The 133,625-nt window shown below is 55.1% G+C and overlaps 12 protein-coding genes and 1 long non-coding RNA gene across 24 annotated transcripts; 7 read left to right on the top strand and 6 right to left on the bottom strand.

Moving 5' to 3' along the window:
• Positions 1-1,462: 1,462 nt before the first annotated feature.
• Positions 1,463-17,756, top strand: LOC133054922 (leukocyte immunoglobulin-like receptor subfamily B member 3). Of its 4 annotated transcripts, none has more exons than XM_061140346.1 (14): positions 1,463-1,592; positions 10,801-11,181; positions 11,375-11,464; positions 11,680-11,715; positions 11,872-12,156; positions 12,297-12,602; positions 12,807-13,088; positions 13,371-13,670; positions 14,191-14,235; positions 15,035-15,145; positions 15,812-15,854; positions 15,934-15,974; positions 16,185-16,237; positions 16,880-17,756. In XM_061140346.1, the coding sequence occupies exons 3-14, from the start codon at positions 11,416-11,418 to the stop codon at positions 17,021-17,023; spliced, it is 1,695 nt and encodes a 564-aa protein (XP_060996329.1). In that variant the 5' UTR covers positions 1,463-1,592; positions 10,801-11,181; positions 11,375-11,415; the 3' UTR covers positions 17,024-17,756. The 4 variants fall into 4 exon arrangements, with proteins under 4 accessions (XP_060996329.1, XP_060996330.1, XP_060996331.1 ...); XM_061140347.1 differs by having other exon boundaries at positions 10,801-11,132; positions 11,376-11,464; XM_061140348.1 differs by lacking the exons at positions 1,463-1,592; positions 10,801-11,181 and having other exon boundaries at positions 11,194-11,464; positions 15,815-15,854.
• On the bottom strand, positions 17,750-24,515 carry RPS9 (ribosomal protein S9). Its single transcript, XM_061140351.1, has 5 exons — positions 24,378-24,515; positions 23,987-24,108; positions 23,665-23,787; positions 18,803-18,989; positions 17,750-17,996 (listed from the first exon to the last, which is right to left on the bottom strand). The coding sequence occupies exons 2-5, from the start codon at positions 24,081-24,083 to the stop codon at positions 17,819-17,821; spliced, it is 585 nt and encodes a 194-aa protein (XP_060996334.1). The 5' UTR covers positions 24,084-24,108; positions 24,378-24,515; the 3' UTR covers positions 17,750-17,818.
• A 2,989-nt stretch (positions 24,516-27,504) lies between these two features.
• On the bottom strand, positions 27,505-31,229 carry TSEN34 (tRNA splicing endonuclease subunit 34). Of its 2 annotated transcripts, XM_061140352.1 has the most exons (5): positions 31,093-31,229; positions 29,916-30,162; positions 29,436-29,685; positions 29,045-29,299; positions 27,505-27,997 (listed from the first exon to the last, which is right to left on the bottom strand). In XM_061140352.1, the coding sequence occupies exons 2-5, from the start codon at positions 30,156-30,158 to the stop codon at positions 27,810-27,812; spliced, it is 936 nt and encodes a 311-aa protein (XP_060996335.1). In that variant the 5' UTR covers positions 30,159-30,162; positions 31,093-31,229; the 3' UTR covers positions 27,505-27,809. The 2 variants fall into 2 exon arrangements, with proteins under 2 accessions (XP_060996335.1, XP_060996336.1); XM_061140353.1 differs by lacking the exon at positions 31,093-31,229 and having other exon boundaries at positions 29,916-30,347.
• A 555-nt stretch (positions 31,230-31,784) lies between these two features.
• Positions 31,785-45,885, top strand: MBOAT7 (membrane bound O-acyltransferase domain containing 7). 3 transcript variants are annotated; one of them, XM_061140354.1, is made up of 8 exons: positions 31,785-32,049; positions 32,742-32,820; positions 32,920-33,049; positions 33,581-33,707; positions 35,743-35,902; positions 37,760-38,120; positions 40,164-40,340; positions 44,905-45,885. In XM_061140354.1, exons 2-8 carry the CDS (start codon positions 32,745-32,747, stop codon positions 45,290-45,292), a joined length of 1,419 nt encoding a protein of 472 aa, XP_060996337.1. In that variant the 5' UTR covers positions 31,785-32,049; positions 32,742-32,744; the 3' UTR covers positions 45,293-45,885. The 3 variants fall into 3 exon arrangements, with proteins under 3 accessions (XP_060996337.1, XP_060996338.1, XP_060996339.1); XM_061140355.1 differs by lacking the exon at positions 31,785-32,049 and adding an exon at positions 32,249-32,402; XM_061140356.1 differs by lacking the exons at positions 31,785-32,049; positions 32,742-32,820; positions 33,581-33,707 and having other exon boundaries at positions 32,936-33,049.
• Positions 45,886-46,101: 216 nt separating this feature from the next.
• Positions 46,102-57,045, top strand: TMC4 (transmembrane channel like 4). Its single transcript, XM_061140360.1, has 15 exons — positions 46,102-46,232; positions 47,589-47,802; positions 49,539-49,684; positions 50,211-50,443; positions 50,533-50,654; positions 53,087-53,234; positions 53,726-53,896; positions 54,147-54,310; positions 54,560-54,686; positions 54,954-55,051; positions 55,370-55,553; positions 55,938-56,068; positions 56,172-56,327; positions 56,567-56,645; positions 56,748-57,045. The coding sequence occupies exons 1-15, from the start codon at positions 46,154-46,156 to the stop codon at positions 56,814-56,816; spliced, it is 2,121 nt and encodes a 706-aa protein (XP_060996343.1). The 5' UTR covers positions 46,102-46,153; the 3' UTR covers positions 56,817-57,045.
• A 340-nt stretch (positions 57,046-57,385) lies between these two features.
• On the top strand, positions 57,386-60,745 carry LENG1 (leukocyte receptor cluster member 1). Its single transcript, XM_061140361.1, has 4 exons — positions 57,386-57,568; positions 58,874-59,056; positions 59,651-59,913; positions 60,469-60,745. Exons 1-4 carry the CDS (start codon positions 57,437-57,439, stop codon positions 60,680-60,682), a joined length of 792 nt encoding a protein of 263 aa, XP_060996344.1. The 5' UTR covers positions 57,386-57,436; the 3' UTR covers positions 60,683-60,745.
• A 41-nt stretch (positions 60,746-60,786) lies between these two features.
• On the bottom strand, positions 60,787-75,619 carry CNOT3 (CCR4-NOT transcription complex subunit 3). Of its 3 annotated transcripts, none has more exons than XM_061140357.1 (18): positions 75,348-75,619; positions 70,665-70,739; positions 70,491-70,558; positions 70,153-70,227; positions 69,915-70,004; positions 69,602-69,730; positions 69,415-69,510; positions 68,159-68,381; positions 67,946-68,079; positions 67,357-67,413; positions 65,599-65,968; positions 65,404-65,527; positions 64,666-64,864; positions 63,265-63,364; positions 62,987-63,185; positions 62,778-62,910; positions 62,099-62,224; positions 60,787-61,050 (listed from the first exon to the last, which is right to left on the bottom strand). In XM_061140357.1, exons 2-18 carry the CDS (start codon positions 70,687-70,689, stop codon positions 60,952-60,954), a joined length of 2,247 nt encoding a protein of 748 aa, XP_060996340.1. In that variant the 5' UTR covers positions 70,690-70,739; positions 75,348-75,619; the 3' UTR covers positions 60,787-60,951. The 3 variants fall into 3 exon arrangements, with proteins under 3 accessions (XP_060996340.1, XP_060996341.1, XP_060996342.1); XM_061140358.1 differs by having other exon boundaries at positions 70,665-70,742; XM_061140359.1 differs by having other exon boundaries at positions 68,159-68,378; positions 75,348-75,618.
• A 3,320-nt stretch (positions 75,620-78,939) lies between these two features.
• PRPF31 (pre-mRNA processing factor 31) lies at positions 78,940-89,383 on the bottom strand. Its single transcript, XM_061140362.1, has 14 exons — positions 89,257-89,383; positions 87,258-87,442; positions 87,106-87,166; positions 86,570-86,653; positions 85,887-85,984; positions 85,202-85,308; positions 84,270-84,439; positions 83,403-83,560; positions 82,925-83,014; positions 81,100-81,227; positions 80,944-81,016; positions 80,363-80,491; positions 80,181-80,279; positions 78,940-79,340 (listed from the first exon to the last, which is right to left on the bottom strand). Exons 2-14 carry the CDS (start codon positions 87,432-87,434, stop codon positions 79,215-79,217), a joined length of 1,500 nt encoding a protein of 499 aa, XP_060996345.1. The 5' UTR covers positions 87,435-87,442; positions 89,257-89,383; the 3' UTR covers positions 78,940-79,214.
• Positions 89,384-89,437: 54 nt separating this feature from the next.
• Positions 89,438-95,826, top strand: TFPT (TCF3 fusion partner). The gene is made up of 6 exons (XM_061140363.1): positions 89,438-89,833; positions 90,281-90,539; positions 93,814-93,884; positions 94,925-94,994; positions 95,068-95,280; positions 95,677-95,826. Exons 1-6 carry the CDS (start codon positions 89,811-89,813, stop codon positions 95,794-95,796), a joined length of 756 nt encoding a protein of 251 aa, XP_060996346.1. The 5' UTR covers positions 89,438-89,810; the 3' UTR covers positions 95,797-95,826.
• Positions 95,827-95,873: 47 nt separating this feature from the next.
• NDUFA3 (NADH:ubiquinone oxidoreductase subunit A3) lies at positions 95,874-99,114 on the bottom strand. The gene is made up of 4 exons (XM_061140364.1): positions 98,933-99,114; positions 98,639-98,713; positions 96,939-97,016; positions 95,874-96,026 (listed from the first exon to the last, which is right to left on the bottom strand). Exons 1-4 carry the CDS (start codon positions 98,940-98,942, stop codon positions 95,935-95,937), a joined length of 255 nt encoding a protein of 84 aa, XP_060996347.1. The 5' UTR covers positions 98,943-99,114; the 3' UTR covers positions 95,874-95,934.
• Positions 99,115-100,002: 888 nt separating this feature from the next.
• Positions 100,003-111,393, top strand: OSCAR (osteoclast associated Ig-like receptor). Its single transcript, XM_061140365.1, has 5 exons — positions 100,003-100,152; positions 100,956-100,988; positions 103,529-103,891; positions 104,970-105,251; positions 106,407-111,393. Exons 1-5 carry the CDS (start codon positions 100,116-100,118, stop codon positions 106,535-106,537), a joined length of 846 nt encoding a protein of 281 aa, XP_060996348.1. The 5' UTR covers positions 100,003-100,115; the 3' UTR covers positions 106,538-111,393.
• LOC133054935 (uncharacterized) lies at positions 103,656-107,307 on the bottom strand. 2 transcript variants are annotated; one of them, XR_009692541.1, is made up of 5 exons: positions 107,168-107,307; positions 106,659-106,835; positions 106,380-106,563; positions 104,229-104,375; positions 103,656-103,753 (listed from the first exon to the last, which is right to left on the bottom strand). It is a non-coding gene; the product is annotated as an uncharacterized LOC133054935 (long non-coding RNA). The 2 variants fall into 2 exon arrangements; XR_009692540.1 differs by lacking the exon at positions 103,656-103,753 and adding an exon at positions 103,818-103,912.
• An 804-nt stretch (positions 111,394-112,197) lies between the features above and the next one.
• LOC133054937 (T-cell-interacting, activating receptor on myeloid cells protein 1-like) lies at positions 112,198-121,092 on the top strand. Of its 3 annotated transcripts, none has more exons than XM_061140368.1 (6): positions 112,198-112,346; positions 117,456-117,491; positions 117,629-117,919; positions 118,221-118,517; positions 120,415-120,552; positions 120,875-121,092. In XM_061140368.1, exons 1-6 carry the CDS (start codon positions 112,313-112,315, stop codon positions 120,877-120,879), a joined length of 801 nt encoding a protein of 266 aa, XP_060996351.1. In that variant the 5' UTR covers positions 112,198-112,312; the 3' UTR covers positions 120,880-121,092. The 3 variants fall into 3 exon arrangements, with proteins under 3 accessions (XP_060996351.1, XP_060996350.1, XP_060996349.1); XM_061140367.1 differs by lacking the exon at positions 112,198-112,346 and adding an exon at positions 116,705-117,241 and having other exon boundaries at positions 118,248-118,517; XM_061140366.1 differs by lacking the exon at positions 112,198-112,346 and adding an exon at positions 116,718-117,241.
• The last annotated feature ends 12,533 nt before the right edge of the window (positions 121,093-133,625 follow it).

The raw sequence follows: 133,625 nt of genomic DNA on the forward strand, positions 1-133,625 counted from the left end.
TTCTGGAAAGGCATGGGAACAGAGTCCCAACAGTCAAAGAGAGAGAGGATGAGACTGGAAAGCAATTCAAGTAAGAGTGGCTGGAATTCCCCCAAACTTGGCAGAAGTCGTAAATCTACAGATTCATGAGACTCAGAAAAACCCAAACAGGATGAGCCCCAGAAATCCACGCCAAGACGCACCACAATCCAACAGAAGAGGAAGGCGCTCCCTGGACGCCGTGAGACCGAAGTGCCACCCGCTCACATGACGGGGCACTTATCAGAGACTCAAGGGCAGGAAGGAAGTGGTGCAACAGTCTCAGGAGCTGAAAGAAAACTGCCGATCCCGACTCTACAGTCGCGTCCACCTCTCAGCGACCCCACGGACTGTAGTCCGCCGGGCTCCTCTGTCCATGGGATTTCCAGGCAAGAATCCTGGAGTGGGTTACCATTTCCTCCTCCCTTCCTTCAGAAATGAAGCGGGGGAAAGACACTCTCAGGTACAGGAAAACCGACAGGACTCTCAGAAGCATGCCGGGCCTAGATCAGCGGCCAAGGGAAGTTCTGGTCCCAGAAAAGGGAGGACTCGGGACATCAGGAAGCAAGAAAGAAGACTGGGAAAACAGAAACGTGGACGGGCAGACAGCAATGAGGACAGGTCCACACCACCCTGTTGTCTCCCCTCCATGAGCACTAGTCTCAAATTCTGCGGCAGCAAAACCCAATTCACACTCATTGTCATCCAATGATATTGTCATCTTTCGTTTATCTACTAATGTTTTAAGCAATGTTGATAAATTAACATTGTGTTTCAATTCCTGGAGCCTGTACGGGGATGGGAGATGTTTGAATTCCATGTAGTATAAAGAACTTATGCGGGTTTCCCTGGTGGCTCACCGGTAAGGAATCTGCCTGCCAATGCAGGAGACACAGGTTCAATCCCTGGTCTGGGAAGATCCCACGTGCCACGGAGCAACCGAGCCCGTGTGCCACAACCACTGAGCCTGCGCTCGAAAGCCCGGGGACCCACAGCTACTGAGGTGTGTGCCCGAGAGCCTGTGCTCTCAGTGAGAGGGGCCCCCGCGCCACAGCTCCAGAGAAGCCCATGCGGCCACGAGGACCCCACACAGCCAGAGACACACGCAGAGAAGCCACACCTTCACGGTAAAGCCAAACGAGCTCTAGAATATTCCCAAACACGGGTCGTTTTTAGGCCTTGAAAGGATAAGCGGAACCAGTCATTTTATCCACCTCCAAAACATAGTTAGTTTCACTTTAAAGACAGGAAGCAGACTCTGTATATTCAACAGTATAACTTCGGGGACTTCCCTGGCAGTCCAGGGGCTAGGACTCTGTCCTTTCACAGCTGAGGGGTGGGTTCACTCCCTGCTTGGGGAACAAAGATCCTGCAAGCTGACTGGCTGGAACGAAAAAATGAAAAACAATGTAACTTCCCTATCACAGAGTGCATAGGCAATCAGAAGCAACGCTGCAGGCAGGCGGAATGGCAGGAGTCAGCCCCACCTGCAAAGACTTAGGTGTTTGGTGGGGCTGCCGCACCGTGCTCCTGCTCAGCACCCAGCCTGGCCTCTGCAGACCTGACGGATGAAGGTTGGTTGGCGGGTCTCAGACTTCGCCCAGCACTAGCTCCCATCGCAGCTGCTCTATGGGATGGGTACTTTCCCCAAAACAGAATTAGGCAGCCTTGGCTCACTTTTACACAGGTGTGGATCTGGTAACTAAGAAGCAGTTCATGTTCACCTAGGCTGGACTGCAGTTCACGTCCACACTTTGGCCAGACCCAAATTAATTCTCCCCGCCTCGCAGCACAGTCCAAAGGGACCCACGGCTTCCTGACGTTGGGCAGAACATCCCATCTGTCCGCAGCGTCGATGACGTCTTGTTAACTGGACCTGCGGGGTAGGGGGCAGCGAGGACTCTGGTAACCCTCGTATACACTATGAAAGGTGGCAGTTGTCATTTTGTTTCTGCTTTTTAAGATAAAAGAAATTCAGCGATCCAGAGCGTCCCAAAGCAGGGAGGTTAACAGAGGTCCTGTTCTCGGAGGCTGTCAAGACACTCCGTGTAGTAAGCCATGGGCCACTGCACCTTGCAACACCTCACCCTGAGAGAGAGGCACAGTTCTTGGTGGGCATCCTTGGCTTGCAGAAGCAGCATACGTCATCCTTGGGAAAACGAGTGACTTCTCATGTGATTGAGAAGCTGGCGGATCTGAGTGGAGCCCCAAGGCGGGGCTCTGCAGTGGCTTCACTCCCGGCACCCCCATATCCGGGTGTAGTGGAGGCCGCATGAATTTCAGCGAGCCCCAGTGGCAGAGGTGAGGTTTAGTCCTATGGGCTCACACCATCACACCCACCATCTGCAACTGACAGCCAGAGGCTACTTAAAGAACGGCCCCTGGGGCTTCCCAGGTGGCTCAGTGGTAAAGAATACGCCTGCCTATGCAGGAGATGCAACAGGTACAGGTCCCATCCTTGGGTCGGGACAATTCCCTGCAGCAGGAAATGGCAACCCAGTCCAGTGTTCTTGCCTGGAGAATCTCATGGACAGAGGAGCCTGGTGGGCTACGGTCCAGGGAGTCACAGAAGAGTCAGACACAACTTAGCAACTAAGCACCAACAAACATAGATCCAGATGCTCTCAGTCTGATTAAAGAGCTTCCCTTCCCTCCCTACATAGCTGGGCATTTTATTAACTCTATCAAACGGTTCTGATGCCCAAACTTATGTAATGATGCAGGTGTTCTTTGTTAGTCTATTAACATGGTGGATTAACCTTACTGGTTTTCAAATACTGAACCAGCCTAGCATCTGATGATAAACCACACTTCGTTGTGATGTGCTATCCTTTTCAGACTTGCTTGGCTTTCATTTATCAATATTTTGGTGAGAATTTTTGTATCTATCATCCTGAGGTGTCTGCAGCTCTCTTTGCTTTTCCTGATTTGAGTTTGGAGTAATGCTTACCTCACAAAATTGCTGCACAGTGATTTCTTTCCCTTCTATTTTCTGGAAGAAATTGTATAAAATTGTATTATTTCTTCCCTAAATGTTTAGTAGTACATGCCAGTGAACCCATTCTGCCCTGGAGTCTTTCTTCTTTGTTGGAAAGTTACTACAAAATTAATTTCTTTAATATTTTTAAGGAATATTCAGATTATTTCTTCTCAAGTGAGTTTTGGCAGCCTGTGTCTCTCAAGAGTTGCCAAGATTATGGGCACAGAATTGTTCGTTATCTTCTTCTTATGATCCTATTTATGTCCATGGGGTCTGTAGTGATGACCTGTCATTCATTACAAATATTGGCAAATGGTGTCTTCCCTCTTTCTTCCACGGTTTCCCTGACTAGTGGTTTGTCAACTTCACTGACCTTTCTAAAGAACTGACTCTGGGTCTCATTCATCCCTATTACTGCTTTTCTGTTTTCAGTTTCATGGAGTCCAGCCCTTTACTGTTTTTAAAGTGTTGTTTATGTCGTCATGGCCGTGCTGGGTCTGCGTTGCTGTGCGGGCTTCTCTAGCTGCCATGAGCAGGACGACTCTCTACTTGTGGTGCGAGGGCTGCTCCTCACAGCGGCTTCTCTTGTTGCAGAGCAGGGGCGCCAGGGTGCACGGGCTCAGCTGCCCTGTGGCACGTGGAGGCTTCCCCGACCAGGGATCCAACCTGTGTCCCCCGCATAAGCAGGTGGGCTCTTAGCCACTGGGCCACGAGGGAATCCTTTATTATTCGTTATGCTTAATTTGGGGCGAGTCCGCTCTTTTTCTTGTGTCTTAAAATGGAAAGTTAGGCTCGTGATTAGAGACCATTCTTTTTTACAATATGAACACTTGCTGGTCTTCCTTTCCTTCTGAACACTGCTTCACCTACATCCCACAAGGATAGTGTACTTTCACTTTCATCCAGTTCAAAATATTTTTTCAATTTTCCTTGAGTTCCTCTTTGTGCCGTGGATTATTTAGAAGTGTGTTGTTTAATTTCCAAAGAATTGAAGATTTACCAGATAGCTTTCTGGTGGTAGATTTTAACTGAAATCCCAATACGGTCAGAAGAGAAGTCATGAGTGACAGCAATTCTTTTAAATCTGCTAAGCTGTTTAACAACCAAGAATAAAGACTACCTTGGCCAATATTCCATGTACTCTTGAAAAAAAGTGCATTTTGCTACTGGTTGAATGTGTTCTGTGTGCCAGTTAGGTCAAGACGGCTGATAGTATGGTTAAGGTTTTCTATATCCTTGCCGATTGGCCATCTACTTACTCTAACAAGAGGGTATTAAGGTCCCTGACGATACCCATTGACTTATCTGTCTTTTCATTTCTGTCAGTTTCTGCTTTCAGTATTTTGAAGCTCTGCGGTTTTGTGTGCAGACGCTTGGGATTACTATGTCTTCCTGATGAACTGACCTTTTTATCTTCACCCCCAATAGTCTTCTTGCTCTAAAGTCTCTGGTGTGTTTTTTATTGTAGTGTCTCGCACAGCATAGCCACTGAGGAAGGTAATGACACCTCCTTGCTGTCCCAAAGATATCCGAGCCCTAGTCCCTGCAAACTATGAATATATTACCGTACATGGCAGAAGGGGCTCTGCAGACATGACTGAAGCAAGTATCTTGAGATGGGGACATTATCCTAGGTGACCTGGGGGAGCCCAGCGCATTCACAAGGCTTTGTGTAAGAGGGAGGCATGAGAGTCAGAGGCAGGGGTAGGAAACCAACGGCCGAGGTTGAGTGATGGAAGGAAGGGCCCACAAGCCAGGCACTGCAGGCTGACTCTGGAAGACGAGAAAGGCAAGGAACAGAGCCTCACTGCAGAGCCACTAGAGCAACTAGCCCTGCAGACACCTCGGTTGTAGCCCGGCGGGGCTGGCTTTGTACTTATGACCACCAGAACAGGAAGACACCACATTTGTGTTGTTTAAAGCCCCTAAGTTCATGGGAATTTGTTACAACACCAATAGGAAACTAATGCAGCCACATAAGCTTTCTTTTGATAAATGTTTGCATAATACATTCTTTCATCTTCTTAACCTATTTACACCACTGTATTAAGGGAACCTCGTGAGGTTAACTTGTTGGGTCTTCCTTATTGTTAATCCAGTTTTACAATCTCTGCACTTAATTGTATTTTTGCCACTTATATTTAATGTAATTACTGACAAGGTTCTATTTAGGTTTCAGTTCAGTTCAGTCACTCAGTCGTGTCCGACTCTTTGTGACCCCATGGACCACAGCACGCCAGGCCTCCCTGTCCATCACCAACTCCCGGAGTTTACTCAAACTCATGTCCATTGCGTCAGTGATGCCTTTGGTCGTTTCCTTCTCCTCCTGCCCTCAATCTTTCCCAGGGTCTTTTCAAATAAGTCAGCTCTTTGCATCAGGTGGCCAAAGGATTGGAGTTTCAGCTTCAACATCAGTCCTTCCAATGAACACACAGGACTGATCTCCTTTAGGATGGCCTGGTTGGATCTCCTTACAGTCCAAGGGACTCTCAAGAGTCTTCTCCAACACCACAGTTCAAAACCATCGATTCTTTGGTGCTCAGCTTTCTTTATAGTCCAACTCTCACATCCATACATGACCACTGGAAAAACCATAGACTTGACTAGACGGACCTTTGTTGGCAAAGTAATGTCTCTGCTTTTTAATATGCTATCTAGGTTGGTCATAACTTTCCTTCCAAGGAGTAAGAGTCTTTTAATGTCATGGCTGTAGTCACCATCTGCAGTGATTTTGGAGCCCAAAAAAATAAAGTCTGACACTGTTCCCACTGTCTCCCCATCTATTTGCCATGAAGTGATGGGACCAGATACCATGATCTTAGTTTTCTGAATGTTGAGTTTTAAGCGAACTTTTTCACTCTCCTCTTTCACTTTCATCAAGACGATCTTTAGTTCTTCATATCCTGCCATAAGGGTAGTGTCATCTGCATATCTGAGGTTATTGATATTTCTCCCGGCAATCTTCATTCCAGCTTGTGCTTCATCCAGCCCACCGTTTCTCATGATGTACTCTGCATATAAGTTAAATAAGCAGGGTGACAATATACAGCCTTGACGTACTCCTTTTCCTATTTGGACCAGTCTGTTGTTCCATGTCCAGATGTAACTGTTGCTTCTTGACCTGCATATAGGTTTCTCAAGAGGCAGGTCAGGTGGTCTGGTATTCTCACCTCTTTCAGAATTTTCCACAGTTTATTGTGATCCACATAGTCAAAGCCTTTGGCATAGTCAATAAAGCAGAAATAGATGTTTTTCTGGAACTCTCTTGCTTTTTTGATGACCAGAAGGCAATGGCAACCCACTCTAGTACTCTTGCCTGGAAAATCCCATGGGCAGAGGAGCCTGGTGGGCTGCAGTCCATGGGGTCGTGAAGAGTCAGACACGACTGAGCGACTTCACTTTCACTTTCAGTGGATGTTGGTGATTTGTTCTCTGGTTCCGGCCTTTTCTAAAACCAGCTTGAACATCTGGAAGTTCGAGGTTCACGTATTGCTGAAGACTGGCTCAGAGAATTTTGAGCATTACTTTACTAGCATGTGAGATGAGTGCAGTTGTGCGGTAGTTTGAACATTCTGTAGCATTGCCTTTCTTAGGGGTTGGAATGAAAGTTGACCTTTTCCAGTCCTGTGGCCACTGCTGAGTTTTCCAAATTTGCTGACATATTGAGTGCAGCACTTTCACAGCATCATCTTTCAGGATTTGAAATAGCTCAACTGGAATTCCATCACCTCCACTAGCTTGGTTTGTAGTGATGCTTCCTAAGGCCCACTTGACTTCACATTCCAGGATGTCTGGCTCTAGGTGAGTGATCACACCTTCGTGAGTATCTGGGTCGTGAAGTTCTCTTTTGTACAGTTCTTCTGTGTATTCTTGCCACTTAATATCTTCTGCTTCTGTTAGGGCCATACCATTTCTGTCCTTTATTGAGCCCATCTTTGCATAAAATATTCCCTTGGTATCTCTAATTTTCTCGAAGAGATCTCTAGTCTTTCCCATTCTATTGTTTTCCTCTATTTCTTTGCATTGATCACTGAGGAAGGCTTTCTTTTCTCTCCTGGCTATTCTTTGGAACTCTGCATTCAAATGGGAATGTCTTTCCTTTCCTCCTTTGCTTTTCACTTCTCTTCTTGTAAGGCCTCCTCAGACAGCCATTTGGCTTTTTTGCGTTTCTTTTTCTTGGGGATGGTCTTGATCCCTGTCTCCTGTACAATGTCATGAACCTCTGTCCCTAGTTCATCAGGCACTCTGTCTATCAGATCTAGTCCCTTAAATCTATTTCTCACTTCCACTGTATAATCGTAAGGGATTTGATTTAGGTCATACCTGAATGGTTTAGTGGTTTTCCCCACTTTCTTCAATTTAAGTCTGAATTTGGCAATAAGGAGTCCATGATCTGAGCCACAGTCAGCTCCCGGTCTTATTTTTGCTGACTGTATAGAGCTTCTCCATCTTTGGCTGCAAAGAATATAATCAATCTGATTTTGGTGTTGGTCATCTGGTGATGTTCACGTGTGGAGTCTTCTCTTGTGCTGTTGGAAGAGTGTGTTTGCTAAGACCAGTGCATTCTCTGGGCAAAACTCTATTAGCCTTTGCCCTGCTTCATTCTGCACTCCAAGGCCAAATTTGCCTGTTACTCCAGGTGTTTCTTGACTTCCTGCTTTTGCATTCCAGTCCCCTATAATGAAAAAGACATCTTTTTTTAGGTGTTAGTGCTAAAAGGTCTTGTAGGTCTTAATAGAACCATTCAACTTCAGCTTCTTCAGCATTACTGGTCGGGGCATAGACTTGGATTACTGTGATACTGAATGGTTTGCCTTGGAAATGAGCAGAGATCATTCTGTCGTTTTTGAGATTGCATCCAAGTACTGCATTTCAGACTCTTTTGTTGACTATGATGGTTACTCCATTTCTTCTAAGGGACTCTTGCCCACAGTAGTAGATATAATGGTCATCTGAGTTAAAACTCACCCAGTCCAGTCCATTTTAGTTCATTGATTCCTAAAACATCGATGTTCACTCTTGCCATCTCCTGTGTGACCACTTCCAATTTGCCTTGACTCATGGACCTAACATTCTAGGTTCCTATGCAATATTGCTCTTTACAGCATTGAACCTTGCTTCTATTACCTGGGTGTTGTTTTTGCTTTGGCTCCATCCCTTCATTCTTTCTGGAGTTATTTCTACAGTAGCATATTGGGCACCTACCGACCTGGGGAGTTCATCTTTCCATGTCCTATCTTTTTGCCTTTTCATACTGTTCAGGTTTAACCTTGTATTATTTGTCTTCTCTTTGTCCCCTCTAGTGTCTGCTCTTCAAGTTTCCCTTTCTTGTCTTCTTTTGGCTTTTTGGAATTTTTTTTAGTACTCTGTTATATCTGTTAGTACTCTAACTGTAAATCTTCACATGTTGTTTTTTTAGTGGCAACTGCGGGCATTATAATGTATACACCTAATTCCACAGTGTCCACAGAGAGCTAATATTTTATCTCAAGAGAAACATGGAAACCTTATAACACAGGCCCTTTAACCCTCACCTTCCATCATGCTGTAGCTGTTATATGTATTTATCTATTATACATATATTAAAAACCCCACCAAGCCTTGTTATTTTTGCTTTCAACAGTCACATATACAGGCAATGAGAAAAATGTGCTATTACATTTACCTAGATATTTACCACTTTTTGTTCTTCCTTTATTGTTGAATTTCCAAGTTTCCCTTGAGAATTATTTCCTTTCTGCCTGAAGAACTAGCCTTATCATTCCTTTAAAGAAGGTCTACAGGCAGCACATTCTCTCAAGTGTTCTTTCCTCTCAGAATGACTATTTTGCTTTCACTCCTGAAGAATATACCCAGAAGAATTCCACGTTGGCTCTTCTCATCTCTCAGAACTATCAATCTTAGACCATAGTGGCTTCTGATATGACATCTGAAATCATTCAAATCATTTTTCCTCTGTATGTAACCTGGTCCTTTTATCTGGATGCTTTCATTTTTTTCCCACTGATTCCATTTTGACTGTGATATGTGTGGACATGGTTTTAAAAAACTTTTCCCCACTGATTTGAATATGATTGTGTTGTTTGGGCATCGTTTTTGAAGGTTATCTGATGAGCATCTTGGACGTGTAAATTTACGGCTTTCATCAAATCTGTAAAATGATCAGTATTTACTTCCTCAAAATTGTTTTTCTTCATTGATATCATTCTCCTCTGGCCGGGTGATCAATGACTGTCTCAGAGATCCTGGGTCTGTGTTCATTTTTAAAAACCTTTTTTTGCCTCCAGCCTGTGTCCTTCCCCTTTGCCTAGAGAAAGAATTCACAGAATGAGATGAAAAGTTCTGCTCAGGGTAAGAAGGGGCACTAAGGAGGCAGCAACGATGCAGGGGTTTAGAAGACGGGCAATGAGAAAAGATGGTGCTGAATTATAGAAACAAGTCAGTCAGTGCAGAGGAAAAGAGAATCCACCATCCCAGGTCAGGAGGGAGGGCTGCACTTTATGCTAAAGAACAGGGATCAGTGTTCCAAGCATCTCCCATGCATCTCTCTCTCCTGGGGTCATCCTATTTATGACTGCCCCATTGGCTCCTCTGGGCAACCGAGGCAGACAGGGGAAGCACCTTCAGTTCCCCAGCCTCCCGCACTTCACACCCAACCCCCAGCTCCACACCCCTGTGCCCCTGGAGCCCTTCTGAACAAGGTCCCTGATCCGCCCCCAGACGTCCTGTCTGTGTTTTCCCATCAGCCTCCTTCCTGGTCCTCCAGTCCAGGCCCCACCCCTTACTCCCATTCATCTCTCACCACCTCCAAAACGACTCTTCCCATCATCGTATCAGGTCTGAGCCTGCCCCGTTCAAAATCCTTTCAACAGTTTCCACCTTCAAAATCGTGGTCCAGGTGCACCGCCCCACATTCCAGGCTGTGGCAGGTCAGCCCCACTAAACAGTTCTCCCTCCTAGACCAGACTCATCACACTTAACCACACATCCCCAAGCACCCACGTACACAGACCTACTTAACAACTCTGTGCCTCCAGAGACCGTCCCCTCAGCCAGTCTGAACAGGGCCCAGTCCCTTCCAACCTGCCAGACCAAGAAGCCTTCCTTTTTCATTCCACTGTAAATACATGAAGTCACTCGGTCACGGCCAACTCTTTGTGACCCCGTGGACTGTAGCCTGCCAGGTTCCTCTGTCCAAGGGATTCTCCAGGCAAGAAGACTGGAGTGGGTTGCCATTTCCTTCTCCAGGGGATCTTCCTGACCCAGGGATCGAACCTGGGTCTCCCACACTGCAGGTAGACGTTACCATCTGAACTACCAAGGAAGCCCAGTGTAAATATATTTCGAATTATAGGTTCATGTAAGGTTTATCTTCGTGAACGACTTAAAACACTGGTCAACACGCCATGCAGGAGCCGGATCAATGTTGGTGTTTTACTGTGAATGGGGTTCATTATCAATAGAGCCCTCCTGCGTTACACTCTCCACATGGTGGTAATCTTTCTAAACTAGAAATCAATTCATACTGTGTGCTGCTGAAAACCTTCCCACTGCTTTAAAGATAAAACCCGAAACACATGGCACTCAAGACTCAGTGTGGCGATGCCCCCGCCTTCACCCACATTGCTCTCAATTCTAAGAGCAGCTCAAGGTTGGGATGCCGCCACCTCCACCACCGCCCCTGAGTTAGTAGCTCCTGCTTGTTCACCCATCAGACACACCTCCCAGCCAGGACCCAGGCTTCATGATGTCTATCTATTAAAGATACTCATGGTTCCCTGTTTTCTTCCAACTCCTAACAGTCTCCCAAGAGTTAGCTGAACTGTTTGCCGTGTAAATGCTTGTCATATCGGTTTTTATTCATCTGAGCCCCACAAGTCCAGGGAAGGAATTTGCTGGCGTCACCAAGGAAACTCCAGGCTCTGTCACCATGGCTGAACATGGCCATTGCCCAACAAATACTGACGAACTGGACTAGCTGACGGAAGAAAGGAAGAACGTTTGCAGAAGCTCAGGAAAGGGAAGCTACTTGCCCAAGATCACACAACCCTTGTGGGAGGCAGAGTAAGAACCGGGACAAGACTCAGACGGCTCCGGGGCCTGCCCGGCTTCTTGCAGACTCGCACTCTGGGATGTGAGGTCACTCTCCGAATCCAGACTTGGCAAAAGGAGGCGGCAGAACAGGCAGGCAGAGTGGCGGAGGGGAGCGGGTGTGCGGGGGGGTGTCAGCAAGTCTGATCTGGTCAGAAAGGCCCCCAGAGGCCACGGTCGCCTCAGCCCCACCCTTCAGTGAGAGCGGAAAGAGGCTCAGGAGGAACCCGGGACGTGGGCCATCAAGCCTGGACCTTCACTCCCGGTGCTTCGGTCCGGCCTGCGGGCTCTGAGCTCTCTGTCAGTCACCTGCTCTGCTGGGGACCATGAAAGGCAGTGCCACGACCCTGACCTTCACCGCCCTTCTCTGCCTCGGTGAGCTTTGGGGAAGGGAGAGGGTGGGGACCACTCTCCTCCCACATCTGGCCCCTGAGAGGCCCCAGGACACAGGAGGCTCCATGGGGACAGACTTTCTTGGGGGAGAGGGGAATGTCCTCAGCCCGGATCTGACCCCAGCCCTCAGGGCGCAGAGCAGACCTGGAGCGTCCAGGACATGTGGAGCTGGGCGCTCACAGGGAACTCTCTTCCAGGGCTGTGCTGGGGCCCGTGGAACCAGGGACAGCCAGGTGAGCCCCCAGACCTCCTGCTTCCACCCACCACCCCTGGTCGCTGGGGAGCACAGCGGGCCGGGGCCGCTGGTGGCCCGTCTGGGAGGGGCGGGTGACAGCTGGGGAACCTGGGGGAGAAGGCGCCCTGACTCCTCAGGTCTGATTCCTTTCCAGAGGTTCTCCCCAAACCCTCCATCCGGGCTGACCCAGGCACCTTGGTCGCCCAGGGGAGCCCGGTGACCATCTGGTGTCAGGGGTCTCTGCTGGCAGATGTCTACCGTCTGTATAAAAAGAGCAGCTCTGAATCCTGGGAGGCTCAGGCCCCTCAGGGCTCCAGGAACAAGGCCGGGTTCCACTTTGAATACACGAGCTCAAGTGATGCCGGGCAGTATCAGTGTGCATATCGCAGCAGGAACCGCTGGTCAGGCTGGAGTGACCCCCTGCCCCTGGTGCTGACAGGTAAGAGGGAGGGGTGGGGGTTGGGAGCCTCCCCACAGACAGAGGAGCAGAGTGTGGGCTCGGGGGGCCCCTGCCCTCCCAGCCCACACCTGGGGTCACTGGGGTGGAGGTCCCCCTTTAACACAGCCCCTCGCCCCCAGGAGTGTACAGGGCGCCCTCCCTGTCTGCCCAGCCCAGCCCTGTGGCGGCCGCAGGAGGCAACGTGTCCCTCACGTGCAGTTCACAGTATGCAGCAGGCACGCTGCACCTGCTGAAGGAGGGAGGCGCTGACCTGCCCCGATACCAGATGTCGAAGAACTATGGGAACCAAGGGCGGGAAGAGGCTGTGTTCCCTGTGGGCCCCGTGACCAGCTCCCACGGGGGGACCTACAGGTGCTATGATGCTCCCAGCACCCTGCCCTATCTGTGGTCACACCCCAGTGACCCTCTGCATCTCCAGGTCACAGGTGAGGCCCCTAGGCCCCTCTATTTCCCAGACAGAGCCCTGACCTAAGCCTTGTGCCCATGAGCCCTGGGGGAGACGGGGGCAGGAACACTGGGCTCCTGGGGCAGGACGCGGGCGGGAGCCTCGGGAGGGAGCAGGGAGAGCTGTCTCCACAGCCCCGGGCGCAGTGCGGGCGTGCAGCCACGAGCCTCCGCCCCATCTGCAGGCCTGTCCAGGGCGCCCTCCCTCTCCGCCCAGCCCGGCTCGCTCGTGCTCCCCGGAGACAACCTGACCCTCCGGTGTGGCTCAGAGGCCGGCTTTGGCAGCTTCGCTCTGACCAAGGAGGAGCAGCTCAGCCCGCCCCGCCGCCTAGAAGGGCAGCAGAGCCCCGACTTCCCCCTGGGCCGCGTGAGCCGCGCCCACGGGGGCCGCTACAGATGCTACAGTGGGCACAACCTCTCCCACGCGTGGTCGGCCCCCAGCGCCCCCCTGGACATCCTGGTCGCGGGTGAGGAGCCCCTGTCCCGGCCCAGGTCCTGACTGTCTGCTCAGGGCGCTGGACCAGGGTCAGCCCTGGTGGTGACGGGTCCAGGGAGAGGGTCCTGGAGCAGAGGCCAGGTGGGGCAGGGGTCTAGGAGGGGAACGTGAAAACAGGAGTGATAGGCACGACGATTAAGGAGACCCACACAGGTGGGCTGAGAGGAGCTGGGAGGCTCACAGGGAGGCCTCTCAGCTCAGGGTCTGGGGTGTGGGGAGGGGCTCTCTGCTCATCACCGCCGTCCTCCCCCAGGAATGCACAGGAAACCCTCCCTCTCCGCCCACCCGGGGGCCTCAGTGCCCCAGGGAGAGAACGTGACCCTGCAGTGTCGCTCTGAGGTCCGCTCAGACACCTTCCATCTGTCCAAGGAGGGCTCGCTCGCTCCTCCCCAGCACCTGCGTCTGCAGGACACGGCTCCGCCCGTCCAGGCCAACTTCACCCTGAGAGCTGTGACCGCGGCCCACGGTGGGACCTACAGATGCTACAGCTCACAGAGCACCGCCCCCCACCTGCTGTCGCTCCCCAGCGACCCCCTGGAGCTCCTGGTCTCAGGTGAGGGCCCAGCCCTGGTCCTCTGTGTCCTCCAGGGCAGGCCAGGGCCCTGTCCCCAGGGGAGCTCTGGGCTGAGTGGGAGTGAGGGGTCACAGAGCGACGTATCAACCCTGAGGGGGCCGCAAAGAGCCAGAGGCCTCCCTTCCCTGCCCGTCCTCGCCCTCATCCCGGGCGTCCAGACCTGCTCCTGGTGATGGAGCAGAACTAGAGAGGCCTCAGGGCCGACCAGCAGGACTCAAGGCCAGCGCCCCCAGGCCCCACCCTCCTCTGGTCTCCAGTCCCCGTGGCCCCTCGCCCAGAGGGAGCACAAGAGAGGGGCTAGCAGAGCCCCGGCCCCCAAGGGAGTGAGCAGACAGGCCCTGGCTCAGCTGGTGTCCTGGGGGACCGCGGGGCTCCTGGGGCTGAGACGTGGATGAAGGGTGGGGGTCATGCAGAGGGAGATGCTGGGGCCCAGCTGGGGGAGGGCACAGGGCTGTTAAGGGGGAAGCAGGCCGCCGCTCATCTCCACCCTGACCCCCAGGAGGCTCCGGGAATCAGCTCCTCCCTGCCTTGGAATCAGGCCCGGGTGAGTCAGGCTCTGTGCAGGGTGGTGGGGGTGGGAGCAGCTCTGTCGGGGCTCCGTCGCTTCCCAAGGTAATGGCCTCAGGACAGCCCCTTCTCACTGGCATCAGCCTCAACGGCAAGGACGGGGACGCGGCGATACTGGATGGGACAATGTCTGAGCTCTCCGGCCCCCCCAAGGAGCAGCCGTGGTGCCAGGCAAAGAGCTGGGCGTGGGAATCACACGGCCCCGCTACTTCCAACCTCGGGATCGTGGACCAGTCAGTCATGCTCCTCTCAGGGTCCAAGGCCCACCCTCCATGGAGGGGGCCTCCCACCTCCTTCCTCAGCACGACAGCCCACAGCGCAGGGCCTGTTTAGGCCTCAGGAAGGCCAGAACCGTCCCCACTGCCCCTCCCATACATACATTCCAGTCCATGCAGGCCCCGTGGTGGGGGCAGGTGAGGGGACGGGGAAGGGGGAGGCAGGCCTCTGCAGGGTGGGAGACAGATCTGGCTGGGCTGGCAGAGAGCTGGGCTTGATGTCTCTGAACTAGTGTTCTGCCTGGAAGTGAAAGCACGAAAACAAAACGAAAACTAACTCTAAAAAATACAAGGGAACCCTGGGTTCCAGTCCCAGCTCCGCCACCTCCAGGTTGGGCAACTTGGGGCCCGTGATCTCCGTCTCTGTGCCTCAGTTTCCTCGTCTGTAAAACGGGTGGGATGGGTTGGAGATGGAGGCACAGACCCCAGCACGAGTCTGCACAAGGTAAGTGCTCAGTTAAACGGCGTACCTGGCTCACTCAGATGTCTCTGGTGCCCCAGGCCTCACCTGGTACCTGAGTGTCCTCATCGGGGTCTCGGTGACCTTCATCCTGCTGCTCCTCATCCTCCTCTTCCTCCGACACCGGGGTCAGGACAGACGCAGGAATTCAGGTGAGTAGGGAACGGGGTAAGCAGGACCCCTGGAGGCAGCGGGCTTAGGGCACCAGTCAAAGGGAAACCTGAGAGGGGTGAGGTCCGGTCAGAACTGCTCTAGTGTCTCCCGCTGAGAGAAATCTAGAGACTAAATCTGAGCGCATGTGAGCATTCTAGAGTATCTGTTGATGTTTTCAAACTTACACAACGCTTGAGAGTACATGCAAGATTTGTATTTTATGGTTTAGAGCTCTCAGATTTTTAAACAATGTTTGAATCTCATTTATTGGCTGCTCTGGGTCTTGGTTGCTGTGCGTGGGCTTTCTCTGGTTGCGGGGCTTGGGCTCCTCATTGTGATGGCTTCTCTTGCTGCGGCTCCTGGGCTCTGGGGCGCTCGGGTTTCAGCAGTCGTGGCTCCCAGGCTCCAGAGCACAAGCTCAGTAGTTGTACCTTAATTGCTCCGTGGAATGTGGAATCCCCCAAGACCAGGGATCAAACCCATGTCCCCTGCATCGGCAAGCAGATTCTTTACCACTGAGCCACCAGGGAAGCCCTTCTCTTGGATTCTTCATGGAGGAGGGAAGACATGATAATTTTTTCAGCCTGGAGACCCTTGCAGATCTTCCTGTAACCCTAGAGAAGGGCTCTGGGGTGGGCTGGAGGCTGACTCCCGTCTTCCCGCAGCAGCCGCAGCATCAGGGCTTGAGGACAGAGGCCGGCAGAAGAGGTGAGACCTCTCCCACAGACTCCCACCCCACCACCTGCCCACGGCTCCCTCCGCCCCAACACTGCTCTCTCCTCCTCAGCTCCAGCCCGGCTGCTGACGCCCCGGAGGAGAGCTTGTACTGTAAGGGGAAGGGGGTGCTGCCCTGGGGGCAGGGCGGGCAGGCAGTGCATGCCAGGGATCGGTTGGCAGTGGTTCTGGGCTGGGGAGGAGAGAGCGCGAGTCTGACGCTGGGGGGCGGTGGCCCCATCACCGAGCCGCTCTGGACATCTGCTGTGGGAGGTGTGAGGGGATCTAAGCAGGAGCCGGGCCCCCCTTGTCCTGCCCCACCAGGTGCCGTCACGGAAGACGCACGGCCGGAGCACGGCAGAGCGAGGGCCAGCCAGGTGAGCCCCCCCGCCTCCTCACTCATGCACGGAGGGCAGAGGACAGACCCCGAGGCCAGATAGCCCCTTTCGCGACCACCTGCTCCCTGGGCTGCCGTGCCCCACACCCGGCTCCTTGGACCAGCACGCTGTTGAACGCTCAGGTTGGGCTGGCAGGGCTGAACGGTCTGTGCCCCCGAAAGGGGGCTACATGCAAGCCCTGGACCTGAAGACAGGGCCAGAGGCGGAACCTTCTAACATCCAGAGGATTCTGAGATCCTTGCTCAGCCCTCAGCCATGTGCCCCGGGTCAGGTGAACCTTGTCTGTTCACCGCAGTGAGGACCAGCTCCCGTGGCAGCCCTGGTGACGGCAGGGCGCAGTGGGGTCTGACTGTCTCTCTGTGAGAACTAACCCCAGTTCCCACCTCCAGCCCAGTCCTCCCCCAGCATCAAACTTAGCAACCCATCACAGGATTTCAACTGGCTTCACTTCCCTCCTTCCCGAGGGTTGGAGCTACAGGGACTGAAGAAAGACAGGGTTCAGAGACTGCCCCTCACTGTCTCTAGCAAAACCCTAAGACCCCCAAGGAGTGCATCCTGAGCTCCCAGGCCCCCAGGCTTTGCCCACCTCACACCCCTGCCCTCTCGCTATACCCCCCAAAGGCTGCCACACCTGAAGACCCCCAGGATGTGACCTATGCCCAACTGGACCACTCAATCAAACAGGGGGCAACCACACCCTCCAACCAGCAGCCAGGGGAGTGCCCAGCAGAGCCCAGCGTGTACGCCACTCTCGCCTTGCACTAGCCCAGGACGACCCAGACCCCACCTCCAGGGGCCCCAGGAGCTGCCCACACAGACACTCAGTTCAGCCCCAGCCAGCCTGGACTCCTGACACCAGCAGCTCTGGGACCTCCCAGGTAGGCTAGGCTGCGAGCACAATGCTGCAGGCTTCACAGGACTTGGCAAATCCTGAGCTGTAACCTGCAGATTGGCACAAGAGCCCCAGGCCCCCAGGGCATGCCTGCAGCTGCTGGGCTTGCTTAACCCCTATTTCTCATTTCTTGAGACCAAGACAGAGAAAAGGGAAGCCTGCCTCCCGCCTGACCATGAGGTCTTCAGCAGGGGGGGGTTGGTGGCAGGGCTCCCCCTTCCTGTTTGGGAAATGGCCCCTCTCCGAGAACTGGTTTTGGCTGTTGGGTGTTCACTGGGAAGCAGGGGCTTACTTCCTCCACCAGGGACTGACCGTGAACCCGCATCACAGCAGGGCAAGGCGGGTTCACTGGGACCGCCAGTGAATCGCCTAGTTTCGTCTTTGCCCGTACTGTGGGTCCCCTGGAAGTGTGACGGAGTGATGTGTAGATGTGTGTCAGGATACAGTAAACCCAGGCCTGAGGGAAACAAAGACCACCATCCAGCAACGGCCCCCCGGGCGGGAACAAAGCTCAGCCGCTCCAACCAGCCCAAGGTGGCGGCCGCTGCCACAGGGTGTGTGTCAGAGGGGGAAGGAGACAGCAGTAAAGACCAGTCCCACAGCGTGGATATCCTGCTTTATTATCTGAGGCCCGCCAGCACTCCGCCAGCCCAGGGCACTGCCCGGGCTCAGTCCTCCTCCTCGTCGTCGCCGGCTCCGGCCCCGCCCTGGCCCTTCTTGGCGTTCTTCCTCTTCACGCGGCCCGGGCGGCCCCCGCCGTACGGGGAGCGCAGGGAGAAGTCGATGTGCTTCTGGGAGTCCAGGCGCACGATGAAGGACGGGATGTTCACCACCTGCTTGCGGACCCTGGGGGGGAGCGGCAGGTGAGGGCCGGGCCGGGGCCGGCAGGGCGCTCCAGGCGCAGTGCGCGCTCCTGGTCCTCGGGAGCGCCCGTGTCCTGGACACTCGCTCACCTCTCACGGAGGGCAGGGGAATCCCGGCCCAGAACGAACGCGGGGGTGGTAGCGTGTTCACACTGAGGCCTGATTTTCAAACACGGAAGTGTGCCAGGCAGCTCTGAACTGCGTGCCTCCCACTGAGCTTTCGTCTCCACCAGGGGTCCTCTCACTGTCTCTCAAGCGGCACCCCACGAAGACCGGGGCAGTTTCACTCCAGACAAGCAGCATGAGAGGCTCCTGCCCATGAGTCACGGGGGCTCCTGAGAGGCTGTTACACAGCCCCCGTGACCGGGGCCCCATGTCCATGGGGTAAACTGAGCACCCAGATAGATCCATCTGGCCTCTGCTCTTCACCACGGCAGCTGCCAGGAGTGCGCGCTGTGTGACCACAAGGGCCCAACCCACCCAAGTCAGCTGAGCTCCCGGGACGGCTCTCCACGGGGCACCAAGAGCTGTTACCTGCCAGCTCCCGGCTCGCCTGCTGGAGCCTTCGCAAGGTGTACGGCTCTGGCCGCAGTGACCCTTGCGCAGGGCTCTGGGGGGTGAGGCTGCCCCCAGCCCCCCCATGAGCTGTCTGTAGGGACCCCTGTCCCCTTAAGGTGAGCTCACACCATCACTTCCGAGGGCTGCACAGAAGACAGGGGCAGTGGGCTCAGAGAGGGCGTCCCTTCAGGGGGCAGGGTAGGGGAGGCTCCGGGAGCCCTGAGGCGGTACCTGATGTGGCGCTGGCGGATGAGCACGCGGGCGTGGTGGATGGACTTGGCCAGGCCCAGCTTGAAGACCTGGGTCTGCAGGCGTCTCTCCAAGAAATCCTCAATCTTCAGGCCCAGGATGTAATCCAGCTTCATCTTGCCTTCGTCCAGCACCCCGATACGGACGAGCCGCCGCAACAGGGCATTACCTGGTGAGGGGGCAGAGGCTTGTCTCAGCCTTCCAGTTCAAATCCAGCACCTCCACACCACGGCAGTGAGACCCAGCAGGAAGGAGAGCTAGTTCTGATACAGGACTCAACGCACTACTGCATGAGCCGCCGTGACTCCCGGAATCCTCACTACCCTGAGGCAGACGACAACCCACAACTCGTGTGACCCTCCAGGGCTCTTAGAAGAGTGCAAGTCCACGCGCCGCTGCTCCTCCACTGGTCCTCCCGTAACACAGCATGGGGCTATGAGCTAATACGCTGGAGTCCAAAAGGCCCTACCAATCAAACGCACTCAAACCACCTCCCTCATCTGACACTGGAACAGCGTCAGTACCTATCTGTTAGGCCTGGAAGAGACTCGGCATACTTAAGAACTGAGTACTTGTCATCCATTTCATCACTGAGATTTTCTACTAAGATGGTGAGGATAACCTCAATGCCTGGTAAAGTAAACTAGTAACGACTGTCACCTTCTCCCTGGCACGCAACTCCAGGTTCAGGAGGCCTTGCCTGTGGGCATCCAAAGCTCCACTCAGGTGAGCTCCTGGGACGCTGCTGGCTCGCACTCCGTGGGCTGGTTATCATCACAGAGGATTATAATTTATCAGCACCTAAAAGCACCATTACCACCACCCCCCTCTTGCCCCCAGACAAAGCCTGAAGGAAAGCTGGCTGACTTTGTGACGGCAGTCTTCCTGGCAGAATAGGAGCCAAGGAGAATCTAAATGGAGAAGCATACTATACCTTTTCCAACACCCCAGGTACTAATTCGCACTGAAGAAATACTGAACACAAGTCAATGATACTCTCCCATTTACAACTGCATAAAAATTTTAGTTAAAAGCCTGCACAATGAAAACTTCAAGACATTAATCAAAGAAATTAAAGACACAAATAAATTCACTGCTCACAGACTGAAACAGCAGTTAAAAAAATGCCCATACTACCTATAGCATTATACAGATTTGAGGCAATCCCTATTAAAATTCCAACGCCATTTTTCACAGAAAAAGAACAAGCAATCCTAAAATCTTTATGGAACCAGAAAAGACCCTGAATAGCTAAAGCCAATCTTGAGGAAAAACGAAGTGGTAAAAAAGACAAAAACAAAAAGTAAAGAGAAAAAAACCCCACAAAGTTGTACACATTATAGTAATCAAAACAGTATGACACAGGCCTAAAAACAGATCAAGGGAATAGAATAGAGACTAGAAATAAACCCATATATATAAATGGTCAATTAAGTTACAACAGAGGAGTGAGAAATATACAATAGAGAAAGAAAAGTCTCTCAATAATGGTGTCTAGAAAACTGGACAGTCACATGCAAGAACAAGACTGAACCCCTATCTTATCCTGTACATGAAAGTTAACTCAAAATCATGAATTTCCAAAAGATCCAGCAGTGAGGACTTCGGGATCGGTGATTTCACTGCAGTGGCCGGGGCTGCTCCACTGGCTCAGTGGTAAAAAATCTGCCTGCAACACAGGAAATCCGTGTTCAATCCCTGGGAAGGGAAGATCCCAGGGAGAAGGAAATGGCAACCTACTCTATTATTCTTGCCTGGGAAATCCCATGGACAGAGGAGCCTGGTGGGCTACGGTCCATGGGGTCCACTGGGAGTTGGACATGACAGCGGCTAAACAACTGGCAAGGAAGATCCCTTAAGCTGTACAGCAGAGGGGAAAAAACTCCAAATGGATTAAAAACATGAATGTAAGACCCGAAACCATGAAACTCCAAGAAGAAAACTAGGCAGTAACCTCCCTGACCTAAGGCTTGGAGATGACTTTTTGGATCTGATTCTGAAGTAAAGGTAACAAAACCAAAAATCAACAAGTTGGACCACATCAAACTAAAAAGCTTCTGCAGAGCATAACAAAATTAAAAACAACCTACAGAATGGGAGAAAATATTTACAAATCACGTATTTCATAAGGGGTTAACACCCCAAATATATAAGGAAATCATCCAACTCAACAGCAAAAACAACAAAAAACACTTCAATTGAAAAACGGGAAGATGATCTGATGTTAGCTAGACATACCATGGAGGTCATTTCACAATATACAAATATATCATTCTGTTCTGTACTAATGTCAAATTATGTAATTTAAAAACCGAACATAATAATCAATTATTATTACAAAACATATCCAAAGGTAAATAAAAGTGAGTTTGGAATTATCTACCAGTTTGGACACTTCATGTCTTTTTGTCCTTACATTAGAAAATAGACACCTGACAATCACTCAACCTGTATTACTTCAAAAACATATTTCACTTACTATTATTAGCCCACCTACATCCTTTAATAGTGGGGAGGGCCATCAATACAGAAAAAATCTTACTGGATATGAAGACAAAAATAAAACTGATAAACTTGCAGCCTTCAACAAGAGGAGTGTGTCCAACTACTAAAAATTGATAAATGGCTTTCATTTGGCCAAAAAATGAAATAACAATCAGAATCAGCAAATCAAAGTTTGTTTCTTAGAAAAAAACAAAACAACACTGTATGCCAGTAGGCACCTCAATGGCCAAGGGGCCCTTGTCTCAATGGCATGAGGCAAGCATTTAAGTGCCTTGGTTTCTAATATGATGTGTTACTCACTCAGTGTCCCAACTCTTTGCCAGGCCCCTCTGTCCATGGAATTCTCCAGCTAAGAACAGGCTGGAGTGGGTTGCCATTCCTACTCCAGGGATCAAACTCCCACTAAGGTGTGAGTCTTATCTGACAAAAAGAGTTACTGGTTCATTTCAGTTATTCACAGGTATCAACTTTCACCTCACACCAGCACAGGGTAAAGAATCTGCCTGCAATGGAGGAGACCCAGGATTGGTCTTTACCCGGTGCTGGTATGAGGTTAGAGTTGATACCTGTGAATAACTGAATGAAATGAACCAGTAACTCTTTTTGTCAGATAAGACTCACACCTTAGCAGGAAAAGCTGGACCTCAAACAAGGCCAAGCTGCAGCAGGAGCAAACACCTCGGAGCTCCCAGGCTTCTCCTCTCCATCCCAGCAATCTGGCTTCACTCACCAAATCCCTGGACACCCGCTGGTCAACCCTGCCCTGTGCCATCTCTGTCACATGACTGCTTGCACCTAAGTTTCTCTGTGATTAACTCTTCAGCAAGTTCCTGAGACCAGAACAAGCTGAGGTCTGTCCCCCAAACTCTGGGACAGAGTTCCACCCAATACCATCATCCACCAGGGAGATTCCCAAATTCTCATGAGTGTCAAAAGAGCTTCCAAACTAAGAAAGGTTAAAAATGAAAACCTCTCACACCCTTGGAACTGGGATAGATCAAAGTGATGAACCTGTCTGTGTTAGTACAACACCTCTCCAAACCTCTCTAAACCTCTCCTATGGATGACCATTCATGCTTAACAGAAGTATAAGAGCACTTCCATCCTTAACCATGGTTTGGGAGAAAAATCAGACTAGCCACTCCAATTGGACATAAAAAGCCAACTGCCCAAGTGAGCCCAGTCCCTCCTAACTTTCACCAGCATCAAGATTTCCTAAGGTCAAACCAAAAGCAGCATCAAGATAATACCGAAGAAACGGCCAATTTTAGAGGTAACTAAAAACAAATCTTAGATACTGTGAGCACACTTCCTGTTGTGTCAAGTTTATCCTAATAAAAGGTGCTACAAAAAAACAGAGAATCACCTACAGCCAGACTAGCATCTGTTAGAATCACAAACTGTATATCAAGCTCTTGCACACCCAGGATACAATGTAGCACAAATGCTAACCAAGTTTACTGACTACTCTTACATTTAGGAATGGTTTCAACTTTTGGCATGTTACCTAAGCATCATCTAAGAAGCCTCCTTCAACTCCCAACCCTGAGCTCACATGCACTCCAGTCCCACCTATTGCCGGAAGTCTCCGATCACTTGCTCATTTGAAGACTATGATCAGTACCCCTGCCAATCTACTTGTGCAAATCAAATAATGTACACCAAGAGCTTAGAAAAAGATATTCACTGAGCCTTATAAAGTACCAGCTTTCTTAATATTTTCAACATCTTACAACCTGAGAGGTCCTACTAAAATATGAGTGATATAGTCCCTTCCAAAAGCCAATCAACCTCACATCTTACAGCAGACATTTAGACCTTAAGAGTCTAAAAGATGGCAGTTTGTAAAGTATATTGCACCATAATTTTTTAAATTTTAAACCATATGGTGTCATCTGTATTTCCTCTAAGATCACCTGGAACCGTTCTTTCCTGTGAAACCCACAGGTCCTCTACTGTTCAGACCCTGAGTAAATGTCCTTCACCATCGTGTTAAAGAAGGCAAAAATACACACTCAAGTTCCACCGTGGGTGGAACTTCTCAAATTTCACTGTCTAGTCCCACCAGCAGGAAACAATAACATAAGGAGCAATACTGTTCTGTTATAGATATATCCAGGTGCCCAATGCTTGGCATTGTTAGTTCTAATCCCCTGGAAATCGATTCTCAGTGTTTGAATAAACCAGTCTAGATCAGAAAAAAGGTAGGTACTAGGATTCAGACCTATTTTCCTACTCCATAACTCCTATTAAAGGCTGGATACAATGTCGTGCTCCACGTGTCGCACAACCCTAGAAGGAAGAACAGCAGCAGCTCTCCTGGGGGCTCACATACACACCTTCGAACAGACGCCGCGGATCTTTCTCATCCAGCGTCAGCAGCTCCCGGGCAGCCTTTCGGATCTTGGCCAGGGTGAATTTGACCCTCCAGACCTCACGTTTGTTCCGGAGCCCATACTCGCCTGCAGAATGAGTGAAAAAACTCAGTCCCATGGACTAGTGAAAAAGGATTAGTGATTTCGGGATACAGAAAAACAACAAACGATCCCGAAACTGGGTGAACACACTGGAGATTATTAAACAGAACGAGCACGTGGGGGGCCTCACCCATGTGTCAGCTTCCCCAGCCCGGGAAACAGAAACCTAGCTTTAGCCACTCACCGATCAGCTTCAGCTCTTGGTCGAGGCGGGACTTCTCGAAGGGTCTCCGCGGGGTCACATAGGTTTTGCGACAAACCCAGCTCCGGGCGACCGGCATGCTGGCTCTGTTTGCCCGTCTGCGCCTGCGCGAGAGGGAGAAGGGCGGGGGGGTGGGGCCCCCTGTGAGGACGGCGCCTGCGCAGTCCCAGAACTACGCTATGAACCTCGCGACACCTAGGGAAGCTATCGCGAGAACCGTCCCTGAAGAGTTTTATAACCGACTATCATTTCTACCACTTTCCAGTTACGCTCATTTCACCTCCAACTGCTTTAGCGTATTCATTAAAGGTCGAATAGCCCGCAAGATTTTACGACCCACACCCAAAATACAGAACACGGCTGCAGAGCTCACCTGAGCGAACGCTCTGGAAACCAAGAAAGAGGCGCACGCGTTCGCCGGCCGCGTTCTTATAGCAACGTCGCCCTCTTGTGACGTCAGCACGCACAGCGCAAGTCTGCACCAATCAGGAAAGGCCTTGGCGGGAGGCCAAAGCTTTCCAGAGGAGAGGTTGGACTAGAGTGGCGTGCTAAACTGGGAGAACTGATGCGGGATTAGTGCTACGTCTGGTGCGACGTGAGGCCTCCTCTCCGCCCTCGGGTATTGACTTACGTCACCACTCAGCTAACGTCTGAGTCGCGGTATAAAGTTGGAGTAGTCACTGCCACTGCCGCTAGACTTCGGCATGCTCCGTCTCTCTGAAGAGATCTCCAGAGGATTGGACCTATGCGAATTCAAAGCTCCTTCCAAGATGCTCTGTTATATCCATGAATAATAAAAAAAAAATCATTTTTCATATCAGAATGTCTACCCGAGGCACAGCCAGAAGTCAATCTGCCCTTTTGAACCCTTCAACAGCCCCTCTATTAGTGAAACTTTGAGCCTAAGGGAAGAGGAGGAAAAATAATAACAAGATTATTTAAGATTGCTGCTGTGAAGAAAATAAATTACTGATAATGACTGAGCTTCCCTGATGACTCAGTCGGTAAAGAATCCGCCTGCAATGCGGGAGACCTGGGTTCAATCCCTGGGTTGGGAAGATCCCCTGGAGAAGGGAACGACTACCCACTTCAGTATCGTGGCCTGGAGAGTCCATGGACAGAGGAGCCTGGCAGGCTACAGTCCACGGGGTCGCAAAGAGTCGGACAGGGTTGAGCGACTAAGCACATCTCTCAATGACTGAGGGAAAATGGTATTTCAGAAAGAATGGTCAGGGAAGCCTCCTTAAGAAGGTAACTGACGAAAACTGTGTGTGTGTGTGTGTATACGTAAAGGTAACTGACTTTTTTTTAAACTTGAGATCCAATGATTGAAAGACTTTGTGCCTCTTTGTGAAAGACAGCAGTTTATATCCTGAGGTTTCCTTCGGGTTTCCAGAACAGGGGAAATGTTCTGAAACCTCTTGCTATAAACCTGGAAAAATTTATATATATATATAACCAAGAAAGAGGCTTTTTTGTTGTTTATGTTTTAATTCGTGTGACCCATTATTTCTATCACTAAAAATAATAATAGGTGGCATTCTAGAATACTTAAGTACTATACATCAGGCCCCGTTCAAAGAGTTGTACCCATGTTAATTTACTTAATCCCGGGCTTCCCAGTGGCGCTAGTGGACAGAGAAGCCAGTCAGGCTACAGTGTGTGCATACTAAGTTGCTTCAGTCGTATCCAACTCTTTGCAACCCCGTGAACTGTAGCCCACCAGACCCCTCTGTCCATGGTTTTCTTCAGACAAGATACTGAAGTAGGTTGCCATGCCCTCCAGGGAATCTTCCCAGCCCAGGGATCAAACGCACGTCTCTTGTCCTTTATATTATCAGGCTGGTTCTTTGCCTGTAGTGCCACCTGGGAAGCCCTATAGTTCCCTGTGCTATCTAGTAAATTCTTGTCTTTCACCTACTTTACATATTGTAGTGTATATATTAATCCCAAACTTATAATTTATCTTTCCTCCCCTCACTGTTCCCTTTGGTGACCGTAAGTTTGTTTTCTATGTCTGTGAGTCTGATTGTTTTGTAATTAAGTTCATTTTTATCTATTTTTTTTAAGATTCTACATAAAAGTGATTACCATATAATACTTGTCATTGCCTGACTTCATTTAGTTATCATTACCTGTGATAATCTCTAGGTCCACTCATTTTGCTGCAAATGGCAATATTTCATTCTTTTTTATGGCTGAGTAATATTCCATTGCATATATGTACGAAATCTTCTTTATCCATTCATCTGTTGATGGACACTTAGGTTGCTTCCATGTCTTGGTTATTGTAAATAGTGCTGCGTGCATCTTTTCAAAGTATGGTTTTCTCAGTATACATGCCCAGTAGTGTGATTGCTGGGTCATTTGGTAGTTCTATTTTTAGTTTTTTAAGGAACCTCCATACTGTTCTCCCAAGTGGTTACACCAATTTACATTGCCACCAATAGTGTAAGAGGGTTCCCTTTTCTCCACACCCTCTCCAGTTCCTGGTTGGGAACTAGATCCACATGCCACAACTAAGACCTGGTGCAGCCAAATAAATAGATAAAAAATTTTTTAAAAATCAGTTTCTTAAATATTGGAAGTTGGTACTGGTAATGTTCTAGTAATTTGTTAAGCAGAAAGGCAGCTCTGCAAATTGTTTTACAAATGCATATTTCATACGTATGTGTTTTAGCTTTTGTAAAAAATTGTGGAATACAGCATACATATAAAGGAGGATCTAGAATATGAATGTACGGTATAAAAAGTAATTCTCCCAACACCTGAATAAACAATACCCAATCCAAGAGCAAGACCACCTCGGATATTCCCCTCCCTGCTCCTTAAAACTGCAACAGTTGCCTCCTGTTTTTCATGAGTTATTTTTTATTTATGCCTTTGTATGCATCTGAAATGTCTTAAAGTTTTTCCAAGGTAAGTGTAGTGCAGTGGAAGAGCTCGGACTCCAGAGTCAGAAAGACCAGGTTTTAAATCCCAGCTCAGATGGTAAAGAATCTGCCTGCAATGCAGGAGACCTGGATTCGATTCCTGGGTCCAGAAAATCCCCTGCAGAAGAAAATGGCTTCCCACTCCAATATTCTTGCCTGGAGAATCCCCATGGACAGAGGAACCTGCATTTAGTTGCTCAGTCATGTCCGACTCTGTGTGACCCCATGGACTATAGCCCATCAGGCTCTTCTGTCCATGGAGATTCTCCAGGCAGGAATACTGGAGTGGGTTGCCATGCCCTCCTCCAGGGGATCTTCCCAACCCAGGGATCAAACCCAGGTCTACCACATTGGAGGCGTACTCTTTACCATTTGATCCACCAGGGAAGCCCATGGTCACAAAGAGTTGGACACAACTCAATGACTAACACACCTGCTCCTTACTAGAGGTGGGACCTGGGGCAAGTCATTTCCCCTCCCCCAGGCTTTTCCTCATCTGCCCAAACACCTGCAGCAAATGCCCACATCTCCCAGGATTGTCTTAAGGATTCAAACCACAAACTCCACACTGATTCAACAAATTTATTGAGACCTCTTGGGACCTAAGCCCTGTAGAAAAGAGAGATGAATCAGCTTTCACACTCAGGAAGCTCATGGTTGGAAACTGGTAACTATAAAAACAACACAGCCACTAAGTGCTTTGGATTGGGAAGGGATATAAGGAGGATGTAGTGTTTATAAATCTGGAACCGAACACTAACCGCCAAGAGAGGCAGGAGGTTGGGCGGGACCTCCCACGAAGAGATGAGCTTGGAACCATCTAGAAAGGGTCTTGCCACTGACATAGCCGAGTGCCCACAGGTCTCTGGAGCTCACTGCAGGCTGGCCCACTGCAGGGATGTGTAGACCACCTTACCATCGGGCTGCGGGGAGCAAAGCAGCAGTGTCTTTCTGACACTGGTGCCCAGGCGGCCAGCCGAAACCAGGTCCTGGAGTGGGATGGGATCCCCAGGAGCCCAGCACTGGGCGATGTAATGAGCGTGGAAACGCAGCGGGTCGCCTGGGTGAAGGAGAGAGGCAGGTAGCAGTTTCCACTGGTGGAGAACTGGAAGACACCGGGACCTCCAACACAGAGGGGATCTCAATGCATCCAGCCATCACTACCAATATTGCAAAAGACACCCTTGGGCCTGGGGGGTGGAGCAAGTTGACACATTATGTATATCTTATTTAAAAACAAGTAACTGAATATATCACTGTCAGTCAAAGCCATGAGGAACTCAAAGGGTATCATGTATATCGTATCATAAATATCCAATGAGAAGTGACTCAGACTAAAAGAAGAGAACGATTTACAACAGGAGGGCATAATAAAATAGAATTAAGGAGTCAACCATTTTTTTCTGAAAAGGGCCAGATAGTAAATATTTTCAGTTTTGTGGGCCATGCTGCAAATACTCAACTCTGCCAATCTAGCACCATAGCATCCACTGACCATATGTAAACAAACAGAGCTGTGTTCCAATAAAACTTTATTAAAAAAAAAAATCTGTCTGTGCCTCATTTGATGGGCTAGGGGGAGGGGGGCTATACTCTGCTCCCAGGTTAGATGAACCTGACCAAGTAGAGTAGGACCCGGAGTAAGGCACTATACAGAAAACTAACAGGTAACATAAATCTAAAAGAGCAAGTCTTCCAGCAATTCTACTCCTGGGTATTTATCTGAAAAAAAGTGAAAACACTAATTCAAGAAGATAAACGCACCCCTATGTACATTGCAGCATTATTTACAATAGCCAAGATATGGAAGGGCTTCCCAAGTGGCTCAGTGGTAAAGAACCTGCAATGTATATGTATTATTAAATATAGTAATGTACATAACACTACAAAATAATATTTACGTTTTATTCTATGTCTTCTGTGAGAGTTTTTTTCCCCCTCTTTGTTCATTTACTAAACTGCTCTCCAAAAAAGCTTGGGTTCCCAAGTGTTTCCTGTTTTTCCATGGTTTCAGAGGCTGAGAAAAGGAGACCAAAAAAGGGGGGAAACGCAGACCGTGGTGGGATTGTGAAGAAAAATGTCACCAGAGGTCCCAACACAAACTCACCAGGATAGACCAGGAAGTCACCCCCGAACTTGCCAGCGGCACTGAGGAAGAAGCCTCGTTCCCACAGGTCTCTGTAGATGCTGTAGCGAAGCTCGTGGGCAGGGCGGCCAGCATGGGGCCAGTCTTTGGACTGGACACGCCAGTCCAGGGGCCTAGCCTTGATGGGCCGCGGCCGAGCAGTGGCCAACTGGATAAGCAGAGCAGACCTCGGTAAGGGGGCCACTCCATTTGAAGGCCCTGGCTGGGGAGAGGAGCCTGGTGGGGAAGAATCCAAGAGAGTTTGATGACTCCAAGGGGCAAGGCTTTTTTGTCAGGCCCCAGGGAGGATCAGCCAAAAATCCCCCAAGGATCTCTTCCCTCTTTCCCCTGGTCCGTGGACTCCAACCCCCACCTTCACATGCTTCCTCATGCTCTCCAGCAGCCTGGCCAGCACTGGCCTCATTCTCTTCGGCAGTTTGCTTCCCACCGGCCTCCTGGCTCCCACTGGTCCCTGATTCCTGTTCCAGCTTTAGCTTCTTCGCAGCCTGGCCCTCTGTAATCTTCTCTAGGAGCTCCTGACGACGGATCTCTCGGGCCTCAGCTGCCAGAGCGCTTTGCTCCTGGAAACCCTGCTCTTGCTGACGCTTGAAGGATGCCAGTGCCTGAGAAGTAAACTTTGCTGTATTATCAGGATTCAGACATGCCCTGCCTTAGAAAGCCTAACTCTGGCCCCTCCAAACCTCGGGGAGTGAACCCGGGGATCCTACTAGCCTACTCTCACAGAATTCCAGAATCCAGGACTCTCAGAGCCCTCCCACCCAGGAATCAGTCGTCCCCAGCCTCTCCTCCTGCAGGTCCCCGGGAGGGGCGCCCCTAGCCTGCCCCCACTTACCAGGCTGTGTTGGCGGGGGTCCGGGCGCGGGGCGCTGACTAGGGTCACTGCGCCGATCTCGGCCAGCAGTCGCGCCTCCTCAGGCATCAGCAGCAGTGGGAGGCCCAGGCGCGAGTTCTGGCGGGGCCCGCGGGGCAGGGCGCCCACCGTGCGGCCCCCCACGCCCAGGCGCTCCCGCAGCGCCTGCACCGCCTCGGCCCCCCACACCAGGGAGCGGCCGTTCGCCACCTCCACCACCAGCATCCTCCTGCGGGAAGCCAGGGGCACAACAGTCACACACCGGGCAGCACGCCTCTCGCCGCGGGATTCGCGCCGCTGGGAGGGTGCCCACCGCCTAGCTGGGGGTCTCGGCGAGGCCCCGCCCCTGAGGCTCGTGGGGCGGAGCCTCGCTCCGAGCTGCGTTCGCCACCTGCTGAGCGGGAGCGCCAGTCCCGCCCCCTGGGCGCCGGGCTCCGCCCCCGGGCGATCCCGCCAGGCCCCGGGGCTGACCCAGACGAGGACCCGCCCCGAAAGGAGCGCCGGGGCCCCGCCGGGGCGCCTCGGACCCTGCGGTCAGCATTCTGGCCAAGAGCGAGACTGGCCGCGCGGGCCCCCGCGCCTGGCGGCAAAGCCTGCCGTAGGGCGGACCACGCCCCCTCCGAAAGGTCCTTTTCGGCGTCGCCCTCCGGTGTTCCCGTCAGGTGTCGGGACCTCCGGAGACCAAAGCCCCCCGAGGCCACTACCCCTTGGGGGTTCCTCGGGGACCCTTCTTTCTGAGCCCTCGAGGTCCAGCCTCAGGTCCCCGCTCTGAGTCCGGCTCGCAGAATGCGAAGCCCCGCCCCCGCCCGAGCGCGGCCGCTTCGTACGTTCGGAAGTCCTCGGCTCAGCCCATAGCGGCCCCGCCCCCTCCCGAAGACGCGGGGTTAGGCGTTCGGACATCCTCGGCTCAGCCGATCGCGGCCCCGCCCCCTCCCGAAGACTAGGCGTCAGGCGTTAGGACGGCCTCGGCTCACGTCAAGCCCACAACCTGAGGTCCCACCCCCTTCGGCCGCGGGCTCTCTCCCCGGTTGGAGTTCCCGCCACACGACCGAACCCACAGCCGGAAGCCCAGTGCGTTCTCCGCTCGGGCGGGCTCAACCCGCTCGTGAGCGCTCCCTTCAGAATGTGGCACCGTCCTCTGACGGAACCAGCTATTCACCTCGTAAACACCAGCTCGCAGTCCCGGCGGAGCCACCCCCTACGTAGCGCGCCACGCGGGGTTTCCTCCACCCCCCATGCCGACCCCCTGCGTCGGTGTCGTCACGCCGCCACCTCAGCGGAGCGGGAAGTCTGGGGCCCGCCCCGTAGGGCCGAAGCCCTGCCTTCCCCCTAAAGTGTAAATCCCTCGAGCCCGCCCCTCGAAGCGCACCTCCCTCCTCGGTTCCGGGACTAGGAAACGGGCAGCTCGCCACGCTGGCCCCGCCCCTTGAGGTCGGACGCTGTTTGCCCCACCCCCTGGGGGGGGGCTTCTGGGCCCCGCCTCTTTCGTATGGCCAAAGCCCGTGGCTCCGCCTCCGTCCTAAACCTGAGACTCCGCCTATGAGCAACCCAAGGTCGCGTCTACCCGACTACCTCCGAAGGGAGCCGAGACTGTGGCCCCGCCCACGTCCGGCCGAAGCTCTTGGCTCCGCCCACAACCGAACCTACTCGACCACCTCCGAAAAAATCCGAAGCTTGTGGCCCCGCCTCCAAATCGCCCCCGGATTCTGGCTGAAGGAACCTGGAGCGGAGGCCCCGCCTCCCCCTGACAGCTCAGCTCCAGGTCCCGCCTCTTTCCGGGGTCCCGCGGCGCCCTCGGAGCCCGAAGCTTCTGGCCCCACCCCTTCCCGAGCCGAAGCCCCGCCCTTTGCGTGCTCGCAGCGGGGTAGATCCGAGCCTGGCCGGGTCCCGCCGCCGGGTAGTGCTCTCGGCGCCGCGTCCGCGCTCCTTCCCCGCCCAGCCCGGACACCGCTAGGCGCTGCGCGCACGACCCCCTGCTCTGCAGGCCCCCCGAAAGAGGCTGGGGGGTGCGGGGGCGTGCTGGGCGTGGTAGGCGTGGCCGGACCCACGATAGCCCGCGGGCCAGGACTGCTCCGCCGCCTCTTGCCCTGCGGGCGGCGCAGAGCCGCGGGTCCAGGTGGGCCGGGGTGTGGAGGAGACCGGGAGGGGTCTGGACAGTGTGGGGTCGCTACGGACCGGCGGACTGATGGGGTGCGGGGGCGGCGCCGGGAGCGCGGCCGAGCTCCGGGGTGGCATGGTCGAGCTCCCGGGTGGCGTAACCGCCTGTGGCTTTGCCCAGAGCGGATATGAGCCGCGCTTGGTGATATGAGCCCCGGGACTCGGGCTGGTACTGGGGAGCGGGCAGGTTCTCCGGCTTCAGACAGGAGAAGGAACTCGAGCTCGGAGAAAGGTGGAGGCTGGAGACCTGGACTCCTCTGAGGCCCCCTCGAAGAACGGCAGGGGCTTTGGAGAGCAGTGTTGTCGGAGGAGGTGGGGCACAGGGATAAGAAGAGAGGGGCTGGTGTTGCTTGATCGTTTACGGAGGAGGGGGCCGCCAGGTTTGGATTCCTGAGTTCTCAAAGGAGAAGAGATCTGGGGGGCCTGGATTCTCAAAAGAGAGGTCCTGGGCTTGACCCTCTATCCTCAAAGGAGGAAGGGCCTGGAGGTCGGGATTCCTGTGTTCTCAGAGGAGAGAGGAGCTGAGGGTAGGGCTCCTTGATCTTTGACAACTGGGAATTCGGACGGGGGCAGATTCCTAAATCCTCTGAGGACGAGGGGCTGGCGGCTGGACTTCTGGGTTCTCACTGTGAACGTCTGCCCCTCCCCTAGAACATGTCGCCCGAAGAATGGACATATCTAGTGGTTCTTCTTATCTCCATCCCAATCGGCTTCCTCTTTAAGAAAGCTGGTGAGTCAGGTTCCCTCCTCAGCGGAGAATAAGGGGGGGCGGGCAGAATGGGGGACCCCGTGGAAAGTTCTACACTGATGCTGTGCCTTCTCCCTGCAGGACCTGGGCTGAAGAGATGGGGGGCGGCGGCTGTGGGCCTGGGGCTCACCTTGTTCACCTGTGGCCCCCACACTTTGCATTCTCTGGTCACCATCCTTGGGACCTGGGCGCTCATTCAGGCCCAGCCCTGGTGAGGATTTGGTGGGAGGAGGAGGGGGAGCACAGAGCGGGTGGAGGATGCAACCTGTTTCCTCTTGGGGTCTTTCTCTGTTTCCGCCTCGGTCTCTGGATGTCTCTTGTGTGCCTCGAGATTCTCTGTGTCACATGTCTGGTCTGTTCCTCCTCTCCTGCCTTTTTCTGGGTCTCGTCCCTGTGTGTTTGGCCTGTCCCTTGACGGCCATGTCATGGATTTAGGAGAGAGGAGGGCATTACTGGTCTGCTGGCCCTGGTATTCTCTCTCCTTCTCCCTCCCCTCTCTCCCTCCCTCCCAGAAACAAATGGAGGCGTGAAGGGTCTTCACCCCGCAGCCTCTCTCTCCATCCCGTCCTTGTTCTGTGTTGCTGTGTTTCTCTGCAGCTCTTTCAGTCATGTTCATTCCATACACCCCCCTCTCCTGTCTCTGAAAGTGGGCGGTGGGGGGTGGGATCTGCAGCTGGAATCCAGGGGGGACCGAGGCAAGACCTCCGGCTCCCAGCGCAACAGACCTCCTGTCTTGTCTCAGCTCCTGCCACGCCCTGGCCCTCGCCTGGACCTTCTCCTACCTGCTTTTCTTCCGTGCGCTCAGCCTGCTGGGCCTGCCCACTCCCACGCCCTTCACCAACGCCGTCCAACTGCTGCTGACGCTGAAGGTCAGGCTCCCCCCGCACCCCCAGCCCTCCCTGGGTGCCCGTGAACCAGCCCATCTTTACCTTCTCCTCCCTGGGGAGGCAGAGGAGGCGGGTCGGTCTCTCCCACGCACTCCGCTGAGGGCAGGACTTCACCTCTCAGCTCTTCCCCAGGGTGAAAAAAGTACCCAAAGCTATATAACTGTGGGTGTCAGTGGGTGGCTGGGCTAAAGTGCATCTTTGTAGCAAGCCACGTTGCAAAGGAGGAAAAAAGAAAACAGCTTTGGGCAGAGAGCACTGAGCTGAGGGCACAAAAGCAGAACACCATGTCTGGCTTCCCATGACCTGGGAAGATGAGAGAAAACAGGTCTGCAGGCCCCACCGAGGGAGAAGAGGTCGCGCGCTCCTCCCGGGTGCTTCCTCTCAGTGATCGGAAGGGCCAGGCGGCAGTGGCGGCAGGGCTCTTCCAGCATCCCGTATTCCCGGGCGGGAGCTGAGGGGTGGGCAGGAGTGGGTCAGGAGTTGGAGGAAACCAGAGCCTCTAGGGACGCAGGGAGCAGCATGCTTGGAAGGGAGCCGGCCGCGTGCCGCCAGCCGTGTGCCAGCCACATGGACTGTCCATCAAGGGGAGACCGCAGCGCGGGCCAAGCCGGTCAGGGCCTGGCTGGCCCCAGTGAGGAGTTCCAGCTTCTTCCTGTGGGGGCCCAAGAGCCACTACAAGAGGTTTTTCTGAAAACCTGTGAACAGGTTTACAGGTTTAAAAATACTTCCTCCAGATGCTGAAAAAACTGCAGCAGGAAGGGTAAGGTGAGGTGACATGGGACTCCTTTATCTAAGTCCAGCTGACAAACTGGCTGCTTGAGGCAGGCCTGGGACAGCTAATCAGGGCCCCACCAGGAGGCCTGGCATGTAGGATAACCTGGGGCGAGTTTTTGTTGATGTTTACCTCGGCCAGGGCGGGATGAGGAAGGGTCCTGGTCCCAAGGGGCCGAGAGGAGGAAGCCCAGAAGGAAAAGGACTTGGGTAGATTCGAGAAGGTCGGTCAAGGGTCACGGCCAGGCCCCAGGCAGTCTTATCAATAAAGGGATTAAAAACACGGGAATACAAACCCAAGGTTCACTCCTGCCTGCCTCCACCATCTTCCAGCTGAACCCCGGCTGAAGCTGGAAGACACATGTCAGGCCAGGCTGGGGTCTGTGTGCAGAAGGGTAGAGAGCAGGCTGGGGGGCCAGGCTCAGCATACTCAGCCCAGTGGTGGAGGCAAAGTGAAAGGGACAGACTCAGACTTCAGGGACTCGACCTGGGGAGCGAGGAAGGTTTCCAGTCTAAGCAGCTTATTGAATGCTGATTGGCGTTTGATGGGGCTTCCCTGGTGGCTCAGCTGGTAAACAATCCGCCTGCAATGTGGGAGACCTGGGTTCGATCCCTGGGTTGGAAAGATCCCCTGGGGAAGGGAAAGGCTACCCACTCCAGCATTCTGGCCTGGAGAATCCCAAGGACTGGCATTTGATGAGGGGAGAGACCAGATGAACACCTGCTTTGGGGAATTGCTAAAACCGTTTTACACTTGGGATGTTTTAAATTCGAGGTGCCCGGAAGTCATCCATCCATGTATTAATGACAAGATGCAGCCGCTTTTTTTTTTTTTTTTTTTATTTTGGCCATGCCACATGGCTTGTGGGATCTTGTTTCCCAACCAAGCATCATCAAACCCGGGCCCTGGTAGTGAAAGCAACAAGTCCTAACCCCTGGACCCCCAGGGAATTGCCTGGAGGCAGCTTGGTGGACAGGCTTGGAGCTTGGAGAAGTCCCACCGGGGTACAGCATGGGTGGTACCTAAAGCCATGAACTGTGGGGGAACACAGAAAGATGGAACTTAGAGAAAAAAAGACAGAAGGGCCCAGGAGGGAGCCCTTACTCGTCATTAGATGCTCAGAGCTGCCCGAGGAGCAGCGCCTTGGCATCCAGCCCCACGGGGCCGCCCAGCGCGTCGTGAACGGGAGGTGGGTGTGAGGAGGCCGGGGTCTGAGCTGTCCTCCCGCACGCCCCTTCCTCCCAGCTGGTGAGTCTGGCCAGTGAAGTTCAGGACCTGCACGTGGCCCAGAGGAAGGAAATGGCCTCGGGCTTCAGCAAGGGGCCCCCCCTGGGGCTGCTGCCGGACGTGCCCTCTCTGATGGAGACCCTCAGCTACAGCTACTGCTACGTGGGAATCATGACAGGTGAGCGTGCCCGCCCCGGGCCTGCCTCTGCCCGGACTCTACTGTCTGTTCTGTGTTCCTGCCCCCCGCCCCCGGCCCCCCATTCCAGCCTCTGCTGCTCTGAGCGTGAGCCTCTGAGCCCCAGTCCATGTCTCCCTCTCCCACTGGCCCCAGGGCCCCTCCAGAGTAGACACAGATTGTTCTCAGCCTCAGTGATTCCTTGTAACTTACTGGGAGCACACAGGAGATTGGAGAAAGATGGATGTCACCCTAATGTGTCTGCCGCCCAGGCCACAAGGATTCACAGCGTATGATCCCATTTTTAGTTTCAGGACGTATTTTTCATTACCATTGACCTCGTAGAAGGTTTTGACTTCTGTAACAGCTGTATCGAGCTGTGATTACCATATTCACCCATTCACAACCACATCCAGTTTGCTGGGTTTGAGTCTCTCTATGGAGAAAGAAATGGCAACCCACTCCAGTGTTCTTGCCTGGAAAATCCCATGAACGGAGGAGCCTGGTAGGCTACAGTCCATGGGGTCGCAAAGAGTCGGACACGACTGAGTGACTTCACTTTCACTTTCACAGAGTTTTGCAACATGACTACTGTGCAATTTCGTCACCTCAGAAAGAACCCCTGCACCCTTTACCATCATCTGCCCAACCTCCAACTGCCTCCATTCCCTGAAAGCACTAATTGACTTTCTCTATGTGTTTGCCTACCCTGAACATCTATAAATGGAATCATACAGCGTGTGGTCCTCTGTTAGACTTTCAGCACTTCTGTTAAAGCCCTCTGCTCCCTCCCCAGGCCAAGCCATCATTTTATCTAAAGTGTAGCAGTCCCCTCTTTTCCGTCACTGTCCCTCTGCAGCCCCTCCCTGCTCAGTGGCTGAGGGGTCTCCTGAGAAAGCAAAATAATAATCTAGCCCTTCCCTGGTGGGAGAGGCCTTCAGTGGTTACCCTAGTGCTGAGAAAAAAGCCCCAGAGTCCTTGGAGAAGGAAATGGCTACCCACGCCAGTACTCTTTCCTTGGCAATCCCACAGACAGAGGAGCCTGGCGGGCTACAGTCCATGGGTTCACCGAGAGTTAGATGTGACTGAGTGCATACACATGCATGCTCAACAAATACAAACAAGTTGGTGGTTTTACACAAACAGAAAGCATGCTTACAGTCAGCACCCCATCAGGTAATCTTCCCAGCACACCACTGGTCCCTCCTGCTGCCTTCTGGTTGCTGCCGCCTGAGGGCAACCACTCTCTGGACTACTAAGAGCATAGGTTAGTGTTGTCTGCTTGGGGACATTATGTGAATAGAATCAAATACAGTATGTATTCTTCTGTACTGGCTTATTTGCTCAATGGTATGCAGGACTTTTGCTGCATGGACTTGTACCTGGTTTGTTTTCATGGCTGGATAGTATTCCATTGAGTGGATAAACCACAAGTTATCCAAAAATATACATATATATATAAAAAGCCAAACCCAAAGCCCTGGTCAGATCCCCCCCGGGTCTTGCCCCTGACACCCTCTGATTTCTTCTCAGGCCCCTGTCTTCCTCAAGGGACGCGCTGGTGCGCCTCCTGTTCCTCCCAGACCCCCAGGCCCCCCTGCCCACCTCCCTCCAAGTGTGCCAGGACCCCCTGGTTCTCGGACTCCTCTGTCCGAGACGCTCCCTAAGTGTCTGTTCCTCTTTCCCGCCGGGTCCCCTGTCTCCCTCTTTGTCCGCTCTCCCTTGCGCTCCGTTCTCCTCTCTCCCTGGTTCCCCCGGGCTCCCTGGTCCCTGGCCCATCTCCCCCGCCCCGAGACCGGCGCTCTGCCCGCCATCCCCACGCGCACATGCGCCTGACCGCGGCCCGCCCTCCCGCCACAGGCCCGTTCTTCCGCTACCGCACCTACCTGGACTGGCTGGAGCAGCCCTTCCCGGGGGCCGTACCCAGCCTGCGGCCCCTACTGCGCCGCGCCTGGCCGGCCCCGCTCTTCGGCCTGCTCTTCCTGCTCTCATCGCACCTCTTCCCGCTGGAGGCCGTGCGCGAGGACGCCTTCTACGCCCGCCCGCTGCCCGCCCGCCTCTTCTACATGATCCCCGTGTTCTTCGCCTTCCGCATGCGCTTCTACGTGGCCTGGATTGCCGCCGAGTGCGGCTGCATTGCCGCCGGCTTCGGGGCCTACCCCGTGGCCGCCAAAGCCCGGGCCGGGGGCGGCCCCACCCTCCAATGCCCACCCCCCAGCAGGTCAGGCGGCGGGAGGGAGGTGTCCCAAGACCCGGCCGGCCCCATCACCGCGGGCTGGCCCTGCCCCTAGCAGGGAGGAGAGTGGGGAGCAGCGGCGGGAGGGGGGGCTGGTCTCCCACCGGTTGTCAACAGAGTGTCCCCCTTGGCCAGCACAGCCCGCCTCCCCTGTCCTCGGAAAACTCCTGAAACCTACAGGTCGCCCCCTGTTGTGTGCTTGTCAGCCCCTGGGGTAGTGAATTGCTCTCTGTTGCTAGGAAAAGGTAGGTGTATTCTAGCAACCACCGTGCTGCCCATCTGTTGCCATGGAAGTGTCAGCCCGGTAACCTGGTTGTTCCTGGTTGCTCAGGATGCCATCGCTGGGCAGTGAGGAGCAGCCCCTTGTTGCTAGGGAAACCATTCCCTAGCAACAGAACTGCCCCTTCTTGCCTTTGTTGCTATGGGAACGGCGTCCCCTAAACTGCCCCTTTCTTTGCTGGGAGCAAGCAGGCCTCCCCCTGAGACATCATCACATAACATTTAAATGGCATTCGCTTTATTTATTTCTGGCTGCTGGGCACAGGCTTTCTCTGGTTGGGGCGAGCGGGGGCTACTCTTCGTCTGGGAGGCAAGGTTCTCCTTCCAGTGGCTTCTCTCCTTGCGGAGCGCAGGCTCAGGAGCTGTTGCCTGCCACCTCAGCTGCTCCAGGACATGGGTCTTCCCAGACCAGCTATGGAACCCGTGTCAGCCCCCTGCATTGGCAGGCGGATCCTTACCCATCTGGGAAGTCCCAGAAATGGCATTCTCCACCATGCTGTCCTCTGGCCTGGGGGGGGGGGGTGGGGGGGTGGGGGGGGTGAGCGGTGGCAGCGGACACCATTCTTAGTAACCACCAGAAGCCCCAGTAACTATGGATTAAGCTTGTTGCTGGCGAAGCTACTAGCCTAGTTCCTTCATCAGGAGGCAGAGCACACTGCTAGTAGCCAGGGACTCCCTTGTTGCTAAGGATACGTTGCTTCTGTGTTGCTGGGGAAGTGACACCCTGGCAGTCAGGAGTGGGCCCTCCCTCGGTTCCCTGCAGCTGTCCTCTGGCATTCAGGCTGGGGCTGGAAAAGCAGCCCCTTGATGTAAATTTTGAACGACTCCTTACTAGGGTTGGGCCATCCCCTCGTAGTCACAACAGCCATTCCCTTGTGGGGGAAGTGGCGCCCCCACGCAACATTTCTTCCTTCTGCCAGAGTAACCAAAGGCAGGCCTCCAGTTGCTAGCGGGTATCCCCCAGAAGACGTCAAGCAGGAGCTGAAAGCTTTTCTAAACCTTCTAGGCCCTGCTCTTAATGGAAGCCCCACTTCCGTTATCAGAAGCAGCCAGTGGTTCAGGCAGGTCAGTGATAATCCCCCACTGCTCTGAGCGTTGGCACTGGTGACCCCGGAACCGCTGTATTGCTGGAGCTGATCCTTCTAGAACAGTCCTACAGACTGACAGCCAGCAAAGGCCTTTTTCAGGACGCTTTTTTTAAACATCCTAGGCTTGTCGCTAAGAAATGCCCTTTCCCTAGCAACAGAGACCATCTAGGTGACAGGCGGGCCTAGAACATCTCCCTAGCAACCATGGACCACCTCGCTGTTAGGGCTGCTGTTTCCCCAACCACTGAAGGGTCCGAGGAGTTTAGAAAGGACTACTTGGAGGCTTCTCTGGATATGCTGAACTTGGTTGCTAAGGAACGGCCTTACCCTAGCATCTGAGACCATTGGCAGGTCAGGTTGCTAAGGACTCATAGCTTAGCAACTGTAAAGCTTGCAGACTTTTCTGGCTGTTGCAGGCCCCCTTCCTAAGAGAAGGAGAATCCTATTGCTGTGGATCTGTGCACGTCCCACCCCACCCCCCAAAAAGGCACCCTCTGGGCTCCCCTCCCCTGTTGCCCTAGCAAATGCGACAGCCTGGGAGCTGTTGCCTGGCCAGACTCCCCTCCTTCGCGTCCGGGGCTGGGACAGGAGCCAGCGTCGGGAGGGGGCCTGGCTGAGCTGCATGTCTGTCCCCCACCCTGGTCCTCCACCCCTCCCCCAGTCCGGAGACGGCGGCTTCCGTGGAGTACGACTATGAGACCATCCGCAACATCGACTGCTACGGCACGGACTTCTGCGTGAGCGTGCGGGAGGGCATGCGCTACTGGAACATGACGGTGCAGTGGTGGCTGGCGCAGTACGTCTACAAGAGCGCGCCCGCCCGCTCCTACGTCCTCAGGTGAGCCCCCGGGCGCGCAGGACGGCACCAACTACATCCCCCAGCGGCCCCGGGGGCGCCCTGCGGCTCCCCCGGCGGGCCTCCGCCCCTGACGGTCATGGGAGCTGTAGTTTCCTGCGCCTCTGGCTGCGGCTCCGACTGCGTTACCGGGATAAGCTCGTTCCTCTTTCCCTGGGCCTCCGTTTCTGCTTCTGTCAAGCCGGCCGCGTGGCACAGGCTCAGTGTGCAGAGTCCTGTGGACTCGACGGCTAGACCTCCCGGAATCGTGACCCTGCCAGCACCTAAGAAACGTTAGGCAGTTGGTGGACCTCTGTTCCCTCAACTCTTTTTTTTTTCCCCCTCTCAAAAAATTCCCCTACGTGCTTTTCTTTTTCTAGTTTTTTTTTTGTTAATTGAAGTATAGTTTATCTATAATGTTGTATTCGTTTCGGATCACAGCAAAGTGATTTAGTTATTTATATATATATATATTTAAATTTTTCTTTTCTTTCTTTTCTTTTTTTTTTTTTTTTTTTCTTTGCTTTTTCCCTCTGTGCTTTGCAACCTGCAGGATCTTAGCTCCCCAACCAGGATCTGAACCCACCCCCAGCAGTGAAAGGGCAGAGTCCTAACCACTGGACTGCCAGGGAGTTCCCTATCTGTTCTTTTTCAGATTATTTTCCCTTATAAGTTATTACAGAGTATTGAGTAGAATTCTCTATACACAGTAACCAATACATTAAGTCCTGGTTGGTTATGTATTTTATATAGTGTGTGTATGTTAACCTGAAACTCCCAATTTGTCCCTCCCCACGACCCAGTGTCCCCGACTCTTAAATGGGAGTAATGCTGTTAACCTGTGTCATAGGTTGACGCAAGGAATAAGGGAGAGAAAGTGTTAAATGCACTTACTGTGAGGCCTGAGCAGCTTTTATTACTCTTCACTCACCTGGTAATTCCTGAGTGGAGACTTTCTGTAAAGATAAGATAAACTGACAAACAAATTTAGGAAGTAGGAAATCTTAAAGATGAAGAGATCTAGGCTCAGAGAGGTCAGGCCACCTGCCGAGTATCCCTCCGTCTTCCCCTCGCCGCCAGCTGAGGTCAGGATGGATACACCATAACATGTCCTCATGATGAAGGAGTTAATCATGGCACCTCTGGAGCTAGACCTACCTGGATGTGCTGTCTAGTTTGGATTTAAAGACCAGCTATGACCTTGTATGGGGAATGGAATAAAGGTGGGGAGGGGAGCAGGAGATGAGGCAGGGACTGGCCCGGTGGGCACTGATGGTGGCCTAGAGTAGGGACCAGTGGCCTAGAAGTGGATGAACTGGAGAGGTGAGGGCAGGGCTCGGCCCCCACCTGGATGGGGGTCGTGAGAGGAAATGCAGCGGGTGGTGGGCGTGGGTGATGAAGGAGAGGAAGTCTGCGCAGGAGGAAGTTTCAGAAGCTGGCAGGCCAAGGAAGCCAGACTTGGGTTTAGTCTCGTTGAGTTTGAGGTGACGGTTGGATTTCCAGCCGGGGTGATTGGATAGACACCGAGTTGTGTGATTCTGGTGTGTTAGGGAGAGGTTGGTGTAAGAAGTGGACCCGTGAGCATTGTCAGCTGTGGATGGTGCTTAAAGCTCTGGGGTCAAAGCACAGAGTGGACCCACATTTAGACCAGGGATTTTCAATGTCTGAGCTGCTCACTGGTGTCTGACTCTCTGCGACCCCACGGACTGTAGCCTGCCAGGTTCCTCTGTCCATTGGATTTTCCAGGCAAGAATACTGGAGTGGGTTGCCATTCCCTTCTCCAGGGCATCTTCCCGACCCAGGAATTGAACCCAGGTCTCCCGAATTGCAGGTGAATTCTTTACCATCAGAATCACCAGGGAAGCCCCTGGACACTCTCAATGGGGGGGTGGGAGGTGGGCAATTGTGCTGCTCCCCCAGGGGGCATTTGGCATGTCTGGAGACGCTTTATCATAATGGAGTCTAGTAGGCGGAGGCCCACTAGACCCACCCCCACCCACCCTGAAGAATGACCCAGCCCCAGATGTCTGTAGCGCCAACAATGAGGGGCCTTGGTGTAGACTGGGGGCCAGAGGAGGGGCCGGTGCAGACTCAGCCAGGGAGATAGGAGGACGATCGGCAAAGCGTTCCTTCATTCCCTTCAGAGGAGCGAGGGTGTCAAGGAGGAGAGGCAGGAGGGAGGGTGTGTCTGCCCGTGCCAGGAGCTCCTGGGGTGCGAGGGCGAGTGTGACCCTGGGTGGGGGGGGCATGGTGGGAGGAAGTCCCCCGCATCCTTGCAAGGTGAAGTGAAAGCAAGATTGGAGTGGGTTCAAGACAGGATGCAGTTGGGAGGCTAGAAGATTCTCTGGAGAGTGTTCACTGCATGGGGGAGGGCAGGGCCTGAGAAACTGGGAGAGATGAGTAGCTGAGGGAGGGGCCAAGAGCTGGCTGTGCACACAGGGAGTTGGAGATGCTGGGCTCACGCTCACGTGCGTCCTCCTGTAAAGTCCTGTCGGTTCTGGCAGCACACAGCATCGTCTCTCCGCCAGAGGTAAAAGAGAGAGGAAACAGAATTGGTCCTGAGTGAGCATTAAACCAGATTTCAATGCACAGCACAAGTGACCTCCTGCTGAGAAGTATCAGGATGGAAAGAAATCTCACCCTTTAAAAAAAAAAGTTCATCCATTTTATTTTTATTTTTTAAGTTGGAGTAGAGTTGTGTTCATTTCAGGGGTACAGCAGAGTGAACCAGTTATATAAATAGACACGTATCCATTCTTTTTTGGTTTCTTTTCCCATACAGGTCATCACAAAGTATTGAGCAGAGTTCCCTGTGATATACAGTAGGTCCTTATTGAAAGGGAAAGTGTTCATCACTCAGTCGTGTCTGACTCTTTGCAACCCCATGGTCTGGCCATGGAATTCTCTAGGCGAGAATACTGGAGTGGGTTGCCAATTCCCTTCTCCAGGGGGATCTTCCCCACCTAGGAACTGAACTCCGGTCTCTTGAATTTCTTCACCAACTGAGCCACCAGGGAAGCCACAAGAATACTGGAGCGGGTTGCCATTCCCTTCTCCAGGGCATCTTCCTGACCCAGGGGTCAAACCCAGGTCTCCCACACTGCAGGCAGATTCTTTAGCATCTGAGCCACTTCACCAACTGAGCCACCAGGGAAGCCCGTGGTCCTTATTAGTTGTCTAGAAACCTCTCTCTTTTTTTTACTATCCACTGCCACTTACAGCCCTTTACATAGCATGTTCTCAAGAGAGACACAGCACTGTCCCTGCTTCCAGGTTCATCTGAAGTTCCCCTGGCAATTTCTTTGCCACCTGTGCTAGTTAAGGGTCTTTATCAACAAACCGCCTATCTCTGTCACCAGTGGGATAAAGCCACACAGCTGCAGGGAGATGGCTCCCAGGCCCTCAAGGAAAACATTCCTGGGCAGTAACAATTTCTAGAGGCCTCTTTCACCTTTTCAGAGATTGATATCTGCATCCAAAGAACAAAGGAAAGATGCTCAAACAGTAGATTTTTTTTTTTTTTCTTCAAGGAACCGGCCTAAGGAAAGAAAAGGAGGGAAACATCTCCCCTGTCAACAACAGGGAGAATTTAGCCTTTTTATGGACATTGCTCCCTCCCCCACCTACCCCCACACAGCAGTCAGCGTCATTCCCTTCTCTGAGTTTTTTGTTGTTGTTCAGTCACTAAGTCATGTCCGATTCTTTGCCATCCCATGGACTGCGGCACGCCAGGCTTCTCTGTCCTTCACTATCTCTTGGAGCTTGCTCAAACCCATGTCCATCGAGTTGGTGATGCCATCCAACCATCTCGTCCTCTGCTGCCCCCTTCTCCTCCTGCCTTCAATCTTCCCCAGCATCAGGGTCATATTTGTACTTTAAGCACCCGGACATGCCAGAGGCCCACCTTGGTGCCCGTGGGCAGGAACTCAGACCACAGTCCTTGGCCGACCCTGCTGTGATTTGTGGGCACCCCGTGGAAGTGGGGGTTGGAGCCTGAATCTGTGGGTCTTCAAGGGCTAGCATTTTTGGAATCAGTAAGGAGAAGGGACCGTGGCTGGAGATGTCTGAGTCTTTGTGGATCAGGAATTATACTCCTAGATCCTCAAATCCTTAGGAAGTGGTGGAGACTTGATTCCTAGGGTCCTGACGGAAGAGTGTTGGGAGAGGGTTGCTGAGAAGACAGTAGAGACTCCTGGTTCTGAGGGAGGAGGCTAGGGCCTGGACCCCTGATCTGAGGGAGGAGAGGCTGGGGGTCTGCACACCTGGGTTTCAGGGAGAAAGGGCTGAGGATCTGGAAGTCTTGGGTCTGAGGGAGGAGGGGCAGGGGCTCGACCCCCGGGTCTGTAGGAAGGGCGGGGGCTCTGGACCCTCGGGTCTGGAGGAGGGGCGGGGGCTCTGGACCCCCGGGTCTGGAGGAGGGGCGGGGCGTCTGGAACCCCGGGTTTGGAGGAGGGGCGGGGCGTCTGGGCCCCCAGTGTCTGGAGGAGGGGCGGGGGCTCTGGACGCCCGGGTCTGAGGGGGGAGGCCGGGGGTCTGCACCCCAGGCCCTGATTCCCGCCCCCCGCAGGAGTGCGTGGACCATGCTGCTGAGCGCCTACTGGCACGGCCTGCACCCTGGTTACTACCTGAGCTTCCTCACCATCCCGCTGTGCCTGGCAGCCGAGGGCCAGCTGGAGTCGGCCCTCCGGTGGCGGCTGGGTCCCCGGGGCCAGAAGGCCTGGGACTGTGTGCACTGGTTCCTGAAGATGCGGGCCTACGACTACATGTGCATGGGCTTCGTGTTGCTGTCGCTGCGCGACACCCTCCGCTACTGGGCCTCGGTCTACTTCTGTGTGCACGTCCTGGCCCTGGCGGCCCTGGGGCTGGGGCTGGCCCTGGGCCGCGGCGGCCCCGGGCGGCGGAAGTCGGCGGCCCCGGCCCCCAGCCCGGCCTCAGGAAAGCTCCGGGAAGAGTGAGCCCTCGCCACACGCCCTCTGCCGCTCCTCCGGCCCCCGCGCTTTGGTCTAGGAATCCCATGAACCAGGCTGCCGCCGCCCTTCCCAGGAAGAGATTGGAGTTTGGCCAGGGGCCTGGAGAGGATTCCCCGGCTCAGCGGCCTGCCTGGCAGACCAAGGCCGGGGCGCGCCTGCTTCTCTGGCTGCCACCACCCCCGCCCCGGTGATCAGTTTTCCCTCCCGTAAAAATCAAGATAAATGCCCAGAGAGAGTCTCCGTTGTCCCTGCCCAGGGCCTGCTGTTCAGAGAGCTGTGTCTCCCGCCGCACCGGGGCCGACGGCTGCACGGTGTGGGGGTCGGAGCCTCAGGGCGGGTCCGGGGGTCGGGTGGGGGGAGGTGGGCGCTTTCTGGCCGCTTTCGCTCCACGTCCTCTCGGTAGACCCGCACGGAGTGTGACCCTCTTGGAAGGGGGAAGCCGCGGTGCGGACGTCCTGGCCTTCGTGGGCTCCATCTGAGCCAGCCAAGGGTTCCCGCGCTCCTGTAGCCTCCTGTCATCCCCGGGCCTGGGACAGGTTCAGAATGTGTAAATCTTTCCCAATAAAGTGTCACACGGAGACTCTGTGGGATGTCTGTGGACGGTCAACCAGGGTGGGGGGACCGCATACCTCCAGCATCCCACCGCGAGGTGTCACCGCCCGGGCCTCTGTGGGTCGCAGCTCCCAGGAGGCCTGCCAGCAGCGGCCCTGAAGTTTCCGGGAAGGAGCGGGCCCTGCCTCCGGGCCACCTGGCGGCCAGGTGCGCGCCCGCCTCAGGCCCCGCCCTCGCCCGGGGCGGTCCCCGCTCGGGGGGCCCTGGAGACGGAAACGGATCGGCGGCCGGGACATGGAGGAGCGCCCGCAGTGGGACCCGGAGGCCTGGGGCTCCGCGGAGGGGCGGCCGGCACCCCGGGCGGCCAGAACAGGTGGGGGACCTGGAGAAGGTCGGGTCCGGTTCGTCTGGGGGAGGCGGAGAACCGGGGCCCCGCCCGGGGCAGGGGGGACCCAGGGGCCAGGACTTCGAGCTCCCGGGAGGAGTGCGCAGACCCAGAGCCTGGGAGGCGGAGAGCGCTAGAGGCGGGAGGGTCCGCGCGTCTGAGGGGCGGGAGGGGCCCGACGAGTCACGGGGAAGGAAGTCCGGAGCCCGCCCCTCAGCCTGAGGTGGGAGCTGCCTCCCTTGGGTGCTTGGAGAGTGGGGGGCGGGGAGGGGCGGTGTCTGGGAATGGGGTCCAAACTCCCGGGTCTGGGGAGGAGGGCTGGGGTCCAAACTCCCGGGTCTGGGGAGGAGGGCTGGGGGCCTGGACCCCCGGGTCTGAGTGGGGAGGCGTGGGGCTGGACCCCCGGGTCTGAGGGAGAAGGGGCGTGGGGCCTGGGCCCGTGGGTCTGAGGAAGGAGGTGTGGGACCTGGACTCCCCGGGTCTGAGGGGGCGGCCTGAGGCCTAGACCCCCGGATCTGAGGGGGGAGGTGTGGGGCTGGACCCCCGGGTCTGAGGGGGGAGGCCTGGGGCCTGGACCCCCGGGTCTGAGGGGGGAGGCCTGGGGCCTGGACCCCCGGGTCTGAGGGAGGAGGGGCGTGGGGCTGGACCCCTAGGTCTGAGGGGGGAGGCCTGGGGCTGGACCCCCAGGTCTGAGGGGGGAGGGCTGGGGCCTGGACCCCCACGTCTGAGGGAGGAGGTGTGGGGCCTGGACCCCCGGGTCTGAGGGAGGAGGGGCGTGGGGCCTGGACCCCTGGGTCTGAGGGGGGAGGTGTGGGGGCTGGACCCCGGGGTCTGAGGGAGGAGGTGTGGGGCTGGACCCCCGGGTCTGAGGGGGGAGGCGTGGGGCCTGGACCCCCGGGTCTGAGGGAGGAGGGGCGTGGGGCTGGACCCCTAGGTCTGAGCGGGGAGGCCTGGGGCTGGACCCCCGGGTCTGAGAGGGGAGGGCTGGGGCCTGGACCCCCAGGTCTGAGGGAGGAGGCGTGGGGCTGGACCCCCAGGTCTGAGGGAGGAGGGGCGTGGGGCTGGACCCCTAGGTCTGAGGGGAGAGGCCTGGGGCCTGGACCCCCAGGTCTGAAGGAGGAGGCGTGGGGCTGGACCCCCAAGTCTGAGGGAGGAGGGGCGTGGGGCTGGACCCCCGGGTCTGAGGGGGGAGGCCTGGGGCCTGGACCCCCAGGTCTGAGGGGAGAGGCCTGGGGCCTGGACCCCCAGGTCTGAAGGAGGAGGCGTGGGGCTGGACCCCCGGGTCTGAGGGGGGAGGCGTGGGGCCTGGACCCTAGGCCCTCCCAGCGCCCTGTCCTTGCCCAGGCCCGTCGCTGTCCTCTGTGCTGAATGAGCTGCCCAGCGCTGCCACCCTTCGGTACCGAGGCCCTGGGGTGCTGCCCTGGGGGGCTGAGGAGGGTGAGGACGAGGAGGCATGGAGGAGCATGCAGACCTCCGCAGACGCCTCACATCAGGAGCTGCCGGAGCCCGGCCCCTCCCGGGAACTGCCGTGGCCCATGCAGGCCAGGCGGGCACACAGGTGAGGCCACCTTCCTGTCCCCTCCAGGCCTGGGCCCCCTGCCCACCAGCTGGCCACTCCACCCCCTGCTCGGTCCCTGGTTGGTCCCTGCATCTCACCCAGCCACCCCTCTGGGTCTCCTTGCCCCCGTCTGTGTTGGAGCTTCTCGGCTCCAAGGAGTCCTGTCTGCAGGATCCTGGTGCTCTCTCCCAGGTTCCAGTGTCTTGTGTCTTTTTCCCTCCAAGCCTGACTGCCTCTGTCTGAAATCTGTGGTTCACTTTTTCTCTCTCTCTGAGTTTTATGTCGGTCTCTGCCTCCTACCACTCTGTTAACGTCTTTCTCTCCCCTGTCCTGCTGCATAATTGGCAGGGCCCAGTGAAAGCCGGGTCTCTCGTTCCACAGTTACTATGCATATGGCACAGCAGTGCAAGTCAGCCGGAGGCCCTTCTGAGAACAGGGCCCTGGCTGCTCCTCAGGTGACCCTTGACACCGATCCTTGCTCCTTATATAATCTGGGCACAGTCCCGAGGTGTGGGGAGGTTTCCTCATGCCAGGCAATGGTCTGACTCTGGCTGGGTGTCCAACAATGCAACTCAACTTTGACACTATCTACCTGGAGACATAAAAAGGACACCTTTATCACTCTCACCACTTAGGAAATTCTAGGCTTTAGGAGCCCTGTGCCAATAGGACAAAGCCCAAATAATATAGTTCTTTTTATTTTATCTTAACCACTGGGCCTCCAGGGAAGTCCTCCCTGCCCCCTGCTTTATTTCGATACAGTTGACAGATAGCATCTTATAAGTTTAAGGTGTACAGTGTTACATATACACTTATATGTTGCAAAATGATTACCACAGTCAGGCTAGCTGACATCTCCACCCTGTCACATAATTACTGTTTGTTTTTCTGTGGTGAAAACACTTACTCTGTTGGCAACCTTCAACTATACAGTGCAGCATTATGAGCTATGATCACCCAGCTCTACATTATTAGATTCCCAGAATTCATTCATCTTTTAACTGGAAGTTTGTATTCCTTGACCAACTTCAGCATTTACCTACTCTACCCGCTGGTTACCACCATCCTGCTCTCTTCTGAGCTCGGTTTTTTATTTTACTTCATTTCATTTTTTGACTGTTCAGTGCAGCTTGTGGGATTTTTAGTTCCCTGACCGAGGATTGAACCTCCGCCCTCAGCAGTGAGAGCACAGAGTCCTAACCACTGGACTGCCAGGGAACTCTCAGTTCAATTTTTTTTAGATTCCCCATGGGATATCATACACTACAAAATGTGTTTCTTATTGTAAGTCACACTATCACACCTACCTCTTTTTTAACTTTATGATGATATTTGCTGACAGAAAAGTGCATGAGACATCATGCAGAGGCTTACAGAGTTTTCCCAAAGCAAGGATCCTTCCACCTGGGGCACCCGCATCTCCTTCCCAGACTTTTGAAGAGGATCACTTCCTTGCTTTTCTTCACAGCTTCGCCATCTGTGTGTGCATCCCTGAACACTTTGTGCTTGCTCTGGGTCCTTCTTAAATTGAACCCTGCAGTGTGTATTTTCTGTCTTATGCTTAGCATTAGATGTGTTTCTTTTTGTTGCTATGGAGTATCCCCTGTTAGGAATACACAGAAACCTACTTCTTCGTGCAACCACTGGGTTGCCTCTCCCTGTTGATGGTTTCCATCTGGGGCGGCTAGGCCCCTGCTTTTCTGTCTCTGACTCTGTTCCGCCCCACCCCACCCCAGACAGAGACTTGCCAGGGACCGAGTGGCCCAGGGCGCGGGGTCCACAGGGGCCCAATGGACTCGGCTGATGCGGAGGTCCAAGGAGAAGGTGCGGGAAGGCCTGCGCTCCCTGCAGCCCTGGGCGTGGACGCTGAAGAAGATCGGGGGTATGGGGGATGGGGCTAGGCTGGCGACTTGGGGCAGAACTGGACTCCTGGCCTGAGGGAGGAGGGGCTGGGCCCCCGGGTCTAAGGGTGGCGGGGCTAGGGGCCTGGACCCCCGGGTCTGAGGGAAGCGGGGCTGGACTCCCGGGTCTGGGGAGGAGGGTCTGGGGGCTGGACCCCCGGGTCTGAGGGAGGAGAGGCTGGGGGCCTGGACCCCCGGGTCTGAGGAAGGCGGGGCTGGACCCCCGGGTCTGAGGGTGGCGGGGCTGGACCCCCGGGTCTGGGGAGGAGGGTCTGGGGGCTGGACCCCCGGGTCTGAGGGAGGAGAGGCTGGGGGCCTGGACCCCCGGGTCTGAGGAAGGAGGGGCTGGACCCCCGGGTCTGGGGAGCAGGGTCTGGGGGCTGGACCCCCGGATCTGAGGAAGGCGGGGCTGGACCCCCGGGTCTGAGGGAGGAGGGTCTGGGAGCTGGACCCAGGCGGGGACCGGACCGGGAGCGGAGCCCGCGGCCTCTCTGCTGCCCCCTGCAGGACAGTTTGGCGCCGGCACCGAGTCCTACTTCTCGCTGCTGCGCTTCCTGCTGCTTCTCAACGTGCTGGCCTCGGTGCTGACGGCCTGCATGGTTCTGCTGCCCACCTGGTTGGAGGGGACTCCCCCGGGTCCCCCTGCCCCGAACGCCTCCTCTCCCTGCGGCTCCTACAACCCCGGCTCCCACGGCCTGGTCACCTTCGCCACCGAGCTCTTCAACTTGCTCTCCGGAGAGGTGCGTGCCTGGGTCCCGGGACCCTCAGGGACCCCCGACCCTGGTGGCCCTGCTTCCTGAGCCCCCTCGTCCTGCCTTTCCTCCCGCAGGGTTTTCTAGAATGGTCTCCTCTCTTCTACGGGTTCTACCCGCCCCGCCCACACCTGACCATCACCTACCTGTGCGCCGCCTTTGCCACTGGCCTCCTCTACCTGCTGCTCATCCTTCACCGGTCAGTGACAGCCCTGCACCCAGATCCCCTGGACCGTGGCGGGGAGGCGCGGTGGGAGGAGCGCCCTCCCCCATAGGCCTGAGTCTCGCTCCAGGGTCCCTTTCTCTCTGCTTGAATTGCTGTCAGATTTTAAAATGCTTCATGACTGGTTCCAGGCCAGGGATAAAGATGGGAGATGTCTCCCTGCTGCGACTTAGTCTAGTGGGGAGGGTAAGATATTAAATAAACAAGGAAATTAATTGCTTCTTTTCTGCAGGGGAGAGTGGCTGAATAGGAAACAAACGGGTGATTCATTCACTCAGGGATAGATATTAACTGAGCAGATACTATGTGTCAAGCATTGTTCTAGGCATTTGATAAAACAGAGCCAAAAAAAAAAAAAAAAAAAAAAATCCAACAGAGTCTGGTTGGCCCTGGTGGAGCTGACATTTTAGCAGGAGAGACAAGTAATAAGCAATAGGCCATAATGAGTGGATTGTATGGCATGTTAGAGGGTGATCATCCGAGCTGCCCAGCCCCCAACCACCATCATTTGTATTAACACTATAGCTTGCTTTTGGCCCATTTTCTTCTTTATATAAAGGGAGACTCTACATACGTTGAGACTAAAGCCCACAGGATTCCCTAATAATTGGATTCGGGGTGTGGTGAATGATGGAAGTTAAGAATGACTCCAGGTGTTGGAACTTCCCTGGTGGTCCAGTGGTTAAGACTCTGCCTTCCACTGCAGGGGGCGCAGGTTCAACCCCTGGTCAGGGAACTAAGGTCCTGTATGCCTCAGGGAACAGCCAAAAATTAAAGAAAATAATAATGACTCCAAAACAAACGAAAAAAGAATGACTCCAGGTGTTTGCCATTTGAAATGGGGAGGGCTGTAGAAAGAGCAGGCTTTGGGCGGGGAATATCCTGGGTGCAGTTTTGGATCAGTAGATTATGAGGGAATATTGAGTAGGCATTTGCATATGTGGGTTCTGCAGAGGAGTCTGCTCTGAAGTTACAAATCTGAGACTCACCGGCACTCAGGCAAGCCTGCGAGACTCCCAAAGGAAGGGACTAGGGTCAAGAAAGAAACACGACTTATATATATATATATATATATAGTGTTCTCAGAAAGCCAGGCACTGTGCTGGGGTCCAGGGACACCAGAGAGGTACAGCTTACAGTCAAGTAGGGGAGATAAATTTCGAGACTGACTGTTAAATAAATAAGCCAATCAGTATTTGTGGTTTGAGAGCTGTACTATATAGAAAACAAATGAGAGCAGGGATCAGCAAATTTTTTGTTTTCCTGGTAAAAAAGGGAAGGCCAGGTGGGAAGTAGTTGCATCTTTGCAGGTCACGTGATCTCCGTCTCCACTACAGTCTGCTGGGCAAAAGCGACTGTGGACAGTAGGAAAATGAGTGGGCATGGCTGTGTGCCAGGAAAACTTTATTTACAAAAAACAAGACTTGGTCTCAGGGCCATAGTTTGCTGGCCCTCTCTGATGCAGAGTAACGCGCGGGGACCGTCTTGCGTGGAGTGGCCGTGCGGACTCTCTGAGGAGGTGACCTCTAGGCTGGAAAGGTGGCAGGGAGGCAGCCAGTGAACAGCCAAGATTCGGGCACTTCAGACAGCGCAGGCTGTGACTGCAAAGGCCCTGTGGTGGAAAGAGGTGGAAATGAGAGGCGGGGAGGGGGAGGAGGGACAGGGTTTGAGCTTGGAGAAGTAGGTGGGGTCGTCTCAGGGAGACTATGCTATGAAGGTGCCCAGGATTCAAGAACCAGGAGAAGCTGTGGAGTAGGTTTTAAGTGGGAGTGCCATGGATCCCCATAAAAGGAAGGTTGGACTGGCTCGCGAACAGGGGCTGGGCGAGAGGGCACAGGTGGAAGCAAGGAGTGCAGGTGGGCGCACTCGGGGGCGATGCGGCTGGCAACGGGGGTGGTGAAGATGGCCGTGGAGTCTTTTTGCTCCGTTTTCTGTTTTAGTCCTTTTCTCAGGTTTTCTGTCCCCTCCCTAGGTCTGTATCTCCACCCCCACCCCCCCCCAGTCTCTTTACTGGCCCCCTCCTTCCTCTGGGTCTCTGAACCCAACCTCCCATCTCCTTCTCTCTTACTGAATCTTTGTCCCCTTTCTTGGACTCTCTGCCACTTTGGGGTTTCAGTCTTCCGTCTGCATCTCTCTCCGGGGTCTCTGTTCCTTTCTCTCAGGAGAGCTGGTCTTATCTCTTAGGGTTCTGTCTCTCCTTTCAGGTGTCGGTCCTCCAGGTCTGTTACTCAATTTCTTCTTCACTCTTTGGCATCAGTGGCTGGACGTGTCTCCATCAGGCAGCCGCTCTCCAAATGCCCTGTGTCTCAGAGTTCATCTTCCCTATTTGCCCCATCAGAGGGCAGGGCTGTCCCCCAGTTCACGGATGTCTTGCCTACACTCCATTTCCTGGTCCTCCCCTCTCTTAGCTCGGTGTCTGGACTGAAGCAGACGTTGTTGGCTGAGTCAGAGGCCCTGACCCGCTACAGCCACCGCGTGTTCTCCGCCTGGGACTTTGGACTCAGCGGGGAGGTCCACGTGCGACTCCGCCAGCGCCTGATCCTATATGAGTTGCAGGTGCGCTTAGCGGTGGGGCCCGGTGAGCTGGGGGCACCCGAGGGGGCGGGGTTGAGAGAATGGGCGGGGCCTGGGCCAGGGACGGGGCCTCCAGAGAGACGCTGGGCGGAGCTTTCTTCTTAGGAAGCGGGCCTTGAGGGAAAACGGCTGAAGGCCACTACAGGGATGCCTGAGGTCAACGGTACAAGGAAAAAGCTAGATCCGTTCGCAGTTAAGAGCAGGGCGTGTCCAGAAAAGGCTGGGTAGAGTAGAACCGAAACCAAAGGCCAGGCAGGAGGGCTGGGCGGGCCCTAGGAGGAGCTTGATGTGTTGGGCGGGGCCTTAGAAGGGCGGAGTCAATTCTAAATTGTCAATCTGGAGGGTCTTGGGTGGGCTGGGACAGGACTATAGACGTTCTTAGAGATCCGATGCAGCATCAGTTCCCGTTGAGCGTGGACCGCCGGCTGGACCTGGGGCACTGGAACACGACTGGGCGTCTCTTCCGGCCTTAGGTAGAGCTGGAGGAAGCCAGAGTGCGGCGCAAGGCTGCGGTGCAGACCCTGGGCCAACAGGCCAGGCTGTGGTCGGTGCGCCTGCTGCTCAACCTGGTGGTGCTGGCGCTCCTGGGGGCAGCCTTCTACGGCATCTACTGGGCTACCACCAAGGCCACTGTGACGCTGCAGGTGTGGAGGGCCCTGGGGGAGGAAAGGCCCTGGAACCTACCTTTCCAAGGGTGGAGGAGACTGAAGCCTGTGATTCTTGGAATCTCAGAGAGGAAGGACTGGGGTCTGTGTGTGTGTGTGGCGGCGGTGGTTATGACTGGACCGCGGACTTTCAGGGTGCTGAAGGAAGAAGAGGCTGGGGGAGGACAGTGGTAAGCATGGCCCCTGCAAGACCCCGGAGCCTCTTCTCTTGGTCCACCCTCCCTCCTAGGACAAGCTTCTTATCCAGCGGACGCCAGTGCTGAAGCTCATGGTGGATTACCTTCCGTCCATCTTCATCTCCGTGGTCAACCTCGTGCTGCCGCCTGTGTTCAAGCTCATTGCCCCCCTGGAGGGCTACACTAGGAGTCGCCAGATCGTTTTTATCCTACTCAGGTTCTGGACTCCTGGTGTGGGCTGGGTCTGGCTGAGGGACATTGGTTCTACCAAATAAGAGACTGACATTGTCAAGATTCAGGATCCGGTGGGATCTGGATTCAGATCCCGACTCCTCCTGTCACTGAGCCTCAGTTTTCTTCTTCTGTGAAGCGGGGGGACTGTGAGCACGCTCCACACAGGAGAATCCGGGCACGTGGTGGGCGCTCCATCAGTGTTGATGCCCTTTTTCTCTTTTCCCCTTGCCAGGACAGTGTCTCTCCGCCTGGTCTCCCTGCTGGTCCTGCTCGTCTCTCTCTGGAGTCAGATCACTTGCGGGGGCAATGCGGAGGATGCGGAGTGCAAAACCTGTGGCTACGATTATAAAAAACTTCCGGTGAGGATGCGGCGGCGGGACGGGGGACTCCTTGGTCCTTGAAGGAAAGGAAGAGCCCGGTGGGTTCCAGATTCTTGGTTTGGGATGAAAGAAGAGCTTGCGGTGCTAGACTACCTTCCCCATGAGGACAGGGGTATGGATTTTTAAAAAGAAGAAAGAACCCCCAGATAAAGTATTGATAGAGTCTCATACTCTTGCAATTTGGAGACTCAGCTGTTTGGGTCTACAGGGTCCTGAGGTCTTTCTGACCTGTTCTTCCTCCCTCAGTGCTGGGAGACCCGCCTGGGACAGGAGATGTACAAACTCCTGCTGTTTGACCTGCTGACCAGCCTGGCAGTCATCCTGCTCATCCAGTTTCCTCGGAAGTGAGAGTCCCGCCCCTTGCCGTGGCCCCGCCCAGCACCCGTAGTCTCTTTCCCCGCCCTTTCTAGCCCCGCCCCTGCCCTAGGCCCGCAGACCACGCCCCCTCCACGGGTCTGGTAGTCCGGTCCATACAGCCACGATTAATAACTCTACTCAAGCCCCGCCCCCTAGACGCACACCCTCCCCGCCCCCCGCTGGGTCTGGGAAGTTTCGCCCCGCCTCCAGATATACTCACTTCCCATTGGTGGGCGGGACGGTGAAGGCGGGGAAACCCGTGGCCCGCCCGTCTCTGATTCCGTGGGTCTCACCCTGCCCCTCAGGCTGCTCTGCGGCCTCTGTCCCGGGGCGCTGGGCCGCTTTGCGAGGACCCAGGAGTTCCAGGTGCCTGACGAAGTGCTGGGGCTCATCTACGCACAGACAGTGGTCTGGGTGGGGAGTTTTTTCTGCCCTTTACTGCCTTTGCTCAACACGGTGAAGTTCCTCTTGCTTTTCTACTTGAAGAAGGTGAGCGGTGGGGAGCAGCCTTGGGTCTGAGGCGGGGAGGTCCTGGGGCTTGGATTTCTGGATTCTGGGAGAGGAGAATACTTAAGGATGTGACTGCTGGATCCTGGTGGGGGAGGATGCCAGGGTCCCTGACTACGAGATCCTGATAGAGGACAGGTCTGGAGGACAGACCCCTGGATGTGGGAGGAGGGGTCCAGGGCATCCCAACTGTTAGATCTGAGGGAAGTGGGGGACCCGGACTCTTGTGTCTTGTGGTGGAAAAGAACTGGGGTTCCTGGCTCCTGATTGAGGAGAGGGGGCCAGGGATTAGGGCTCCTGGGTGGTGGAGGAGAGTCTGGGGCTAAGATTCCTGTGCCTCATATTCCCTTCATCCCCTCCTGCCAGATCACCCTCTTCTCCACCTGCTCCCCGGCCTCCCGCACCTTTCGAGCCTCCACTGTGAATTTCTTTTTCCCCTTGGTCCTCCTCCTGGGTCTGGCCATCTCCGCCGTTCCTGTGCTTTATAGTATCTTCCTGTAAGTGTGAGAGGTACCGGCCTCTCTCTCCCACCCTTCACCCTCCTCTGTCCAGGGTTCTGACTTTGGGCCATCCTTGAGCTCTGCCTGTCTCTGACTCCAGGATCCCACCTTCCAAGCTGTGTGGTCCATTCCGGGGTCAGTCGTCCATCTGGGTGGCGATCCCCGAGTCTATCTGCAAGCTGCCTCAGACGGCCCAGAATTTTCTCTTCTTCCTGGGTACCCAGGCTTTTGCTGTGCCCCTTCTGCTGATCTCCAGGTGAGGGCGCTAGACTCCTGGGTCTGAGTCTGAATGTCTGACCTGGGGTCCCACCGCCTGCTTCCGAGAGAGAAGTGGGCTGGGGGCCCAAACTCTTGGGTCTGAGGGAAGGAGGGGGCTGGGATGCTTCGACTCCTTGAGTCTGAAGGAGGAGGTCCAGACCCCTGGTTTCTAAAAAGCCCTAAGTGGAAGATATTCTGAGAACGTTTGGGGAGTGTCTTCCGTTTTATCTCCTCTAGCATCCTGATGGCGTATACCGTGGCCCTGGCTAACTCATATGGACGCCTCATCTCTGAACTCAAACGCCAGATACAGACGGTGAGCCAGGCCTGGCCCCTGGGAAGGGGTCCTGGAGAGTATGAAAAGGAACACAGGGGAGAGACTTGTCTCACCTCCCACTCTCTCTACCCTTTCCCTCAGGAGGCGCAGAATAAAGTCTTCCTGGCACAGCGTGCTGTGGCGTTGAGCTCGGTCAACAGAGCTCTTTGACCTCTCCAGCCTGGCTTGGGGTGACGTCCCACTTCCAGCCCCAGACCTGCCCCCAGATCCTATTTTAGCTTCGTCAACATCATTTGGAAAATGAGCGAACTGGAGAAGACCCCGTGCTTTTCCAGCCCTGGGATTCCCTGCTGAGTCTCCCGACCCTTCAGTGAACCTCTTTCTAGTACTGTATCAATAAATCTAGTACTGTATCAATAAACACAGCGGAGGCCGCTAAGTGCTTTTTGAATCTCGGGTCCAGAAGCTAGGGGAAAGCCTTCAGCGGGACATAAACCAATCAAATGTGTGGGTCTGAGAGCGTGGCCGACTCTTCCGCGAGAACCCGCGCCAGCCAATCAGCGGCTGCGTTCAGGAGCGTCAGGGCGGGGACACGTGATTGAGTCAGAGTCGTGAGAAGCGGCGGTCGCTAGGCGACGCCACGCGCGATTCTCGGCGACGGAGGACGTGGGCCCTGCAGCCAGTCACCTCTCGCTACAGCCCTCTGGGGGCGTGCCAGGCAGCGCAGAGCCAATCCGTGGCGGAGGAAGCAGCAATGGGGCGGGGCCTTCCCCTCGCCAATTGGAAGTGCCAGGAGGTGGGCCTATCGGTCCGCGGACGGCTGAGGCGCCATGAATATTTTACCCAAGAAGAGCTGGCACGTCCGGAACAAGGACAATGTCGCCCGCGTGCGGCGTGACGAGGCCCGAGCCCGGGAGGAGGAGAAAGAGCGTGAGCGGAGGGCGCTGCTCGCTCAGCAGGAGGTGAGCCCCGGGCCCGGGCGGACGCGGCGCCGCGGCTCAGCGCGCAGGCGCCCCGGGAGGCGCCGGGAGCTGGGCAGTGCCAGACGCGGGGCGGCGCGCAGGCGCGGGGCACCCCGGGCGGACCTCGGGCCGGGCTCCCGGGAGGTGCCTGCGGACCGTGCCGACGCCCGCCTCGACCTCTCCTTGGTCCTTTTCGAGGGCCGGAGTAGGGGCTCGTGAAGAATCGGAGCCCTGGGCAGCTCACGGAAGTTCGGGCCACTTGTTCGTTTACCTGTACAAACACCCAGTGTAGTGAGCTCCTGTTGTCTCCTGGTGGCTCAGACAGGAGAGTCTGCCTGCAGTGCGGGAGACCCCCTGGGATCGGGAAGATCCCCTGGAGGAGGAAATGGCGACCCGCTCCAGTATTCTTGCCTGGAGAATCCCCTGGATGAAGGAGCCTGGTGGGCTACATACCATGGGGTCGCAAGGAGTTGGACACGACTGAACGACTTCACTTTAGCTTTTCACTGTTGTTCACCCCGTGCAAAGCGCTTGATTTGCAAAGTTTCTCGAGCCCTGTGCGTTCTTAGCGGGGCAGTTCTCTCCCTTCGGCGAAGTGAGATGGCTTCAGAGGAGAGACAGCGAAGTGACAGTGGTATTAGTCCCGCTGCACCGGGCGCGCCTTTTGCCTGCACCGCTGCACGCAGACACTAGAAGCTCTCGCAGACACTAGAAGCTCTCGTTGTAACTCCTCACCTGTTTGGTTTACACCTAGCTTCCAGTCCTTTGACTAATCCGATCGTCAGCACTGGCTGGGAGGTAGTCAGGGTTTTTAAAGTTCACATTTATGGACTTCTCTAGTGGTCCAGTGGCTTCCAATGCAGGGGTCCCAGGTTCAGTCCCTGGTCAGGGAAATAGATCTCATATGCTATAACTAAGATCTGGTACAGCCACAGTAATATTTTTTAAGTTCACGGTTATCAGTAGAAATTGGAAATCAAATGGGCATAGTGACTTGGTGCCCTGCCTGTCCTAATAGATGTTTTGGCTGCCTTTATGGCTGTTTTCATTGTGTCAAAGATGAAACCCCCCTGGTTTAGGAACCCCCTGGTTTACTGTTTGGAAGGTGGCTTACAAACCACACCTTGCCTCATTGCTCCACCCTCTCCCCAGGAAGGGTCAGGTGCCTCTTCTGGGTTTCCAGCACCCCTGCTCCCTTCCTTCGAGCCCTTAGCACCACGGCCTGTGATTTTCCATGGTTGGCACCAGGCTCAAGAGTCCCTTGGGTTACAGCTAGGTTCTCAATGTTCTGCCTGTGACTTTCAGGCCCGCACAGAATTCCTACGGAAGAAAGCCAGGCATCAGAACTCACTTCCTGCACTTGAAGCAGCAGAAGCGGGAGCCCCAGGCAGTTCTGGCCCTGTGGATCTGTTTCGGGAGCTGCTGGAAGAAGGGAAAGGGGTGACGAGAGGCAATAAAGAGTACGAGGAAGAGAAGCGACAGGAGAAGGTAAGTCGATCTCACCCTCTTCCTCAGATCCTGGGTGGAGCTGGGGGTGGGGGTGCACCTTGCCCTCAGGAGTGACTACGGGAGTGTTTAGGGGTATGGTGGCGATTAACCAAGCTAGAGAACTCAGACCAGCATTAAAACATAGCGTGTAGGAGGTGGTGGTTACTGCCGGGTGCTAGGCACTCTCTAACCTGACGTGCAGACCCTGAAGGTGTTTGGGAAGTTAAGCTTTTAAAGTGTCAATCAGCCGCTGCTCTCACCTGCCCTCAGGGATTTCCCATCAGATGGAACTGCCTCCACCTCAGTCACTCCTCTGCCTGGCTTGCTTCCAGGTTTATTATCTCCCCAAAGATGCTGCCTTTGAACCCTAACATAAACAGCTCCCTCCTTCCTGTGCTGTTTGCTGCTGAAGCTGCCCTTGTGCCCCAGAGCGGGGCGCCCCAGGGACTGGCCTGTTTAGCCCGAGCAGCTGGTGGAGTCGGCTCCTGACAGGCTCTGCTGGCTGAATGTCTGGTTCTGCCTCCGCGGGAACCTTGGCTCCCTCAGAGGGAACATGCTTCCTGTTCTCACTTTCACATCTTCTGTCTCCCTCAGGAGAGGCAAGAGAAAGCCCTGGGCATCCTGACATACCTGGGCCAGAGTGCAGCGGAAGCCCAGACTCAGCCCCCATGGTACCAGCTGCCCCCAAGGCGGGGCAGCGCCCCCTCTGGTCCAGGATCCGATGAGAAGATCAAGAGCCGTCTGGACCCGCTGCGGGAGATGCAGAAGCACTTGGGGAAGAAGAGAAAGCACAGGGGAGACAGTGGCGGTCACAGCACCAAGGAGAAGAAGGGGCTCGAGAGACAGCGACCCAAACAGTGAGGGGCCTCCCTCGGCCGCGGCCACCATGGGAGCTCTGGTTGAGGCGAGGCTCTGGGGCCAGCAAGGTCAAGCCCGTTTTTGTAACTTCTTTGAACGTTTCCAGCCTGTTCTCAGGTCTGCAGAGACTATGTGATATCATAAAGCCACTGCTCCGATGGCTGGGGGGATATCTGCTCAGCTGCTTGCTGAGACCTATCGTTCACGTTGTATAGGTTAGGTCCTGACAGATGAAATTCAGTGAGAGGGAAGCTCTGAGGCTGTTTCTGAGACCAGAGTCTGAGGAGCAGAGGTCCAAGTAAACAGGCGTGCTTGTGTTCCTAGGACCCCAGACCCCCAAGTGCAGCTGGCACCCTGCTGGGCCCTTCCTCCCACAGAGGAGGGGGTGAGCCAGGCAGTGCGCGGGGCCGCCCAGCTGAGGACTGACGGGGGACACTGCCCGGGGTCACTGCTCGTCAGGACAGCGAGGCCAGCTGCCGGGTCCCAGCGTCAAACCCCTGCCCTCTGAGGGGCTGGGCCTCCAGCTTCCCACACTGACTGTCCTCTCCCCCCAGGCCTCCGTCCCTGGAGCAGCTCCGAGCAGACCGACTGCGGCGGGAAGCGGCTGAGAGGGCGCGGGCGGAGGCCTTGCTGGCCCGGGTGGGCGGCACAGCGGCCCCGCAGGAGCAGCCGGAAGAGATGGACGAGCGGCGGAGGCGGTACAACTCGCAGTTCAACCCCCAGCTGGCCCGGCGCCCCCGCCTGCAGGACCCACCGGCGGCTCCCTGACTCTCAAGGGGGGACAGGAGAGGCCGCTGCTGCCAGCCGTCATATAAAACTATTTATTCATAAATATTTTCCAAAATGAAAATAGGTTTACCAAAAAATGTCCCTCACTGGGGAGGGGAGGGGGCGGCCCTGGCCCGGGCCCAGGGCGGGCTGGGGGAGCCTCTGGCTCCCCGCTGCCGGGGGCGGGGCTGCCGAGGCCGGGCACCGTCCCCAGGGCGGGGCCCTCACCTGGGCGGGATCGCATGCGGGGAGGGGAGGCGGGGCCGGTGTCACTGGAGGTCCCGGTCCTCCAGGTAGCGGTACTCAAAGGTGAAGCCTTCCTTCTTCCGCTGGCCCCACTTCTCGTAGTCAAAGTAGATGTAGGTGCCCTGGCCGGGGGAGAAGGCGGTCAGTGAGGGCACAGTGCTTGGGGTCCGGCCGGAGGGCTGGCGCTCAGGGCCCGATTCGCGCACGCACCCCCTCCCTGCATCCGCACGAGGCTCCTCTCGGGTGGGAACGTGCTCGCCCCCGCGTGGAGCGGGGGGCCTGGCTGCCCCCCGCCGCTCCTTGCGATGGCTGTGCCCTTGGGGCACTGATCACTGCTGAGTGTGAGGCACACCCTCCAGGCCTCGGAACAGGCTGGAGCCTCCGTCCAGACATGCTGCCAGGACAGATGTTGTATTGCAACCGCGGTGTTGCGGGAACTTCTGAGGGGCTGACAACCTAGAAATACACTCCCTTCAGAGGGTTATGGCCGAATGGGCAGGGGACAGGGCTGCAGTCAGTGTCCGGGAGACACCATGGGGAGGACGGGTTCTGAGTGAATGGTGGGCGTGCTTCAGAGAACCTGCAAGAACGGGAGGGAGGCCCTTGTTCAGGACCCTGGGCTCTGCTGAAGGCTTGGCGGAGAAGCCACTGTGGGACACGCCAACCACAAGTTGAAACGAAGCACATCACAGCCAGGACACTACATAGCAGGCACCGGTACTACTTACATGTGATCAACTCATTTAATCCGCACAAAAACTGCGTTAAGGGGGGCCCTGTCACCCCATTTTTACAGATAAGGAGATGGAGACACATGTTCACGTGAACCGTCCAGTCACCAGCCAGAGCTGGGTTCAAACCCAGGTGGTCTGGCTCAGTGAAGTGGAGGCACTTGTACTTGTTAGAATGAGAACCATTCCCCCTCCGTGTTGCCGAGCCCCTGCCCTGCTGGGTGTGGGGAGTGTTGCGTGTGCCCCGATCTTGGGTGGGAGACCCTGCATCCTCCACCCCCGGCCGGAGGCGGGGCAGGGCCAGGCTGTGCGGGGCCGGGAGGCACCTCGGAAGCTGGCTCCTCTGGCCTGACCCGGAGCCGGCCAGGCCGCCCGAGGGGCGCTACGTGGACTCAGCCCGCAGGGCCCAGGCAGATGGGGTGCGGGGAGGGGCCCTCACCTGCTCAAACTCATCCGTGATGGTCTTGGGTTCCTCGTGCCTCTGGAACCACATCATGTACTTGGTGTGGAACCGCCAGGACTGCTTCTTCAGGGCCTTGGCCGCCAGGTACTGCGCCTTCGTGCCCTGGGGAGTGGAGGCGGGGGGCTCAGGGCTTGGGCCTGGGGCAGGGCGGCAGGCTGAGCCCCGGCCCCGCCACAGACCACACCAGCGCGGCTCAGAAGGGAAAGGAGGCAGGAAGTGGGAAGTGTTTTCAGAAACACTCTGAAAAGGAGAGAGACTAATCGTGATGAGAGCCGAGAGCAGGCAGTTTAGAGACTTTCCCAAGGCGGGCTGAGGGCGGAGATCACGGCGGACTCACTGGGGTCGCAGAGGGGGGACGGCTCCCTGCTGGTCCCCAGGGAGGCCTGAGAACCTGCCCACAGTGCCGGGCCGTCGGGGCGGGTGGGCGGGCGCTGTGGGCCATGCCCACAGTACTGGGGCGGGCAGGCTCCCTGCTGCTGCCCTGGACGGGCCAGCCCCAACCTCAGCAGCCCTGACCCTCCTGCTGGAGTGAGTGGGGGCGGGCTGGGGGGACTGGGAGGGTGCGGTCCTGGAAGCCGCAGAGGGGCACCCACCTCACCCCTGCAGCCCAAGGGGGCGGCAGGGCTGGCGGGGAAGCTGGGGGGCCCTGCTGTACCTCCAGATAGTAGAAGATGAAGAAGAGCGTCTCGGTGGACAGGCGCTGGTAGAACTCCACGGTGTCCGAGTGTGGGGGTGGCATCTGGTGGTGGTAGGGGGGCGTCGGGCAGGGGTTCCGGGGCAGGTACTGCCTGTGGGGGGCGGGGGAGTCAGGGCCAGCAAGAGCAGCGGGCCGCGGCCCCGCCCCTGCTCGCCGCGGGCCCTCACCGGATGCGTTCCGAGTCCGAGGGGTGGGGCATGTGGTGCCAGGCAGCCTCCTCCATGGCCTGCTGGTACAGCTGCTCCTTGGTGAGAGGCACCGGGCCCAGCGGGCACACGCCCAGCGACAGCGGGATGCTCACCTCCGACAGCTGCAGGGGGGGCTGGGCCGAGGCTGGGGGCGCCGCGCTGCTGCTCAGGAGGATGTCTGCGGGGCGGGGGGCAGCAAGCGTGAGGCCGCGGCATGCAGCCGGCCTGGCGGGCCCACCCCAGCCCCAGCCGCTCACCTCGCTCGGTCAGGTGCAGCGTGGGCACGGGGTCCTCGATGCCAGAGCTGATGGCTGCACGCTCCGCCATGGACTTCAGGGAGCTCAGGGGCTCAGGGGCCTGGGGAAGAAGGGTGGCTGGCTGAGGCCGGGGCTGCAGGCGGGCCCTGGTCCTCGCGGTTGGCACGCCTGCTGCTCCCCTGGGGTTCGGCTGAGCTGAAGCTGTGCGTGTAGGACAAGGGCCGGCAGGGCTGAGCGGTGGGGAGAAGACCCGGGCACAGCCAAGCGCCCGCCGACCGGGGCCCCCGAGACCCCACACTGCAGACGGTCAGCAGCGTGCGAGTCCCACTGGGCGCCCCGCGTGCCGGCAGGGCCCCCACTCGGCCCCACAGCTGCTGCCTCCTCGCCCCGCGCCGCAGTGACGAGGCTCCGCCTGCTGCTCGGGCTCCCTCACCCCACAGCGTGCTGCACACAGGCCCCACGGGGACCTTTCCACCCGGGCCTCTCCTGTCATCTCTCCTCAAAACCTTTCTACCCGTCCCCACCGCTCACTCAGTAACCGGAAGAACCAAAATGTGGACCAGTGTCAGGAACCTCAAGACTTGTTTTCCTCCAGAGAAATAAATGCACACACGGAGTTTCCTGTTCATTGTACACCTCTGGGCGAAAGACAGTTCTGAGCGCGTCATGAGGCCCATTCCAAAGAAGCCCTCACGCTGGAGAAGGGACTGTGAGCCCTTCTGTTTTCCGGGTGAAGGAAGGAAGGGGCAGGGGACAGTGCAGGCTTGGGCCTCCCGAGGAGCCGAGGGCAGACTCACCAGCCCAGGAGGCCGAGCCTGGCCCTGCTCGCGCCCGTCTACTGAACCCGCCCAACCCGCCACTGTGTCCTGGCAGCTGCTCCTGCGGCCGTGAGGCCGCCCGCCCCTGCCTGGGTATGAGCCCTCCCCTCGCCCCAGCCCTTGCTGGGGCCTCCCCAGGTTAAGGCAGCTGTGCCTGTGTGGCCCGCAGCACCCCATGCCCTACCCTGACCAGACCCGCCCCAGCATCTGCAGGGAAGGTGGGAAGCGAGTTCAGCCAGCACAAAGTGGCTCAGAGCAGACGAGTCTGAACTTAAGTGTTGTTCATCTTCCAAGGGAAGGGGACTAAGCCCCGGATAGTCAGTCGCGTGAAAGGACAGGCTTATGGGGCGAACTGGGGACAGACTGACGGCTGGAAGGAAGCAGGTGACAGTAGTCACAAGGAGTGAACACATACAAGCAGGAGTGAGGCAAGGGTCCAGGGGGACAGAAACCCTGGCGCGGAGCAGCAGAGGCCAGAGCCGAGGTGACGGGGCAGGTGTGCTGGAGAGGAGCTGGGGAGCCGCGCGGGCTGGAGGAGGGGCCCCAGGGGGTGTGGGGAGCTGGGGCGGAGGCGTGGGCCCACCTTGATCTCGGGTGCGGCGCTGAACTGCGGAGGCCCGTTCAGCAGGCTGCCAGCGGCCTTGGCCTCACTGAAGCTGGGTGTCGGGGAGCTGGGGGGGTTCACAGGGAGCGGCACCAGGAGGCTGGGTCCCCCCGCGTTGTTCCCTGAGCCTGGGGCCACGCCCCCGGCACCGGCTGTGGCTGTGGCGCTGGGTTCCTTCCTGCAGAGGGGAGCAGACGGGCGCAGGCTCAGGGGAGGGTCCCGAGTGGGGCGGACAGGGAGACTCAGGGGTCGGGAAGGTCACAGAGGGAGCGCGCACAGTGGGGCCGGCCGGGGGGTGCGGTCAGCCCAGGACAGGGGCGCTGCTTGGGAATGCGAATCCTCAGGAGGGTGTGGGGAACGCCCACCCAGAGCCCGGGGAGGCACCTGGGGTCAGCCCGCGTCCCCCACGGGAGGTGAGCACGCACTCCTGGAAGGAGAACCCCGCGGGGGAGGGGGGCTGCCCTGAGACCTGGAGGAGTGTGGAGAAGAGGGGGGTGGGGACCCGCACTTGGAGAAGTGAACGCAGACCCGCCCACGGAGCTGGGCCCTGGGGCAGGACACAGCCAAGTAGAGGCAGAGCACCCAGCAGTGTGGGGCCCTGGGAATAGCCCTGCTCAGCCGGGGGCTCCTGGGGAGTGCCCACTGGCGCAGACGGCTTGTGTCTGCGCCCTGGGGCAGTGGCCGTGCTGAAGGCTGCCCGCCCCTCTGGACACTCACGTGGTGCTGGGAGGCGGGTTGTGGGGGCCGGGCGGGGGGCCCAGGGCCTGGCCACCTGCGCTGCCGCCCCCTGTGCTGTTGAGCGCCGCCTCCGCCGGGCTGTCCGCCACCACCGAGCTGTAACCTGGTGGGCGAGAGGGGTCAACAGCGGCCTCCAATGCAGCCCCCCAGGTCTCCCCCATCGCCCCCACTTACTGGTGGCGCCGTTCTGCTTGCCAGCGCCTCCGCCTCCGCCGCTGTTGCCCCCACCACCTCCGCCGCCGCCTCCCGCCCCAGGCTGGGCACTGGGGGGCCGGGGCTGGGCGCTGCTGGGCCCGCTGGGGGCTGGCGGGGCCACAGCCTGGGCGTAGGGGGCGGGGGTGCCCGCGCTGTGGCTGGGCGCCGGGCTGGCCTTGGCGCCCAGGGCGCTCGTGGGGGCGGCTGCAGCTGGGGCGCCGTTGCTGCCAGGGGCAGCGCTCAGGGCGGAGGCGGCGGGTGGGGGGCCGGGCGGGTAGCTGGGCGGCACAGCCGGGGACTGAGGGTGCTGGCTGCTGTGGACGGGCTTGGAGCCGTTTTTGGCTGGAGACTGTGGGTAGGAGGGAGGAGAGGGTCAGGACTCAGGGGGCCGCCTGCACACCCTCCCCCCAACAAGGCCCATCCTTGGCCTTGGCCTTGCCGCCCCGGCCCTTACGGGGACCTGGTGGCTTCCAGCTCCACGCTAACACCACTCACACGTTTCCAGCCCGCATCCAGCCCACCACATCCTGCCTGGACAATGCCCTGCGATGTCCCACAGGGACCTGAGACCCCATCTGAGACCTGAGACCCCGTCTGATGATGGCGGACACCCCCACGACGTCCCATAGGGACCTGAGACCCCATCAGATGATAGGGGGACACCCCCACGACGTCCGGCGGGGACCTGAGACCCCATCTGATGATGTGGGGACACCCCCAAGATGTCCCGCAGGGATCTGACACCCCATCAGATGATGGGGGGGACACCCCCATAACATCTGACATCTGATGACCCACGGGGTGGGGGAGGTAGTGGGAACCACAAATGTCCTCAGGATGAGGTGGCTGGATCCAACATGCTGTGTTTAAAAACACAACAGGAATTCTCAATTAACCTGTCCCTAAAATAACTTGGGAGGCCACTGGCGACCCCCACGCCACAAAGTGGAGCCCGGAGCCCAGTGCCAAGCCCATCCCGCCCCGAGGCTGAGCTGCTGCCGCCCGCGCTCATGCCCCAGGGCAGCCGGCCCCGCCGCCCACCCCCGATCGCCCCGCTGCCTCCCAGGCCCTCGGGCCCGCTGAGTGCCGAGCAGGACTCATGACCCAGACTCTGCCTCCGCGCTCGTCACCCCGCTCCATCCCAGCTTCACCACCCTGGCCTCAGGGTTCCCCTGGGGACCAGCCCTCCCAGGAGCCCACACTTCCCCTGCCTAAGACCCTTCGGGTGTGACGGGATCCCTACAGCGTGCCCCCGTCCAAGCAGAGGCTCAGGAGGGGAGGCCTGTGGTGCACACGGCCAGGGCCCAGGGCGCCCCCAAGCAACGCAACCCGCGCGGTTCCTGACCTCTCACTGCTCAGGCTTGCTGGGCCCCTCCAGAGCTGCTCCACCAGGAGAGCTGCTTCACCACCGTGGACCCCTCAGCCCCCAGCCTGAGGTCCCGTACTCCGTGAGCCCAGCGCGCCTGGCCAGCTCCCCGCCACGCTTCCCAGCCCCATCATGACGGGCCTACTCCCCGCCGCCGCCTCACGGGGGGATCCTCCTCTAATGCCCAGGCCTGCCATCTCTGCAGGGAAGCACCCGCCGACCATGCCCTGCTGCTGCCGCAGGCCTCCCCAGGCCCGCCCAGCGTGTCCCCGGAGCCCCGCATGAGGGCCATGCTCGGGTCTCAGTGAGCCCTCGGGAGCCGTGAATGGGTGAGCGCCGGCCCGTCAACGGCCAACCCCTAGCACACCCACCTGGCTGACTTCACTGTCCGTCGAGCGCCCCCTCTTCTTGTCGTCTTCCGAGTTTTCCTGAGGTTCGAGAGGTGCGGTCAGAACCTGTGAGTCTCTAGGGCCCAGACAGAGCCGCCAACCCCTGAACCCCTGGATCTGACACCCGCAGGCCACTTCTGGCCCCAGAGCTGTTCAAGCCCCCATGACCTTTGTCTCCAAGGGAACCTACCTAACCCTGCTACCCAGGGCACCTGGCTTCTGGCCCCAGGGCTGTTCAGGCTTTGTGATCTTCGTCTGCAGGAAAACCAACCTAACCCTGTTCCCCAGGGCACCTGTGTTCAGGGGCCACCACCCTCGCCAGCCTCTCAGGGACCCAGGAAACAGCTCTCCTTAGGGAGTCCCCCCTCCCCCTCCCAGGGGTCCAGCAGCCTAGGCACACTTCTCCCCGTCCTCCACACCCAGACCCACAGCGGCCCTGACTGCCCTGCCAGTGATCTACGGCCGAGGGCTCAGAACCAAGACACGGAGGCTCCTGGCGGGACACCCCTGAGACCCCACCTCCGCGTCCCCAGTCCCGGAGCCTCCCGGCGACGCGGCCCCCAGGCCTTACCGTGGTGCAGTTGGCTGGGCTGGGTGGGATGGGGGAGCTGGAGGTCGTCGAGGTGGGCGTGCTGCTGGACTGGTTGAAGATCTCGTCCTCCATGTGGCTGTGGCTGGGGGGGGAGGTGGCGACCAGCGCCTGTGCTGTGGGAGTGGGCAGGCGCGTGAGCGGGTGGCCCCCTCCCTGGGCCCCGCCGCCCCCACAGGCCTGCACTGCGCTCACGAATGTCCTCGAGGTCCAGGTCGTCGTAGAGGAACTCATTCTCCTCGAAGTCAGGGTCCTGGGACGAGTCCACGTAGTACTCGACGTCGTCCTTGATCTTGCGGATGGCATCCACCAGGATGGAGTCGTTGTCCAGCATGCGCAGGATGGTTTCCAGCATCCGCACGTGGTAGCGATGTTTCTCGATGTGCCGCTTCAGGCCCTCAATCCGGTCCTGCTTCTGCTGGCGAGCCCAGGGCCAGGCTCAGGGGCTGCGGGGCCTAGCGGCCCCCCTGCCCCACAGAGCCCGGCCTCAGTCCCTGGGCCCGTGGAGACCCCGGGCCCACCTTCAGTGCTCCCTAGCCCACGGGGGCAGCACGCGCCTCCCACCCCGAGCGCGCTGGGAACGGCAGGGAGAGCCAGGGGTCCCCGCAGCTCCCTGCAACAGGCCCCATCCCACCCACCCGACCGCCCGCCTCTCAGCAGCAGCCCTCACCAGAGCCCACCCACCAGCCGGGACCACCCTCTGGAGCACAGAAACCCCCTCGCCCCTGCCTCACTCTAACAGCATAACGGTCACCCCCACCTGGGGGTGCGTACTGTTCATAACTGTGACCGTTTCTGTCACCATGCTGACACCCCACCCTCATCCGTGGACCCCTAAGAGGGGGCCGGGATTCAGAGGCCTGCCGCAGAGGCCCCATCACCTTCAGGACCTGATGTCTCAGTTCTCACATCTCAGCGCCAGGTGCCATCCCTCCGCTCTGCAAGGACCCACCTCCCTCTGACACCCACCCGCCCCTGTGCCGTCCTCTGCCCTCCTCTGCACACAGACAGGGGCACCCCTGGAATGCAGACCCAGTGGTCCTGGCTCTCCGGGACTCGGGCCCTGGGCTCTGCCTTTGTCTCAGAGCATGCCTCTCCTCGGGCCAAACCAACCGTTCCTCCACGTCGCGCTGTCCCCACACCTCCTGCCCTCCTCAGGTCCTGGGCCCTCAGCGGCTGGGAGGCCACAGCAGCAGCTCCCCAGCCTCCTGCCCTCGGGGCCTCAGGCCTCACGCTTACCTTCCACCCAAGCCGAGCTCAGCACCCTCCCCCCAACTGCCCCTCCTGGCGGCCCGCTGTTCACCCAGACGCCAGAGGGCACCCAAGGGCCGTACCCTTCCCTGCACCCCCGCCACCTGCCCACCTGCCAGCACACCCCTGCCCCTGCCCCCTGCCGCTCCAGGCCCCCCGCCCCCGCCCCCTGCCCTCTGCACTCCGGGCCCCCCACTCACATCCTTGTCGCCCTTCTTCTTGCGTGTCTGCACCGACAGGGACTCCACTTCGCTCTCAAACTGGTCCACCTGCATGTTCAGGGTGTCGATGGTGTTCTGCACGCGGAGGGGAAGCAGCAGTCAGCGGAGTCCTCGCCCCGCAGACCTGGGGCCCCGGCTCGCTCAGCCCCGCTCTGCCCCGACGCACCGTGAGCCACTGGCCGACCTCCTCCTTCTCCTTCTGGGCAGGGTCCACCTTCTGCGCCAGGCCCAGGCCCTCCTTGCTGTAGGCTTTGGTCTTGGTCTCTCGCTCCACGACTTTGAACCGTTCCATTTGCTGTGGAGAGCGCCGTTGGCGGGGGTCCCGAGGGCAGGAGAGCAGCTGACTCAGGGCCGGGGAGCCCCACTGGAGCCCCAGGGCCGCCGCCTGCCTCCCCCAGCCACCTTACTCTTCTCAGGGCCTCGGTGGCCCCAGGACTCCTGCCACCCCTGCCTCTCAGGTACCAACCCCGGGCTCCTACCGTCTCAATGAGCTTGCGGTTGTCTATGAGCTGCCTCTTGTCCTTGATCTCGTTGGACGCTACCCATGTCTTGATCTGGTCCCTCAGTCGCTGGAGAGGGCAATGGCAGGACGGTCAGGCGGCCTCAGGGCGGCCTGGCCCCCAGCTCTCCAGCCCTCGGCTCCCCGGGACCCAGCAGTCCACGCTCCCTGTTCCCGCCGCCCTCAGGACACAGAGTCCAGGCCCCCAGCCCCCTCACTTGAAGCTTCTTAATCTCCTTCTTTAGATCAGCCTCATACTTTTCTTTCTGGTTCGCGTTGGCTGCATTGTGGAGCTGCAGGACGGAGAGAATGCAGGCGTCAGTGCGGTTCTGCTGCCCGACGGCCCACTGCAGGGGAAGACTCCAGTCTCTCTGCGGGCCAGGGACTCTGGGGGACCCACCCCCCGCGCCCACCAATCCACCCGAGCGGCTTCTCTGAGGTCCTTAGCATCTGGATAGGCAGGCCCTCTCCCGGTCCACACTCAGGAGCTCCTCAACCTTGTCCTGTTCCCCCATCCCTGGAGGTGCACCTGGATTTTTAGGCCCAGCCCCTGTACCTTCTGCCAAATATCTTCAAATTGCTCCACGCCCTCAGACACCTTCTTGAGGCAGCGGTCAATCTCACCTGGCAGGGAGGAAAGGAGACTGTGAGCGTCCTGCCAGAGGCTGCAGGCGCCCGAAGAAGAGTTCCGAGGAGTGAGCACGCGGCACGCCAGCGCGAAGCCTGGTACCTTGGAGTTTGCGCTTGTCCGCCATCTTCCCTGCCCTACGGACACGCTCTCTTCATACTCCCCTGGAGACGGACGCTGCTGGGACAGAGCGAGAGGAACACACGTTTACTCCCTGGCTGATGAGGGCCACAAACGAGGCCGGGAACTGCAGGGTGCATGGAGGGTGAAGGGGGAGATGCAGTAGCTATCTGGTGACGGAGATCAGGCTCAGTTCTCCTCCTCCGGCCTTGACTGCCCAGCACAGGTCTGACCCACGAGAGGACTCTAGAAGTTTCTGACCAAGGAAATAAGACTTTCTGCATGCCTCTGACCCAGGAAGTGGAAAATTCCTAGGGCATGAAGCACCTTCTCCCCCAAGTGACACTCAAAAGGATTTCTTGGAGCAGGAAAATGGCACATGGCCAGGTCAGGCTGAATGCTGGGGACAAGGCCTTAGACCCAGACCACAATTCCCACTGAAGAGTCACGCACACAGGTGACCAGAATCCTAACACAGGGAGAGGTCACTCCTCAGACAAGTCAGGAGAGAGAGACTGTTGCATCCTACGGAGAGGAGTCAGATACCGTACACACATGGTGAAGTTGTAAGGAACAGAGGGGAAGCATGGTAGGGGCAGACAGAAGGTGCCCACAACTGAGAGAACTAAACCCACCCCCTTACAGAGGGCTGGATCCCAAGCAGAAGACGGCCTTCGACCTCTGATAAGTTTACTCCAGACGAGAATCCTTAAACCAAAGGAGATAACGCTACAAACCTATAGTGCCAACACCAAAAAGACTTAAAGGCGTGGGGCACTGAGCGCCACCCGAGAGGCCCCGGAGAGGTGAGAACTCCGACAGAGATGAGGGCGGAGGGAACCTCGGTGGAGGCGGGGCTATCTGCACCCATGCAGGAAGGAATTACAGGTCAGGTGTGGCGGTGCTGCAGACTCAGGGACACCTAAGCCCTCTGACAAGCCTCCTCTACGCAGAGATGGGCGTTTCCAGCCTACAGCAAGTGACACGCAACCCAGAGGGGACCGAGATCACAGGAGAGCCACCAGAAGCTTTCCCTGGGGGGACACCGCCCCTCAGGACCCAACCCCAAGCCCAGGAGAGATGGCTAGCCTCGGGGAGGGAAGTCCCTGCAGAGGTGGGGAGGACCCGAGCAGCCCCAACTGCCCAGGCAGAACGAGCAGGTCGAGGAGCCTCGACCCAGACAGAGGTCACGCCAGGAGGGCCCCCAACACAGAGAAGGGAGCCTCCAGGAAAGTACTGTGCCCCAGAACTTTCCACGGGGACAGGAACATCCTGCATCTGTGCCGCCCGTGAACGTGGCGAAGGCAACGTAGAACGCAGCTACAGGCTTTGCTACCTGGTTGAGATTCCAATAAAACGTGCTAGTAGCCACCGGAGGGACAGTGTCTCAGGGAGCACGCCTTCGAACCAGCAGCAGCCTGGGACGGGCCCGCCCTCCAGAGGGACCCACTCTGGTGACACCGACCTCTGAGCGGTGGGGGGAGAGGGCAAAGCGAGAGGAAGAGCAGCACCCTCAGCCAGGGCTGGCTGACACGACAAGGGGGGGAACACGGGGCAACTCCAGCTCCAGGAAGGCGGGGCAGCCAGGAAAAGCACCCAGGAGACAGCAGCACAGAGGGGCTCAAAGCGAGGTGAGGCAGCACCTGGATCACCACGAGGCGTGCAGGGGTGCGTCTGAGCCAACACCCCGATGCTGGAGCGCAGCCTCCTGCCCGGGGGTGTGGGGGCCCAAGAGTTAGACAGAAGCCTCTGCTCCCCGCCTCCACTCCAGAAGCCCCACGTGGGGCAGGGATGGGCGCTCCAACCCGGAGGGTTTACACCCCGAACAAGGCACTGCAGGCCTCAGGGAGGGGGGTCCCCACACTAAATGGGCCTGGGCACCCAGCCCAGGAGAGGAGTTGATACCCTCTGGAGGGGGCAACATACTGTGGCAGCAGAAGTCCTGAAGGAAGCAAGGTGACAGGGCCAAAGAGAGCCTGAGCCGAGGAAGCGATGTTTCAGACAGAGCCTCCAAGTGGGCAGGGCTGAGCCCGAGAGAAGACACCACCTGAGCTGGGGAAGGCAGCGGTTCCAGAGGAGGCATGTATGCCCGCAGCCCAGGGCAGGTCGGTACTACAGGAGCTGAAAGCCTTGGCTGCAGAGGCACCGTGCCCCCCCCCCACAGAGAACCCCCACAGCAAGGGGGAGCCTGTACCTCAGGCCCCCAGGGAAGGCCTAGAAAGGGGGCTGGAGCCTGAGTCCGAGGTAGAGAAGCCTCCTCACAGAAGAGCCCCAGGCTGACAGGACTGGGGTGCTGCCGCTCTCAGCGGGGCCGCCGGGGAGCTCCGGGGCAGGCAGGCGTGGCAGGGGTCTCAGGGGGAGAGGTGCAGGTGCGCTCACCGCCCCGAGTCTCAAACAGCACCCAGGACTCTGGGAACCCTGGCCCAGGAGACTTAACCAAAACACTCCATCCAAGAGGAAGGCACATCCCCACGAGTCAGGAGCCTACACTGGGGGTAGCGGGTGAGCAGTGAGCCAGACCCACAGGAACCAACAACCACTAGAGCGGGGCTAAAATTCACACAGAAGAGCCCCCCAAACCATCACTTCACGGGAGACCACTCTGCCACACACAGGCCCGAGGAGCTGAAGCCTTAGTCCTGGAGAACTAATAGGCCCCCACACCCCCGGGCAGGAGGCTGCGCTCCAGCATTGGGGTGTTGGCTCAGACGCACCCCTGCACGCCTCGTGGTGATCCAGGTGCTGCCTCACCTCGCTTAGTCCTGGAGAACCAAGCGGTCCCTAACCCTGGGGGCTGCCACGTGCCGTGGAGTGAGGCGCCCTGGCCTGCTGGGGAGTGGTGCTGGAAGGCGTTCCTTAACCTGGGAGGCCACTGACACCAGGAGGCGGACGCACTAGGTCCTGGGGTGGAGGGGGTTATCTCCCCGCTGCAAGGCCCGGACCAAGGCTGGGGGACTGGGAAGCCCACCCCGGGGTCTTTGGTCCTGCGGAAGTGATGACAGGGGGTCTTCCCCTCAAGTCTCAGGCATCTTGCCCCCCACAACAATGAAGCTGGGCCTGAGGAGAGAGCAGACGCCGAGTTCCGTTGCTTGTGGGACATCACCAGAAGGACGGAGGCGTTAGCCCTGGGCACCAGCATCGGGAAGGGTCCTCAGTCCCACGGTGGGGGCACACAAGAGGGCACAGACACCTCAAGTCCCACAGTGGTCCATGCCAACCCAACAAAGACAGGACCCTACCCCTGGAGAAGGCAGCAGAGAAGTTCCTCATCCTGGGGAAAAAGCCCCACTGCGGCCCCCAAACCCCGCACCGCGCGGTATAGGAAGCTCAGCTTGAAGAAACCTTACACCCCGAGGGGGTTCCAGAAGGGTGGTCTGGGCAGGCCTGGGCCCGGGTTCCAAGACTGCTTACACCAAGAGCAATCTTTAGGGCTGGGGAGCTTCCACAGCCACAGTGAGGAGCCCGAGATGAACACCCAGGGCCTGAGACCCTTGCCCCCTGGCAGGATCACACCCCAGTGGAGGGACTGATGGGAATGGAGGCAGGAGCCTCAGACTGAGGGAAGTGACAGTCGACATGATGAGGGCAGGGGGGCAGGGAAGGAGCCAAAACAACCAGCACCAAAGGACAGGAGCAGCAACTGGGCGGGAGGGGATCGCCCCTGGGCTGACAGGCAGGTCCTGCTCAGAAAGAGAGGTGCTGGTGCTGCCCGCCAACAGGAGATCGCTGACCCACAGGAGCTCAACAGTCCCACCAAAAAGACGCTGAGGCAGGAGTGACATCAAGAGGAAGTCCACACCCGGAGCGGGCTGGGCAGAGAGTCTGGATCCAGGAGACAGAGCGTCCAGAAGAGCCAGGGACAGATACTTAAAAGTAACAGCCGAGGCCCAAGTGGGCAACACCGAGGACAGTCGTGACACCCGCGGGGGGAAGGCCTGGGCCGAGGGCCGTGCAAGCCTTAGACCTGGTGGACTTGTCAAGACTTAGACTTGGAGGACTTGTTACTACAGAGGCAGAAACTTGGGCTGAGACTCCAAGCTCTGGAGCTGATGTCTTCACTCCAGGGAACTGACACCCACCCCGGCCCCGACCCCTTCCCCAAAGAGAGTGGCGCCCGCGGTGGGAAGAGACCGGGGAAGAGGGATCCCTGACCCCGGGAAGGGTGACCCCCGCCTCTCCTCGTCCGGGGGACTCGCAGCCCTACACCCACGCGAAGGGGGCAGCCTCGCCCGGAGACCGCCCCCCGCCAGCACAGGGGCTGCAGCCGAGGGGTGGGGGGCAGGCACCTGAGCCCCGAGAGGGCGGGCACCTGCGGCCAGGGGCGCCTCCATCCTTCCAGCGAGGAGCCAATACCGACGCGGAGAGGGGCGGGCACCTCGCACCCTCACACCCCACGGGGGCCCGACGCGGACGCCGCGCGGGGCCGGGGTCGCGTGAGGACCCCCGGGCGCGGCTGAGGGGCGTGGAGGAGGGGGGCGGGCGTGCGGGGGCCGCGCACCGCCCGGCGGACTGCGAGCGCCAGGGCCGCGCGGGGGCGGGGGCGCCGCGCCGGCCATGTCGCGACAGGCGGCGGGGTCGCAGGGGCGGGAGGCGGCGGGGAAGGCGGCCGACGGCGCCGAGGGAAGAGGGAAAGGGGTCCGGCCCAGTCGAGCCTGACGCTCTCACCACAGGAGCTGGCGCCGCCGCTGAGGAGCGTATCGCGACAGGCGGGGGAGGCGAGCGCCCGCCGCCTTATTCTCGCGCCCCGGGCCCGGGCGCTATCGCGATAGCGGCGCGAAGCGGAAGTGGGGTGGGGGGATGTGGGCCCGGGGTTGTTCTGACGACGGGGTCGGGGCTCAAGGGAGGCCGCGGCGTCTGCCGAAGGCTCCGCGGAAGCTGACCGGGCCCGGTCCAAGATGGCGGCGGCGGAGGAGGCCTCCCCTCCTCTCTTCTCGTCTCTGGCGCCGACCCGCCCCCGACCCCCGAATATAGGCCTATCATTGCTCCGGCCGCACGTCGCTCTTGCCCGTCGGGCTCGCTCTATTGGTTCTTGTTGGGGATGCGGCCGGCCCCATCTTGATGATTGGACAATCGCTGCAAGGCGCGGCGTTCGATTGGCTTCCCGCGCGGGCTGCTAGGATTGGCTCAGGCTTTCCTCCCCGCTCCGCCTCCTCCTCCCGCCTCGGGGCACAACACGCCAGCGCGAGGACTTGTGCGTCAATCCAGATGCCTGTGTCGCCCTGATTGGGTACACCCGCCCCCCTCTAGTAACCCAATTGGTCGGAGGGAGGAGCTAGGCTGATCAGGGGCGGGAAGTCGTCCGTCAAGTTTGGAGCCGTCTTCCATTGGTTGTGGGGGGATATTCTGCCCTGAAGTCATTGGCTGGTCCAGAGAGTGGGTGGGGAAAGCGGAGGAAGGCATGGCGAGTAGGCGTTAAAGGCCGCGTACCTAATCGGAAACAGACAGGTGCCTTCAAATCGGGGGCCGGGTTGAAGGTACCTGCCAATCAGGGCAGCCCCAGGGCGGAGCCAGGCAAGATCGCCCGCCCCTTCCCGTTCGTGGACCCGGCTGTCGTTCATTTCTGGCCGTCCAATGACGTGACGTGTGAAACCGGGAGTAGCAGGCAGGCTTGGGACTAGCGCGCATCTTTCCGCCTGCCTTGTGTCTTGGCCAGGCGGACAGGTCTCTCAGTTGCACGGTCTTTCTCCAAGTGCCTGTGACCCATCTTTGAGACTCAGAGGATGGAAGAAAAGGAAGGAAACAGAAGACAATGCCCCAAGTCACTGACATCACGCATAGCTGCATTGGTTGGGAAGCGGCATGGAGGCATGGAGTTTTTGTCCTTCCTCTGAATGGTGACGTGATTGTGGGACAGGAACTCTCCTCCGCACCTCCGTTCGCTTGTTGTCGTGAGGACGCCGCAGAAGGTACAGATGGGATTCCCTGTCCACCCCCCACTCCCGTGCGCACCTCCCCCCACCATGATTGTCGCCTACTGGTCCTTAAGATCTCAGCTCGGTGGTCTTCTCTTGGAGGGAAAACTTCCCTGATCTCCCGTTCTGAGTGGTCCCATGAGCCCTGTTCATTAGAATCTACTTTTGCGAGTATGCCATCCTTTTGCTAATGATTTGAGTCTTCTCGCAGTAGAAAGCAGTCGGTAACCGTTTGCTGAATGAATACATGGATGGATACGGGGAATGACTTGTGGTTAAGACTTGCTAGGTACCGGTGCTTCTGCAAACCAGGAGGCATTTGCCCTGGGTCACACAGTGGAGATGGGAAATCAGGTCTGCCTAGCTCCTCTAGGAGGAGGAAAGTAAGCTAAGTCCAGGGGAGATGCAGCTGAGAACACTGGAATCACCTGTGGCAAGGCAGGCGCTGCTTTTGGGTTCGCACAGACCTGGGGAGTGAAGCCTGGGGATCTCTATTTTTACAAACGTCCTGGGTGAGCACTAGAGTTGAAGAGTTACTGATCCAGAACAGCCTTGTTATTCAACATGTGGCCCCTGGATGGAGTAGTGCTTTTAAGATGGCTCAAAAATCCCTTGGGGATTTGTCAAATGCAAATTCTGATTCAGGAGGTCCCAGGCCTTGCTTTCTAAGATTCCCAGACGATGGTGATGGCCCACAGTTCACACTCTGAGTAGCAAGGGTCTAGAGCAATGGTTCTCAAACTTGGCTGCACATTAGAAGCACCTGGGGATTTAAAAAAATTCAGATACTCAGGCCTTGTCCTAGACCAATTAAATCAAGAGTTTCTTGGGATGGGAACCAGATATTGGTAATTCAGACTCTGAAGATGATTCCAACATGCTATAATCTGGTAGAGAACTTTCTAGAGCAGTAGTTTTCAAAGTGAGTCCCGGCATCAGCAGCAACAAACACCACCTGCGAAGTTTAGTCATGTGTCTGAGCCCCACCACAGACTAACTATGTGTTTCCCTGGTGGATCAGCAAGAAAGAATCCTCTGCCAGTGCAGGAGACGCAGGTTCGATCCCCGGGTGGGGAAGATCCCCTGGCAAAGGGGATGGTCACCCACTCCAGTATTCTCTTCTGGGAAATCCCATGGACAGAGGAGTCTGGGGGGCTACAGCCTATGGGGTCACAAAGAGTCGGACATGACTGAAAGACTAAAAACACACAGGTACACATAGACCGACTGAATCAAACTTTCCTTCCAGCTGATCCTGAAACATACTGAACTTGGAGAAACTGTTCTAAGAGGATGCAGCACTGTCGGGTGACTTAGATTCCTTCTTGAGACTCGCACCTCCATGCCCCCATCCACTGGTTCAACAGTTCAGTCTGGCCAGCGGGGGACGGGGACTCTGACAGGTGGCTTTTCCCTGGCACACCCACAGGCAGAGGTCAGCAAAGGTCGTCACTTTCAAGCAAGGCTGATCTACACAGTTCCAGGGTAAGTCTGGGAAGACAGTTCTGTGGCCTGGGGTTATCTGACCTTTGGAAAGAACCTCCCAGGTGTGCAGACTCTCTCACGTGAGGGAGGGAAAGAGAGTGGCCCTGGGACGAGGGGCAGACTGGGGTCCAGAGACACACAGAGCCCTGAGTGGTGACGGGGGAGTCCCATGGAGAGAGGTTTCAGCCAGGACCCCATGAGCTGGGGAGAGACCCAGAGAGAAACTGTGAGCTGGAGAGGCCTGGCTTCCAGCGGGGCTGCTCCTCCAGTGTAGCTGAGGATGGCTGACCTCGCAGGTCAGCAAGTAGCTCTGAAGCCAGCTCCCAGCCCAGAGCAGGTGGCCCCTGGAGGCACAGCACTCCCCTAACCTGGCAGGTGCTCTCGTAGTGCTGGGTCCCCCCCCACCCCAGGGCAGGGCACCTGTCTGCCCCGCACGGGCAGGGCTTGGCGCACCAGGGTGGGAGCGGGAAGTCCTCAGCCAACACTGGAGTAATAGCAGTGCCCCTGTCACGGGGCCCTGAGGGTGAGCCTGGTGCTCAGTGCTTCCTGAGCATCCTTCTGTCCTCACGTGTGCGCCTGGTGATGTCAGTGGGGAGGCCTGGAAGGTGGAACAACCGCCCAAGATGCCACGAGCAGCCAGGTGGCCTGTGCTGGAAGCTGGGGCCTTGGAATGAGCGGGGTTCTCGAAGGGGCCTGGAGATGGAGAGGGTGCTCCTCGCCCCGGAACTTCACGAGGAGGAGGTGACAGGCCCAGGGGTGGACCTGGGTCCTGTGGGGCCCGAGCTCTGTTCCCCATACCCCAGGGCGCTGACTCCTCAGCCACCCAGGGGGCTGACAAACGCTCACTCGCCAAGACTGGATCCTGATGATGTGCTTTTAATTACATCCATTCCAAAGGTACCTCCTTTCCCAGTTAGAATAAAGACGACACGTGATGAAGCCTGGCTGTGTGTCTGTGGAGGGGGCGGCGAGCTCCGCGCGGGGGGCCGGGCTCCTCCCAGGCCTCCTGGCCATCACGCCACAGTGGCTGGCCTGGGTGCCTCTCCCTGCCAGCACCCCCAGCCCCTGCAGACCCCGACCCCCTCAGAGAGGGGGGCCCCGTGTCCCTCCGGCCAGCGACGGCCGGGTGCCCCCCTCAGGTGGACGTGATGCCGCTCTTCTCGCCCTTGACCTTGAGGAACTCGGCCATGCTGGAGAAGTACTTCTGGCTGGCCTCCGCCACCTTCTTCTCCGCTGCCTGTGGGTTCACAATCTCCAGGCCCTGGGCAGGGGAGGGACACAGGGCGGGGTGGGGAGACGGCCTGGTCTTTAACAGCCTCCCCGTGAGGGAATCGTGGCGTGTCAGGGGCCCACGACCCTTCCTGATGGGCCTGAGGTTCTGGGCAAGCATGTGGAGGGTGTGCCAGCCTCCAAGTCTCCCCCACCCTGGGAGATCCTCTGTGGTTCTGGGGGTGAGGGGAGCAGGGAGGACCTGGATCCCTGAATTTGTAACAAGTTCCCCAGGCGATTTTAAAAACACCATTTGAGAAAGGCTGATCCCGTTCGGTTCCTGAATGAGGAAACTGAGTCCCTGAAGTAAGAGGTTTGCCTGCAGTCCCAGCACGAACTGCACCAGCCCCAGCGAGGATTTAACAGCCAGCTCTGGGGGTCTGACACGTGGCCGGCGTTGATCCAGATGTCTTACACCCAGAGATTCCCACCTCACTGAGGCTGTCCCAGAGGCGCCGTCTCCTTTGGTCCTCTCAGTCCCCAGCACCTCCCACCTCCGGACACACTGTATCTTACTTGTTTGACCCTGAGATAAACTCCAAAAGGGCAAAACTCCCGTGTGTGTTTGCCTATCTCAGCGCCTACGACAGTGCCCCTGGACTGCAGCAGGCATTCCTCAGGGGTGGGAGCAGCTGGGCCTGCTTGGGGCCACAGAGACTCAGCGGTCCCTGCGAACCTCGCCGTGTGCTGGGAACCCAGACACAACCTCGGGGGCTTCTTTGGAGCCCCCCCCCAAGCCCATGGCAGCCCCGAAGACAGGCACAGGTAAGGAAGAAGCCCAGGATGGGGAACACGGCTCTCCCCGGACCTCCTGCCTCCAGAGGGCCGGTACCTGGAGTGGAGTGAAGGCCACGCTGGACGCAGTTCCCGACGAGCGGTCGCGGATGGTGGACTTCCCACCGTACACCACGCTCTGCTTCTGCAGGGTCCGCTACAAGGAGGGCAGGGCACTCAGGGCTGTGGCCTGCGTCTGCATGCCCAGGCCTGCCCCCATCCCCGGGGCCTAGCCCGAACCTGCAGCGTCTTGGAGATCCTGGCTTTGGTGGCCTCGTTCACCTGTGTCTGCCGCACCCGCCCGCTGCCCGACTTGCCCAGGTGGCCCAGGCTAAAGCCCAGGTCCTCCTGGTAGGCGTCCTCCTCGATCTGGTGGGAGGGGAGACATCCAAGTGTCAGCCGCCGCTCAGTCGGCCCAGGGCTCCATCCCATCAGTGACCGCCTGGGTCCCGAGTGAAGTGAGCCTTGCTGGGGCCCCGGTGAGGAGCACGGGTCCTGTTACTACTGCTTGAGTTGAGAGAGAATGTGTGTGTGTCTGTGCTGTGTGAAGAACCGAAACAGTTTTCACTGAGGACACGTGAGCTAGTTCTGGCAGGACCAGCGGGGTGATGCTCGGGTAGCAAGGGCCTGGCAGGAGTGGGGTCTGGGAAGGCCTGGACAGCACGGCGGTGGGGGGAGGTGAGCCTGGGGGCCTGTGCTGTCATGGAGATCCCTCTGGGGCTGGGAGAGAGTGGAGGCCAGGGGACCAGGAAAGAGGCTGAGGTGCTGCCATGGCCACAGGAGAGGAGGGGGTCGGGGGGCACGAGGTAGGGGGGTGTGACCTCTCCGAAGCTCATTCGGTTGGCCTGCTTCCGGATCTCTGTCAGCCCCAGCCGCTCCTTCATCTTGCGGTACCTGGGGCGGGGCAGGATCTCTGTCAGCCTCCCCGCCCGGATGGTCCCCGCCCCGCCCCGCCCCGCTGGTCCCCGGGCCCCCACCTGCGGCCGCCTCGCTTCTTGCGCTGCCCGTCAAGGGGCGCCGGCAGCGGCTTCACCTGCTTCACGGGCGGCGGCTCCTGCCACTTGTCGAACTTGCGCTCGATCTCGTCCTTCAGCTCGTAGCCCACCTGGGGAAGGCGGGCTGGGGTCTGGCAGCGGCTCCCATGGGCCTGGCCTGCCCCCCGCCCCAGCTCCCCTCCGGTAAGGGGGACGCCCTGGAGACCGTCGCACCCGAGAATCCTGCCGGGCTCTTCCTTCAGGAAGGACCCCAATCGGCCCCCGTCAGCTCCTCTGAGGAGCCAGGCTCTCCCCAAGGCGCACAGGCTTGACATGACCCCCCCCCCCCCCCCCCCCCGTCCCACCAGCTCTGCCCCCCGCCGGGGCCCGCTGGGCTCTAGCCTCGGCCTGGTGCTGACGGTTCTGCTGCTTCAGACCCCGTCCCCCAGCGTCCAAGGGACTTGCCTGCTCCCTGTGTGCAGGTCCACGTTAAACCCTCACCTCCTCAGAGCAGCCCTCCCCGCCTTCCAGGTTCATCAGTCTAAGCTCCCTCAGCACCTCCATGCCCCCCTCTCCCCCCAGCCTCTACTCGGCACCCCGGACGCCCTGCACATTGACCGGCATGGGTCTCCCCATCACTGCCCGCCCCCAGTCAGAGTGGAGAAGCCACAGGGGTAGGACTTTCATCTGGGCGGGTCGCTGCCATACCCCGTGGTCAGAGACCCCCAAAAGTTGTGCCAGGCTGGGTGCCTGGAAAACCGAAATGCATGGGATGGACACATCTCTCACAGAACAGGTCTGCCCAGGAAGACAGGCTGACGGAATAAATACCAGCACAGCGATGGTGCTGGCAGAGGACACAGACCCGGTGCAGCAAAGAAGTTCCTCCCCGACCCCAAGGTGTCCAGAGAGAGACCCCGGTGCGGCAGAGAAGTTCCTCCCCCGCCCCAAGGTGTCCAGAGAGAGACCCCGGTGCAGCAGAGAAGTACTTCCCCCGCCCCAAGGTATCCAGAGAGAGACCCCAGTGCAGCAGAGAAGTACTTCCCCCGCCCCAAGGTGTCCAGAGAGAGACCCCGGTGCAGCAGAGAAGTTCCTCCCCCGCCCCAAGGTGTCCAGAGAGACACCCGGTGCAGCAGAGAAGTTCCTCCCCCACCCCAAGGGGTCCAGAGAGAAACCCTGGTGCAGCAGAGAAGTACTTCCCCTGCCCCAAGGTGTCCAGAGAGAGACCCCGGTGCTGCAAAAACGTTCCCCCCACGACCCCAAGGTGTCAGCGGCCCTGGTCCCTGTGAGCTCGTCACCACCTGACAAGCGGGGCTCTGCAGGTGTGACTGGGCTGGGGATCTCGGAACGGAGAGTGAGAGCTTAGTGGTGTGTGTGGGCCCAGTGGGATCACCGGGGTCTTAAAGGGTCAGAGGAGAAGTGCAGACAGAGGCAGAGCCAGGGAGAGCGTGCAGAGGCTGTGCTGGCTCTGAAGACGAGGCAGGGGCCCCGAGCAGGGGGCACAGTGGCCCTGGCAAGCTGCAAACAGCGGGGAGCAGCCCTCCCCCAGCTTGAGCCTCCGGAGGAGCAAACTCGGGCAGCACCGTGGCTTCAGCTCGGGGAACCCCCGTGGGCTTCTGACCTACAGGACCCTAAGAGCGCAACCCCGTGTCCCTTTAGGCCACTGCATGTGAGGCCATCGTCATGGCAGCGTGGGGGAGGGGGCGCCACCCTGGGTGGGACCCAAAGACACCCCCGCCCCACCCTGTGAGTGCTCATGCGGGAGGTCCTCTGATGACGGCCCTCCTCTACAGGCCACAGACCACGCGGACACGACTGCCGCCCTCACCTTCCCTTCCGTGCTCTCGTGGAAGCTGTCCACGCGGGCTGCCAGCGTGCACTTGGCGGCCACCAGCCGGGCTGCTTTCCGCCGCAGATCCTGGGGCAGGACAGGGAGGCGGGTCAGAGCAAGGCAGCAGCGTCAGAGCCCAGGCTTCCCAGAACTGCTGCCTTGCCGCCCTCTCTGCCCGCAGCCTCCACCTCCACTGCAGTGGGCCTGCACTGATGCGCTACAGTAACCAGTGATCACCGCTGGTGTATTCTTCCTCCTCCTCTCGCGTCTGCAGGTGAACCAGGTCCAGTTCGCCCACATACAGACGGGGAGGCCAAGGCTCAGAGCTCGGGCTCTGTGCCCGGCTGGTAGGCGGCGCGGACAAACTCCAAGCTGGCCTGTCGGCTCCGGCCTCCTAGTGTGCCCCTGTGCGGCCCGCCCTCCAGCTCCCGCCGCATGCCGCCAGCAGTGACCCCAGGGCCCGGGGGGCACTCACCGGGGGCAGGGACTGCACGATGTCGCTGTGGTAGATATAGCCGGTGTGGGGCAGCACCGAGGTGGACGAGAAGCCCGACAGCGTCTTGCGCTGTGCCCCAAGCAGCATGATGTTGCAGGCGGGCATCTTGGAGAGGTTGGTCAGGCCGCCGGCCACCCCTGCGGCGGGAGGGGGGTGGGCGTCAGTGGGGGTGGGGGGTGTCTGCCCAGCACTGCGCCTTCACAAGAGTTTCCGGCCGCAGTTCCAAGGGGGCCTCCACCAGGGAGCATCAACATGTCCCATCTCAGGGGGCTTCAGAAGGGCTCCAAGGGGCGAAGCGACGTGCTGGAGGGCGCCCAGTGAGCCACTGGTGAACCAGGAGCCCGACCCAGCGTCTGGGAAGCCACGCAGGCCTGTCTGTGCTTCACGGGGTGGTCACCGCGCGGGGGCCCGGCGTGAACCGCCTCTGGGCTCCGAGAGCGTGTCTGCAGGTGCGGCCAACACCTCCCCCCCGCCCCCCCCCGCCCCCGTCTCCAGGGTGGAATCCTAGGCGCGTGACATGGTTTGCCCAAAGATGTGAGGTCAGAGGTGGTGGGGAGTTGGGGAAAAAGGAGTTCATCCTTCCCGCAACCCTGCACACGCCTGCCTCACGGACTGAAGTGTCCCCCCAACAAATACACTCGCTTAAGTCCTAAGCCCCCGCCACCTCAGAGTCTGGAGACAGGGCCATTACAGAGGTGAGCCAGGTGAGATGATGTCCCAGGCTGGACCCCAACCACGAGGCAGGTGCCCTGATGGGAGGAGGATCCGGGACGTGTAGAACATCCCCCGATTCACAGGAAAGGGACAGGCCTCCCCGAGGTCGCGTGGTGTGGGGCCGGGCCTCACCCATGATCTTGGCGGCGGTGGAGGCCCCGATGATGATGGAGAGGTTGGGGGCGATGAAGGACATCCGCGACTCCACGTACTCGTAGATGCGGTGCTTGGAGGCGTTGAGCTCTAGCGCCATGTCGCAGGCCTCCTCCAACCGCTCCAGCTCCTCCTCTGACAGCTGCTGCCTGCGGGGTAGGGGTGCGGCTGAGACAGACCGAAGGACCCCAACCCCCGGGGCTCCTGAGTGGTGAGGGGCCCCACCCTTCCTGCGTGTGTGCGTGCGTGCACGCGTGTGTGTGCATGCATGTGCACCTTCGGGACGATTACTAGCCCCGCCAGCCCCGAGGCCTAGAAGCAGGGGCCGCAGGGAAGCAGCCCGTGGTGGCACACCCCGCTGGCCCGCTCTGCGGCCTTGTCCTCCGCTTTCACTTCTCTGCCTGGGGGAGGCAAGCTGGCCCAGGCCAGGCTGCAGCCAGGCTCTTTGCGGATGTTTCCTCTTACCGAAACCCTCCCCCTAGCTCCCCAGACCCTGCAGGTCTCGGCCTTGGCGACCAGCCAGGCTCTCGTCCAGCTGCTCCCCTAGGAGCACCGTCACCAGCAGCTGTCGACCTGCCCATTCACGGCTTGTCTGGTCAGAGCCCTGTTGTAGGGTGACACGCCTCTGCCCTTCTCTCAGGCCTGCCACAGACGCTGAGGGGCAGGGGGAGACCTGCGTGCCCCTCATGAGGGGACAGCACCCCAGAGGGACGCCACTCCTAATTACAGGCCTGTGCTCCGCCACACCCCTCGGGACCACAGGCTCTGGGGGGACCCTGAGCCCAGAGCCCAGCTTGCAGGAGGTGCTCGGCGAACACGTGGAACTGCAGCAACGGGTCCTCCTGACACCGACACCCGTGCCGCAGGGGCCCTGCGACTGTCATCCGTCGGGTGGACTGCCGGGTACGCACCCCTGGGTGGTGGAGGCGGTGACGCTGACGACCATGATGGTGGCGTTGGTCAGGATCTGCTGCAGGTTCTCGTTGTTCTTGCACTTGTCCAGGCTGTTGCCCAGCTCCTGGGGGAGGAGAGGGTGAGAGGGGGAGGCTCGGGGACTCAGGAGGCCCTAGAATCTCTCCTGCAGGGACAGTGGCCGCCCCCGTCTGCCCCCAGTTCCCACAACGCTGCGGCTCAAAGCATCCACACTGTCTGCCCAGGGCGGGCTGACCCGGAAGCACACACAGTCCACCTGCGGAGGATGGGCTGCCCCCACAGGCCTGCTGCCGCGTCCACTCCCAGTGCAGGTCTGACTGCGTCTTCTCCCCACCCCCATCTGCTCGACTCTTGGGGGAGCCTGGGTGCTGGGTGGTGTCCCACCTTCACGTGCCTGACCCTCCCGCGGGGACCTTCCCCTCAGACCTGGAGCCTCGGAGACCAGGTTGACCTGATGACCTCCTTACACTCGCCTCCTCCCTCTCCCTGAACGCTCCAGGGCCTGTTGCCATCTCGTGGTCTTGGCTTCCCCCAATCTCTGTTTCCTGTTCCCATCCTGTCTCTGGCCCAGAGCTGAGTGACCCCCCAACTCAGACCGGGAGGGTCCAAGAGCAGGGCGCTCTCAACAGGCGTGGTCACTGGGGGCCCCTCCTCCATGCTCACCTTGACCGTGCGGATATAATCCAGGGCGTTGGGGACCAGGGACTCCAGCTCGGGGAATCGCTTTGAGTACTTATCCCGGATGAACTTATGGATGATGTCTGGGGGCACAGGGCGGGCAGGAGCCCGATGAGGGGCAGGCAGATGCCGCTGGCTCCCCCAGCACCCATCTGCCCTTCGACCTGCAGTGAGGGAGCCCCTCATGGCAGCTGGGCTCACAGACACACAGCACAAAGGCTGCCCCTACTGCTGGGTGCGGCTGTGCGGATCAGTTCTGGTCTACAAGGCGTGATTGCGAGTCACACGGGCAACCTCCAGGTCACTCTCTTATAGGAAAAAAATGTGCCCTCCTCCTCCTCTCCCGATTTTTTTTGCTGATGGGGATGTGAAGGTGATGGCTGGAGGTGGGCAGTCACTTTGTACCATGAAACAGGTGGCATATCAGTAAGACGCAGAGAGCCTGGGCTGCTCCAGACTTTCCCATGAGAGAAAAATACACTTCCTTCTCATGTCACCACTCTGTTCAGTAGGTGAATTTACATCTGAACTAACACAGGGGCTTGGGGCAGGACCCTGGGAAAGGCCAGCGGGGAAGGTGGCCTGGGATCCTGCCCTCCAGTGGGGACGGGAGAGGCTGTGGGGGACACTGGGCAGGGCTGTCTCTGCCTGCCCTTCCCGGGACTCACTCAGCTCGTTCTCAATCTCCACTGTTAGGTTGTTGGCGTCCACGATGACCCGGTACTCAGGGGCCGCCTCCACTGGTCCCATCACTGTGGGGATGAGAAACAGCCTGGTGTGGGTATGTGTCTAAGCACCCACCCCTTCCCGGGTCCCGCAGCTGGGCAAGGCTGGGGATGCGGCTAGAGCGGGGCACGGAGGGGCTGAAGAGGAAACTAGGGAACAGGTTTGCATGTCTGCAAACCTCCCGTCTTTCTGTCCCGGCCAGTCTAGATTTGACCTTATCTCTCCTGGAACTAAACCCTCATGCCCTGAGGACTGAAAGCCGTGTTCCCCAGAGTGATGTCTGAGGGCTCCCCAAAGGCTGGAAGCTCCGGGGCTGGGGCAACCAGCGCTGTGTCTGTTTCCTAAGCTGCACCCTGGGGTGCCTGGCCCATGGTTCCCTGTCCCTGGTGCAGCTCTTCCTCGAGCCTGTTCCTGTTTCTTCACGCCCTGATCACGACGGCGGCGACAGTACTGTCACGAGTGGGAGGGGAGAAGGCACCTTCTGAAGCTTTGGCCTGCTTGCTGATGTACTCCTCAATCTTCATCATGATCTCGGCGAACTGTGTGGGGAGGAGAGGAGAGTCAGAGCCCAGGTACCACCAGGGAAAGGGGGCTGCTGCCTGCATCGGCCTGCCCGGGACCTCCGCTCACCATCTTGCTGTCCCACAGCTTGGCGATGCTCTTGACCGAGTCCCCGGAAAGATCCAGCTGGGTCTCCTCCTGCACATCCTCGATGGCCGGCTCCTCCTCCTCCTCCCCGTAGCTTCCTCCCTCCTCCTCTTCTGCCGCCTCCTCGAGGTCGGCCAGGAGCTCGTCAGCCAGAGACATCCTGAGGCCTGTGGGGAGGCAGGGGCGGGGCTCCCCCTCACTACAGGGAGGGGGCTCCCCTGGCCAGAAGGCCCTGGTCCTTCTTGATCAACCCCACTTGCACACAGGCGCCGCAGGGACAAGGAACGTTCATTTGCTTTACTCTCCGGCTCCTAACGGTGCCTGGCACATGACAGATGCTCAGCAAACACCTGCTGCGTGTGAAGCGGCCTCCCAGAACCAGGTGGTCTCTGGTCACAGCTCATCCTTCCCACCCTCACTTCACGGGACAAGACACCACACACCCTCACACCAGTGTCTCTAAGACTTCTTAGGAAAAGGTACACCCCGTCCTCTTAAGGAGATACGACCTCTTCTTACATCCTCCTTTTCCTCCACCCATTGCAGAGGCCCCACCCCACCAACAGATATTCTGAAATACTGCTCTCCTCAGATGTCAGGACAGCCAGGCAGGGCCTAAAACGTCTAGAGCCTGAAGGCCAATCACCTCGCAGGCGGAGCAGCACCTCATCCACCCCCAAGGTGCTGTACAGACTGTTTTTGCGAAGCCCACGCAAAGCACTATTCTACAAGGTACAGTCCCCTCACTCTGTCCTCCCCAGTGCTTTTTCTTTTGTTTTTTTAAATAAGAAACTGCTCCCTCTTCCTGTTCTTTTTCAGTAAGACACATGTATCATATACATGCTGCTGCTGCTACTATATATAAAATAGGTCACCAACAAAGACACGCTGTATAGCAGAGGAAACTCTACTGAATATCTTCTCATAATCTCTAAAAGAGAAGAGTGACTGACAGTCCAGTGGTTAAGACTCTGAGCTGACACTGCAGGGGGAGTGAGTGTGATCCCTGGTCAGGGAACCAAAACCCCACATGCCCTGCAGCTTGGCCAATAAAACAGAAACACAACACTGTCAGCCAACTATACTCCAAAAAGAAAAGATAATGTTTGAAAAAAACTTCAGGGAATTTCCCAGCGGTCCAGTGGTTAGCACTTCATGCTGACAAAACGTCTAGTATACGGTAGGTATTCAAAATATATTGGGCAAATGAAGGAATGAGTGACTAAAATCCTTATGCTAACCACGTCTGGTTTTCTTTCTCCAGTCTCTGAATATTTTTTTCATTCCTAACGCAGGGACACAAACAATATTTCTTGCAGCGTGGATCTTCCCAGACTCCGAGACTGGATCCTATCCTGTTGCTGCACAACTTGTGAACCAGTTTGTTTACTTCAACACTTGAAATTCTCTAAACTTCTAACATTTTGTTTGATGTCCACCTTCCCTATTAAGCTAAAAGTTCCATGAAAACAGGGACGTGTCCATTTTGTTCACTGTATCGCCCAGCTTAGCACCTGGCACGGAGTAGGTGCCACGACCTCGCTTGACGCCAGCCCACCTTTCTAGCCTCAGCCCCTGCCCCTATCCCCCATACCCCACGAGTCCTCACATTTCTTTCTCTTATCCACTTCTTCCCCTCGCTTTAGGTCTTCATACCCTCCCTTTTTTTACCAGCTCAACACCTCCTTATCCTTCAGTTCTCGTCCTCTTGGCTCCAGAGTAGATAGCTTGTTTGGTAATACAGCACACGCCCTGTGTATACCCTAAGGCGCGTCACACATTACTTATTCAAGTGATGACTTGATTAAGCCTGTCTCCCCAGGCACCACCATGCAAAGCGCTGACACCCAGGAACGGTTTTCTTGCTCCCGCTACACCCCAGAGATGTAACCCTGAAGGCGCTCTGAGACCCTTGGGTCGTCGGCCTACGAAGGCCCGGGAATCCGACCTCCAGCCCTTCCCTCATCTCCATCACGCTCACCTCTTCCCTCCTCACACCACGGTTTCTAGGAAGATAGCTTCCCAACAGCGGTCGACGCTCACTGATGACGTCTCACCCTCGCGCCTTCGTCGACGCAAAGCTGCGCTCTGATTGGCTCCCGCCCCGCGTCTTTCCGGGAGCGTTTGGAACAACAACTTTATTAGCACCTGACGCTAGGCGGAAAAGGGGTGAGCGGGGAGAGGAGAGGCGCCTTATCCAGCTCGTGGCCCGCTGTGGACTGAGCCCGATAAACGGAGACTTGCCGCAGTCTCGCGACAGGGTGTCACGATAAGAATAAAGGGCAACTGGGACGAACGGTAGAGGCGTTCAACGAGAAAACAAGCCTTAGTATAAGCCAGGAGTCGGGGTGGAGTTGGAGGGGTTACGGAGCGGAACCGGAAATAGGAAACTACCGCTCCCAGAAGGCTTGGCGGCAGAGTCCTGGATGTTGGGGCCGCGTAGCCTGACGGAACGGGTAGTTTTGCGGACCACTTAACCTACGGAGATTGCCGAGGTTGGAAGTTCTGGGGCCTGGGGCTCCCCGAGCAGGAGAGATGGAACTGGAGCAGAGAGAGGGGTGAGTGATTTTGAGGAAAACTTCGAATCGCAAAAGACGTTGTGCTGCATGATAGCAGTCTGCGCTGAGGACTGACGCGGCGCTGCAGTTCCTGCGGTTGCTTTATCTTAGGACTCTTCAGGGACTGGGGTCCGTACTCAAGCATCCTGAGGCAGAAGGCTGCGGGTTTAGACGCCCGGGTCTGAGGGTCGGGGAGGTCGGAGGCCGGGACTCCTGGGTCTGGGTGAGGGGTTGCGGCTTGAGCAGTCCGGTGAAGAGATGTGGATCCTAGGAAGGGGTGGGCTAGGGGCCTGGACTCCTGGATCCTGGGAAGGGGTGGGCTGGGGGCCTGGACTCCTGGATCCTGGGAAGGGGTGGGCTGGGGGCCTGGACTCCTTCCTAGACCTCAACGAGGAGGGACTAGGAGCCGGGGCGTCGGGGTCCCTGAGCCCCACCCCGACCTTACAGGACTATGGCAGCCGTGGGCTTCGAGGAGTTCTCGGCGCCGCCAGGCTCGGAGTTGGCGCTGCCTCCGCTCTTCGGTGGTCACATCCTGGAGAGCGAGCTTGAGACCGAAGTGGAGTTTGTGTCCGGGGGTCTGGGCGGCTCCGGGCTCCGGGAGCGAGATGAAGAGGAAGAGGCAGCCCGGGGCCGTCGGCGGCGCCAGCGGGAACTAAATCGCAGGAAGTACCAGGCGCTGGGTCGGCGCTGCCGGGAGATCGAGCAGGTAGGTGAGTGTGGATCCCCCCGTTTGGGGCTCCTCTGGCCTGAGTTAGTAATCCTTCCCAGTGTCTGCCTGTCTAGGTGCCCAGCCTTCCTTGCCCGGGAGAATGAACCTTCCGTCTATTCATTCATTCATTTATTTAGCACCTAGTGTGTGTCTGGGCACCCTGCAAGGCACCTCGGAGGGCTGTCTCCTCTAGGAGCTTCATTTGACAACCCAGAGCAGCTCACTGCTGTCTCACAGGAGCCTCCGTGGCTCCCCATTGATCTGACTTTTCAGATCTCACACCCCTGACATCATTTGCTCAGGTCCTGTCCGTTCTGCCTCCCCTATCTCTCTCAGCTTCCTCTCCTCCATCCCCACAGCCTTTGCCAAGACTCAGGTTCTTTCCGCTGAATCACTGCATTAGCCTCCTTGGTGAGAATGAGGATGGAGCAGGAAGCCGGGTCCAGATCTTGAAAGGCCATGAACACGACAGCAAGAAGTTTGGATTTTTTTTTTTTTTTTTTTGAGAATGAAGGGAGCTATCAAAAGTTTTCAGATCGGGGAGGAACAGGGTCAGGTCCTGGTGTTTGAAAGACTCTCTGTCTTTGGTTGGACTCATTTCCTAGGGGTGCTGTATCAAGAACCACAAACGGTGGCTCAGTGACAGAAAGGTACTGTCACAGGGTCTGGAGACTAGAAGTCTGGGCTCAAGGTGTCAGCAGCAGTGCTTCACCCTGAGCACTGTGAGGGAGAACCTGATCTGTTCTGGGCACCCTCCCTGGCTTCCAGTGGCTTGCTGGGGATCTTTCGTGTTGCTTGGCTTGCAGATCTCGGCTTTCAGCATCATATGGCATTCTTCCTGTGCTGTGGGGGGGGGAGGGGGGGTGTCCCTGCCATATTGGATTAGGACCCCGTCTGTAATTGCCTCATTACTTAGCCTGATTACTTTGTGAAAAGCCTTTGTCCAAATAAGGTCCACATTCTGAGGTCCTGAGAGTTAGGACTCCCACACACCATGTTTTGGGGACAAAGAGTCGGACACGACTTAGCGATTAAACAACAAAAATCCAGCCCACGACAGTGGTGTTGGGTGAGTTCCGGAAGAGGGGGGCAGCTAGTGTAGTGGCCCAGGCAGGCGAGGAGGCGGCCTGCACTCGGGTAGGAGCAGAGGAGAGGAAGAGGCAGGGATGACAGAGAACTAACAGGGGAGCGAGGTTTGAGCCGAGGCTTAGGGTAAGCAGGAGAAGTACGTTCGGGACGTCACATGGCACAGGGCTTGCTCAGGACTGGAGAGCCATTTGGTTTGACGGGGATGTTGGGGAGGGGATTTGAAGGCCAGGCTGAGGGCAGCAGGACCAGTGGCAGTGCTTGGAGCACAGTCAGCTCTGGATATTATATACATTCCCCTAAAGTGCACGAACGGTGAACCTACGCGTACCCTGTGGCCAGCAGTCCCAGTCCTCCATAAATACCTAGCAGACACGCAAGACAAATGCGCCCCACCGACAGTTACCAGACGTTCCCAGAAGTACTCTTTGTAATATGGTTTTATGTCTGTGTATAGATAGGAAGTCGGTAAGGTAAGTACAAGTGAGTGAGTGAAAGTTGCTCAGTCATCTCCGACTCTTTGCAACCCCATGGACTATATGGTCCATGGAATTCTCTAGGCCAGAACACTGGAGTGAGTAGCCTTTCCCTTCTTCAGGGGGTCTACCCAACCCAGGGGTCCAACCCAGGTCTCCCACATTGCAGGCAGATTCTTTACCAGCTGAGCCACCAGGGAAGCCCTAATACAAGTATACATAATACCTCATATAAGTATACATATTATATATAAACCAGATCCACTTATTTTTATTATTGTTGTTTAGTTGCTCAGTCGTGTCCATGGGCTGTAGCCCACCAGGCTCCTCTGTCCATGGGATTCTCCAGGCAGAATACTGGAGTGGATTGCCGTGCCGTCCTCCAGGGGATCTTCCCAACCCGGGGATTGAACCCACGTCTCCTGCATTGGCAGGCGGGTTCTTGACTGCTGGGCCACCTGGGAATATTTTTCACCAGGAGGCTTCTGCTCCACTCCAACCTTCAGCTCCCCTCAACCTCTCTTCCCTCCGCGACCACGCGTCTCTCTTTTCTCCCCCAGTGATTTCAAGGCTCCTCGTGTCCCGTTCACAGAGTCTTTCAGTGCAAGGGTGGCGCTGGCACAGTGAGCACTCTCCCGAGAGCACCCACTCTGTGCCAGGCAGGGAACTTTCAGCCACGGCCCCCCGCCCTCCCCCCAAGTAGCAGCAGGTATCCCGAGCTCTGTTTAACAGCTGGATGCTGGGTTCCAAAGAGACTCACCATTTGCTCAAACGGAGCTGCATTTGAGCCTCTGCTCTTAGCCCAACCCCAACCAGGAATAAGTTACGTTATTATTCTTTGACCAGTGCAGAAACTTGAGGCTCAGAGAGGTTAAGTAACTTACCCAAGGTCACACAGCTGAGAAGGGGGCAGGCTGGTATTCGGACCCAGGTCCTTCTGACCCAGGAGCAGAACACACTTGTTCACACCTTGTCCACACATCTCCTGTGACGGCCCTACCGAAAGCAGCCACCTCCTGCCCTAATCTCCAGCCTGTCTCCCGGTCTGGGGTCCTTGAAGCACTCTATCACTCTGCGAATAAGTCCTCTGCTTGGCAGGGTTTAGGGAGCAACCCCCTGCCAGGCTCTGCTCCAGGCCCTGGGGACAGGGGCACAGATCTCAGTCCGTTGGAGCTTCTGTCCTGGTGGTGGAGACAGTTAGGACGCTGAGTAGAGGCAGAAGCTAGAAGGCGGTGGAAAAGCGGAGCTGAGCAGAGTGGACGGGCGGGCGGGGCTCTGGTGTGGGAAGTGGGGGAGGCCTGAGCAGGGAGCCTTTGACGCAGGTGTTTTTCTCTTTTTTTTGCCCACAGCACAGGGCACGTGGGATTTTAGTTCCCTGACCAGGGATTGAACCTTTGCCCCCTGCTACGGAAGTGCAGAGCCTAACCTCTGGTCCTTCAGGGCGGTGCCTGAGCGCAGCCTGGAGGAAGTGAGCTGCACAGGCACCTGGGGAGGAGCGCGCTGAATGCCCCCAGGCCCGGCCCGTGTCAGGGGACTCAAGTGTGCGCGCAGCAGACAAGGAGCGGAACCGGAGAGGCAGTGAGCAGGGGGAGCGGCGCACACGTGGGCCCTGGAGGCCCCGGCCTGTCTCCCTGGTGCCCAGGGGGCCCCACTCACCGCATTGGGTGCTCGGAGCCCAGCTCACCTGTGCTTTCTCCACCTCCCCGCAGGTGAACGAGCGGGTCCTGAACAGGCTCCACCAGGTGCAGAGAATAACTCGGAGACTCCAGCAGGAGCGGAGGTAACCCCCTCCGGCCCGCGTCACACGTCTCAGCCCTTGTCCCCACCATCTGGGGCCTGGGCAGCAAGCTGAGTCCCAGGCCTGGGGTGGTGGGTGTGCCCCCAGTGAATGGGGTGGGCGGAGTGCAGGAGACCAGCCCGAGGGTCACAGACCCAGCCTTGAGCCCTGCTCCGCTGGGTGCCTCCAGGCCAGCCACACCCCCTCTCTTGAGCGCCAGGCTGCCATCAAGGCAGGGCAATGGATCACATTGGATCACAGGGCTGCTGAGGATCAAATGGGAGCCCTCAGGGCATGCACTCTTCAAATTTATTCACCTGAAGTCGAAAGAGTTCCTCGGCGCGTGCTTAGCGGTAACCAACCACCAAGTTGGTTCATTAAGAAGTGAAATTAGAAATTCACTCCCTCGGTCCCACGAGTCTCATTTCACATGCTTGGTACCACTTGGTTCCGACTTTCATCCCAACTAAATAAAAGTAACCAGAATTGACCATTTCTGCACGTCAGTCACTCTCACCACATGCCAGGTACCCGAGGAGAGGACAGGTGGCCCGCGGCTTCCTTAGCGGACAGCCCCCAGAGCAGCTGGCATGTGCTGGGAGAAGGCGAGGTCGTGCGTGGAAGAGGCTCCGCCCAGGCACTGGCTTATGGGGACCATCTGATCAGAGCTCAGCAGAGACAGAAAACCAAAAAGCTTTTGGGAGCAGGGAGCAGGAAAAGAAGAGAAGGCAGGGTCATGAGCGAGGGTCCTGGGCCCGCCTCTCAGCTACCAATGAAAATGACAGTGTACGTGTGACCAGTCAGTGAGCCGACACCCCACCGGGGCCTGTGGCGCCATCAGGCCGCCCCGTTGTGGGGGTCACCCTGGTTTCCAGAGCAGGAGCTGAGGTGCAGAGGCCCCCGTCCTGCCCTGAGTCCACTGGCTGCTCGAGGGCTGGGCACCCAGGTGTCTCAGACCTTCAGAGTCAGAGCTGGGCTGCAGCCCCTTCCCGCCCGCCGGGTGGAAGGTAAAGCTGCCCCCTGCCCCGGCGGCTTCTCTGCAGGTTCCTCATGAGAGTACTGGACTCCTACGGCGATGACTACCGCTCCAGCCAGTTCACCATCGTGCTGGAGGTGAGCTGGGGTCGCGGGCAGGGGGCTCGGAGCCCGGGACACGGCCTTCACCTGCCCCCCTTCCGTCTGCCAGGACGAGGGCAGCCAGGGCACAGATGCCCCCACCCCCGGCAATGCCGAGAACGAGCCTCCAGAGAAAGAGGGGCTGTCTCCACCTAGAAGGACGCCCGTGCCCCCGGAGCCAGGCAGCCCAGCCCCTGGTGAGGGGCCCAGCGGAAGGAAGAGGCGGCGCACACCACGTGACGGCCGGCGAGTGGGGGCTGCGCTGACCCCGGAACTGGCCCCGGTGAGGGGGGGGCGGGAAGGGAGAAGGGCGCAGGGGAAGGGAGAGGGGTGCAGGGGAGAGGAAAGGAGAGGGGCGCGGGGGGAGGGGAAGGGAGAGGGGCGCAGGGGAGAGGAGAGGAGAGGCGCGGCCCAGGGGAACAGGGGAGTGGGGAGAGGCCAGGGAGAGAGGGCCTTGCAAGGCGGGGGAGAGGGGTGAGGCTGGCCTGGGAAGGAGAAAGAGCTGGAAAATGCCAAGCGGGGTGGAGAAGGAAGACCTGGAGGAGGTTCTGGGGAGAAGGGAAGATACCCGGGCTGGCAGCAGAGGAGGGAGAGCTGGCGGGTGGGGGCGGCAGCTCTGGGGATCTCTGGTGGGGCCGTCGGGCCAGGGCCTCCTCATGCCCCTCTCTGTCTCCCCCAGATCAAGGTCGAGGAAGACTTCGGCTTTGAAGCGGATGAGGCCCTCGACTCAAGCTGGGTTTCCCGGGGGCCAGACAAGCTGTTGCCCTACCCCACCCTAGCCAGCCCCCCCTTTGACTGACTCCCCCCAATAAACCAGCCCCCACTCTCACCTTGGCCACTGTGCCCACCGCTGCCCACACACACTCAGGCTTGGGGTGGTTTTCATGCATTTATTGGGGCCATCGGGGCGGGGGCCGCTCCCTGTCAACGGAGGCGCTCACAGTCTCTTCAGCCACTCCAGGCTTGGGCCCTGGGGGTCCTGGGGGTGGCTGGGCACATCAGGCATGTTCCCGTCATCTCGGAGGGGCACTGTGGACAAGAGCGGGCCGCTGAGACCAGCAGATCACCAAGGCCCCCAGAGAAGGGCTGGCCTGTCAGCTTACATTCAGACAGAGAAACAGGACCCCAGGGGAGAGATGAGAAAGTAAGGGTCAGAGAAGACTTCCCTGGTGGCCCAGGGGCAGAGAATCTGTCTGTAATGCAGGAGACAGGGTTTGATCCCTGGGTCGAGGAGATGCCCTGGAGGAGGAAATGGCAGCCCACTCCAGCATCCTTGCCTGGGAAATCCCATGGACAGAGGGGCCTGGCGGGCTATGGTCTGTGGAGTCACAAGAGTCGGACAAGACTTAGCCACTCAAGCACCACCACCAAGGGTCAGAGAGTCAGAGATGTAGGGAAGCAGGGAGATAGAGACCTAGAGACATGAAAAACCAGAATGAAGGACATAGAAAAGAGCCCCAGGGAAAGACCCAACAGAGATGGGGAAGCAGGACAGGCCTGGAGAGGCAGAGACCCAAAAAGTCAACAGTCGGGAAAGCAACAGAGGCTGGGAACCCAGACAAGGACATAAATCTGAAACTACCGCAGAAACTCACAAAGTGCAAAGATAGACAAGAGGGGCCTCCCCCGTGGCCCAGTGGCTAAGACTCGGTTCTCCCAAGACAGGGGGTCCGGGTGCAACCCCTGGTCAGGGAGCTAGCTCCCATGTGCCACAAGTAAAGATCCCACATGCTGCAGTGAAGATGACGATCTCGAGTACCGCAACTAAGACCCGGAGCAGCCAAATAAATGTAAAAAAAGAAGTGAACTTGATGGCATGTGGAGTCTATCTACTGAAGGATGAGAGGACAGAGTCCAGATTGCACTGCAGAATCTTGGATCCCTGCGGATGAAGCGCCTGCCCACGGTTGCCCTCCCCCAGCACAGGGAGGCCTCACTCACCTGGGTAGTTGTACGGTGTGGCCCGGTTGATCATGAGCGAGTACTTGGTGTAGGGGCTGAGTGTGGGCACGATTACAGCTGCGGAGAGATAACAGGCGTGAGGCCCAGGGGAAGGAGGAGACCCCCGCAGACAGAAGCAGAGCTTTGGCCAAATGGGGGTCAGTGCGTGGAGGGGAGGAGGGAGGGCGTTCAGCACCTCCAGGACGCCCCTTGGCACCCTGGGAGCCCCATACATCAGAAGGGTTTATAACACTTTTCAGAGGTTGGTGAAAGCCAAGTACTCACAGACACGTGGGACCTGGAGGGCAAGGGAGGGAAGAAGGGTGGTCACGGAAGGAGTACATTTGAGTCGTGGAGCATATTGGGGGGTATGAGTCAGGGGGTGTCTTGGGAATGTTCCAGAGGCATCAGAACTGTTAAAAAACTGAGGGGGAGGGGGAGGTTCAAAGAACAATCATTGAGAAACCACAGTCCATCTGGGATGGGAGCTGGGAGTCATGGGGAGGTGGGGCAGGGCGTATAAAGGAGTGTTCCAGGCCAGCACTGTCAGACAGGAAAGTAAGAACCAGCGATGCAATTTACATGGACAGGGAGGCCTGGTGTGCTGCAGTCCATGGGGTCGCAAAGAGTCAGACACCACTGAGCGACTGAACTGAATAGCCACATTAAAATTAAAAGGCACAAATTTAAAAAATGAACCAGGTATATCCAAAATATTATTTCAACATATCAAGGTGGAAAAAAATGGGTATATACTTTTTGTTATAGTAAGTCTTTGAAATCCAGCACATACTTTACATGAGCCTTACACCGCCCATCTCAGTTCATACCAGCCCCTTTCAAGAGCTCTGGGGCGGAAGTGGGCCGTGGCTGCCGAGCCGGACAACTGTGGTCCGGAACCTCACCCAGTGCGGGGCGTGCCCGCCAGCGCTACTTAGGCCTGGGAACTTGGAGCAGCAGCCCGGGTCGCTCCCAGCCCTACTGAATCAGGGAGAGCCCCACTTCCACCTCTGAAAGTCTGAGCACTCCAGTTCCAGGGCTGAGGTTCTCCATCAGGGAGGCACCTGAGAGGCACCGGAGAATTTTCACCAGATACCAGATTCCCGAGTTCCACCTCCCCCCCTCTCCCCCGCACCAGCCCTCGCCCAACTCAATTCAGAATCTGGGGGGGGGGGGGGGGGGGGGGGGGCAACGGGGAGGAGATGACATTACTTTTCATTTATTATTTTTTTAAAGGGGTTAAGTATTTATAATGGACAACTAGGATTGAGAACTTCTATCAAGGGATTATAGAACTCTTGGGTGGGTGCATACGGGGTGAGGGGCGATGGGGTGGTGGAGGGGTCAGAATATTAGGGGTTGGGGTGTTGGATAACTAGCAGGGACACGGAATGTTGACAGTGAGGGTCGGGACTGGGGGTACAGGATGGAATGATGGTGGAAGAGACACGGAATGTTGAGGGCGGGGGTCGGGGCTGGGGGTACAGGATGGAATGATGGGGGGACACGGGATGTTGAGGGCAAAGGTCGCGGCTCGGGGTACAGGCTGGAATGATGGGGGGACAAGGGATGTTGAGGGCGAGGGTCGCGCCACAGAATGGAATGATGGGCGGGGAGCGATGGGACCTATACGGGATGGAAGGTAAAGCTGGGACGCCGGTTGCGGGTGATGCACATTCGCAGCAGGGACACTCACGCACCGAGGCCCGCAATGGCGAAGGATGCCACTAGCACAGGTTCCTTGGCCCAGACATTCTTGAGGAAGGCTGCGACTCCTGTAAGGAGGGGTGAGAAGGGTCACCCTCGCAGGTGATGCCTCCGGTGACCTCTACCCCTCTTGCGTCAACACCGCCCTGGAGGAGACCCCTCGTAACCTCCGCACCCCCCTCCGGCCCGGACCCCACTGGCTCCACAGGGGCTCCGCGTTGCCCTAGCTCCTGCACCACCCAGGGTTCCTAGAACCAGCTTCACGCGCCGGCAGAACCCGAACTCACTCCCAGCCATCTTGGTCGCGGCGGCGGCGGAGAGGGCGCGGAGCACTCTGGGAGTTGCGGTCCCTGAGCACGGCCCCCGCAGTCTGAGTCCGCGCTTGCGTAGTGGCGCAGAACGGCTATCCGAGGTGGTGGCGTCGCGGAGTACTCTGGGAGTTGTAGTCCAGACCCGCGAGCCTCCACGGGCTGAGTCAGCGCGTGCGTAGTATTGGAGAACAGCGGTCGGTGCTGAAGGCTGTAGGGAAGACGGCGGCGCTGCGGATTTAAACGCGAGCCTGTCGCCGCACACCTGCCGCGGTTCGCTTTTCTCAGAACGCCGTTGCGGAGGAGCCCTCCTACTGCAGCCCAGCTAAAGCGGAGTGCACCAGTCCTCATTCACAGTTGACTTCTGAGAGCCCATCTTACAGATGGGCAAACGGAGTCTGCGAGGACAATTGATCAGTCTATCAGTTGAGGTCTTAGCCCAGAACCAGTTCGTCCTGCAAACCCTAACTCTCATTCCCGAAGGGTTAGGGACCTTCTGTGGGTCTCACAGTGTGATCTCCATCCTGAGAAAACGTAGTGAAAGTGTTAGTGACTCAGTCATGTCCAACTCTTGGCGACCCCATGGACTGTAGCCCGCCAGGCTCCTCTGTCCATGGAGTTCTCCAGGCAAGACTACTGCAGCGGGTTGCCATTCCCTTCTCCAGGGGAATCTTCCCTACCCAAGGATGGAACCCAGGTCTCCTGCATCGCAGGCAGATCCTTTGCCGTCTGAGCCACCTGGGAAGACCCCCATTCTAGCGCACATCTTTTCTTTTCGTTTCAACTAACCTGGTCGGGATGTGGCTTTCCTGATAGCAGGCTGGGAACTACTGGAGCACGATAATGGGGTCTGACTCTCTTCTGTCCCCCTCCACCGTCCGCCCCCCAACCGGGCAGCACAGGTTCTGATACGTAATAGGCACTAGCTTTTTTTTTTTTTTTTTTTTTTAGCCTAATGAACACAACAGTGATGACCGCCCACTCTCCTGACTTTTCCCGAAGCACCATAAGCCATGACACAATCACCCAGGGGCCCCCACCTCGCTCCTCCTCCCTTCCCTGAGCACGGCTCTGATTTTCTGAAGTTGCCTCACTTCCCGGTAGGTGACCGGCACGGCTGAGCCCCGGCTGCTCTTCCCGCTCCAACCGAGAACTGCCCACTATGGCGGAGGTGCTGAGCCTGCAGCTGCTGACTCTCTGTGAGACACCCACCCCTTCCCCCTGGGTCCCCGGCTGGGCTGGGTCTCCCTGAGGGCAGGTGCGGGGTGATCAAGACACCCTAGCTGAGGGTTCAGAGGGAATTCTAGGTTAAAGTGACAGGACGGGGCTCCGACCCCTGGAACCTAAGCTAAGAGGACAGGGGGATCCCAGATTCCTGGGCTCCTGGGAGAGGATGAAGCTGGGGAGCAGGATGCTCTAGATCTTGAAGCAAGAGAGGGCTAGAGACCTGAATTCCTGGGAACCGGGACTGTCCAGTCCTAAATCTTGATGTAACAGAGAGATGGCAGCTGAGACACCTGGGTCCCTGGGAAAGGGGGAAACCGGGGACCCAGACCCCCACACCCCAGAGAGGAGAACTGTGCGCTCAGATTACTGTCTCCTGAAAAAGGGGGAGTCCAAGCACCTGAATTCTTGGGTGTACAGGAAAGAGGGGTTTGGGTCTAGGCTTTGTTCTGTTTTTCTGGCTGTGTGGCATGGCTTGTGGGAGTTTAGTTCCCCAAACCCGGGATCCAACCCCAGCCATTGGCACGGAGAGCGCTTAGCTGTACCCACTGGACCGCCAGGGAATTGCCTGGGTCCAGGCTTTTGGTCTCTGAGATAAGTGGGCATTGGAAGTCTGAGTTTACGGCTGCTGAGAGAGGAGGAAGTTTGGGCAAGATTCCTGTTTCTTGGAGGAAAGAGAGCCCAGGGACTTGGATTCCTGGGCGCGCAGGGAGGTAGGGCTGGGAGCAGGTGAAGGCTCTGACAAGACCAAGCCCCCCCCCCCCCCAACCCTCTATAGGGCTGGTGTGTCCTGCAGACATCACTCCAGCTGGTGAGTAACACCCCCCCCCCATTCTCCCACGTGTTTCTGACATCCCATTTCCAGCTACTCAGCCTTTATTTTGGTGCCCACCCTTACCCCAGATTTCCTTACTTCCCTGTCCTCTCTTCTTTCTTTCCCTCCTCCCTTCCTCACTCACTTTATTTTTATTTACTTTTTGCTGCGCTGGATCGTGGTTGCTGCGTGTGTTTTCTCTAGCTGTGGCCACAGGCGTCTCCCTGCCGTGGCTTCTCTTGTTGCCGAGCCCAGGCTGTCAGTGCGCAGGCTTAGTAGTGGCAGCACACAGGCTTGGTTGCCCCGTGGCATGTGGGATCCTTCCAAACCAGGGCTTGAACCGGTGTCCCCTGCACCGGCAGGGGCGTTCTTACCCACTGTGCCACCAGGCAAGTCCCTATTCACTTTAGTGAGCAGTGCAGAGAAGTCGGGAAGGTCATGCATATTGGCGTGAAGGAGACCTAAACGGGAACCCCGGTTTCACCCTCATATTCATTTATGACCTTGAACAAACCGCTGCATGCTAAGACTCAGTTTTCTCTGTAAAATGGGCTGTTGTGAGGATTTAACAAAACCACATGGCGAAGTGTGGGGCTCAGGAAATAGGGTCTCCAGCAAAGCCCGTTATTATTCCCCCATTTGGAAAGTGTGGTTCTCCACCCTGAGATGACTCTGGGTTTCTTTCCAGGGTTTCTGATGAGGGAGATCTCATCTTCCTCTTAATTTCCCCCCAACTACGCTCCAAATAAGAATCGCCTAGAAAACCATTAATACCTTAGTTATCAATTTTTAAAGTTTTAAATGCTAAAGCTAACATATATTCATGGTTTTAAAAATTAATTATCACCAGACTTCCCTGGTGTTCCAGTGGTTGAGACTCCATGCTTCCACTGCAGGGAGCATGGATGGGTTCAATCCCTGGTGGGGTAAGGGTCCACATGCCACACAGCAAGGCAAAAACCCCCATTAATTACTATTAAAGGATGTATAGCAGCTGCTGTCATCCCTTTCCTCATCTTCCTGATATAATTTCTGAATCCTTATAAAAAAATGTCCATGCATTCTAACACACACATGTATTTTTGTGCTTCTTTTTTTTTCCCCCCCAAAGCAAAACTGGTATGTCGTGACTCACGGTGTTCTACATCTTACATTTTTCACTCTGTAATTGCTCTTGGATACATTTCCATGTCCTTATAGATGGTTCTACTTTTTTTCTCTCTCTTTTTAAAAATTGCTATCTGGCATTTGCCATTGTAGGGATGGGTTCTAGTTTAGTTGGTTCTCCTGGTGTATATTCAGGTTGCTTCCAGTGCTTACCCTCACATTCATCGCTGCAGTGCGCATTTCAGTGAACTTTTCATGTTCACTTAAGTGCATTTGTCTAGGGTGGACTTATTGAGTGGCTGGTCGTATCCTTTGTGTATCTTGATAGAAACTGACAAACCGCTGTCTCAAAAGGTGCGGTTGAATGCACCTAAGCACCTGTTTTACTGCATATTCTCCCAAACACAAAGTTAACCATTATTTTATTTATTTATCTATTTTTGACAACCTGAGAGGCAAAAATGTCTTACTATTGTGTTAATTTTTTAAAAAGTAGTATTACCGTGGAGTGACTTTCACATTGTAACCCCCAGATGTGTTTTGGTCAATTGGACTTCTTCCTCTGTGAATTGCCTGTTCATATGTTTTGCCTGACTTTCGGTTGAATTGGCTCTAAGATTTCTTTTGATACTTTTTTTTTTTTTTTAATGTGGACCAGGTTTTTGAAGTCTTTATTGAATTTGTTACAATATTGCTTCTGTTTTATGGTTTGTTTGGGTTTTTTTGGCCACAGCCATGTGGGATTTAACTCCCCCATCAGTGATCGAACCCACACCACCACCCCCCACCACCACCCCCACCCCCGCGTTGGAAGGCAAAGTCTTAACCACTGGTCCACCAGGAAAGTCCGTCCACACTCTTAATCTATGTGGTTTGTGAATAAGCCATTTCTGACAGTGCTGTCACTTGTCCTCTAGCTTCATTAACATGTCTTTCCTCATATGCAGCTTTAAAAGGTTGAAATGGCCAAATTAATTAACCTTTTCCCTTCTGAACTTCTCATTTTACATTTTGAGACAGCCTTCTCAACCCCAAAGACAAATACATTTTCCTATATTTTCTTCTGATACTTTTATAGCTTAAAAAAAAAAGCACATGTAATTCTTTACATTAATCTGGAATTTGCTTGGGGGAATGGTGTGAGGTAGGGACCCAACAATTCTTTCCCCCCAGATAGATGGCAAGTTTGGGCAACTGTTGAAATACGTCAAATATGTTACAAGTATTCTGAAGGGCAATTTGAGTTCACAGGTTTCTGGGATCCAATCCCTTGAAGTGATATTTGAAACAGGAGACGATGCCTCGCTCCCCTGACGTACAGCCAGTTTTGAAAGCCTTGGTTGGGGTCCAGTGTCTCCCCATCTTAGGAGCGGGGATCTGAGGCTGAGAAAGGGGCAGTGATTCTCAAGGAGCCTCTCCTCCTCCTCCAGCTGCGCGTGCGTCTCCTTGGGCTCCCGGGAAGTCCGAGGACCCAGGCAGCCACGTTTACTTAGGCTCCCCAGCCTCCAGCCCCAGGCCGTGGCTGGGCGCTCAGCCCGCTGCTGTTGTGACCCCCGGGGTCAATGTCACCTTGAGGTGCCAGACACCCCAGCCCGCCTGGAGGTTTGCACTCTTCAGGTCTGCAGAGCCCACTGCTGTGATTCACCGGGATGTACCTGCGGAACAGGCGGAGTTCTTCCTGGAGGAGGTGACCCCAGTCCAGGGGGGCAGTTACCAATGCTGCTACTGGAGGCGAGGCTGGGGGCCAGATGTCTGGTCCCACCCCAGTGATGCCCTAGAACTGCTGGTGACAGGTGAGGTCCCAGGGGAGCAGGCTGCGGAGAAGGGACACAGGTGGGATGGGGGGACAAGGAGGGACCCGTCTATATATGGAGAGGAGCTTGCACAATGACACATACAAAAAGAGCTACATGGAGACAGAGAGAATTCTCAATCAGGGGTGATTATGCACCTCCCCCGCCCCCCCCCCATTTCCGCCCCCCCCCCCTTCCCGGGGTCTGGCAACATTTGGAGACATTTCTGCTTTTCCTGACAGGGGAAGGGTGTGCTATGGGCGTCACATGGGTTAGAGGCCAGAGATGTTATAACACACCCTGTGTACAAGACAGTATAATCCCCCCCAACACCCACCCCTAAAGAATCATCCAGACTTATCCAAAAATGTCACTAATGGGAATCACCCGTGGTCCAGTGGTTAGGTTTCCAAGCATTGACTGCCGAGGGTGCAGGTTCAATCCCTGGTCGGGGAACTAAGATCCACCAAGAAGCTGAGAAACCCTGGGAGAGAGAGACAGCCTCTGAGCCCGACGGAGAGCAAAATGTGCACGACGGGGAGGTTAAAAGCAGAGCATTTTAGTGAGCACAGGGACCGTGGGAAGAAGTGGCGGGGAGAGGGAGGCAGACACACAGGGGCTGGGGGAGACAGGGACACGGACACACAGGAGCTGAGGGAGACCACGGAGAAGGCAGAGGCGTGCAGACACTGGCCGGGACTGCAGGAGAGGGATGGGCAGGGAGACAGGGGCCCAGAGAATGGGGGTGGGGGGGCGATGGGGGGAGGAGAGTGCTGAAAAGCGGAAGGAGGGGGTGGGGAGAGGGGAGGGGAGATAATGGGGTGGGGGGAGGGGAGGGAAGAGGGGAGGAGAGAGAATGGAGGAGAGGGAGGGGGAGGAGGGAGGGGGAGGAGGGAGGGGGAGGGGAGAGAAGGGGGAGGAAAGAGAATGGGGGAGGGGAGGGGAGAGAGAGGGGAGGGAGAGGAGCGGGAAAGAGAAGGGGAGAGAGTGGGGGGAGGGGAGGATGGGGAGAGAGTAGGGGAGGGATGAGGGAGGGAGGGAGGCGGGCCCCCGACCCTCCCACCTCCTCGTCCGGCAGACGAGCTGCCGCGCCCCTCGCTGGTGGCGCTACCCGCGCCGGTGGTGGCGCCCGGGGCCAACGTGAGCCTGCGCTGCGCCGGCCGCCTACGGGGCATGAGCTTCGCGCTCTACCGCGAGGGCGAGGCGGCCCCGCTGCAGTACCGGGACTCGGAGCAGCCCTGGGCGGACTTCCCGCTGATCGGCGCGCGCGCGCCCGGCACCTACAGCTGCTACTACCACACGCCCTCCGCCCCCTACGTGCTGTCGGCGCGCAGCGAGCCGCTGGTGGTCCGCGCCGAGGGTGAGCGGCCGGCCCTCCGCCCGCAGACCCGGGGTCAGGACCCGCACCTCCGCCCGCAGACCCGGGGTCAGGACCCGCACCTCCGCCCCCAGACCCGGGGTGCAGACCCCACACCTCCGCCCCCAGACCCGGGGGCCAGACCCCACACCTCCGCCCCCAGACCCGGGGTCAGGACCCACACCTCCGCCCCCAGACCCTGGGTCCAGACCCCACACCTCCGCCCCCAGACCCGGGGTCAGGACCCACACCTCCGCCCCCACACCCGGGGTGCAGACCCCACACCTCCGCCCCCAGACCCGGGGGCCAGACCCCACACCTCCGCCCGCAGACCCGGGGTCAGGACCCACACCTCCGCCCCCAGACCCGGGGGCCAGACCCCACACCTCCGCCCCCACACCCGGGGTGCAGACCCCACACCTCCGCCCCCAGACCCGGGGGCCAGACCCCACACCTCCGCCCGCAGACCCGGGGTCAGGACCCACACCTCCGCCCCCAGACCCAGGGGCCAGACCCCACACCTCCGCCCCCAGACCCGGGGTCAGGACCCGCACCTCCGCCCGCAGACCCGGGGTCAGGACCCGCACCTCCGCCCCCAGACCCTGGGTCCAGACCCCACACCTCCACCCCCAGACCCGGGGTCAGGACCCACACCTCCGCCCCCAGACCCGGGGGCCAGACCCCACACCTCCGCCCCCAGACCCGGGGTCAGGACCCGCACCTCCGCCCGCAGACCCGGGGTCAGGACCCGCACCTCCGCCCCCAGACCCTGGGTCCAGACCCCACACCTCCACCCCCAGACCCGGGGTCAGGACCCACACCTCCGCCCCCAGACCCTGGGTCCAGACCCCACACCTCCGCCCCCAGACCCGGGGTCAGGACCCGCACCTCCTCCCCTAGACCCGGGGTCAGGACTCGCACCTCCTCCCCCAGACCCGGGGTCAGGACCCACACCTCCGCCCCCAGACCCTGGGTCCAGACCCCACACCTCCTCCCTCAGGCCCGGGGTTCGAAGCCCTGCTCCCATGCAGCCCCTTGAAGGGTGACACTGGAAGTGAAATTCGCAGCTCCGCTCTGGAGGTTAGAGACCCAGAGGACGGGCGGGGATGCAGGTCTGACGGGGACGCTGACCGCCTCTCTCCCTCGCTGGCCCCGCAGGCTCGGGCGCCTCGGACTACACGCAGGGCAACGTCCTCCGCCTGGCGCTGGCGGGCCTGGTCCTCATCTCGCTGGGCGCCCTGGTCGTTTTCGACTGGCACAGCCAGAATCGCGCCTCTGGCAACGTCTGAGCCTGAGCCCGGGCGGGCAGAGAAGACTTCCCAGAGAGGAAGGAGAAGACGCTGCTGGGGTCCCATGGCTGGACCGGCCCTGCCAGCAGCCCCGCAGCCCAGCTTCCCGAGTAATACTGACCTTGCACCGCGCCCTGGATCGTCCTTCTGGGTCGTATCTCCAGGACCTCCCAGATCGGTAGAAGGCACTGTCGATGGTTAAGCCTTCCTAACCAGTAAGTCCTGAGATCGAATCCCAGTGCCGCTACTCACTCCTTGTGGGATATTAGGAAAGCGACACTTCCCAGCCTCCGCCGCCCTGGCAGGAAAACGGAAGCTTTGGAAATACTTGATTAGGATTACGTCGACAATGCTCAATAAATGTCAGCTCCTGTATAGGAGCTGCTTCTCTCAGACTCACAGAACCGAACGAAATTCTCGTTGTGATTGTTGCTTTTCACTTGTTCATGCTCCAACTCACCTTTTTTTTTTTATTATTATTATTAATATATGTATTCTTTATTTGGCTGCTATGGGTCTTGGATGTGGCATGTGGGATCTAGTTCCCTGACCAGGGATTGAACCTGGGCCCCTGCATTGGGAGTGTGGAGTCGTAGCCACTGAGCCACCAGGGAAGTCCCTCCAGCTCACCTTTTTAAACAAGTCACCATCATTCTCTTCATGACATCACTCTTGGTGGCCACACAAACCTCTTCCAAAGTCCTGTGCAGATCTTCCCCAGAGGAAGACCAAGTTCAGACCCTGCGGAATTTCTTCTCCGATTACAGATTCATGGGCTCACAGCTACTTTCCCCAGCCCACCTTATCAGTAAGAGGCAGGGTCTGTTGCCCAGGCAACAGCCAGTGGCGTCTGTGCAGTCGACCTTTGACCTGGACCCTAAACTCTCCCTTCTGGAAGCCCTGGCTACTCCCATAGTTTCTCCTGAGTTTATTAATTTAATTCTCATTTTATCTGGCAATCTGATGCCTTTCTCGTGCTCATACACACATTTTCCATTCCTAAGCAAGTCTTAATCACTCACTCATGTGTTCTTGATTTATGCCTAATTTTGGTGGATCACATCCTCTTCCGTTTTTACTAAAATTCTCAACTTCTCCTTTCTCTCTTCCTACTTTACGGAGGAGAAGATTACTTCCTTTTTTTTTTTTTTTATTTTGGACAACCACAGCCCCACCACTCACTGGGTGGATAGCTTTGAACAACCTACAGATCCTTCTGAGATTGCACCTGTGAAAGGAGAAACTAAAAACATCTCCCATGTCAATTCTAGAGAGAATTAAAGCAGGGGTCCCTACCCTGTGGGATCTAATGCCTGATGATCTGAGGTGGAGCTGATGCAATAATAATAGAAATAAATGATGCACTTGAATCATCCTGCAACCATCGTACCCCCCTCGGTCTGTGGAAAAACGATCTTCCACGGAATTGATCGCTGGTGCCAAAAACATTGGGGACCGCCAAATTAAAGCAATACCTTGTCCCCAACACGTGAAGAATTGAAACAAAACAGGACCGGATGGTCATTGCCCTGCCCCAATGTCCTCTGCCTGCTTTTTGTCTGTGGGAAATGTTAGTCAAAGACTAAGTTTAATCAGAGAAATGAGAACGTGTGAAAACAAAGGAAAGCTGTCAAAAGGAGACCAAATAATAATAATGTCATTAAGCATAGTCGAGGACACTTAGTTCTTTCTCAAGGGCTGTGGATATTATTCTGAGCCATATCCTGTGAGCTGTCTTATAGATACTGAAACCCCAGGTGGAGAAGTTAACTACATGATGGCCAGACTCTACCCAGGACATGAGCTGCCACGTGGTCATGGCATGTGGTCAGCTGAGAACTGACCACGAAGAAGTGGGAACAAGTGGACCCTGGAACTGAAGATTCAGTTCAGTTCAGTTCAGTCGCTCAGTCGTGTCCAACTCTTTGTGACCCCATGAATTGCAGCACGCCAAGCCTCCCTGTCCATCACCAACTCCTGGAGTTTACTCAGACTCATGTCCATCGAGTTGGTGATGCCATCTAGCCATCCCATCTTCTGTCGTCCCCTTCTCCTCCTGCCCTCAATCCCTCCCAGCATCAGGGTCTTTTCCAATGAGTCAGCTCTTCGCATGAGGTGGCCAAAGTATTGGAGTTGCAGCTTCAGCGTCAGTCCTTCCAATGAACACCCAGGACTGATCTCCTTTAGGATGGACTGGTTGGATCTCCTTGCAGTCCAAGGGACTCTCAAGAGTCTTCTCCAACACCACAGTTCAAAAGCATCAATTCTTTGGCGTCCAGCTTTCTTCACAGTCCAACTCTCACATCCATACATGACCAGGAACTGAAGATTAGCTGTGCCTAAAACAACCAAGATGCTGCTGCTCAGACCACTGATGGCCAGTTTGAAGATAACTTTTAGAGATGACTGTGCTGTTTCTGCATGTAGCACCCCCCGACTCCCACCATCTGTCTGTAAGAGCTATCAGCCCCTGCTTGTCCGCGGAGGGAGGCGGGGAGCTGGCTCTCCACTCAGTTGCCAGCATCTGAAATAAGGCAAACTTTCCTTTCCACCAACCTGGCCTGTTTATTGGCTTTTGAGTGGCGAGCAGCCGGATCCACAAATTCCTTTCAGTAACAGGTGTTGGTGCCCAGCGTGGAGCTGGTTACAGCTGCCTCCTGGGCTTTCATAGCGCCTGGCTCTCCTGGGTCTTCTAGGGGAGAGCTGTGGCCACAACAGCATATCGACCTGCTGCTAAGTGGTTAGCTAGCTCCGAGTAGGAGGTCTGGGGGATGTTCCCAGCAGCTGCCAAAACCTTTTGCTTTGAGGATCCTCCTTGTTTCTCCCCTGTTCGGCACTGGCTGCCAACTCAATACTTTTCTTGGTGGGATGAAAACTTGCATTTGGGATGAGCAGACAAGCTCCAAGACCTGATAAGCCCACGGGTGTGCACACAGCCAGCCTTCCCATTTGTGAGTGCTAGCACTATTTGGTGGGGAAGGCAATGGCACCCACCCCAGTACTCTTGCCTGGAGAATCCCAGGAGCGGAGGAGCCTGGTAGGCTGCAGTCCATGGGGTTGCTACGAGTCGGACACAACTGAGTGACTTCACTTTCACTTTTCACCTTCACACATTGGAGAAGGAAATGGCAACCCACTCCAGTGTTCTTGCCTGGAGAATCCCAGGGATGGAGGAGCCTGGTGGGCTGCCGTCCATGGGGTCGCACAGAGTCGGACACGACTGAAGCGATTTAGCAGCAGCAGCAGTGCTATTTGGGCACTTTGCCAGTTGGTTCTGACCTGTGTCTGATGTTGATGATCATTTGTGAGCGCTGACTGCGATCTGGGCATTTTTGCCCATTGGTTCTGACACCTGTCTGCTGTTGCGGGCCGTTGGTGAGTGCTGAGTGTCATTTGGGCGTTTTGCCAGTTGGTTCTGACATCTATGATTGAGAGCCGTTTCGGGGACGGGTTTGTTTGCGATTCTACGGGTCACCCTCGGAGAGAGGTTGTGACTGATCTGTCGTTTGGCGTGTGAGTGTGTATTCCATTTGGGTGACTGGTACTCTTGTTGCCTTATGTAAAATGGGAGATTCAGGTTCAATTCATTAAGAAAAAATTTAGCTATAAAATTATGACAAAAGAATGATTTTTTTGGACAATGTATGGCAGCAGTATTCTTCAGGCTCCAGAGAAAACTGGTTAAGATGAAACTCTTGAAATTCCAAAAAACCATTTCTTTTTGCATATGCAATTACAGAAATCTAGTTTGATAAAACTCTTTTATCAGACCCTGGGAAAACAAAAATGTGCCTAGGAGAAAATCTGAAGTTAGTGGTTATCATGTCCTTGAAATACAAACACAGTCCACTTTGCCTGGATCTTCAGCCTTGGGTTAAATATAAAACTTCAAGTCAAGGAAAAAGAAAAGATAGAAGCCTTTTAAAACTGAGAATGTAAATTTTACTATTCTATTATCCATAAATTGGTAAGTTTAATTGCAATGCCTAATTCAATAAATGTAAAAAGATGAAGCAAAGAGATCTCTGTTTGTCTGGAGGTTTGTATGTCTCAACATGTGTTTTTTGCCATTAGATAACATTGCTGAGGTTTATTTGTAAAGGGGCTCTATTTAATTGGCCTTAAAAAATATAAGTGCTTACAAATCAAACAAATCTAAGTTTACCTACTTTTGTCTTCTCATAAGACCAAGAGGGAAACTAAAGATGTTTGGGTTTATTAAACATGCATGATGTACCATTAAAGAAAAATTATGCTGTGAAAAAATATATACTTTTAGAAGTATAAAATATGTTCTTTAAGTTTGCAGTCAGAAAGTGCTGGCATATCATTTCAATCACTTGGTTTTGTTAAGGTTTCAAGGGTTAAAAATTGTGATATATGAAAATGATAAGGGAAACATTTCTATGTGTAAAACAAGTAGAACATGTGTTGTTGGTGAAGAGAAAGGATAAAGAACAGAGGTATTTTTGATGGAAAAAAAATTGTAATTATTTTGTCCTACAGTTGTTTGTTTCTGGATGAGAAAATACAGAACAAAGTTGTTTGGATCCAGAAATGATAAAAGATTTATGAAAAAGGAACTTTGAAAAAAGAATTTTGTATGTTGTCAGGATTAAGATTAGACTGAATTTAATTAGGCTTATGAATGTCGTTACTAACAGTAAAATGATACGAGACTGAATTTATTTTGTTTTGTCTCTGTTAAGAAAGCAGAGTTCTCCTAGAATATTGATCTGATTTTGATAACAGAGACTGCTGATGGAAAGTAATTATTTTGTTTCTAATCCTACTTCTGACCCCAATGTTCAGGATAGAAAAATTCCCCAATAAAGTTGTCACAGAGTATAACTATTTATGATGTGTAACACTGCTGGCTTTAAGTTGTCTGCTTAAAGCATATGTACAATGTTTGTGTGACTATTGGGTATAGATGATAAAATGAACAGCCTATAAAACATTTCCCTGTTAGCATACCTCGGAGCCTGTTCATGATATCTGATGAAATTTCATGGACAACTAGGCATTATATAAACAAAAAGTGGGCCTAGCATCAAAGGAGATGGCTGGACCCAGAGCAGGCAGAAAAAAGAGCCACACTCTCAATGTTGGGAAAATATATTGATGATCAATGATTCCTGTGAAAGGAGTCACAATTAAAAGGGGGGAAGGATGGAAGAAATGTTCACATATTGAGGTATGGGGAAGTCATTCTGGCCTATAAATGGTTTAATTTAAACTTTAGGCTAACCAAAACAGCCTGTTGGGGACGCCAGCAGTGAGAATGAGTCCTAACCACTGGACCACCAATGGGTTCTAGCAGTCTAATTTATCAACTGAATTCTCATTGTCACCCTATTGTTGTGAAATAATTTGACAACAGCCCTTAGTTCTTAGCCAGTGGGCATGTCTACCAGCCAACCGATGCTTGCCGGGAATTTCCAGTATCCTCGAGGGCAAAGTGCCGTCACCTCTTCAGGAATCCTTCAGGCTCATGCCTAAGGCATCTGGAGGGCCACCTATCTGAAGCCTGAAATCTGCCCGAGGCAGGTGAGGATTTTCTGTGAGCCAAGTTCTTGTGCAAGAAACGTGTTGCAATCGGCATCCTTAACACGTTTCCGGAAGGGTGGGGAGCGGGAACTGAACTGCCCAAGGAAACTGTCGCTGTTGTCACTCTGGAGTGGGGGGTGGGGCGGTGAGGCGCTGGTCACTCCAGCTTTTCCCCTCTCTGTGGCTGCAAAACCGAAGGACCCCTGGACGAGCCGACATGCCACGATGCTCTCCAAACTGCTTGTCCTCCTCTGCCTCAGTAAGTCTCACAGGGCCATACGTGGAGAACGCAGAAAATAAGGTAACTGGTGAGAAGTTTACATTGGGCTTGGAGACAGAAAGGACATCAACTTTTAGCTACTGAGTGCATATCATGTGTGGGAAATCGGAGTGCAATATACACGTTCCCTCTAAACCAGTGTTTAACAAACTGGGATTGCTCTTGTCTCAACTCTGTTTGTAACAACTCTGTTTGTTAATCCCATGCCTGAACTTCATAGGCTTTGTGCTTTTCTTTTTTTCTGGCCTTGTGTTTTTCTTAAGACTGACTCACACTGTTTTGCTCACGTAAAAATATGTAAGTTAGAGCCTCTATATCAATACCATTCATAAAAGTCCAGTGTCACATAGAAGGTAACTATAAAAAAATGCAGCGAGATGATAAACGTTAGAAGATGCTAACTGTGTACTGTTCCATGTTAGGTTTCTCAGCCTGAAATACACAATTTCTTTATTAGAAAGGCGATCAGCCATGATCAAGATACATTGGAGGCTAGTTTCAAATAGACTTCTTGTGGATATCATCAAAGGCAATATGAGAGTACTTATGGCATGCTGTCATGCAGGGATTTTTTTTTTTTTACTATTACTTAAAGAATCTTTTTATTTTGATTTGGGGTATAGCCAATTAACAAGGCTTCCCAGATGGCTCAGTGGTAAAGAATCCTCCTGCCAATGCAGGAACCTCAGGAGACACGTGTTTGATCCCTGGGTTGGGAAGATGCCCCTGGAAAAGGAAATGGCAACCCACTCCAGTATTCTTGCTGGGTTAATCCCATGGATGGAGGGGCTTGGTGGGCTATATACCGTCCATGGGGTCACAAAGAGTCAGACACGATTGAGCGAGTGAGCACGTATAGCCTATAAACAATGTTGTGATGGTTTCAGGTGGATGGGGAAGGGATTCAGCCGTACATATACACACACTCATTCTCCCCCAAACTCCCTTCCCATCCAGGCTGCCCCATACCTCTCAGCAGAGCTCCCTGCGTCTATGGTATGTCCTTGCTGGTTCTCCAGTTAAATACAGCAGTGTGCATGTGCATCCCAGCTCCCTAACTATCCCTTGTCATGCGGTATTTTAACCTTCCTTCCTTCCACCTAAAATCATCATATGTAACGCCAGTGGAATATATTCCACATTTGGGAGATACCACCCTGATCCTTGGCCAAACAACCAACCAACCAGCCAACCAAACCAAAACCCTGCAAGAGCAGATCAGGCAGGTCCGTGTCGACAGCTTAGGACTCGGATGTGAGTTTGCAGAACCAAGAGGCTTGCTTCAGATTGCACAGGTGGTATGTGAGGAAGCCAAATTCAGCCTAGAAGGGTCTAGCTCCCCAAACGATTCCACTCAGGCACGACATTCAGTTAAGAGAATGTACACACGGGGTCTTCGGTATGGAAGCACCCTGGGCATGCCTGATGGGACTTACGGGCTAGAAAACGCCCGAGGAGGGAAAAGATGCGTGGTTCAGAATGCCCCCCGCCCTCCAGCTATGCAGCTAGGAGGTGACACACAACGAGTATTTCCAGAAACCAACAAGGCCTGGTATTCACAGCAAATCTGGAGAGGAGAACTCGCCTCCACGAGGACCTTTGCCCTTGGCTTTCTGCTATCATGGCAACCCACTCCAGTATTCTCGTCTGGAGAATCCCACAGACGGAGGAGCCTGGCGGGCTGCAGTCCACGGGGTCGCGGAGAGTCGGACACGGCTGAGCGACTAACACCTGAACTTCCTTCGCTTCTCCTATCATCAGACATTTCTGATGCCCAAACTGCTCCTCGTGTTCCTCGCTTCAGAGGCTGTTTTAGAGACCTGTCTCAGCCGTGTTCTCAGAGGGAAACGCAGGGCTGCAGCACGTTCGCTGGAGACGCAGCTCCTGCCCACGCCCTCTGCGGGAGCTCTGGGAAAGCCATGCCAATGTCTGAACGTTTCCTCCTCTTTCAGGGTTACCTTCACAATTAGGGTCAAGCATGCATGACATTCTTGGGCGGGCCACAGCCCATGGGGTCACGAAGAGTCAGGCACGGCTGAGCGACAAACACAGCCCAGCACGTGCTACGACATGACACACGCAGTCCACGCTCAGGAAGTGCTAAGTTTTTAATTAAGTAATTTTTAAATTCTTGTCTGCGTTGGGCCTGCGTTGCTGCGTGTGGGCTTTCTCTGGCCGCAGCGAGTGGGGGCTACTCTCTGGTTGTGGTGCACGGGCTTCTCATCGCAGTAGCTTCTCTTGTTGCCGAGGGTGGGCTCAGTAGTCATGGCGCACGGGCCTAGGTGCCCGGCCGCCTGTGGGATCTTCCCCGGCCAGGGCTCGAACCCGTGTCCCCTGCACTGGCAGGAGGATTCTTTTTTTTTTACATTTGTTTATTTTAACTGGAGGCTAATTGCTTTACAATATTGTGGTGGTTTTTGCCATACATTGACATGAATCAGCCATGGGTGTACATGTGTCCCCCATCCCGAACCTCCATCCCTCACGACTGTCCCAGGGCACCGTCTTTGAGCGCCCTGCCTCATGCATCAAGCCTGGACTGCCGATCTGTGCCACATATGGTAATATACATGTTTCAGTGCTGTTCTCTCAAATCATCCCACCCTCGCCTTCTCCCAGAGAGTCCAAAAGTCTGTTCTTTCCATCTGTGTCTCTTTTGCTGTCTTGTATATAGGGTCATTGTTACCATCTTTCTTAATTCCACATACATGCATTAATATACTGTATTGGTGTTTTTCTTTCTTACTGCACTCTGTATAATAGGCTCAAGTTTCATCCACCTCTTTAGAACTGATTCAAATGCGTTCTTTTCAATAGCTGAGTAATATTCCATTGGAAAAAATAGCTGAGTAATATTCCAGTGGAAACAGTGTCAGACTTTATTTTTGGGGGCTCCAAAATCACTCCAGATGGTGATTGCAGCCATGAAATTAAAAGACGCTTACTCCTTGGAAGGAAAGTTATGACCAATCTAGATAGCATATTAACAAGCAGAGACATTATTTTGCCAACAAAGGTCCGTCTGGTCAAGGCTATGGTTTTTCCACTGGTCATATATGGATGTGAGAGTTGGACTGTGAAGAAAGCTGAGCGCCGAAAAATTGATGCTTTTGAACTGTGGTGTTGGAGAAGACTCTTGAGAGTCCCTTGGACTGCAAGGAGATCCAACCAGCCCACCCTAAAGGAGATCAGTCCTGGGTGTTCATTGGAGGGACTGATGCTGAAGCTGAAACTCCAGTACTTTGGGCACCTGGTGTGAAGAGCCGACTCATTGGAAAAGACCCTGATGCTGGGAGGGATTGGGGGCAAGAGGAGAAGGGGACGACAGAGGATGAGATGGCTGGATGGCATCACCGACTTGATGGGCATGAGTTTGAGTAAACTCCGGGAGTTGGTGATGGACAGGGAGGCCTGGTGTGCTGTGATTCATGGGGTCGCAAAGAGACACGACTGAGCGACTGAACTGAACTGAACTGAACTGAATATTCCATTGTGTCTATGTACCACAGCTTTCTTATCCATTTGTCTGCCGACGGACATCTAGGTTGCTCCCATGTCCTGGCTATTGTAAACAGTGCTGGTAGGAGGATTCTTAACCACCGGATTTCCAGGGAAATCCAAGTACCTCTTTTTTATGTTTTCTATTCCTTTTCTTTTTGCAGCCACGCAGGGCAGCTTGTGGCATCCTAGCTCCCCAACCAGGGATTGAACTGGTGCTCCCTGCAGTGGAAGTTTGGACTCTTAACCACTGGACTGAGGGGGAATTCAACGTTTATTATTGCTTTTATCATTCAGTCCCCTCTGACCTGGTTAGACATTGCTTCCATTAACAATCGCTTCCAGAGATCTTTTAACCTTTAAACTTCTAAAAACCTTCTCCTTTCAAACATTTGCAAGTACGTGCTTCAGAGGTATTCTGGGCATTCACAATGTTGTGCAAAGCGTCAGCCCACACTTTTTCATCATCCCTGACATAAACTCTACTTGTTAACCAATAACCTGCTTCCTCTTTCTCCTCAGCCCCTGGTGCCTTCTACTGTTCTTTCTGTCTCCATGAATTTGCCTGTTTTAAGTATTTAAGTGGAGTCATAACAGTATTTGTGTTTTCGTGTGTCTGGCAAGTTTCACTTAGACTAATGTCTTCAAGGTCCATCCATGTTGTAGCGTGTATCAGAACTTCATTCATTTTCATGGCTGAATAGTATTCCATTATGTGTATGTGCCTCATTTTTGCAATCCATTGATCTTCTGACGGACATTTGGGTCTTCTCACCTTTTGGGTATTTAGTCTTCTGCTTTTTTTCAAAACATGAAACATAATATTTTTGATTGACTCATGCAATTTTAGCACAAAGGCTTGGTAACTTCCCTCTTTCATTGCAAAGACACAGAACTGTTTGTCCACACAGGGGTAAAAAGAGGAAATCTCTTAGCCACACAGACCTAACCAACATCTGTTGAGTTAGATCAATCTCTCTGTTATAATAATGTTGGAAAACAGGCTTGATATTAGTTTTAAAGAGATGTTAGTACTCAGGTAAACCTGTATCTACCATATCCAGGCATTAACACTAGTATGTGTGTATATACAAACATATGCACACTTTTCAGATTGTTTTCCCTCACAGATTATTACAAGATATTGAAAATGGTTCCTTGTGCTATACAGTAGGTCCTTGTCACTTATTTTATATACAGTGGTGTGAACCTGCTCATCCCAAGCTCATAACTTATCCCTCCCTTCTCTTTCACCTTTGGTGACCACAAGTTTGCTTGCTACCTCTGTGGGAACTAGGAGCCCATGGGCAGCACAGCCAAAGAGAGAGAGAGAGAAAGACATGTCAAACTAAGCATGGCTCTGGTAGAAGGAGAGGGTAAGAGGCTCGGGGGGATTCTGCGGAGCCGAGAAAGGTCCTGGGGTCTTGGGGGGTGAGCGCAGCCCAGGAGAAGCCCTGAGGTCGGGGTGGAGGAGCGCCCAGGCTCCAGCGTGGGGACGTGCGCTCGCCCGCGGGCGGGAGTCCAGGACGGCCCCTGGGGGCCAGGAGGTGACGCGGGCTCCAGCCTGGTGTCTGTGTCTCTTCCTTGTAGGGCTGTGTGTCGGCCAAGCAGACAGAGGAAGAGCTGGTGAGTGGTTCTCCATGGACCCTCCTGATCCTTCCCCCCCAGGGACCCCCCACTTTCCCCTCCCCTCCCCCCCCCCACGGGCTTCCCGAGAGCAGGTGGGTGGGGCGCCCCCAGACCTGAGACCCGCTTCCTTCCAGAGGCGCTTCCCAAGCCCTCCCTCAGGGCCTGGCCCAGCTCGGTGGTCCCCGCCCGGAGCTCCGTGACCCTGCGATGCGGGGCTCCCGCCAGGAACGTAAGCTTCACTCTCAAGAAGGGGGGACGCGTCTGGGAGATGGTCCAGTCACCCGACTCCACAGAGAGCCGAGGGGAATTCCACCTCCCCGATGTAACGTCCAGCCACGCGGGAGAATACAGCTGCGAATACCACCGGACGGGGGACCCCCGCGTGAGCTCAGGGCCCAGTGACGCCCTGCTGCTGCTGGTGACGGGTGAGGGGGCGCCCGGGAAGGACGGACGCCCCGGGGCCAGGGGACGAGGGAGGGAGCGGACCAAGAGACGGAGAGCAGGTCTCCCCTCCAGGGTTGTTGAGAGGGGAGATGGAGAGAGGCAGGGACCGAGGTGATGCCTTGGCTTGATCCAGGGCTTGAAGGAGGGAAAATCTCCTTGTTGGAGTCGGGCAGAAAGAGCAAGAGGTCATTTGCACGTCCCGCAAGAAGCCCCTGCCGGAGAACAGGGCAAGCGGGGCACCCAAGGCTCCTCTCCGTGACCTCGGAGTCCCCCTTCTCACAGGCTATCTCCGTAAACCTTCCCTCCAAGCCCACCGAAGGGGCGCTGTGATCGAAGGACAGGAGGTGACCCTGCAATGCCAGCGGCCGGCCACGGACCTGGGGACCGTCATGTTCGCTCTGCTCAAGGCAGGAAGCGCAGCGCCGGTGCAGGTCCGGGCGCCGGCCGGGCGGGAGACCGACTTCTCCCTGCGGAGCGTGAGCGCCAGAGACAGCGGGAACTACAGCTGCCTGTACTACCAGGCCAGGGCCCCCTTCCTGACTTCACAGGCCAGCCCTCACCTTGAGCTCTGGGTGGCGGGTAAGGTTCCGCGCGATTGGAGGGTTTTTTCAATCGAAGTCAGGCTTTGGCTTAGCCCTTGGCTCTCGTTTCTACACCACTTGCGCTTGTTTTTCTAAAGTTGATTCACTTACCTACTTTTGGCCGCACTGGGTCTTCGTCCTGCCCCTGGGCTTACTCTGGTTGCCCGGGAGGGGCTCTGCCGCAGGGGGCGGGCTTCTCACCGCAGCGGCTTCTCTCCGCGTGGAGCACAGGCTCTCGGGGCTGGTTCAGTAATTGTGGCGCCGGGGCTGAGTGGCTCCACGGAATGTGGGGTCCTCCCGGACCGGGATCGCACCTGCGTCCCCTGCATTGCAAGGCGGATTCTTAACCCCTGGGCCACCAGGCAAGTCCGCACTATCTCCTCTTTTTAATGTCCTTTCTTTCCTACTCTCTACTCCTTTTTTGTTGCTGTACATTCTTGGTCAATTTCTCCTGCTTTTCTTCAAAGCGATCAAACTCACCATCCTCAGAATTCCTTCTACCACTCTTGCATCTCTTAAAGTTTGGCTTATCCTGGTGATCTTGATTTTATTCTCAAGAGCAGTTTTTGTTGTTGTTCTCATCATGTGGTGATTTCTCAATTTAGAGAAACGGATGCAACATCTTTCCATATCTCAGGTCACTTACTGTTTGAATTTGTCTGGGATGATTTTTCTTCCTGGCAGAATTTTGTTCCACCGAATGCTACAGGCTTTCCTTTTCTCAACTCTGTCAACTTCTCTCTCTCTCTCTTTTTAAATTTATTTTTATTATTTATTTGGCTTCACTTAGTTGCAGCACACAGGATCTTTAGTTGCAGCATGTGGGATCTAGTCCCCTGGTCAGGGATCAAACTCAGGCCCTCTGCATTGGGAGGGCATAGTCTCAGCCACTGGACCACCAGGGAAGTCCCCCCATGTGAATGTTTATGATTAGAAATCAGGGTCTGTGCGCTCAACCCCAAGATGGGGAGAGGGCTTACTGAGCAAGATGGTGTTATTCTGAATTTCTCCCAGGGGCCTTTGCCTGAAGGGAACACTACTGGTGACGGTTTAGAGAAGAGCTTGGCACTGACTGGGGTGTGTAGGTGAAGACACGAACACAGGCTTCTCTTTAGGAACCAAGACCAATGCCAGGCCGGAGCCCTTCTTGGCTGAAGCGGAGATCCTCCAAGGTCCAGATGAGGAGCTACTAAGCTCAGTTTTCTAGACTCACTGGCAGCATGGAGGTCTGTGTGGTGGAGGGGGACGCAGATGAAGCTGCTGAATTATTGCAGTGCTTTGCGGAGCACCTTCGGTTTTCTGAGTTGTTCCTAAGGCTGTGTGTGTGAAGTCACTTCAGTGGTGTCTGACTCTTTGCGACCCCATGGACTGTAGCCCGCCAGGCTCCTCTGTCCATGGGATTCTCCTGGCATGAATACTGGAGTGGGTGGCCATTCTCTTCTCCAGGGGAATCTTCCTGATCTAGGGATTGAGCCCGCATCTCTTAATTCCTGATTCATGGAGGCAGAAGGGCAAAAGGAAATGTGGGAAAGTGGAAATGTGATAAAGAACAAATAAATGGAGACTTCCCTGGTGGGCCAGTGGCTAAGACTCTGCAGTCCCAATGCTGGGGACTGGACTTGGTTCCCTGGATCCTACACCAGCAACAAAGATGTAACACAGCCAAATAAATATTTTAAGAATAACAAATAAATGAAAGATAGATGACAAGGCAGAGGGAATATAAAGAACAGAGGAGGCAGGTGGAACCACTGCACTGTTTATTTTTTCCAGGATTAAAACCTAAATGCCGATACAGCTGACCACTGGCCAGGAAAACCAGGCGGGTGTATGGGAGTCACACTGGGTAGATGACACCCTTGCATGGTCCATGCTCATCCACTTCTCTCTTTTAGCTTCCCCACCTTCCATAATCTCGGATTACACCACGGGGAACCACATCAGACTAGCTCTAGCCGCCGTAATCATGTTTATCGCGGGGGCTTTCCTGCTGGAAGCCTGGTGTTGGCAGAGGCGCGTCAGCGGGGAGTCAGGTAAAAGCAAACAGTCCGGGACACCTCTTTTCATGGGCTGCTATTGTGATACAGGGGTTTTCAATCTCCATAGTCTACCATAGAACTTATTCTTTAAAAAATTTACTTGTGTGTCTGCACTGGGTCTCAGTTGTGACCCTCGGGATCTTTAGTTGCGGCCAGGGGGGCTCTAGTTCCCTGACTGGGGATCGAACCCAGGCCCCCTGCATTGGGTAGTGGGAGTCTTAGCCATGGGACCCCCAGGGAAGTTCAGGTGGTAGCTAACTCTCTACAGTCAAATATTCCTACAACACTTGCTCCTTTTCTCCTTGCTTACCTTCAGGATGAAGGACCTCAGGTCCCCAGAGCTGGAGAAGCCTGTGGAATGACTTATGCTGAACCGGACAGCAGAGGCCTAAGTGAAGGTCTTCCCAGCCAGAGAAGAAAGGGAGAACTTCCGGCAAGGAGTGGATGATGAGGGAGAGGCCCTCAGGGGATTGGGCAAGGGGGAGGCTCCTTCCTCAGATCACCAATAAACGTGTGTTTCCTTCTTCTAAAGAATTTCTTTTAAGTGAGAGATATTATTCACATAGAATTAAAGGCACACATCTCAAGGGCACAGCCTCCATGACTCTATCTATTTATCTATCATCCATCCATCCCAATCTGTCATCTATCTGTATATCCATCCATCATTCCATCTATTTATCTATCGTCTATCTATCCATCCTAGTCTATCATCTATCCATATATCCATCCATCATTCCATCTATTTATCTATCACCTATCTATCCATCCTAGTCTATCATCTATCCATATATCCATCCATCATTCCATCTATCTTTCTATGGACTTTTGGTCCATCTCTGATGCCGTGTTTCTTACCCTCATGGCCTGGTCCAGTGGCTCCATGGTGCTTCTCCTGCTCAGACACCACCAGAGGGTGCAGTATATTCACACCCCCACTGGGCACCACAGATGCTCCCCGGAGACCAGAGCCGCCCGCACCATCCTGATGCTGGTGGTCACCTTCTACCTGCTGAATTCTGTGTTTGTTCTTTATATCACTGCCTTTTTTGATATTCATCTGTGGTTGATACAGACCTCTAATGTCTAGGTTTCCTGTTTCCCCACCATTTCTCCTTTCCTGCTGCTCCTTAGGGATCCTAGAACTGCTAGATTCTCCTCTTGAGTTGATAGCAAATATGATTAAGGTGATAAATATTTAGTAGACTGCTGGAATAATGACAGAAATTATTCTGTGACTACTCAGTGCCAAGTGTTTAAATCGAGTTATAACTAATATATAATATTAGTTTTAGTTTTACGATATAATGAATGGGTACTTGCATGTGTTGCAAAATGATCCCCACAATTCTCCTTACTATCTGTGCACACACACCCCCACATTGTACAGATCCTTTCTTGTGATGGGAACTTGAAGTTTCAGTCCCTCAGCATTTTCAAAAAATGCAACAGTGGAAACATCTATTTCTGCTTTATTGACTATGCCAAAGCCTTTGACTGTGTGGATCACAATAAACTGTGGAAAATTCTGAAAGATATGGGCATACCAGACCACCTGACCTGCCTCTTGAGAAACCTGTATGCAGGTCAGGAAGCAACAGTTAGAACTGGACATGGAACAACAGACGGTTCCAAGTAGGGAAAGGAGTATGTCAGGGCTGTATATTGTCACCCTGCTTATTTAACTTATATGCAGAGAACATCATGAGAAACGCTGGGCTGGAGGAAGCACAGGCTGGAATCAAGATTGCCGGGAGAAATATCAATAACCTCAGATATGCAGATGACACCACCCTTATGGCAGAAAGTGAAAAGGAACTAAAAGGCCTCTTGATGAAAGTGAAAGAGGAGAGTGAAAAAGTTGGATTAAAGCTTAACATTCAGAAAACTAAAATCATGGCATCTGGTCCCATCACATCATGGGAAATAGATGGGGAGACAATGGAAACAGTGTCAGACTTTCTTCTTTTGGGCTCCAAAATCACTGCAGATGGTGATTGCAGTGCAGCCATGAAATTAAAAGACACTTACTCCTTGCAAGGAAAGTTATGACCAACCTGGATAGCATATTAAAAAGCAGAGACATTACTTTGCCAACAAAGGTCTGTCTGGTCAAGGCTATGGTTTTTCCAGTGGTCATGTATGGATGTGAGAGTTGAACTGTGAAGAAAGCTGAGCACCGAAGAATTGATGCTTTTGAACTGTGGTGTTGGAGAAGACTCTTGAGAGTCCCTTGAACTGCAAGGAGATCCAACCAGTCCATCCTGAAGGAGATCAGTCCTGGGTGTTCATTGGAAAGACTGATGCTGAAGCCGAAACTCCAATACTTTGGCCACCTCATGCGAAGAGCTGGCTCATTGGAAAAGACCCTGATGCTGGGAGGGATTGGGGGCAGGAGGAGAAGGGGATGACAGAGGATGAGATGGCTGGATGGCATCACTGACTCGATGGACCTGAGTTTGAGTAAACTCCAGGAGTTGGTGATGGACAGGGAGGCCTGGCGTGCTGCGATTCATGGGATCCTAAAGAGTCAGACATGACTGAGCAACTGAACTGAACTGAACTGAACCAACAATAGTACTATGTTGGACATCCCATCCCCATGACTTATTTACCTTATAACTGGCTGTTGATACCATTTGACATTTGTACTCAACACCATTTTTTAGTAAAATCCCATGAACACAAAAGGTCAGCTTATGGCAGGTGCTGCCTTGGGAGATCTGAAAGTCAATCCATGAAATTACCAGCTCAGAGAAGACACAGCTTCCATCTTGGCATTGTTGTTTGCATATTTAGTTTTCATCACTGCAAAATGGAAACTTGGCATTTGTTTTCTGTTTGTCCTGTTTCTTTCTGGTTTTTTATTTTTAAAATTTTGCCTTTAAACACTAAGGAATTAAATGCCTTTGTGTTATTTTTAGCTTTTAAATAATTGATTAAAATAATTTCAGGAATAATATATTTTCTTCCTCACTTAAATACTACTCCAATTATTAACACTTTAATACATTTTGTTTATCAATTACTTTCTCTATATTTGATCCCTTTATCACTAGATTTTTATCCAGCCACTTCAGAGCAATGTGTGAACATGATGAATTCCACCCTTAGCTGACTAGCATGGTTTTACCTAAACAAAGACACCCTCCTACATGATCAGCACACTGCTATTTGATTTAGAAAACTGACATGGATACAGCATTACTACCCATAGGTCCTGTTCAGAGTTTCTAAACGATCCCAGACATCTCCTCTTCTTTTCTGGTTGAGATTCCCAACAAGATGTGTGTGCTGCATTCAGTTCTCACGCCCTTTCATTCTTCCCCAGTCTCAGTATTTCTCTGTCTTTCCTCTTTTAATCCTATCTTTGACCTACTTAGAGCGACCCTCCCCTTGGTATTTCTGATGACTCCTCATGACAGGATCAGTTTACATTTTCTATTCTAGTTCTATGGAAAACGCCATTGGTAATTTGAAATGGCTTGTATTGAACCTGGAGATTGCCTTGTATAGTGTTGATACAGAGCAGGACCCTGTGGTCTTTGCTGAGTCCTCACAATGTCCTCTACCTGCCTTTCGTCTGTGGAATAACTTCAGCCAAAGAATAAGTTTAATCAGTTCAGTTCAGTCGCTCAGTCATGTCCGACTCTTTGCGACCCCATGAATCGCAGCTCGCCAGGCGTCCCTGTCCATCACCAACTCCTGGAGTTTACTCAAACTCATGTCCATCGAGTCGGTGATGCCATCCAACTATCTCATCCTCTGTCGTCCCCTTCTCCTCCTGCCCTCAATCTTTCCCAGCATCAGGGTCTTTTCCAATGAGTCGGATCTTCACACCAGGTGCCCAAAGTATTGGAGTTTCAGCTTCAGCATCAGTCTTTCCAATGAACACCCAGGACTGATCTCCTTTAGGATGGACTGGTTGGATCTCCTTGCAGTTCAAGGGACTCTCAAGAGTCTTCTCCAACACCACAGTTCAAAAGCATCAATTCTTCGGTGCTCAGCTTTCTTCACAGTTCAACTCTCACATCCATACATGACCACTGGAAAAACCATAGCCTTGACCAGACAGACCTTTGTTGGCAAAGTAATGTCTCTGCTTTTTAATATGCTATCCAGGTTGGTCATAACTTTCCTTGCAAGGAGTAAGCGTCTTTTAATTTCATGGCTGCAATCACCATCTGCAGCGGTTTTGGAGCCCCCCCCCCCAAAAGAAGAAAATCTGACACTGTTTCCACTGTCTCCCCATCTATTTCCCATGATGTGATGGGACCCGATGCCATGATCTTAGTTTTCTGAATGTTGAGCTTTAAGCCAACTTTTTCACTCTCCTCCTTCACTTTTATCAAGAGGCTTTTTAGCTCCTCTTCACTTTCTGCCGTAATAAGATAAGTTAAAACATGCAAAAATGAGGGAAAACAGTCAAACGAGTGCAAACAATAATAATGTAGCTATTAAGCAAAGTCGAGGACCTTTAGTTTCTTTTCAAAGGCTATAGATAATATTCTGAGCCATATCTTGTGGGCTGTCTTGCAGACACTGAAACCTCCCACTGGGTGGAAGAAGTTAACTATATCATGACCATACTGTAGCCTCACAAAAGGTGCCACAATTCCAAGAACTGCCCTTAAAGAAATGGGAACAAACCACGGAACTGAGCACTAACTGCACCTAAAACAAGACGACACTGGTCAGACCACCAAGGACCAATTTCAAGGTGACCGTCAGAGCTGACGGTGCTGTTTCTGCATGTAGCGCCTCACCCCTGTCTATAAACCTCTCACCCACTGATTGTCAGTAGAGGGGCTTGGCCATTGGACAGACATCACCCCACACCCCCACGTCACCTGCAGCTAAAATAAAGCAAACGTTCTTCTCACCAACCTGGCCTGTAATGGCTTTTGCGTGGTGAGCAGCTGGACCCCATTTTCGGTAACAGTATAATCATCTTAACAGTATCGATTCTTCCATCTGAGAGCAGAATATATCCGTCCCTCTTTTGCGTCACTTCAGTTTCTTTCATCAGCATCTCAGACTTTTCAAGTATAGTTCTTCTATCTCCTTCAGTAGGTTTATTCAGAGATATTTTATTCTCGATGCAATGGTAAATGGACTGTTCCCTTAATTTCTTTTTCTGAAAGCTTGTTGTTCTAATGTACAGAAATGTGAGAGATTTCTGTGTATTAATTTTGTCTCCTGCAGTGTTACTGAATTCATCAATGAGCTCCAGCAGTTTTCTGATACACCTTTAGAATTAGTTATATATAACACTGCACCATCTGCAAACAAAGACAGTTTCACCATTTCCTTTCAAATGTGGATTTGTCTGATTTCTTTTTCTTCTCTGATTACTATGGCTGGAAATTTCAAAATTAGGTTGAATAAAAGTGGTGAGATCTAGTTGGTTTAATGTGTTTTTTGATTTGTTTTCTGTCTGGGTGATCTGTCCACTGATGTAATTGGCATGGTGAATATTTCCCTTATATATTGAGGTGCTCCTCTGTTGGGTGCATATGGATTTACAATTGCTCTATCTTCTTTTTAAATGCAACCTTTGATCATTATTAGTGTCCTTCTTTGTCTCGCGAAACAGTCTCCATTTTAAAGTCTGCTTTGTCTCCTTTCCAGTCCGAATGACCCAGCACCTGGAGATGCGCTGGTGGTCCAATGAGAGACCCAAGGAAAAGGATCTGCGGGTGACTTATGGCAAATTATAGTCTGCTTGCAGAGTATGTGGATATGAGGGACATCTGAGTTTTCTAAGGAAGGAAATACTGCCTTCAGAATTGTGTTTCCAGATAAAATAGACCTGAGACCGTAAATAGAACGGGCTGCGGGCCTTAGGAGAAAGCCCAGCCTCCAGATTACAGGCTGATGATCAGTGTGAACACACTTTGGAACAATTTAGAAAAGTGAGACCATGAAGGAAAATGCCCAACAGGAAACAGTGAAGGGAGCTCTGGTGCACTGTGAGTGTCCCTCCCCCAGTTATGACTTTCACTCTAAACTTGGGTTCTCCCACAGGGAACACAGAAAACTCTCCCTGCCCTCTGCTCAGCTGCCCTTGTGGACCCTCTCAATAACTGCCAGGAGTCGTCACTAGTCCCCAGACGTGGGTGAGGGTGATGAGCACTGGGGGTAAGATCTGCTCCTCTCTGGAGACGCCCCAGACTCTCCATGCAGACAGTGTCACCTCCGCTCCAGATGACATGATAATGGCTCCTCTGTGGGGAGATCGGGCCCAGGGACCCTGTCCCTATAACTGGGCCCATCCTGACTGACACTTCCCTGCACAGAGTGTGGAGCCAAGTGCAGGCAGGTGAGTGCTCCCTTGTGTTCAGTCTCAGGGCAGGAAACGGGAGAGCAGGCTCTCCAGCAGGAGAGGCGCTCAGAGCTGTGCTGTCAGCACCTTGGGCAGGACAGGTGCTCCCCGGCCTCGTCCTGAGCTGCCCCGTCCGTGCCCTGGCAGGACGGGTGGACAGTGGAAATGTGCTGGGGTGTGTATCTGAGTGGGAGCAGAGCCGTGAGTTCACGGCAAATCCTGTGTCCTGGGGCCCTTGAGAATGAGGGGAAGAGGCAGAGGGACACTGTGGATGGAATCTGTACCAAGTCCTGTGTGACCACAGCAGCAAGCTTCTCAACCTTGTATAAAAGTATCTACTGACCTCAGACCTAATTGATTAGGGTTGGGTGTGAATACGATGGAATAGGTTGACATGTAAGAGTTTGGGTTAGAACCTGAGAGTCCTGAACTAAGATCCAGTGACAGACACATACAGACAGAAACACAGAGAGAAGGGCCGCCCTGTAACAACACTGCCATTCTCCTTCCCTGCATGAAGTCAGCCCAGTAATTTCTGCCATGATTTGCCTTCACGATTCTCCCTGTGTTTTATGTTATGTATGTCAGTGTGGCTCATGTTTTCCTCTCTCTAAATGAATGGCAAGATGCCCTCAGCCTTATTACCAAGAGCAGCAGGGGAAAGAAAAAGAATCTGTATTGAGACGGAATCCAGTTAACTTTCCAACCTGCCATAGTAGTGTCAATGTTAGAAAATAAGCATTGTTAGATTTTTAAAAGATTGGAATTAGGAATTGAAGGAGTACACTCTGTGAGGATTCGATGGTTTATATTTGGAAATACAGTGAAATGTACCCTGGGCCACGCCACAAATTGATGTTTGGGTCCCACAAATATTCATATGTTGAAATCCTCTACCTTAAAGATGAGGGTGTTAGAAGAGCCTTTGGAGATGCTTATATTAAGTGGGAGGCCCTTTGTGAATAGGATTCCCACCTTGTCCAAACTGGGCTTCTCTGGTGACTCAGACGGGAAAGAAACTGCCTGCAAGGCAGGAGACCCAGAGTCAACCCCTGGGTCAGGAAAATCCCCTGGAGAAGGAAGCAGCTGCCCTCTCCAGAATCCTTGCCTGGAGAATCCCATGGACAGAGGATCCTGGAGGGCTACAGTTCATGGGTCTTAAAGAGTCGGACATGACTGACTGACTACCTTTTTTTCACTACCTGTCCAAATTCACGGACACTTCCATGCCCAGGCTGGTCCGCCCACACCTGTTGTTGCAGAGAGGCCCCCGGGGGTGGCAGGTACTATAATGTGTGTTCCTGTCTCAGTACAGGGGTCCGTTCTGTGGGTTCATTTCTGACCCTGGCTGTGATGGTGCCTCCCCGGCTGTGACTGTTTGCGGCTGGGGGTCATGGGTCGTGTGGTAGCAGGTGTGTCCTGCAATTCCGGGTGATAACTATTGGTTTCAGGGAGGCACTTCCCCTGTGAGGTGATCTTTGTGTGGCCCACAAAATGGACAAGCAGTAGCTATGGCCACATCACTCACCCCAGCAAATACTCAGCCCAAGAGGAAAGAGGTGATGGACCATAATCGATTACTGAAATTGCAGTGAATCTAAAATGTACATCATGATTTCATATATGTACACATTGTGAAGGAGTCCGCAGTTGACTGAACTGATGCATCCGTTGCCTCACATATTAGGTGTCATCACCTATGGTCACCAGGTTCTACATTAACCCTCAGACCTTGTTCACCTTATAACTGAAAGATTGTACCCCTTTACCATCTTCTCCCCTTTCCCCAACCCCAGTTCCCAGGAGACCACCGTTTGACTCTCTTTCTATGAGACAGATTTTCTTTTTTTTAATGATTCTACCTATAATTGACAGAAACGGAGAAGGGAATGGCAGATATCTATGTCTGGATATTTCACACACCAAAGTGTCCTTGAGTTTTATCCATGCTGTTGCAAAAAGAAGGATTTCCACCTTTTAAAAACTGAGTTATATTCCTGTATAATACACCTCAGCTTCCTAATCTGTTCATCCATCAGTGGACATGGGCGGTTTCCACGTTTTGGCTCTTATAACAATGCAGCGATGAACACAGGGGTCCAGAAAGTGCTTTGGGATCTTGATTTCATCCCCTTGTATATATGTACTAGAAGCAGGACTGCTGGGTCATATGGCAGATCTTGCTTTCGTTTCTGAGGAAATTTAACATTTTCCGCAGAGGCTGTACCCATTTATTTTCCCACCAACAGTGTGTAAATGTTCCTTTTTCTCAACATCCCTGCCAATTTGTTACCTCTTGTCTTTTGGGGAACAGACACTAACAGGCGAGAGACGCTATCACATTGGCATTTTGATCTGATGATTAGAGATATTGAGCACCTGGCCCTTTGTTTGCTGTCTTTGGGAAAATGTCTATTTGAGTCCTTTGTACATTTTAAACTGGGTTTTGGGTTTTTCCATAAACTCTTTTTATATTTTGGATGTTCACTCATCACTGGGTATGTGGATTGCTAATATTGTCTCCTACTGCATAGCTGCCTTTTCATGGTTTCCTTTGCTCGCAGAGGTCATGTGATACACTCCCATTTGTTTACCTTTGCTTTTGTGGTTAAATTCAAACCATTATGACCAAGACCAGTGTCAAGGAGCTCACTTCTTTCCTCTCAGAGTTTCACGGTTTCAACTCTTACATCCCAGTCTTAGCCCAGTTGAGGCTATTTTTGTGTGTGATGTAAGACAGTCTGCAGCTTTTCTTGTAGTTTTTAAAACTGGGCCGTAACTGACATAACATTCTATCAGATTCATGTGTATAAAATAATGATTCAGTATTTATCTGTGCCACCAGTTGGTTACAGTAAGCCTAATTAACATCTCTTACACATGCATTACATTTTTTTTTTATTCAGTCAGAATTTGGTAGGTTTTTTTTTTTTTCATTTATTTTTATTAGTTGGAGGCTAATTCTTTCACAACATTGCAGTGGGTTTTGTCATACATTGACATGAATCAGCCATGGAGTTACATGTATTCCCCATCCCGATCCCCCCTCCCACCTCCCTCTCCACCTGATTCCTCTGGGTCTTCCCAGTGCACCAGGCACTTGTCTCATGCATCCCACCTGGGCTGGTGATCTGTTTCACTTTAGATAATATACAGGCTGTTCTCTCGAAACATCCCACCCTCGCCTTCTCCCACAGGGTTCAAAAGTCTGTTCTGTACATCTGTGTCTCTTTTTCTGTTTTTCATATAGGGTTATCATTACCATCTTTCTAAATTCCATATATATGTGTTAGTATGCTGTAATGTTCTTTATCTTTCTGGCTTACTTCACTCTGTATAATGGGCTCCAGTTTCATCCATCTCATTAGAACTGACTCAAATGTATTCTTTTTAACAGCTAAGTAATATTCCATGGTGTATATGTACCACTGCTTCCTTATCCATTCGTCTGCTGATGGGCATCTAGGTTGCTTCCATGTCCTGGCTATTATAAACAGTGCTGCAATGAACACTGGAGTGCACGTGTCTCTTTCAGATCTGGTTTCCTCAGTGTGTATGCCCAGAAGTGGGATTGCTGGGTCATATGGCAGTTCTATTTCCAGTTTCTTAGAAATCTCCACACTCTTCTCCATAGTGGCTGTACTAGTTTGCATTCTCACCAACAGTGTAAGAGGGTTCCCTTTTCTCCACACCCTCTCCAACATTTATTGCTTGTAGACTTTTGGATAGCAGCCATCCTGACTGGCGTGTATTGGTACCTCATTGTGGTTTTGATTTGCATTTCTCTGATAATGAGTGATATTGAGCATCTTTTCATGTGTTTGTTAGCCATCTCTATGTCTTCTTTGGAGAAATGTCTGTTTAGTTCTTTGGCCCATTTTTTGATTGGGTCATTTATTTTTCTGGAATTGAGCTTCAGGAGTTGCTTGTATATTTTTGAGATTAATCCTTTGTCTGTTGCTTCATTTGCTATTATTTTCTCCCAATCTGAGGGCTGTCTTTTCACCTTACTTATAGTTTCCTTTGTTGTGCAAAAGCTTTTAAGTTTCAATAGGTCACATTTGTTTATTTTTGCTTTTATTTCCAATATTCTGGGAGGTGGGGAGGATCCTGCTGTGATTCATGTCGGAGAGTGTTTTGCCTATGTTCTCCTCTAGGAGTTTTATAGTTTCTGGTCTTACATTTAGATCTTTAATCCATTTTGAGTTAATTTGTGTGTATGGTGTTAGAAAGTGTTCTAGTTTCATTCTTTTACAAGTGGTTGACCAGTTTTCCCAGCACCACTTGTTAAAGAGGTTGTCTTTTTTCCATTGTATATCCTTGACTCCTTTGTTGAAGATAAGGTGTCCATAGGTTCGTGGATTTATCTCTGGGCTTTCTATTCTGTTCCATTGATCTATGTTTCTGTCTTTGTGCCAGTACCATACTGTCTTGATGACTGTGGCTTTGTAGTAGAGTCTGAAGTCAGGCAAGTTGATTCCTCCAGTTCCATTCTTCTTTCTCAAGATTACTTTGGCTATTCGAGTTTTTGTGAAATTATTTGTTCTAGTTCTGTGAAAAATACTGTTGGTAGCTTGATAGGGATTGCACTGAATCTATAGACTGCTTTGGGTAGAATAGCCATTTTAACAATATTGATTCTTCCAATCCATGAACACGGTATGTTTCTCCATCTGTTTGGGTCTTCTTTGATTTCTTTCATCAGTGTTTTGTAGTTTTCTATGTATAGGTCTTTTGTTTCTTTAGGTAGATATACTCCTAAGTATTTTATTCTTTTTGTTGTAATGGTGAATGGTATTGTTTCCTTAATTTCTCTTTCTGTTTTCTCATTGTTAGTGTATAGGAATGCAAGGGATTTCTGTGTTAATTTTATATCCTGCAACTTTACTATATTCATTGATTAGCTCTAGTAATTTTCTGGTAGAGTCTTTAGGGTTTTCTATGTAGAGGATCATGTCATCTGCAAACAGCGAGAGTTTCAATTCTTCTTTTCCTATCTGGATTCCTTTTACTTCTTTTTCTGCTCTGATTGCTGTGTCCAAAACTTCCAAAGCTATGTTGAATAGTAGTGGTGAGAGTGAGCACCCTTGTCTTGTTTCTGATTTCAGGGGAAATGCTTTCAATTTTTCACCATTGAGGGTGATGCTTGCTGTGGGTTTGTCATATATAGCTTTTATGATGTTGAGGTATGTTCCTTCTATTCCTGCTTTCTGGAGAGTCTTAATCATAAATGGGTGTTGAATTTTGTCAAAGGCTTTCTCTGCATCTATTGAGATAATCATATGGTTTTTATCTTTCAATTTGTTAATGTGGTGTATTACATTGATTGATTTGCGGATATTAAAGAATCCTTGCATTCCTGGGATAAAGCCCACTTGGTCATGGTGTATGATTTTTTTAATATGTTGTTGGATTCTGTTTGCTAGAATTTTGTTAAGGATTTTTGCATCTATGTTCATCAGTGATATTGGCCTGTAGTTTTCTTTTTTTTTTTGGCATCTTTGTCTGGTTTTGGAATTAGGCTGATGGTGGCCTCATAGAATGAGTTTGGAAGTTTACCTTCTTCTGCAGTTTTCTGGAAGAGTTTGAGTAAGATAGGTGTTAGCTCTTCTCTAAATTTTTGGTAGAATTCAGCTGTGAAGCCATCTGGTCCTAGGCTTTTGTTTGCTGGAAGATTTCTGATTACAGTTTTGATTTCCTTGCTTGTGATGGGTCTGTTAAGATCTTCTATTTCTTCCTGGTTCAGTTTTGGAAAGTTATACTTTTCTAAGAATATGTCCATTTCTTCCAAGTTGTCCATTTTATTGGCATAGAGCTGCTGGTAGTAGTCTCTTATGACCCTTTGTATTTCAGTGTTGTCTGTTGTGATCTCTCCATTTTCATTTCTAATTTTGTTAATTTGGTTCTTCTGTCTTTGTTTCTTAATGAGTCTTGCTAATGGTTTGTCAATTTTGTTTATTTTTTCAAAAAACCAGCTGTTAGCTTTGTTGATTTTTGCTATGGTCTCTTTAGTTTCTTTTGCATTTATTTCTGCCCTAATTTTTAAGATTTCTTTCCTTCTACTAACCCTGGGGTTCTTCATTTCTTCCTTCTCTAATTGCTTTAGGTGTAGAGTTAGGTTATTTATTTGACTTTTTTCTTGTTTCTTGAGGTAAGCCTGTAATGCAATGAACCTTCCCCTTAACCCTGCTTTTACAGTGTCCCATAGGTTTTGGGTTGTTGTGTTTTCATTTTCATTCATTTCTATGCATATTTTGATTTCTTTTTTGATTTCTTCTATGATTTGTTGGTTATTCAGAAGCGTGTTATTTAGCCTCCATATGTTTGGATTTTTAACAATTTTTTTTCCTGTAATTGAGATCTAATCTTACTGCACTGTGGTCAGAAAAGATGACTGGAATGATTTCAATTTTTTTTGAATTTTCCAAGACTAGATTTATGGCCCAGGATGTGACCTACTCTGGAGAAGGTTCCGTGTGCACTTGAGAAAAAGGTGAAGTTGATTGTTTTGGGGTGAAATGTCCTATAGGTATCAATTAGGTCTAGCTGGTCCATTGTGTCATTTAAGGTTTGTGTTTCCTTGTTAATTTTCTGTTTAGTTGATCTATCCATAGTTGTGAGTGGGGTATTGAAGTCTCCCACTATTATTGTGTTACTATTAATTTCCTCTTTCATACTCGTTAGTGTTTGCCGCACATATTGCGGTGCTCCTATGTTGGGTGCACATATATTTATAATTGTT

This window comes from Dama dama, chromosome 4, assembly GCF_033118175.1.
Source record: "Dama dama isolate Ldn47 chromosome 4, ASM3311817v1, whole genome shotgun sequence".
Lineage (NCBI taxonomy): Eukaryota > Metazoa > Chordata > Mammalia > Artiodactyla > Cervidae > Dama > Dama dama.

Coding starts and splice junctions, on each gene's coding strand:
- LOC133054922 (XM_061140346.1), top strand. CDS start 11,416: ATGAAAGGCAGTGCCACGACCCTGACCTTCACCGCCCTTCTCTGCCTC. Junction 15,975..16,184: donor CCCGGAGGAGAGCTTGTACT/GTAAGGGGAAGG, acceptor CTGCCCCACCAG/GTGCCGTCACGGAAGACGCA. Junction 16,238..16,879: donor GCAGAGCGAGGGCCAGCCAG/GTGAGCCCCCCC, acceptor TACCCCCCAAAG/GCTGCCACACCTGAAGACCC.
- MBOAT7 (XM_061140354.1), top strand. CDS start 32,745: ATGTCGCCCGAAGAATGGACATATCTAGTGGTTCTTCTTATCTCCATC. Junction 33,708..35,742: donor AACTGCTGCTGACGCTGAAG/GTCAGGCTCCCC, acceptor CCTTCCTCCCAG/CTGGTGAGTCTGGCCAGTGA. Junction 40,341..44,904: donor GCCCGCTCCTACGTCCTCAG/GTGAGCCCCCGG, acceptor CGCCCCCCGCAG/GAGTGCGTGGACCATGCTGC.
- LENG1 (XM_061140361.1), top strand. CDS start 57,437: ATGAATATTTTACCCAAGAAGAGCTGGCACGTCCGGAACAAGGACAAT. Junction 57,569..58,873: donor CGCTGCTCGCTCAGCAGGAG/GTGAGCCCCGGG, acceptor TGTGACTTTCAG/GCCCGCACAGAATTCCTACG. Junction 59,914..60,468: donor GAGAGACAGCGACCCAAACA/GTGAGGGGCCTC, acceptor CTCTCCCCCCAG/GCCTCCGTCCCTGGAGCAGC.
- NDUFA3 (XM_061140364.1), bottom strand. Junction 97,017..98,638: donor CTTCGCCATTGCGGGCCTCG/GTGCGTGAGTGT, acceptor ATCTCTCCGCAG/CTGTAATCGTGCCCACACTC. Junction 96,027..96,938: donor CACACCGTACAACTACCCAG/GTGAGTGAGGCC, acceptor TCTTGTCCACAG/TGCCCCTCCGAGATGACGGG.
- TMC4 (XM_061140360.1), top strand. CDS start 46,154: ATGGAGGAGCGCCCGCAGTGGGACCCGGAGGCCTGGGGCTCCGCGGAG. Junction 54,311..54,559: donor ATCGTTTTTATCCTACTCAG/GTTCTGGACTCC, acceptor TCCCCTTGCCAG/GACAGTGTCTCTCCGCCTGG. Junction 56,646..56,747: donor TCAAACGCCAGATACAGACG/GTGAGCCAGGCC, acceptor CCTTTCCCTCAG/GAGGCGCAGAATAAAGTCTT.
- LOC133054937 (XM_061140366.1), top strand. CDS start 117,169: ATGGGCAGCACAGCCAAAGAGAGAGAGAGAGAAAGACATGTCAAACTA. Junction 117,920..118,220: donor CCTGCTGCTGCTGGTGACGG/GTGAGGGGGCGC, acceptor CCCTTCTCACAG/GCTATCTCCGTAAACCTTCC. Junction 118,518..120,414: donor CCTTGAGCTCTGGGTGGCGG/GTAAGGTTCCGC, acceptor TCTCTCTTTTAG/CTTCCCCACCTTCCATAATC.
- TSEN34 (XM_061140352.1), bottom strand. CDS start 30,158: ATGCTGGTGGTGGAGGTGGCGAACGGCCGCTCCCTGGTGTGGGGGGCC. Junction 29,300..29,435: donor GCATGAGGAAGCATGTGAAG/GTGGGGGTTGGA, acceptor CTTCCCCACCAG/GCTCCTCTCCCCAGCCAGGG. Junction 27,998..29,044: donor TGACTTCCTGGTCTATCCTG/GTGAGTTTGTGT, acceptor TCCTTCACCCAG/GCGACCCGCTGCGTTTCCAC.
- CNOT3 (XM_061140357.1), bottom strand. CDS start 70,689: ATGGCGGACAAGCGCAAACTCCAAG. Junction 70,559..70,664: donor GGACAAGCGCAAACTCCAAG/GTACCAGGCTTC, acceptor CCTCCCTGCCAG/GTGAGATTGACCGCTGCCTC. Junction 69,511..69,601: donor AGGTCGGCCAGTGGCTCACG/GTGCGTCGGGGC, acceptor CTCCGCGTGCAG/AACACCATCGACACCCTGAA.
- OSCAR (XM_061140365.1), top strand. CDS start 100,116: ATGGCGGAGGTGCTGAGCCTGCAGCTGCTGACTCTCT. Junction 103,892..104,969: donor CCTAGAACTGCTGGTGACAG/GTGAGGTCCCAG, acceptor CTCGTCCGGCAG/ACGAGCTGCCGCGCCCCTCG. Junction 105,252..106,406: donor GCTGGTGGTCCGCGCCGAGG/GTGAGCGGCCGG, acceptor CTGGCCCCGCAG/GCTCGGGCGCCTCGGACTAC.
- RPS9 (XM_061140351.1), bottom strand. CDS start 24,083: ATGCCGGTCGCCCGGAGCTGGGTTTGTCGCAAAACCTATGTGACCCCG. Junction 23,788..23,986: donor CCAAGAGCTGAAGCTGATCG/GTGAGTGGCTAA, acceptor CTCATTCTGCAG/GCGAGTATGGGCTCCGGAAC. Junction 17,997..18,802: donor ATCCGCCAGCGCCACATCAG/GTACCGCCTCAG, acceptor GCTCCCCCCCAG/GGTCCGCAAGCAGGTGGTGA.
- TFPT (XM_061140363.1), top strand. CDS start 89,811: ATGGAACTGGAGCAGAGAGAGGG. Junction 90,540..93,813: donor GCTGCCGGGAGATCGAGCAG/GTAGGTGAGTGT, acceptor ACCTCCCCGCAG/GTGAACGAGCGGGTCCTGAA. Junction 95,281..95,676: donor TGACCCCGGAACTGGCCCCG/GTGAGGGGGGGG, acceptor TGTCTCCCCCAG/ATCAAGGTCGAGGAAGACTT.
- PRPF31 (XM_061140362.1), bottom strand. CDS start 87,434: ATGTCTCTGGCTGACGAGCTCCTGGCCGACCTCGAGGAGGCGGCAGAA. Junction 83,015..83,402: donor TCGTGCAGTCCCTGCCCCCG/GTGAGTGCCCCC, acceptor GTCCTGCCCCAG/GATCTGCGGCGGAAAGCAGC. Junction 80,492..80,943: donor ACCGAATGAGCTTCGGAGAG/GTCACACCCCCC, acceptor CCCTCCCACCAG/ATCGAGGAGGACGCCTACCA.